Source organism: Trachypithecus francoisi, unplaced genomic scaffold (genome assembly GCF_009764315.1).
Source record: "Trachypithecus francoisi isolate TF-2019V2 unplaced genomic scaffold, Tfra_2.0 Contig01436, whole genome shotgun sequence".
Classification (NCBI taxonomy): Eukaryota; Metazoa; Chordata; class Mammalia; order Primates; family Cercopithecidae; genus Trachypithecus; species Trachypithecus francoisi.
In genome coordinates, this window is record NW_022681430.1 from 96655 (window position 1) to 240833 (window position 144179).

Sequence of the window (144179 nt, forward strand, 5' to 3'; positions counted from 1 at the left end):
CCATCCTGGCCAATATGGTGAAACCCAGTCTCTACTAAAAATACAAAAATTAGCTGGGTGTGCTGGTCCAGCCACTCAGGAGACTGAGGCAGGAGAACTGCTTGAACCCAGGAGGTGAAGGTTGCAGTGAGCCAAGATCATGCCACTGCACTCCAGCCTGAAGACAGAGTGGGACTTCATCTCAAAAAAAAAAAAAAAAAAAGAGAGAATGGCTATTATCAAAAAGACAAAGGATAACAAGTGTTGGTGAGGATGTGGAGAAAAGGGAACCTTTATGCACTGTTGGTGGGAATGGAAATTGGTACAACTATTATGGAAAATAATATAGAAGTTCCTCACTACAATATGATCCAACAATCCCATTTCTATTACTAGATATACATGCAAAGGAAATGAAATCAGTATCTTGAAGAGATATCTGCATTTTCATGTTCATGGCAGCATTATTTACAATAGCCAAGATATGGAATCAACCTATGTGTCCAGGGATGAATGAATGGATAAAGACAAGTGCACGCGCGTGCGTGCACACACACACACACACACAGAGAGAGAGAGGAATGTCATTCAGCCATTAAAAAGAAGGAAATCTTATCAGTTGGGACAACACGGATGACCCTAAAGGATATTATGCTAAGTAAAATAAGCTAGGCACAAAAAGACAAATAGTGTATGATCCTTACTTATATGTGGAATCTAAAAATGTTAAACTCATAGAAGCAGAGAGTAGAAAGGGTGGTTTCCATGGCTTGGAAGGCAGGAAAAATGGGGAGATGTTGGTTAAAAAGTAGAAAGTTTCAGTTATGCAGGACAAATAATGCCTTTGGTTTTGTGTTGTTATCACAGAATACTACAGTGGGTAATTTATAAAGAACAGAAATGTATTGGCTAAAAGTTCTGGTGCCAGCATCTGGTGAGGGTTTTTCTTGCTGAGTCACTCCATTACAGAAGACAGAAGGGTGAGAAAGAGTGAGAGAGAGGCAAAAGAAGCCTAAACTGAATCTTCTATAAGGAAACACACTCTCGTGATAACAAACTCACTCCTGCAATAACAAACACACTCTTGCGATAACAGCATCAATCCATACATGAAGACAGAGCCGTCATGGCCTACTCACCTCTTAAAAGTCTCATTGCTACAACGGTGAGTAAGTTTCTAGCACATGAACTCTAAGGGACACATTCGAACCATAACAGATAGGTTCTGGAGATCTAAGGAACAGCATGGTGACTACAGTTAATAATACTACATTGCATATTTGAAATTTGCTAAGAGAGTAGGTCTTAAATGCTCTCACCACACACACAAAAAGGTAATTATGTGAGATGATGGAAATAACAGCTTGATTGTGGTAACTATTTCACAAGATATATGTATACCAAAACACTGCATTGTATACCTCAAATCTATACAATTTTTGTCAATTATACCTCAATAAAGCTAGAAAAACTAAAAAGTAAATAAACTCCAATACCTGATGTGTTTAAAGAATACAAGATTAAAATATTTCCAGAATGCAACCTACTGACCACAGCATGCTTATAATATAATGTTAATAGTTGCAGGGTCCCCAAAAGCAGTATCTGTGAAGCATTTAACATCTACTCATTCAACAATATCTGTTGAGCCTGAGGGCTAGGAAGTGTGCTAAAGACTAGGGATCCTCTGTATATGTCCTCAAAACCCTCTATAGGCAAGAAAAGTTATCAAAGATGCTTAGATTGGATTTTTACCTCAGTAAAAGCTGGTTATTTCAGTATCTCTAGTAGAAAATGTTTTGTTAGGATGCTGGACAACAGGGAGGTGCTGAGCAGGCCTCCAATAGCAGTCCTTTATTATGTGGCCAAATCTACTATGGGTTTGTAATATCCTAAATGGTACACAATTATAGGACAGCAAAATAAATAAAATGAACATTTATTCTTCCCATAAATATTTATCGAACAGCTAGTCTATGCTTTGTGGCAAGTATGGAGATGAATCTGAACAGTTTACTAGATATAATTCCTTAATTTGCCCATCTATGAAATAGGAATGAGTCCCTACTCTATAGTAATACTAAAAGTAGGTTTCCGAGAAGACATGAACAAATCCATGGAAAGTGCTTAGCACAGTCTCTAGTAACCAGCAGTGCTCATTAAGTTGGATTTATTAAAATGCAGCATAGTTCACAAAGCACTTCTGCATGTTTTTTCACTTTTTTCCAAAACACTCATGCAACATTAAGCAAATTAATTCAAATACAGTGATTTTGCCAAAGCCACATAATTAGTTAAAAATTGGAAGAGCCAAGACTAAAGGCAATTTTCAGAATTCCTAATTTTATTCTAATACTTTGCGTTGAAGTGTAGAGGCATCTTTTCCAACTCTGAAGAAGAAAACTCACGTTTTTATAAAGGTTATTGTAATTCCTGAACTATTATTAATCATATAATTGAGATAAGAAGATAGCTATTTTACTTGATTAAAGCTGTGCCTGAAACAACAGGTTAAACCAGTGGAATTTCAACCAACTGACTAGTTTGGGGATGAACTAAGACAAAAAACTGTGGGTTTGTATGTGTGTGTGCACGTTCTCACGCGTGTGCACATATGCACGTGCATGAAGTGTGACAGGAATTTGTTTAGCTGCAAATGACAGAAGAACTAATATGGATTTAAATAAGATAGGGATTCATCTGTCTCACAAAAAAGAAATGCAGATATAGGCAGTCCAAGCTGGTGTAGCAGTTTTATAATTTCAGGACTGTTCCAGATTCCTTTTCTCTCTCCATCACCCTGTCCTTAGCGTTTTGACATTCATCCTTATGCTTGCAGCCTCCTGTTTGTTGTAGCACCACATTGACATATCATATCTTCATTTCAGGCAAAATAAAGGTAGCAAATACTTTCCCTAAAATGTCAGCATACACCTCATTGGCTAGAATAATGTTACATTATTCTACATAGCTGTGAGAAAGTGCAGAAAAGAAATCACTTTTATGTAAGCATATTGTTATGTCAAATTAAATCGGGGTGCTCTTAGCAAGACAAAAGGTAAAAATGAATAGCAGTATATGCCATTCTGACTTGTTTTGATGACTTCAGCAGCCTTAGAAGACATAAGTTAACTTAGACTCAATAAAAATTTAAATAGGTACATCATGCATAGGATACTTCTGATGTACAATTTAATGTTTTTGTTGTTGTTGTTTTTCTTGGTTTCGTGTGGAAAACAAATGTAAAATTGGGGTTAAGATTTAGAAGAGTTATCAATATATCCAGGTCAGACTATTAGAATTTCACATGTGGCAGTTCTATAGAACTAGTTTATCAAGCACAACTCTTTAATTAGCATTAGAACTAATTAGAACTCTGTAATTAACATTTCCTTTGAAAATATCTAAACAGGACATCCAAAACCAACTTGAAAACACATACGGCCACCTCAATTTTTACTGTTACTAACAGTTTCTTCTAGTTTAGGTCACTCCTCCATAGGACTTGGTCAAATCAAGATATAGCTAAATGTGGTTTCACCAACACATGTAAACTCCTGTGAATACAATATTTAAAAAGAAACAATAAAAAAGGAAGAAGTTACTTGGGCTTTTAGGCGTTTATTAAAGCTCTTTTAAACCTGCCCTCATGACTTTGGTGAACATTTCCTTGCATAAATTCTGAAGAATGAGGTTAAGATACAATGAGGCTCATTAATTAGTGTGCCACTAATTTGGACTTGCTCTTTTACAGCTGAGATGCAGCTCTAAAATGTACTGTCCAATATGGTGGCCACTAGTCACATGTGGCTGTTCAAACACAACTTACATAACATGAACTAAAATTAAAAATTCAATTCCTCTGGCAATAATTTCAAGTGCCCAATAACTACATGAGGCTATTGGCTACCACATTGGACAATGCAGATACAGACCATTTCCCCTAGTACGGGAAGTTCTACTGATAGCACTGCTCTAGAAGATTAAGATTTTAAAGAAGCAATATCAAGACCAAATCATCTGAATGAGTATAGTTCATCACTCAGAGCATTTTTATAATTTATCTTTGGAAAAGATTTCAGAGCCCCTGTACAAACCACTTCAAGAAAACATCTTATTTCGTTTCTTCTGGGTTTGCTAAGTGCCTCCTCAATAGCACACTCCAGGTAGTGTGCTACATGTAGGGACTCAAGGACTAATTAGACATAGTCTTTCCCCTCTGTGCCATGACTTATTTGGGGAACAAAAAACTAAGATATAATGTAATAGGTCTATAAAGGTTAAGTATGTACAACATGCTCTGGGAGCAGAAAGAAAGGAATGATTCTATTTAGGACATTAAGAAAAATGCCTTCTTTTGCAAAGAATTCAGCAGAATGCCACACTAGGGGGAAAATTTTTAGCATAAAGGCTTTGAAAGACTACTACGGTATTTTAAAACAAAGGGCTGGCTAGAAACTATATGTTCTGAAGAGGTCATTCTGGTGGCCATTAGAGCAGGTAAGAAACTGAAGGCAAGACCAGTTGCCAGGCTACAGAAACAATTGGGGTTTATTGACCCAATAAAGGCCTTAATTAGGTCAATGGCAATGGGAATCTAGGCAGAGAACAGATTCAAGAGAAGTCTGATTAAAAATACAAAGCTTGATCATCATCTACTTTATTCTTCAGTCTTGGCTCTGTATAGCATTGTGCAATTTAAAAAAAATCAACCTGTAAAGATTTATCACATCACTGGGGTTATTCTAAAGAATTAGTTGCAAAGATTCCAAACAGTGTTTCAGTATGTTCGATTTTTATAAAAACAAAGGAACACTGTGGGGGGGAGGGTGTGTGTGTGTAGACAGATACAAGAGATTTTTTAAAGATACAGAGCAAGGTCTTAGTATCTAAAGTTAGTTTAAATGATTCTGCTAATCTGTATTTTCTGTTTCTCTGTAATGACAAAGCATCTTTTTTTTTAATAAAGAAAAGTTTTTTTTGTTTTGTTTTGTTTTGAGATGGAGTCTCACTCTGTCACCCAGGCTCGAGTGCAGTGGCGCAATTTCAGCTCATTGCAACCTCCGCCTCCCGAGTTGAAGCGATACTCCCACCTCAGCCTCCCAAGTAGCTGGGATTACAGGTGCCCGCCACCACGCCTGGCTAAAATTTTTTTTTATATATATTTTTAGTAGGGACAGGATTTCACCATGTTGGCTAGGCTGGATTCAAACCCCTGACCTCAAGTGAGCTACCTGCCTTGGCCTCCCAAAGTTTTAGGATTACAGGCATGAGCCACACACCCAGCCAAATTATTTTTTAAATAGTAATTTTAAAAATCCACAACAATTATACCTAAGAAAGAGTTCTAAAAATCTTTTCAACAAGGTGAACATGGCTAAAATCATTTCCCCAAGTTTACTTTAGGACAACACTCAGTTGAAATATTAAAATAAGTTGCACTATTTCATAACTATACCTTCTAAAATTAAGGTATTAGTGGTATAAACCATTCTTAAGTGACCTGTGTACCTATTTTGCTATTGTTCACTACATTAGTATTACTATACATAATTAAAATAGAAGTTGTCTATAATTTCGACCTTCCATTACCTTGTAATTTTGTCTTTCTTTTTCTTCCAGGGAAATAATGAGTTCTCCAACCCTCACTCCCACCCTGCAAAACCCTATTCCCCATAGATATAATTAATGAGCTCAGGTTTTCCATCTGGACCTAGAAACATGAAATGCTTCTTCTGCCTCACTCCTAGTTTTTCCAAAGCAAATGAGTTTATACTTGGATACCCTCACTGTTGCACTTCTGACACTAGGAGTAGCTAAAAAGCATCTTCTCCACACCTCTGTACAGAATGGCCAGAGCTCTCTGTATGTCCTGCCTTACAACACTGTCTTCTCCCACCTGGATCTCCAGAAGCACCCTGATGGCAGCTGGGAATGTGTCTCTCAAGCACACCACAAGTTCCCCCAGAGCTACAATTCTACAGCTTTCCAGCAGGCCCCATTCCCACCCTCCAGCCCCCTCCTGGACTATGTATGAGGGAGAGATGAGGTGGTGGATTGAGGACATTTATTTAACAAGAAGTACAACGAAACATAAACAAATCATCATTTTTTATATGGAACGCACAAGTGAATTAATCAGAGAATTTGTTAAGAAATGGGTTATTATCTACTCTGGTGCAGTAGCAGAAATTAACATTTCTGACTTGCCTTGTTTCGCCAATATTTAAGCATTTTGTTCTATTGAATGTGACTACATGTACAGACACACTTTTATTTAGTCTCACACATGAAAAAAGAAAGCAGAAGGCCTGTTATCCAAGTGGTTTCTCATCCAAGCATTTTCATAGCAAATTACTAAATCTAGTTGAAAACAATAGGAAACAAGATACTTTTCCCTCTAGTATTTGTTCTATCAACCTAGACTTAGCAGCACAGAATATCTGGAATTGCAGTTAAAATAGAGGCTTTCTTTTACAAAATAACATTTGAGTTGCTGCTGTATCCATGATCAGCATACAGACCTGCTAAAAGCAGAAAATAATGGTATGTTCTTCTCTATGGGATGAGTATTTCAGTAGTTTAAGAAGGAAAGAAAATCCTGAAAAAGAATTTAAGAAAAATATTAATAGAAAGGAGGAGGATGCTTCAAAGTAATGCCTGGATACATCATTTTCCCTGCATTGAAATACTTTTTGCTGACTATACGGCACTTATTCTATACCTTTTGTTAATTAACAAGTAAACAGGTGGCAACAACAACTATATTAAAGTAGAAAGCCTTGCTATAAATGAAAGTCAGAATTCATAATTTAGAAGGCAACATTGTTTGCTTCAGATCTACTTGTTATAAATGGTGGGGTTGAAAACATGCAACCTCATCTCATGAAGCACCATAACTAGTATTTAGTTACACTAGTAACTCGCAATTATGTAAACAATAGATACCCTCAAATCATATTTGGGTTTGTTTCAGAGATATTTTTGGTTCTTACATTTGGATTTAGGTACTCTTGATCTAAAAATTCACTCAACCTCGAATAAAAGAATGAAGGCACCGGCAAAAATCCTGATAGACTTGAGTATCGAAATCCCTTGCTTTTTAATAGGCGATACAGCGCATTCTTACTCTCTCCTTTCTCCTACATCAGCAGGTGTCTCCACCACTCCAATAGACAGGAAAAGGAGGGGGCGACAAGAAAGGAAAGGAAATTGTCTAGGTGTCCTGGTGGTGGAGGTGGGGGGTATTTTAATTTCATAATTAAAAGCTCTTTTCCTCGGCTTTGCAGTTTTTACTCCTATTTTGTAATGATTTGATTGAGGACTGTGCAGCAGAGTTTGGGTATGTACATCTCTAACATAAACGGAAAGGAACAAGGAAGGAATGGATAGGAGACAGCAAAGGGTTGCGGGGAGAGAGCAAAACGTAGGCGCTTGGGGACGGGAAGGGAGAGGCGGATTTGGCAGTCAAAGAGGGACGAGAGGAACAGGAATGGAAAGTGTGGACTGGTCGTCCAATCCTATGGGGGAAGGGGGAAGGGGGGGCCCACCACGTCGCACTCCTCCCCACCTCCAGACTTTTCCTGTGTAGGTTGAGGCCATCCAGGCGTATACAAAAGGGTCGGTTGCTGAGCCAGAAAAGGCTGTCTCCCGGGCTGCGCAAGCTCGGGGTCGCCTCTCCTGGGCTCAGGAAGGCGGGCAAGGATAAGAAGGCAGAGGCCCAAAGGCGGACAGCTTAGTGGGCGCCTGGACGAAGAAGGCAAAAGGCCACCAGCCCAGACCCCGAGGGCGCTCGCCCGCGCGACTAGGCGCCACAGGCCAGGGCCGTCCGTGAAGGGTAGTCTGTGCCTACGTCCTGCCCTACTGGTACCACTCGGACTATCCCCGTCCGACCCTTTGCAGGGCTCGACTTGTCTCCCCCACTATCCGCCCCTAGTCCAGGTTGTCCTGCGCGGTCCCTGTGCGGGGTCTCCTCCTCGTCATCTCGGGCGACACTCTGCAAACAATATGGCGGCCGGGCGTCAACCGCGGCGCCTTCTCTCCGGGCCCTCGGGGTTTACAAGGGCGGCTACCGCCGGCGCTTCCGACCCGCGACGCGCGAGCCCCGGGCGGGCTAGGGAGGCGGGAGCAAGAAACCTGTGGGGGCCGTGGGAAGCCGTGTCCGCGGGCCTGGCGCGCGCGGGGGCGGCCGGCGGGGTCGCGCGGCCTCGGGCTCGCGCGCAGAGGCGCGGGCGCGGGCGCGGGCGGGGGCGGAGTGGCGGCGGCGGCGGCGGCGGCTAGAAGCTGCAGCCCAGAGCCCTCTCGCGGCCGCGGCGGCAGCAGCAGCGCCAGCCCTAGCAGCACTGAGGCTGCCGCCGCCGCCTGGCGCTCCCGCCGCCCGGCCCGACATGAGTGAAGCGGGTCGGGTACCCTCGCCCGCCACTCCGCTGGTGGTGGCGGCGGCCGCGCCTGAGGAGAGGAAAGGGAAGGAGTCGGAGCGCGAGAAGCTGCCGCCCATCGTATCGGCTGGCGCCGGCGCGACCGCGGTAGGTGGTGGGCCGGGGCCGCCTGGCGCCCCGACGGCGGGAGTCGGGAGGGACGGCGGACTGGCGAGGGCCGCCAGGAGGCCCGCGTCTCCTCTGGGCACCCCCTGGCACTCCAGGGAGAGGCACCCAGGTCGCCCTTCCTTGGGCAGAAATGAAAGAGTTGTGCCTCGTGGGCAGCCCAGAACACTTCGCGAGCTACATCTTCCACCCTCGGGAAATGTTGGGGGTGGTCGGTTCCGCTGGATGTTTGCGTTATTGTCTGGGGCTTGGGCCCCCACTTTATCTAAGAGAATTACCTGCATCTTGAATCGGCATGATCTGTTGGATGAGCATAGGTGTCAGCAGGCGGGAGTGGGTTTTCCACGGAGGTGCCTGCCTGCCTTGGAGGCGCGCAGATTTTTGTCCTTTTCTTCGCGTTTCTTTCCCTTCCCCCTTCAGATTAAACAGGCTGTGCGGCGAGTTTCCACTTAATTGTGACCTTTCCGTTGCTGTCAGGGTAGTGGGAGGTAGATGCATCAGTGATGGTTTTATTTTTCATATGGTACAGACATGTGACTCAGGTGGGGGGAGGCTTTTTGAACCTTTTATTTAAACCCAAGTTATCTAAGCTTAACAGGGATGATTTCCCAGCTGTATCTTCGTAAGGGTTATTTGGAGAGCGCTCTGAGGCTTCAAACTACATATTGCCAGATGATGTAATGGGACAGCCCCCTCCCCCTCTTTCCCTATTTTTATTGGTGGTTGTGACTGGTTAATTCGAAGCACAATTTAAAAAAAAAAAAAAAAACCTCGGCTTTTGCAATTTTTTATTTTGACATAATATTTAAGTACTTTTTGAAAGTTTACTTTGATATGTTTAAAGATCATGACTTGTCAAGCAGCTGTGTGTGACAAAATAGTAAAAGTTTAGTGAACATTATACATTTTATTTTTTCCTACTTGCAATTCATTTCTTAAAACCTCCCTCTTAAATGACTAAGAACTTACTAAAATAGCTCACTCTTCGTTAAGTACTGTATTGGTGTTAGGAATAATTTTTGGATTCGGTAGATTTTTCAAAAATGTCTGAGGGCCCTGATAACTGGAAATTGTTAAAACAAGCTCTTTAAATCGATGCAGCAAATTGTAAACAGTAATGATACACATTTAAAAGCGTAGTTACAATTGATTGGTAGATTGGAGCTGGGGTTAGGGATTACCCTGGGAAATGCTTTGAAGGAATTTGTCACCCAGCAGCTTGGAGATCTGATTCCTGCTGCTGGTACCCTAGGTTTTCAGATTTTGTATAGGAAGTCTTCAACTCACAGAATTACAGCAGTTCCTTTATAAGTTGGTTGTTTAAAACAGTAAATGTATATACTTATAGAAACAGTTAAATGAGTGGGTTTAGGTCCTCAATCAAACGCTCTCCCAAAAACCTATTTATCTCAGTGTAACTGAAAAATTGCCGTTTTGGAATAAAAATTTGCAAGTGTCGATACAAGTCTACAGTCTGCTTTGGGATTTCAAGTTTTTCAGATTTTAGAAAGGTAATTAGGTACATATATCATATATTATTTAATACCCACAGTAAGGTCCTAGCCAGTTCTCTCTAATCAAGCATATTAATAACTGCAGTGAAATGTATGTGTTCATGCTAAAGGGAAAGAAGTAGCGTCATGTCAGTTCAGATCAGGTGCATGTTTTTGCCACCAAATGAGTTGCAAAAACATTTTAGTTTCAAGAATTTTTAGGACTTTGAAATTGTAAATAAAGGATTATGGACTTGTACTACTAGACAAAGAGAAGAATATATTCAAGGAAAAAAATTAAATCTTGAATTAAACTTTGAAAAGATATAAGTTGGAATAGAAGAGGATAAGGATAAATATGAAAAAATTGAGGGTTTTTTTGTTTTGTTTTTTGTTTTTTTGAGACGGAGTCTTGCTCTGTCGTCAGGCTGGAGTGCAGTGGCGCGATCTCGGCTCAATGCAATCTCCGCCTCTCATGTTCAAGCCATTCTCCTGCCTCAGCCTTGCTTGTGCCTTATAAAGTCTTCCGGAGTCAGTACCATTGATTTTTTATGACAGTTTTTTTTTTTTAACAGAATTTATGACAGGATCTGTGGCAGAATGTGTGTGTGTGTGTGTGTGTGTGTTTGTCAAAGAGAGACTTCAAAGCTAGAATTCAGAGCTATAGCAGTGAAAAGCTTAAGTGTAGAAAATCTATGCTTGGTCCTTAGTCCATCCTAAAGGATAAGAAATCCAGGAGAACCAGGGTGGTGGTTGACTTTCACAGCAGCTAGGAAGGCCGTGGTATGTGTGGGGAGGGGAAGGAGATCTTGGTGTGTGAGGTAGGTGGGCAGGGAAATACAGCTTATGGCCTCTTGAGTTGTTTTTCAGCCTCCTGTAGATTAAACAGAGCTCCTAGAGGTTTGCTTATGAACCTAATTGTCATCAATAACTTCTTCTTTGAGACATTCCAGTTATTCTTCCTTTTTGCCCCAGCCTAATGGTTCTACCTGTCTAGTTTGTGTCTATGACTCAATTTGTGACCCTACAATAGTGGCTTTTTCAGAAAACCATTGTGTCACATTTGTAAATGAATATGTATGAATAAAATAATATAAATATTATGAATAAATAGAAGGTCAGTTTACAGTGACCCTAATTAAAGTTGAAGAGTTAGGCTGTATCATGTACGTTTACAGACAGGTGCAGGGTGGGAGAAAGAACGCTGGAAAGGACAACCCTAAAGTGTTTTATCCTAAGACCATCTAAGCATGAAGGAAGTCCATTCCAGCTAGTGAGGAGGTGCCTAACACAGTGGTTTCAAGCCTAACTGACCGCAGGGTTACCTTGGTAGCATGTTCAAGTTCTCATTCCTATATCTCACCCTAGAGCACCGGTTTTCAACCTTAGATGCACAGTAGAATTAATTGAGGAACTTTTAAAGCCATCATTATCCAGACCCAAATGCAGGCTTGTTAAATCAGAATTTCTGGGGATGTTGCTCAGGCATCTTTTTTTTAATTTAATTCCCTGGGTATACCAAGATTGAAACTTGACACTCTATACTGAATTAAAAGCTCCATGGGCGAGGTGTAGGAATCTGTATTTTTTAATTACCATCTCCCACATCTACTTAGTTTGTGGAGCAGTATTTGAAATGAACTTGTAACAGGTATGGATTAAGTGAACAAGAGACAGCAGAAATCAGGCATGGTGGGGAATTGAAAGAAATGGCAGTGAAAGTGGTTCCAGTTGGAGATGCACAAGAGGCTCAAGATAGAGCCCTCAGAGACTTTCAGTGTTTGGGTGTTGGCCTTGCTGCTGTGGAGAGGTGATGCAAGTCCATGGAGTCAAGCAGAATAAAGAATTTGAAGTAGTGTATGAATATGAAGGGCTGAGATATGAATATTAAATTTACTGAGGTTGATGGAGTGGAATATTATAAATTAGTTATTGATGTATTGCAGATGTTTAAAAAAGTAGTGAATGAGAGAGAAGAAAATGCTCAGAGGTGGGACAGAAATAACAGTGTCAGTGAGGACAAATTTGACTTTTTACTTCTACACCTAATCAGGTGAACAGAAAAGAGAGGTTCTACATGGGGTAGAACCCTCTGGATAGGGTACCAGTACAGTGGGTTCAAGAAAGAGCTAGATTTGACTTAGGTCAGGTGGTGAAGAGAAATGGGAGGAAATTAGTTGAGAATTTTAAAGGGATGTTAGCCTGTAATAGAAGACAAGAGGAAGAGCTTGAGGGTGAGCATAATGTGTGTGGAGAGGATTTGATGGAGTTTAGTAACAAGAATGAGAAGTTTGCTTATCAGGTGTGTATAAATGGGGTTGATGGAGTCCCTGGGACAAAATGTAACTACCAATTATTGGACATCTTTTATGTTTAGCTTTGTACTAGGTGCTACAGAAAATGCAAAAAGACAAGGTTTTAAAAAATGGTCTCTGCCTCAGGGTATGCAGGGTTAACACATGAAAAGCAAAGCAATATGTAAAAGCCACAAAGAGCCATAGAAACAATTTGTACTATTGGAGATTAGAGAAAGGAGATCACTGTATGCAGAACTATGAAGAAAGGCCTTGAAGTAAAGGTAATTATTTAAGCTGGCTGGCCATTGAAAAATGATAGGATTTGGATAGGCAGAGGAAAGTGGGCAAAGTAATCCAGTGACGAAAACAACATGAGCAAGGCTTAAAAGGAAAAATTAGTGAGTAATAAAGTGAGCCCAGTGGAAGCATGCTGGGAACTTGTGGGAGGTAAGAAAGATTGCTTGGGGGCTGGAGCCAGATCACTAGGCAGAGAAGCATAGACAGTTTTTTTTCCCCCTGTGGTTAGTGGGAAGCTATTGGAATTTCTGAAATAGAGGAACAACATAATGAAATCAGTGGTAGTGTATAGTTAAACTGAAGGAGGAAGAAAGTGAAGAAGAGAGCTTTGTAGCTCATGCCTGAAGCAATGAGTGGAGCCACTAAGGTGGTGGCCGCAGGACAGAGTGTAAGGGATGAGAGCATACACACGATGTGGAACCTAACTAGACAGCAGAAATGAAAGAGAAGAAGCATTAATAAAGGAAAAGGACTCTGAGGTTTCCAGATTAGGTCAATAGCATTCCAAATTAGAGAGAGAAAGAGAGAGAGAGAGAGAGTGTGTGTGTGTGTGTGTGTGTGTGTGTGTGTATACGTGTACTTAACAATAATATACCCAGCTAGGTATTTGGAACAATCTTGTATGGAAAATGTTGTGCCCTTTGTTCATTATGCTCTAAACAAGAGGTGAGATGGGAAAGAATAAATGCTATGGTGATGATGTTTTAAGTAATTGAAGAAACTACAGATACTACAAATATACAAAATAAGTGTGTATGACGATAATAGCTACTTATTGAGTGCCTACTCTGTGCGAAGCATTTGCCATGTATTCTTTTATTTAGTTAAATAATGAAACCAAAAGCAATCAAAACAACCCCGTGAGGAAGATATTTTCCCACTTCACAGAAAAGGAATCTGAGAGTCAGGTTATGTGTACCTTGCTAAGAAGTAAAATGGCTAGTCAGGGACAGTGGTTGCTTTGTAACGGAGATGTTTCCGACTCCTATTCTTTGCCCAATTCTGAACACTCTGTATCTGTGGTCATAGGTAATAGGGGCCATGTGATACAAAGAAGCTGCACCTATGGCATTAATTCTAGTTTGAAAAAGAACTTGTCGCCCAGTAACAAATTTGTTCAAATTTTTGTTACTGGAGATAGAACAATCATGGGAAAGATATGTTCTAGGATATCTAATTGCTTGTTTATGGTATGAATAGATCATTAAATTATATGTAAAATCAATCTGATTGAAGCAAAATAGTCCAAGAGACTTAATACATAAAAAGGGAGGGCTATGACTGTATAAATACATACCCACCATGTCTTAAGTTTGAGTGGGTTGTAAAGTCTCTTTGTCAACTTTTTTTTTTAACTACAAAGTCATAATGTAGTGCTTGCTTATTTTCCCCTTCATGAATAACCCATTAGGACACAAATAATTTATAACTATATTTAACAATTGGAGAAAAGCAGTTATTATAAATTCTGAGCCAGAGAACCTCCAAAAAAGTCAAATATGATTCTGCTTTGCTGTTTGTAACTCTCCATCTGTAAAATGGGGAAAATAATAATTGAACCTACTTCATAAGGTAGAAATGAAGTCTAAATTAATACACATAAAACATTTAGAAAAACACCTTGTACAAAGTAAGCACTCAGTGTTAGATGAGATTATTAAAGTCGTGTGTCACATAACAATGTCCCAGTCAATGACAGATCACATAATCTGAAGGTGGTCTAATGCTTTTTCTGTTTAAATATGTTTAGATGCATACTTAGTGTTACAGCTGTCTACAGTATTCAGCATGGTAACATGCTGTATAGGTGTTTGTATCCTATGAGCAATAGACTATATCATATAATCTAGGTGTGTAGTGAGCTGTACTATCTAGATTTGTATAAGTATACTCTGTGATGTTTGCACAGCTACAAAGTTGCCTAATGAAGCATTTCTCAGGAAATATCCCCATTGTTAAGGAATACATGATTGTGTTTACAAAGCAACATCTGTAGCTGAAAAGCTGTTTGTAAGCCAGCCAGCCCTTTCTACTCTACTCCTGTCCTGTGGATTTGGTACTTTCCTTCACAGCCTTCTATATCAAGCATCAGGCCCTGTTTGATTTCCCTATTTTTTCTGCTTTTTTTTTTTTTATAGTTTTATAGTTAACTCTGACTGAAGAATCCCTTCTTGAGTGGTAAAATATTTTACTGATGAGCTATATGAATAACTACTTGTTTTTAAATTGATATCTGTAACTTAGAGGATATCTGTGTGACATTCTAGTGAGCTATCAGAAAACATTTTTTTGAAATGAATAATTAAATGAATGTGCCTTTTGAAAATAGAAGTTATTGAGATTTTACCAATTCAGCTGAATTGAAAAATCGGTCTGAAATTTGAGTCTGCTTAATATATTTCAAAGTGACTTGGTTTTGTTCTAGATGTTTTTGTTAAAAAAAGAACAAGACTCTTAATTGGTTGAAGAATTTTGACTGGATCAAATTGCATATTTTAAAAGTAATATTTTACTGTTTAAGCATAATGTATTCATGTATTTTTATCCTTTCCTATATTATAAAATAAATGAATAAAATCTCTGATGCCACCTTGCCTTCCTAATGATAAATGAACTGAAATTTCTGAGCTTCAGGACTAACGTTTGTAGGGCTAATTTTCAGTCATCTAGATGATCAATTGCGTTGATTTGTGTGTGTGTGTGTGTGTGTGTGTGACAGAATTTTGTTTCAGAATCCACATCCTTATTTCCTAGTCTCCATTTAAAGATACGATTTATATCACTTAAACCAATTCCACCTGGGCTGGTGCTATTTAGGTTGGTAGGGAAGTTTCCACCTTGAAAGTAGCTGAGTTTTCATATCTTAGTAGAAGGATGGTAGAACAAAGTTAGCGTTTCATGATTTTATAACCTACCATCCTAATAGGGAACTGTGAAAAAACATACAAAAAGAGAAACAAAATATCTTTACCCAGGATCAGGGCCTAAAATAGTCTCTTTGTAGACTCTAAATTATATCATTGGCTCCAGGATGGCTCTGATTGGTAGTTTAGGTCAGTTTATTAAAAATTGGTAAAACAGGGTATCTTAAATGTTTTCTATTTTAACTCAAAACCTATAAATATGCATTTGTCAGTTTTTTTGTCATAACCTTTGTTCAGTATCTCAGGAAGCTACTCATTCTTTTGAAAAAGTAGTTTTTATATGCATCACAGATTCCTGGACTCATTGAGACTAAAGGGTGAATTTTATAGACATAGACGTTCAATTTAAAATATTTTAATTCAGAAACTCTAAGATAGTGAGATATGGCTTTTAAAGCATTTCATGATGGAACAGCCAGCACTTACTCCTTTTTTCAAGGATTGGGTTAGAATGGGAAGAAAAATGTTGATCTTCTAAGGCAACTTTTGGAGTATAGAGGATGATCAAAGTAAATTTTACCACAATTTTGAATATAGTAGCACTTGTTAGTCAATTCAGAAGTGATCATGGAAAACCATGGTTATTCTTACTAGCATTGGTAGAAAAATATGATGAAGAAATTGGAAATTTAAGATTCAGTCTCTTCCTCAGAGGTTGAAAGTAGGAACTCATGTATTCAAATACAATTTAAAATAAGGTTGAAAATATTTAACTATATGTTAATAGCAGAACAGGTACTCTAAGTATTTGTCCGTTTAAATATCTTGAGATTATGTTATAATCTTACATATAATCTATGTGATTATATCATCAAAAAGACCATTGAAGCCCACATTAGGTACTTGTGAAATAAGATTTTTGATTAGTTCTTGTAATTACTACATTTTTCTGCTGTTTGCAACTTTTACTGAATTCTAGTTTAATAAATGTGTAGTCAGCCTCTGCCTAGAGAATCAGGTCTATTATTTATTATGCCAGGTTGAAATATTTTGAGTATTTTTTTCCCTCAAAGAATTCTTAGTGTTTTTCCCTGTGTTCTCTATTTGTACTTATCTTCAGTCTGGAACAGCTGGTTGAGTATCCTGCTACTATCTATTCCTCAACACCCCCAGCCCACTGTAGGCTGGCCACATTCCAGGCCATCATCTTTAGTGTTCTTCTGTAGGACTCATAGATAACATTTACAAAACACGAAGCCAGGTGTAATAGCTGTGGTCCAAATTTCAGAAGGTTTGTAAAGTAATGTTCTTTAACATTTAATTTAGTCTGGAGTTTGATGTCGTATTAATACCCAATAACTTCTTGATTTGATTCTCTAATATTAATTATTTTGCCATTGCACAAAATGATGCCTGTTGTTTTTCTCATGGAAGTGTTAGGTTGTAAGACTTCTTTTGTATAAGCTGATGTGGGGCAACTGGTGTTTTGAGTATTTACTTTTATATTCTATCAATGTGTGAAAGTGCCTATGATTAATTTCATGTCATCTCAAGTATAACGTGTCAAGAGCACAATTATTTTACAAACGAGAGACTTATTAGACCAAGGAATTTTTTTATGTTGTTTAAGCTTTTATGATTACAAAAAAAAAGAAAATCAGGCTGGGCTCAGTGGCTCACACTTGTAATCCCACACTTTGGGAGGCCGAGGCAGGCAGATCATGAGGTCAGGAGTTCAAGACCAGCCAGACCAACATGGTGAAACCCCATCTCTACTAAAAATACAAAAAAAAAAAAAAAAATTAGCCAGGCATGGTGGTGTGTGCCTATAATCCCAGCTGCTCAGGAGGCTGAGGCAGGAGAATCACTGGAACCTAGGAGGCGGAGGTTGCAGTGAGCCGAGATTGTGCCTCTGCACTCCAGACTGGGCAACAGAGTGAAACTACATCTCAAAAGAAAGAAAGAAAATCAGCCTCCCTTTGGCAAAAGAGAATTTATTGGAATGAGGCACATAGATTGGAAGCAGAAAACAAACAGGAACAGAGACTGGCTGTTTTTTGTGCCTCTGCTGTTCTCTTTTAGCTGGTCAGTCTTTTCCATATTCCTCTGTCTAAAATCTCGAAAGACCTCTGATTGACTTGCTAGGAAAGCATCAGTGTCCATCATGCCAAGCCAGCTGGCTACCCTAATTGCAGATGGGCTGCCTCTTAGTTGAGTGCCTACCTCTGCTCTAGTTCACAGCCATTCCTGCACAAAGAATAACAGCAATGCTATGGGGACCACGAGTGGGGCAATTTAAATAGAAGGGAACATTAGATGGCAGCCATGGTAATGCACATAGTAGATCTTCCCTCAACCTTTGCATTCTAACCCCCTCAGGCTTTTTTACCCTTCAGTAAAGCTTCTGAGTCATCCTTGCTCATTGCTTGCATTTTCTAACTTCCCATTCGTTTGTCAGTTTATTTTGTATAGTCCCTGCCACCACCGTTACCCTAAATCTGTTGTCTCAGCTGTCCTCAAGATTTCATAGTTGCCCCATTTCAGTTAGGCACATTTTAGACCTAACCACTCTTCATTATTTAAGATTATTGACCTTTTTTTTCTTTTCTTGAAACTTTATCCTCCCTTATTTTTAACACATCACTTTCTTCTGGATTTCTTATCTCTTTGGTCATTCATCCTTAATCTCCTTTGCCAGCTCATATCATACATCCCAATATTTCCCACAGTTCTGTCCTTATATTATCAGGTGTGTCCAATCTTTTGGCTTCCCTGAGTCACACTGGAAGAATTGTCTTGTGTCACACATAAAATACACTAACACAAACAATGGCTGATGAGCTAAAAAAAAAAAAAAAAAAAAAAAATCACACACAAAAATGTACGTTTTAAGAAAGTTTACGAATTTGTGTTGGGCCGCATTCAAAGCCCTCCTGGGCTGCATGCACCCTGGGGGCTGTGGGTTGGACAAGCTTGTTATAGGTTTTCTGTTGCTATATTACAATAACTCTGTTATAAAAATTCATTATTTTGTCATGCAAAGCATACTTTTGCCTAGTGAGCATTGGTTCCTTTTGTAGTTACTCACATAGCATGTTGATATAACCCAGTCTAGAATTTTCTTCAAAGATACTCTCTTCTATACAGTGAGGTGTCAAAATATGCCTATTCTTCTGAAATTTGAAGAAACCTTTTTACAATGTTTATTTCATTTACTTTATAATTTATGGTAGGATTTGTTCATTCTCATTATGCTTCAGACTTACACTTGAAATAGCTGTTAACAATTTGGTCATTTCTGGCCCAGGCTGTCATTCCTCTTCATTCCCTATTATTACTATCTCCATTCAAATTTCATTTCTTCCAGTAGGCCTGGTTTAGCTTCCAGTATTTCTGCCCTTTATTCTATTCCCTAGACTGCTACCATAATAATTTTTTTCTAAAATACAGATATGATCTTGTCATTTCTTGCTTGGAAGTCCTCAATGATTTTTCTCTATCTCTGTGCAGGATAGAATCTATACTCTGTAGCCTGCCACTACCTACCTTCCCAGTCATATCTTGCTGGACCTTTCTCCCTTTCTGATTCTATATTCCAACTACACTGCTCCCTAAATCCTACTGTTGCTTAGTCTTAGATAACATTCATGACAGTTGTCAGTGAAAAAATGCCCTCTATATATTAAATTATTGTAGATATTTACAGCTAAGTTAACAAAGGTCTGTTGATGAGGGACCATTTGTTATACAAGCATGAGTAACCTTTTACAAATTGGTTACTTTCTTATAACTGTGAAATTCGTGTGTCCAATTTGGCATTTGTTCCCACTATTATTAAGATTTTCTGAGAGAACAAAATATACAAATAAGCAAACGTAGCCCCAGTTGTTAATAAAATTCTTATTTAAGCATCCTAATGTATATAATAAGGAATGATTTACTTTTTCAAATATGTAACCTGTTTAGATTTCATTTTCCTAATCAACACACTAGTTTTGTGTACTTGAACAAATTGCTTTAATTTACCAATATTATGCAAATTACATAATTTACTATTTTATAGAAAGATACTGTGTATCACTGTCTTATCTCTCTTTTCAATTTTCTCTCTTTGAGACTCTATAAATCCACTAGACATTAGAACTGATAGTTGTTGAATAACTGTTAATTGCATTCTTAATTTTTATTATTTGGAGATCCCACAAGTGAACTAAGCAATATTCTTTGAGACCTCTTTTATTAAGAAGAGGTGAAGGAAGGGGGAAGAAAAGAAAAGAAAATGTTAAAGTCTTTCCCAGATGGCTTAGGACATCAGAAGTTTCCCTAAAGTACACTTAGTTGTTCTGCTTATGTAATATTCTCTGGTTACGTGAATTGCTCCTAAAGCGGTTAAATTTAACTCAACATAACATCTATAAAAGTAGAGATTACATCAACCACAAAGGGTTGTTGTGAAAATAGGCTGATGTGTTCAACAGACCTACTGTCACATGCTAAGCCCTTAATTAGTGACAGCTGCTATAGTGAGAGACTGTAATGTAAGTGTTAAGAATACAGATTTCATGGTCATTCAAACTGGAATTTGAATCCTGGCTTCCCATTTATCAGCTCTGTGAACATGGGCATGGAAATTCAATTTCCCCATCTATAAAATGGGGTGTAAATACATATAGGAATGTTATAATGTATTAAAGTGGCTACTGTGGTAGTAGGTATATAACAAGTACTCAACAAATGACTTGTTTCCTAACACAGAAATACTAACCTAGACATTACTGAGCTGAAATCTAGCCAAGAATCACGGACCAAGCAAAAACAAATTACAGTAAAATCTATGAACAGCCAAAAATGTCACCCCAAAAAAATGCATATGTGTTTTTACTTTACTCATGAAGGTGTCCCTCAGGTTCCCATTTAGTGTCCATTACATGTCTGTTGCTTGTTAGGTCACTTTAGGTGAGTCTCAGACAGTTCCACTTTCCTTTTCTGTGAAATAAAGGAGTTAGCTAATTTCTAAAAGTCTCTTAATTCCAGAGACTTTTTAATTCTATGTGTATAGTATCTGAAATTTATTCTCTTTGGGCTCTTTTATATTAATTTCTTTAAAAAGTAAATTTATAGCACCTATGCACAAGATTCACTGTATGACAAGCTCTGTGATGAACTTCTAGTCCAGTGTGAAGGGCCAATATTAGAATGATTATAATTTTAGTGGAACAATGTAAATAAATTACAAGAATAAATAAGAATGATTGGTTTTATAGAAATGGTGAACACTGGAAAAAGCTTCAGAAACAAGTTGTGATAGGCTATTCTGCAGTTACAAATTAGCCCCAAGTTTCAGTGTTTGAAAACTGTTAAGGTTTATTATTGCTAATGGTATAGTCTAACATTGGTCAGGATTGGCTGTTTCACATAGTCACTCAAGAACCCAAGCTAACAGATGCTCTAACATCTCCACTCAGCCTGGATGGTTGCCACAGTCGAGGAAAAGAGAGAAAAGCTAGAGTTTTGCCCCAGTCTTAAATGCATTGGTACTTTCGGACTCAGAAATGACAGGTGTCATTTCCACTTGTGGCCTATTAGAATTAATCAGATGGCTCTACCTAACTGTAAGATAATGGGGAATTTAGCAAGCATAAATGCTTCTGCTATATTATATGAGTGAATTCTGAAAAGGTAAATGGCAATCAGTCTGGTGAATTAAGGTAGAGATGAAAAAGAAACTCCTCCTCTACTGTGAAAGTAAAGACGTTACCTTCAGAATTAAAAAGTGGATGTTAAAGAAGTTAGCTACTGTATTCTCTTAAGCATCTGGAAATTGAAACATAGTATAAAAACATCTCAGAGAGCTGAGAATAAGCCCTGAGGCAGCTCTATAGCTTAATCTTGCGCTTCAAAGTATGTGTAAAGATTTTTTATATAATTACAAAGTACTGATTAATTAAATATGTACTATGAATTTTATAGGGTTGTTATTTTGTGAAAGATGTGTTAATGAATAGATTCCATGTTTTAGAAGATGCTGTTACCAGTGCCTAAGGATCTCAAAGTGCTTAGCACTACTTCTAAAAAAAAATCCTGGTATACCCAATCACAGTGCTTAGAAAAAAATAAATTCTAAAGGGTTATCTTTTTACCTGAACTTATAAAGTTACATCAAATGAGAGGATAGCCTTCAGTGAATCAGCCTGTAAGGTATCACATGCATGCTATTTATTAAAAATAATATTTATAGAGATCACAAAATTAGTATTATTTAAATGCATATTTAAAGTAGTAGTTAACATTAATGGAGGGTGTACAATGTGCAAGAAACAATGCTAATTATATGCATTATCTCTGTTAAATCTTACAATAACTCTGTAAGATAGGTACTGTTGTTATTCCCATTTCCAAACTTCTCAATTTGTAAGTGGATAGATAATAAGGCTGTTTTATATATGAGACAGTTAAGTCCTAGAAAAGGTAAGTCAAATTCATATACGTTTTTATCTATTGTCTACTCTTCATCAAATTAAAATCTCTTATAAGTGTGATTTTTGCAATAAAATAATTTATAAGTAGTAGGAAGTATACTGCAATGTTAACTTTTCTGTTTTTAGGGTTTGGACAGAGGAGCCAAAGGCCAAATTTCCACTTTCAGCAGTTTTATTTCAGCTGTTAGCCCGAAGAAAGAAGCCGCTGAAAACAGAAGTTCACCTGCACATCTTGTTTTCCCTAACATCAAGAATGGTAAATAATTTTTAAATATATTTTGGCTAAACATATATCATTATTTAAAAAGTAGACGTTAATTATTCAGCATTGTTCTGATAGGTCTAGTTAATACAACAAAAAGAAACTATATATGTATTTACCAGAAGCAGCAAAATCTTTATTTTTAGGTAAATGTTACCTAGAGTAAGAGAATGAAATACAAAACTCATGAATAGTAAGCAACTTTGATTAGAGAGGTGGCTACATTATAAATAAAATAATGTACATATATATTTTCTATATTATGTAAATGTATGTATACAAATATTTAATGGATATCCCATATTTGAGCAGTAATCAATAAGAAGACTTTATGGAAAATATATGAAATACTTAGAAGTAAACCTAAAAGGAAATGTGTAAATCTATTTGGAGAAAGCTATAAAACTGTTATCTAAAGACTAAAAGGTAGTTTGAATGGAAAAGCTTATAGATATTATAAAGATGTAACATAGGTGAAAAGATAAATGGAAAAAATGTACATTATTTATAGTAGTGATATTTGAAGCAATCTGCATTAGTTAGCTAAATTATGTTAATCTATACTGCAAATATTATGCTTCTATTAAGAATATGATATGTATGTAAAGTGACTAGGAGAAATGCCCACAATACATTGTAAAATGAAAAAAGTAAGTTACATCATTATAGGTAGAATATGAATCCAACGTTTTCAAGTGCAGGGAAACCTTTTGTACTTTGAGCGTAGAAGGGTGCTCACCAATCTGTTAGTGGGTTCCTCAGGGAGGTAGAATTGTGTGTATATTATTAATGTTTCTTATGTAACTCTATATTGTTTTATCACAGAAAATGTACATTACTTAAATACTTCTAAGTTCCCCTCACCTTGTAACAAGACAAAACAAACCTTCAAAGGCATAAATGCCCCTCACACCCTAACCAAGCAAAACAAACCTAGAAATATTTAAGGACATAGTTTCTGGTAAATCACCCATGTCCATAAGCTGCATGTGGTATAAATTATTCTTGCACAGAGATTTTCTGTTTGACATTCTAAGCCAGTGCTAGACCTGTTCTACATTCTTATAGGTTAGTATTTATATTGCCTCATTTTTGAACATTTGCCTTTAATAACTTCTTTCTTTTATTTATTTGCATATACACACACACACACACACACACACACACCCCTCCATCATGCCAATATTGCCCTAAGGAAGCACCTTTGAGTTCACACTCTGATTTCTATCTACTCCGTTCTTTCTATACTAATGTCTTGATCTCTGAAGTCAGTTTGCCAACTCATATGCCTACAAGTTTTTGAGTGGTCATATTGACTCTTAATATGGTCCACTTATTTGAGCTTCCATCAATGTCTGCTTCCCTCTCATCTGCGCCTGTCTTGTGGAATCTGGACTTACCCCCAACTTGAACTTGGGGTATTTGCATAAATGACTCTGACTCTAGATGAGCAGACCTTTTAGCAGACTTCCTCTATGTTATTAGAACTCCTGGTACTGAATTTTCCTAGCTGTTCTATCTGGATGCCACCTGAATTCAGTTGTGACATGGAGTTTATTTATTAGGGGCACTGCAGAAGTAATTCTTTCATTGAATAGAAAGTTAGACTACATCTTCCAAATGTAAGCATGTTTATAGTTCCTTGATGTTTTGGGAAGCTTCTCTTACTTTCCAATAAGATTGTTTTCTCAAAGATGCCTCATTCTTGGCAGTTATTATAATTTTCCTCCCTCTTCTCTGGTAGCAGGACCTATGCTGAGTTTCTCTAACAGCTTGTTTCCCTGTCTGATCAACTGGTATTAGGGAAACTGCAAAAACCCAGCGTGGGTTCACCTAACAACTGAGGAATGCCTTTCCTCCCTGTAGATCACATGACTAGGTATGCCTGTCAAATTGGCTGTCCTTTTAGAAATATGTGAGAAGTGTAGGAGTTTTACCTACTGTAACAGCTGCTAGTGATGATATCTCTTCAGAGAAACAACCTGGATGATAAGTGATAGAGGAGAGAAGGTTAGCACTACATCCTCCCTTACTCTCTTGTGTCTTCCTTTTTCTAAAGTTATGATGCCCCTTTCACACTTAATTGAAACATTTTTAAGTAGCACAGAATATCTTTAAAAGAAATGAAGCAATTCTTCTCCAAACTTTTAAAAATGTCTTTCCAGTCTAGGTAGTTCAGAAAAGAGTAGCTATGAACTCTGACATTTACCTTGAGAGCAAGCTCATAGCCAGCTCAGCCCATTTCATGAGTTTAGTAAAACCTTGATATGACATAATGAATTCTGTAGTTTTTACACACCCTGGAGAAAAGCATACTGTGATCTTTGTCACTCTGAAATAGCCAGGGAAGAACAAGTGGTCTTCAGCTGAAATTGTGATTGGATCTGTGTTTGAGTCCTGTGATCTTCACAGGTCAAATACCCCAGAGTTTCACATTTTCTCTAAGAGCAACTTTAGAAGGGCAAGTGCTAGAAGAAACCTAGCACAGGGCTTGCTATTTGCGGAAAGCAAAGGACTTGCCACATAAGGATTCCTACCTTAGAAGAAGTATTTTCAAGTCCCAAATAACTCCATCTGTAGGTTTCCTTAAAGAATGAACTGGTTTTAGACTAAATCTCTAAGATCTTTCCCTAGGTCAGAGTGGGTAACTTGGATTTGACTTTTCTTAACTCTTCCTATGGGAAGAGTAATTTTTTCTTTTTTATATTAAAGATAACTTTTTATTGAATAGGTAACACATGTATGTGTTTCAAAAATCAAAACTATAAAAATAAATATGTTTCAGACATCTCACTTTCACTCTCTTTTCTGTTGTCTCTTGTATTCTTTCCTGTGGTTTTTCAGGCAAATGCAAACAAATATAAATAAATATTCTCATTTTCCACCTTTGGTGGGTAACTATATATGCATTTTCCAGAACCTTGCTTTTTGTCCCGTTCATGTATTCTAGATATCTTTCTGTATCAGTACATAGAAAACCTCTTTATTATTTTTTACAAATATATTCCATTGTATTGGATGTACATCGTATTAGAGTAAGTAAACTGGATTTATCTACTCAGATCCCTATTAAAATAAGTGATTTGTGTCCATTATTTTGTTACTGCAGATAATACCATAATGAATGACTCTGTACATATGTTGCGTTGTTCATCTGCAGGTATATCTATAGGATATTTCTAGAAGTGGGGTTGTTGGGTCCAGGAGTAAATGCATGTACAGTCTCCTTGAGTTTGAATCCATCTGTTTGTTTCCAGGACCTACCATTCATGGTACATGTAGTCTATACTTAGTTAATAATTTACTGAATGAGGTAATGAATGGGAGGCACTTTTTCTGGGTTTCTGGCATGTTTACCCTGTTGAAATGTTAAACCGATCTCAAGGCTGTAATAAATTCTGTAATGTATGTCCAGATTAAGACATCTATTTCACTAAAGATAACTTTATAGAGAGGGGACTTTTGAATATTTTTATAACTAGGCTCATAAAAGAACATTTCACCCGTGCTTTTATCACAGTTTGACAAACACACATCATTGAACTTAGTAAAAAGTACATCTCTAAAATCTAATGAATGTGTTTGCTTTATTTGGCTCTGATGGCTAAAGTCCTGTGAGTCAGACTTTTTTTTCCCCTGTCTTTCTTCCTTTCTCTCTCCCACCTTCAATTTTATTTTTTGCCAAATGTTCAGAAAGTCATCCTATAGACAATAATGTAAAAACCACTTGTTATGACTAATCCATTCTGGTCTTTCCTTGTTTCAGCTGCCTGCCACTACTGAAGTAGTCATAAGCAGCACCAAAGTATCAAACTAATATAGGGATCCTTCAACTTGTATCTCATTTATTATTCCCTGGCTGCTACTCACACATTGTCAGTTAAGAACCGAGTGTTTAACTCAGCTACTACCTATAACTGCCAATGTGATCTTAGACAGATAACTTAGCCCTCTTGTTTTTTATTGTGTCAAAACATTTATAGAATGAGGAAATTGGGCATGGTGAGTCATAAAGTGTCATTTTACACCTAAGTTTTATTATTTAAATGGTTAATTTTCCACTATATTGATTTTGCTTGATGCTTGCTGAATTTTTTGTTGTTGTTGTTCTTTTTTTTGGACATCTTATAGTTTAATGGCTCCCACACCCATGTTAATTTAGTTTTCCATTTTATTATTTGTTTTTATACATAGTATAAGGTTTGGCATTGTTCATTAGTGGGAATAACATGAGTTTTGTAGCTTCTCAGGCTGGATTTGAATTCTGGCTCTGTAACATACAAACTGTACAATCCTAGAAAATTTATTTAACCTCTCTGTGCTTATTTTCTCATCTGTAAAACTGGATAATAAAGAAGCTACCCGAGGAAGTTGTAAAAATATGGATGAAAGCATTTAAAAAGTATTTAATTCTATATCTTAGGAAGTTCAGTACATGTTATGACAGTGTATGTAGATGAGCAGTTTGGTTGTGGAGGAAGGTATTATCATGGGGCAGGAACATTACTCTTAGCAACTGATGGCACACATTTTAAAAATCCAAAATGTGTTATACATGCAGAAGACTATAATAACATTTAATAATAAAATTAAAACCCAAGAACTCAGCACTCAAGAGCACTACTGGCACTATAAAAGCCCCAGGGAACCCAACCCAATCACATTGTCCCACCCTTCTGTCCAGAGGTTGACTATTATTCCCTTTTTATAGTTCCCTCTGTATGAATGAGTCCTGAGGAACAAAGGACACCTCTTGGGACGTGTGGCAGAGCTGCAGTTGAGACTATTAGATGTCTGTCAGAAAGACTCCTCCAACTGTCAAAAGTACTATAGGTTCAATCTGTGAGGTAACCTGAGTGTGGTTAGCTGAGTCAGCAGAGAAAGAAGAAGAGAACAGGGACTTCTTGACCCCCCAAAGCCAGGAATAAGAAGTAGGCTCACCTGTACATTCTGTCTTCAGTTTAAAAAGAGTACAAAGGCAGTCAGGGTCTTGGTGATGACAAGTATCAACATTGCTAAATTTCAGGCCACTCAGTTTCAGTCTGTATGGAGTGCAGCTCCCACCTCAGACCACCGTGATTCCTGTTCCTTTGAATCAGATGTCTGTCTACTTCTGTCTCTGTCTCTCTGGAAGCTTGTCGAGCCATCTCTTGTCTTGGAAGTTTTGAAATTGCATAGCGTTGTGCCTTGGTGTGGGTTTGTATTCATCTCTTGTGCTGTATACTCGGTCTAGCAGCTTCATGTCCTTAAATCCCAGAAAAGTTTCTTGAATTATTTTGTTGAATTATTTTGTTGATGATGATCCTCTGTTTTTTCTATACTTTCTTTCTGGATCTCCTGTTATTCAAAAGCCAGACTTTCTGGACTCTTAATTTTCTTTTTTACTTGTATTTCTCTTCTCTTTTGCTTTATGATTTAGGAAATTTTCTCAAAACTCTTCTATTGAGTATCTTACTTCTACTATTATGCCTTTAATTGTGAAGAATTTTTCCCCTCTGAATCTTTTTTTTATAGTACCCTTTTGTTTCATGGTTGTACTATCTTTTATTCCTCTGAGAAAGCTAGTAATAGGTTTAAATTTTTTTTTTCTTCTCCCTGCATGGTTTCTGATTCCTCCACGTTGCTTTTGTCTCTTTGTCTTGGTCTCTGTCCTCCATATTAGAGGCTGTCATCAGAAGTTTGGTAGTCTTTGATTTTCTGCTCATGGTTAATGAGGGAACCAAGATGGATGTTTGGAAGGTGAGGCATAAATAAGATTTGTTGACCATAAGCTTTATTATGAGGCAATTTGGGTGGCCTGTTGATTGAGGAACCCTGATGTCCGTATCTTTAGTTATTTCTTCTTAGCCTAATCAGATTCCCCATGAAAGTGTCTTCTGTCTGAGGGAAGGGCAGGGTAAGTATTCCGTTTGTGGGGAGAAGAAGATTGGGAGTCTCTCTCGACTGGTCAGTCACTTAGTATTAAGTAATTAGTTGTTTACTGCTCCTGTGTCTTGGTATAGTTTTTATAACCTCATCTGTGTCTGGCATTCCCTAGTCCAAAGCACCTCTGTTTTACTCTCTCCAAATAATAGAAATTTCCAGACTTCTGCATGTGTAGGGATGGAGGAGGGATAGTCATGTAGTGGCAAGGAAGAGATCTAGGGAGCTAACTTTTATTCAGTTTTTACCATAGTTCTTATTTTTGCCTTCCCCCTTATATTCCCAGTTCCTGATACTGTGCCCTTTAAGAATTCTGCAGTGTAAATCGTTACTTTGTGATTTCCTTATTGGGGCTTGTATTTAGCTGTCTCAGGGATATTAAACCAATTTTCACTGACATCTCTGCTTCCTAGTTTTTTACCTTTGAGGCTATGGCTATTTCACCTGTTCTGTTTGTCCTTATAGATTTATATCTTTAAAACAACAACAGAACCTTTTACTGTAGTTAAAGTGGAATTTTGGGAGGAATTAAAATGTGCTCAGTCTGCCATCTTAACCCAAAAAACCTCCATTTGTTTCTTTAACAGATAAGGAGTATGAGATTCTGAGAGATTACATGATTTCTGTTTATACATGTTCCAGTATCTATTGTGTATATAATAATAAACCTCCCTAAAATTTAGTGGCTTAAAATACCAGCAATGTTTATTTTATTTACAAATATGTAATTTGCATGGGGATCAGAGGGGACAGCTCATCTTGGTTCTCCTGAGCATTAGTTGAGGCGGCTTGAATACTGAGAGCTGGAATCACCTGAAGGCTTGGTCACTTCCATGCCTGATGATTGATGCTGGTTGTAGGCTTGGACCTTAGATGAAATACCTACATATGGCCTTTTCAAGTGGCTCTTGGCATCCTCACAGCGTGGTGACGGAATTCCAAGGACAAACATCTCGAAAGAGAGAGCCAAGCACAAATGTTATTGCCTTTTAATAACCTACTCATGCAGCTCCACTTCTGCCACTTTTGTTGATTAGCAAGGAGTCATTAAGGCTGGCTCATATTCAAAGGGGGGAGAATTAGACTCCATCTTTTGTTGGGGTCAGTATAAAATAATTTAGAGACATAATGTAGATCCAGAAAAAGAAGACAAGTTTGGTTGGATGGTTGTTCTTTTTTTTTGGTTGTTTTGTTTTTTGTTGTTGTTGTTTTTTTCAAATATTTTCTTATACCATGTCATAAGACAGAAATTCATAATTAAAAATCAGATTTTTATAATACATGACATATACATTGTAAATTTCCATACTTCCTGAATTTCTCTGTTACAGGCCATTATCTAGGTCACACTGTTAGAGAATTTTGAAACTTTTTGGTAGGTTTATGGGTCTTTTCCATTTTGTTCTTGAATAGTTGTAGAGATGAACGTGATCTAAGAAATGGTATAAACTCTAGTGGTTTTTAAACTTATTTTTGTTCTTGTTTTTGATTGTGACAAAACACTTCTAAAAAAATACAATTTATTAGAGCATAATTATATTAAGCAGAGTTGCTGTGAGTAAAACTATTCATTCAGCACCATTCCCCTGAGGTAGACCTTGAACTTTTTTGAAACCTTAGGAACAACTGACTTAAGCCATCTTCTTTCTTTCTTTCTTTTTTTTTTTTTCTTTAAGTTCTGGGATACATGTGCAGAACGTGCAAGTTTGTTACGTAGTTATACACGTGCCTTGGTGGTTTCCTGCACCCATCAACCTGTCATCTACATTACGTATTTCTCCTGATGCTATCCCTTCCCTAGTCCCCCACTCACTGACAGGTCCTGGGGTGTGATGTTCTCCTTGCTGTATCCATGTGTTCTCATTGTTCAACTCCCACTTATGAGTGAGAACATGCAGTGTTTTCTTTTCGATTCCTGTGTTCGTTTGCTGAGAATTATGGTTTCCAGCTTCATCCATGTCCCTGCAAAGGACATGAACTCATCCTTCTTTATGGCTGCATAGTATTCCATGGTGCGTATGTGCCATATTTTCTTTATCCAGTCCATCATTGATGGGCATTTGGGTTGCTTCCCAGTCTTTGCTATTGCGAGCAATGCTGTAATAAACATACGTGTGCATGTGTCTTTATTGTAGAATTATTTATCATCCTTTGGGTATATACCCAGTAATGGGATGGCTGGGTCAAATGGTATTTCTGGTTCTAGATCCTTGAGGAATCGCCACACCGTCTTCCACAATGGTTGAACTAATTTACACTCCCACCAACAGTGTAGAAGTGTTCCTATTTCTTCACATCCTCTCCAGCATCTGTTGTTTCCTGATTTTTTACTGATCGCCTTTCTAACTGGCATGAGATGGTATCTCATTGTGGTTTTGATTTACATTTCTCTAATGACCAGTGATAATGAACTTTTTTTTCATATGTTTGTTGGTTGCATAAATGTCTTCTTTTGAGAAGTATCTGTTCATACCCTTTGCCTACTTTTTGATGGGGTGGGTTGATTTTTCTTGTAAATTTGTTTAAGTTCCTTGTAGATTCTGGATACTAGTCCTTTGTCAGATGGATAGATTGCAAACATTTTCTCTCATTCTGTAGGTTGCCTCTTCACTCTGATAATAGTTTCTTTTGCTGTGCAGGAACTCTTTAGTTTAATTAGATGCCATTTGTCAATTTTGGATTTTGTTGCCATTGCTTTTGGTGTTTTACTCATGAAGTATTTGCCCATGCCTATGTCCTGAATGGTATTGTCTAGGTTTTCTTCTAGGGTTTTTATGGTATTAGGTTTTATGTTTAAGTCTTTAATTCATCTAGAGTTAATTTTTGTATGAGTGTAAGGAAGGAGTCGGTGTTTCAGTTTTCTGCATACGGCTAGCCAGTTTTCCCAGCACCATTTATTGAATAGGGAATCCTTTCCCCATTGCTTGTTTTTGTTAGGTTTGTCAATGATCAGATTATTGTAGATGTGTGGCATTATTTCTGAAGCCTCTGTTCTGTTCTATTGGTCTATATATCTGTTTTGGTACCAGTATCATGTTGTTTTGGTTACTGTAACCTTGTAGTACAGTTTGAAGTCAGGTAGGATGATGCCTCCAGCTTTGTTCTTTTTGCTTAGGATTGTCTTGGCTATACGGGCTCTCTTTTGGTTCCATATGAAATGTAAAGTAGTTTTTTCTAATTCTGTGAAGAAAGTCAATGGTAGCATGATGAGGATAGCATTGAATCTATAAATTACTTTGGGCAGTATGACCATTTTCATGATATTGATTCTTCCTATCCATGAGCATGGAATGTTTTTCCCTTTGTGTGCTGTCTTCTTTCCTTGAGCAGTGATTTGTAGTTCTCCATAAAGAGGTCCTTCACATCTTTTGTAAGTTGTATTGCTAGGTATTTTATTCTCTTTGTAGCAATTGTGAATGGGAGTTCACTCATGATTTGGCTCTATTTTTGGTGTACAGGAATGCTTGTGATTTTTGCACATTGATTTTATATCCTGCAACTTTGCTGAAGTTGCATGGCAGCAAATGATACTGGCCTCATAAAATGAGTTAGGGAGGAGTTCTTCTTTTTCTATTGTTTAGAATAGTTTCAGAAGGAATGGTAACAGCTCCTCTTTGTACCTCTGGTAGAATTCACCTGTGACTCTGTCTGGTCCTGGCCTTTTTTTGGTTGGTAGGCTACTAATTACTGCCTCAATTTCAGAACTTGTTATTGGTCTATTCAGAGATTCAACTTCTTCCTGGTTTAGTCTTGGGAGTGTGTATGTGTCCAGGAACTTATCCATTTCTTCTAGATTTTCTAGTTTATTTGCGTAGAGGTGTTTATACTATTTTCTGATGGTAGTCTGTATTTCTGTGGGATCAGTGGTGATATTCCCTTTATCGTTTTTTATTGTGTCTATTTGATTCTTCTCTCTTTTCTTCTTCATTAGTCTGGTTAGTGGTCTACCTAGTTTGGTAACTTTCTCAAAAAACCAGCTCCTGGATTCACTGGTTTTTTTGAAGGGTTTTTCGTGTCTCCATCTCCTTCAGTTTTGCTCTGACCTTGGTTATTTCTCATCTTCTGCTAGCTTTTGAATTTGTTTGCTCTTGCTTCTCTAGTTCTTTTAATTGTCATGTTAGGGTGTCGATCTTAGATCTTTCCCACTTTCTCCTGTGGGCATTTAGTGCTATAAATTTCCCTCTAAACACTGCTTTAGCTGTGTCCCAGAGATTCTGGTACGTTGTGTCTTCGTTCTCATTGGTTTCAAAGAACTTATTTGTTTCTGCCTTAATTTCGTTATGTACCCAGTAGTCATTCAGGAGCAGGTTGTTCAGTCTCCATGTAGTTGTGCGAGTTTCTGAATCCTGAGTTCTAATTTGATTGCACTGTGGTCTGAGAGACTGTTTACTATGATTTCCATTGTTTTGCATTTGCTGAGGAGTGTTTTACTTCCAATTATGTGGTCAATTTTACAATAAGTGCAATGTGGTACTGAGAAGAATTTACATTCTGTTGATTTGGGGCAGAGAGTTCTGTAGATGTCTGTTAGGTCTGCTTGGTCCAGAGCTGAGTTCAAGTCCTGAATATCCTTGTTAATTTTCTGTCTTGTTGATCTAATACTGACAGTGGGGTGTAAAAGTCTCCCATTATTATTGTGTGGGAGTCTAAGTCTCTTTGTAGGTCTCTAAGAATTGCTTTATGAATCTGGGTACTCCTGTATTGGGTGCATATATACTCAGGATAGTTAATCTTGTTGCACTGATTTCTTTACCAGTACGTAATGCCCTTCTTTGTCTTTTTGGATCTTTGTTGGTTTAAAGTCTGTTTCATCAGAGACTAGGATTGCAATGCCTGCTTTTTTATTGCTTTCCATTTGCTTGGGAAATATTTCTCCATCCCTTTATTTTAGCCTATGTGTGTCTTTGCACATGAGATGGGTCTCCTGAATACAGCACACGGATGGGTCTTGACTCTTTTATTTTTATTTATTTATTTTTTTTGAGAAGGAGTCTCGCTCCGTCACCCAGGCTAGAGTGCAGTGCCACAATCTCGGCTCACTGCAAGCTCTGCCTCCCAGGTTCATGCCATTCTCCTGCCTCAGCCTCTGGAGTAACTGGGATTACAGTCGCCCAACACCATGCCTGGCTAATTTTTTGTAATTTTAGTAGAGACAGGGTTTCACTGTGTTAGCCAGGATGGTCTCAATCTGCTGACCTCGTGATCCGCCCGCCTCAGCCTCCCAAGTGCTGGGATTACAGGCATTAGCCACCGCGCCCGGCCTGGGTCTTGACAGTTTATCCAATTTGACAGTCTGTGTCTTTCAATCGGGGCAGTTAGCCCATTTACATTTAAGGTTAATATTGTTACGTGTGAATTTGATCCTGTCATTGTGATGCTAGCTGTTTATTTTACCCATTGGTTGATGTAGTTTCTTCATAGTGTCAACAGTCTTTACAATTTGATATGTCTTTGCAGTAACTGGTACCGGTTTCTCGTTTCCATATTTAGTGCTTCCTTCAGGAGCTCTTGTAAGGCAGGCCTGGTGGTGACAGAATCTTTCAGCATTTGCTTGTCTGTAAAGATTTCATTTCTCCTTCGCTTAGGAAGCTTAGTTTGGCTGGATATGAAATTCTGGGTTGAAAATTCTTTTCTTTAAGAATGTTGAATATTGGCCCCCCACTCTCTTCTGGCTTGTAGGGTTTCTGCAGAGAGATCCGCTGTTAGTCTGATGGGCTTCCCTTTGGGGGTAACCTGATCTATCTCTCTGGCTGCCCTTAACATTTTTTCCTTCATTTCAACCTTGGTGAACCTGATGATTATGTGTCCTGGAGTTGCTCTTCTCAAGGAGTATCTTTGTGGTGTTCTCTGTATTTCCTGAATTTGAATGTTGGCCTGTCTTGCTAGGTTGGGGAAGTTCTCCTGGATAATATCCTGGAGGGTGTTTTCCATCTTGGTTCCATTCTCCCTGTCACTTTCAGGTACGCCAATCAAATGTAGGTTTGGTCTCTTCACATAGTCCCGTATTTCTTGGAGGCTTTGCTCATTCCTTTTCATTCTTTTTTCTCTAATCTTGTCTTCACACTTTATTTCATTATGTTGATCTTCAATCTCTGATATCCTTCCTTCTGCCTGATCGATTCAGCTATTGATACTTGTGTATGCTTCATGAAGTTTTTGTGCTGTGTTTTTCAGTTCCATCGGGTCGTTTATGTTCTTCTCTAAACTGGTTATTCTGGTTACCAATTCCTCTAACCTTTTATCAAAGTTCTCAGCTTCCTTGCATTGGGTTAGAACATGCTCCTTTAGATCGGAAGATTTTCTTGTTACCCACCTTCTGAAGCCTACTTCTGTCAATTCATCAAACTCATTCTCCATCCAGTTTTGTTTCCTGGCTGGCGAGGAGTTGTGATCCTTTGGAGGAGAAGAGGCGTTCTGGTTTTTGGAACTTTCAGCCTTTTTGTGCTGGTTTTTCTTCATCTTCGTGGATTTATCTACCTTTGGTCTTTGATGCTGGTGACCTTTGGATGGGGTTTTTGTGTGGACATCCTTCTTGTTGATGTTGACGCTATTCCTTTCTGTTTGTTAGTTTTCCTTCTAACAGTCAGGCCCCTCTGCTGCAGGTCTGCTGGAGTTTGCTGGAGGTCCACTCCAGACCCTGTTTGCCTGGGTATCATACAGCAGAGGCTGCAGAACAGCAAAGGTTGCTGCCTGTTCCTTCCTCTAGAAGCTTCGTCCCAGAGAGGAACCTGCCAGATGCCCGCTGGAGCTCTCCCGCATGTAGTCAACCCCTGCTGGAAGGTGTCTCCCAGTCAGGAGGCATGGGTGTCAGGGACCCACTTGAGGAAGCAGTCAGCCCCTTGGCAGAGCTTGAGTGCTGTGCTAGGAGATCCTGCTGCTCTCTTCAGAGCTGGCAGGCAGGAACATTTAAGTCTGCTGAAGCTGTGCCCACAGTCGCCCCTTCCCCCAGGAAGAATTTGTATTTCTACATGTTCCCGGGTGATGCTGATGCTGCTAGTCTGCACAAAATACTACGAAACACTCTTCCATGGTTTTAAATGAGAGAACAATGGTGCTAATGACACAGAACAGTTTATTAAATCTACTTCAGTGTTCCAATTTTATATCCTTTATTAAATATGGAAATATCCAATGTCAAGTAATTTGTAGTGTAAACACAAATTGGACAGAGGTTCAATTTATAAACAATTAAAATTAAGTATCTCCTCAAATGGCTTCTTATAGATTATATTTGGCAATCTTTATTAGAGGGAAAGAAAAGGGCATCTCAGCCTAAAATAAATAAATGATAGTCATCTCCTCTCTTCAACACCAGTCTTGTTACTATTATCTTTTGTGGCTCCTATAGAGTTTTTCTTCCTCTTTACCAGGCTTACTTACCCTTTCTTATCCTTTCCCACACACTTTTCCCCAACCTGGCTATAAACGCCTACAATTAAATACAAACAGATTCATTCAAATATAAATTAACTTACACACAGAGCATATATACACAGTTTTATATCCACTAATTTTATTAATACCATGCTGAGGTGGAAGAGTGAAATCTGAATTAGTAAGAGAACTGGATTTTGGCAGAGCCTGAGAGTGGAGAGATTCTTACATAATAGAAATAGTAATGCCAAGGCCAAGAGGATTATAGGGTAAGTTTAGAAACCAGAAGCCCAGATGGGATTTATTTTTAGTTGAAAAGGTAACTTACACTGAAGAGTCATGCAGAATGTTAACACGCTATGTTAATGGAACTTGAATCCTTTGCTCAGATTAGTGAATGAAAACCAAACTACAGGATGTGACATTCAGCTATTAAGAAAAGAAAAATAACAGACTGCAGCTGTTCTCAAGTCCCTGAATATCAAGGCATTGTTTCCAGAGACAGGCTTTCTGGCTGTTCTCACAGATGGTTATTAAAATATAATTCAAAAAGAGAAAATCAATAACTATGGTGATGAGGGATTAATTAAATCTTAAACTGACATTATAAATAGAGGCAAATCTTTGTTCTATCATATGCAACTTTTTCTGCAATATAGAATATCATAATAGAGTGAAAAAAGCCAAAATAAATTTATCAGTGAAAATTTATCATTTAGGGTTCATTCAGTGAATACTTATGAACACTTTGCTGAACTGATAAGCAGTAATCATTTTCCCTTTCTTTTAATATACTGCCGCCAATTTTAGTTGGTTGCTTAGAAACATTAAGTAAAACACTAGAAGCCAATGTAAGAAGAATAAGGGCTGTGGTGGGGGTTGGCAGTATATTCAAAAATGTGAAGATCAGAATATAACTATGTGTAAGGGTGTGAGATTATCATCCAAATTTTGCTAGCTCACTGTTTTCACAGACGTCACAACTCTCGTCGGAAACTGGGAAAATGCAGCTTTCTACAACTATATTCGACAAAACAAAGACTGACATTTTCAATTGGCCACATGATTAGGGGACTGATAACTGTTCCTGGCTAGCCAGCACAGATGGCAACAGCAGCATTGGAGGTAAAGAAAAGTCTTTATGAAGATTGGAGGTTCAGTAGGAAGAACCTGGGCTTCCCCTTCCTCATCCCCCTACTGCTAGAGAGGAAGTAGTGATATAAAAAGTTTGCTGCTGGTTACACGCTGTTGGAAAATGCTGTGCCTTGAGTTTCATTATAAATAATTTTTGATTAAGTAAGACATAAGTAATGAAAAAGCAGTCTTAGCAGTATGGGACCAAGTCGTATTGCTGGCTGGGTTGTGAAATTTGTTAACTTTAGATAAGCAACTGAAGTCCCTGGGCCTCAGTTTAGACATTATACAATGAAAGAAGAGGGAGTGGCTGGCAAGTCAGCCAAATAGGAACAGTTCCGGTCTGCAGCTCCCAGTGAGATCAACGCAGAAGGCAGGTGATTTCTGCATTTCCAACTGAGGTATCCAGCTCATCTCACTGGGACTGGTTAGACAGTGGGTGCAGAATGTGGGGGGCAGGGTAAGGCATCACCACATCCGGGAAGCACAAGGGATCAGAGAACTCCCTCCCCTAGCCAAGGGAAGGTGTGAGAGACTGTGCCCTGAGGAACGGTGCGCTCTGGCCAGATGCTACACTTTTTCCATGGTCTTCACACCCTGAAGACAAGGAGATTCTCTTGGGTGCCTGTGCCATCAGGGCCCTGGGATTCAAGCACAAAACTGGGTGGCCATTTGAGCAGACACCGTACTTGCTGCAGGAATTTTTTTTTTTTAATACCCCAGTGGCACCTAGAACACCAGCGACACAGAACCATTCACTGCCCTGAAAAGGGGGCTGAAGCCACGGAGCCAAGGGGTCTAGTTCAGCAGATTCCACATATACAGAGCCCAAGCAGCTAAGATCCAATGGCTTGAAATTCTCGCTGCCAGCACAGCAGTCTGAAGACGACCTGGGACACTCCAGCTTAGTAGGGGGAGGGGGGTGTCCGCTATTACTGAGTCTTGAGTAGGGAGTTTTCCACTCACAGTGTAAACAAAGCCACTGGAAAGCTTAAACTAGGCAGAGCCAACCTCAGTTCGGCAAAGCCTTTGTAGCCAAACTGCCTCTCTAGATTCTTCCCCTCTGGGAAGGGCATCCCTGAAAGAAAGGCAGCAGCCCCAATCAGGGGCTTATACATCAAACTCCCATCTCCCTGGGACGGAGAATCTGGGGAAAGAGGTCACTGTGGGCGCAGCTGCAGCAGACTTAAATGCTCCTGCCTGCCAGCTCTGAAGAGAGGGGCGAATATCTCAGCACAGCGCTCGAGCTCTGCCAAGGGACAGACTGCCTCCTCAAGTGGGTCCCTGACACCCATGCCTCCTGACTGGGAGACACCTTCCAGCAGGGGTTGACTACATGCGGGAGAGCTCCAGCGGGCATCTGGCAGGTTCCTCTCTGGGACGAAGCTTCTAGAGGAAGGAACAGGCAGCAACCTTTGCTGTTCTGCAGCCTCTGCTGTATGATACCCAGGCAAACAGGGTCTGGAGTGGACCTCCAGCAAACTCCAGCAGACCTGCAGCAGAGGGGCCTGACTGTTAGAAGGAAAACTAACAAACAGAAAGGAATAGCGTCAACATCAACAAGAAGGATGTCCACACAAAAACCCCATCCAAAGGTCACCAGCATCAAAGACCAAAGGTAGATAAATCCACGAAGATGAAGAAAAACCAGCACAAAAAGGCTGAAAGTTCCAAAAACCAGAACGCCTCTTCTCCTCCAAAGGATCACAACTCCTCGCCAGCCAGGAAACAAAACTGGATGGAGAATGAGTTTGATGAATTGACAGAAGTAGGCTTCAGAAGGTGGGTAACAAGAAAATCTTCCGATCTAAAGGAGCATGTTCTAACCCAATGCAAGGAAGCTGAGAACTTTGATAAAAGGTTAGAGGAATTGGTAACCAGAATAACCAGTTTAGAGAAGAACATAAACGACCCGATGGAACTGAAAAACACAGCACAAAAACTTCATGAAGCATACACAAGTATCAATAGCTGAATCGATCAGGCAGAAGGAAGGATATCAGAGATTGAAGATCAACATAATGAAATAAAGTGTGAAGACAAGATTAGAGAAAAAGAATGAAAAGGAATGAGCAAAGCCTCCAAGAAATACGGGACTATGTGAAGAGACCAAACCTACATTTGATTGGCGTACCTGAAAGTGACAGGGAGAATGGAACCAAGATGGAAAACACCCTCCAGGATATTATCCAGGAGAACTTCCCCAACCTAGCAAGACAGGCCAACATTCAAATTCAGGAAATACAGAGAACACCACAAAGATACTCCTTGAGAAGAGCAACTCCAGGACACATAATCATCAGGTTCACCAAGGTTGAAATGAAGGAAAAAATGTTAAGGGCAGCCAGAGAGATAGATCAGGTTACCCCCAAAGGGAAGCCCATCAGACTAACAGCGGATCTCTCTGCAGAAACCCTACAAGCCAGAAGAGAGTGGGGGGCCAATATTCAACATTCTTAAAGAAAAGAATTTTCAACCCAGAATTTCATATCCAGCCAAACTAAGCTTCCTAAGCGAAGGAGAAATGAAATCTTTACAGACAAGCAAATGCTGAAAGATTCTGTCACCACCAGGCCTGCCTTACAAGAGCTCCTGAAGGAAGCACTAAATATGGAAACGAGAAACCGGTACCAGTTACTGCAAAGACATATCAAATTGTAAAGACTGTTGACACTATGAAGAAACTACATCAACCAATGGGTAAAATAAACAGCTAGCATCACAATGACAGGATCAAATTCACACGTAACAATATTAACCTTAAATGTAAATGGGCTAACTGCCCCGATTGAAAGACACAGACTGTCAAATTGGATAAACTGTCAAGACCCAGGCCGGGCACGGTGGCTAATGCCTGTAATCCCAGCACTTGGGAGGCTGAGGCGGGCGGATCACGAGGTCAGCAGATTGAGACCATCCTGGCTAACACAGTGAAACCCTGTCTCTACTAAAATTACAAAAAATTAGCCAGGCATGGTGTTGGGCGACTGTAATCCCAGTTACTCCAGAGGCTGAGGCAGGAGAATGGCATGAACCTGGGAGGCAGAGCTTGCAGTGAGCCGAGATTGTGGCACTGCACTCTAGCCTGGGTGACGGAGCGAGACTCCTTCTCAAAAAAAATACATAAATAAAAATAAAAGAGTCAAGACCATCCGTGTGCTGTATTCAGGAGACCCATCTCATGTGCAAAGACACACATAGGCTAAAATAAAGGGATGGAGAAATATTTCCCAAGCAAATGGAAAGCAATAAAAAAGCAGGCATTGCAATCCTAGTCTCTGATGAAACAGACTTTAAACCAACAAAGATCCAAAAAGACAAAGAAGGGCATTACGTACTGGTAAAGAAATCAGTGCAACAAGATTAACTATCCTGAGTATATATGCACCCAATACAGGAGTACCCAGATTCATAAAGCAATTCTTAAGACCTACAAAGAGACTTAGACTCCCACACAATAATAATGGGAGACTTTTACACCCCACTGTCAGTATTAGATCAACAAGACAGAAAATTAACAAGGATATTCAGGACTTGAACTCAGCTCTGGACCAAGCAGACCTAACAGACATCTACAGAACTCTCTGCCCCAAATCAACAGAATATAAATTCTTCTCAGTACCACATTGCACTTATTGTAAAATTGACCACATAATTGGAAGTAAAACACTCCTCAGCAAATGCAAAACAATGGAAATCATAGTAAACAGTCTCTCAGACCACAGTGCAATCAAATTAGAACTCAGGATTCAGAAACTCGCACAACTACATGGAGACTGAACAACCTGCTCCTGAATGACTACTGGGTACATAACGAAATTAAGGCAGAAACAAATAAGTTCTTTGAAACCAATGAGAACGAAGACACAACGTACCAGAATCTCTGGGACACAGCTAAAGCAGTGTTTAGAGGGAAATTTATAGCACTAAATGCCCACAGGAGAAAGTGGGAAAGATCTAAGATCGACACCCTAACATGACAATTAAAAGAACTAGAGAAGCAAGAGCAAACAAATTCAAAAGCTAGCAGAAGATGAGAAATAACCAAGGTCAGAGCAAAACTGAAGGAGATGGAGACACGAAAAACCCTTCAAAAAAACCAGTGAATCCAGGAGCTGGTTTTTTGAGAGTTACCAAACTAGGTAGACCACTAACCAGACTAATGAAGAAGAAAAGAGAGAAGAATCAAATAGACACAATAAAAAACGATAAAGGGAATATCACCACTGATCCCACAGAAATACAGACTACCATCAGAAAATAGTATAAACACCTCTACGCAAATAAACTAGAAAATCTAGAAGAAATGGATAAGTTCCTGGACACATACACACTCCCAAGACTAAACAGGAAGAAGTTGAATCTCTGAATAGACCAATAACAAGTTCTGAAATTGAGGCAGTAATTAGTAGCCTACCAACCAAAAAAAGGCCAGGACCAGACAGAGTCACAGGTGAATTCTACCAGAGGTACAAAGAGGAGCTGTTACCATTCCTTCTGAAACTATTCTAAACAATAGAAAAAGAAGAACTCCTCCCTAACTCATTTTATGAGGCCAGCGTCATCCTGATACCAAAACCTGGCAGAGACACAACAAAAAAGAAAATTTCAGGCCAATATCCCTCATGAACATCGAAGTGAAAATCCTCAGTAAAATACTGGCAAACCAAATGTAGCAACACGTCAAAAATCTTATCTAGCAAGTCAAATGACTTATCCACCATGATCAAGTTGGCTTCATCCCTGGAATGCAAGGCTGGTTCAACGTACACAAATCAATAAACGTAATCCATTTAAATAGAACCAATGACAAAAACCACATGATTTCCTCTATAGCTGTATAAAACCTCGATAAAATTCAACACTTTTTTTATGCTAAAAATCTCTCAATAAACTAGATGTTGATGGAGTGTTTCTCAAAATAATTAGAGCTATTTATGGCAAACCCACAGTCAATATACTGAATGGGTAAAAGCTGGAAGCATTTTCTTTGAGAACTGACACAAGACAAGGATTTCCTCTCTCACTACTCCTATCAACATATTATTGGAAATTTTGGCCAGGGCAATCAGGCAAGAAAGAGAAATAAAGGTCATTTAAATAGGAAGAGAGGAAGTCAAATTTCCTCTGTTTAGGGATGACATGATTGCATATTTAGAAAACTCCATCCTCTCAGCCAGAAATCTCCTTAAGCTGATAAGCAACTCCAAAGTCTCAGGATACAAAATCAGTGTGCAAAAATCACAAGCATTCCTATACACCAATAATAGACAAACTGAGGGCCAAATCATGAGTGACCCCCATTCACAATTGCTACAAAGAGAATAAAATACCTAGCAATACAACTTACAAAGGATGTGAAGGACCTCTTCAAGGAGAACTATAAATCACTGCTCAAGGGAAGAAGAGAGAACACAAACAAATGGAAAAACATTCCATGCCGATGGATAGGAAGAATCAATATCGTGAAAATGGTCATACTGCCCAAAGTAATTTATAGATTCAATTCTGTCCCATCAAGCTACCATTGATTTTCTTCACAGAATTAGAAAAAACTACTTTACATTTCATATGAAACCAAAAAGCCCATATAGTCAAGACAATCCTAAACAAAAAGAACAAAGCTGAAAGCATCATGCTTCCTGACTTCAAAATACAAGGCTGCAGTAACTAGAACAGCCTGGTACTAGTACCAAAACAGATATATAAACCAATGGAACAGAATAGAGACCTCAGAAATAATGCTACACATCTACAATAATCTGATCTTTGACAAACCTGACAAAAACAAGCAATGGGGAAAGGATTCCCTGTTTAATAAATGGTGTTGGGGAAACTGGCTAGCTATATGCAGAAAACTGAAACTGGACCCCTTCCTTACACCTCATATAAAAATTAAGATGGATTAAAAACTTAAACATAAAACCTAATACCATAAAAACACTAGAAGAAAACCTAGACAATACCATTCAGGACATAGGCGTGGGCAAAGACTTCATGACTAAAACACCAAAAGCAATGGCAACAAAATCCAAAATTGACAAATGGCATCTAATTAAACTAAAGAGCTTCTAAACAGTAAAAGAAACTGTCATCGGAGTGAAGAGGCATCCTACAGAATGACAGAAAATGTTTACAATCTATCCATCTGACAAAGGGCTAATATCCAGAATCTACAAGGAAGTTAAACAGATTTACAAGAAAAAAACAACCCCATCAAAAAGTGGGCAAAGGATATGAACAGACATTTTCCAAAAGAAGACATTTATGCAGCCAACAAACATATGAAAAAAAGCTCATTATCACTGGTCATTAGAGAAATGCAAATCAAAACCACAATGAGATACCATCTCATGCCAGTTAGAATGGCAATCAGTAAAAAGTCAGGAAATAAATGCTGGAGAGGATGTGGAGACATAGGAATGCTTTTACACTGTTGGTGGGAGTGTAAATTAGTTCAACCATTGTGGAAGATGGTGTGGCAATTCCTCAAGGATCTAGAACCAGAAATATCATTTAGCCTAGCAATCCCATTACTGGATTTTATCCCTTTACCACCCAAAGGATGATAAATAATTCTATAAAGACACATGCACACATATGTTTATTACAGCACTGTTCGCAATAGCAAAGACTGGGAACCAACCCAAATGCCCATCAGTGATAGACTGGATAAAGGAAGTATGGCACATATGCACCATGTAATACTGTGCAGCCATGAAGAAGGATGAGTTCCTGTCCTTTGCAGGGACATGGATGAAGCTGGAAAGCATTATTCTCAGCAAACTATCACAGGAACAGAAAACCGAATACCGCGTGTTCTCACTCATAAGTGGGAGTTGAACAATGAGAACACATGTACACAGGGAGGGGAACATCACACACTGGGGCCTGTCAGTGGGTTGGGGCTAGGGAAGGGATAGCATTAGGAGAAATATGTAATGTAGATGATGGGTTGATGGGTACAAGAAACCACCATGGCACATGTATACCTATGTAACAAAACTGCACATTCTGCACATGTATTCCAGAACTTAAAGTATAATAATAAAAAATATACAGGTTCTTGTGCCCCACTCCAGACCAACTGAATCACAAAGTTTGGGGAGGGCCCAGCAAGCTTTCCAGGTTATTCTGATTTACAGTAAGTTTGGAAACCATTGCTGTTGTATAAAAAAAGTGCATGTTTATACTGTCTTCTAATATGGAAGTTTAATATAAACCCCCACACTAATGAAATTTATCTTTGCTTATTGAAGTTGATGGTAGAGCCAAGGATAGATGCTTGAATAAGAGGGTAGGTAAAGAAGGAAGAAAGACCTTATTAGCTATGTTACTTTTGTGACTATTGATATCCCTGTGTTTGCATAGTAGAAAATATATCCCAATTATGTTACAATAGAATTATATGTGTATATTTCATTATTGTAGACCTTAAAATTTATAAGATATCAATCATTCTGTTGTTTTAGAAGTCTTAATACTTGAGAAAATACAACAATCACAGTAAAAAGCTTTGTAGATGGGCTTAACAACAGAATGGAGGGGATAGGAATCAATGAACTGGAAGACAGGACAATAGAAATTATCTAGTCTTAACAATAGAAAATAGACTGAAAAATCAACAGAGTCTCAGGGACCTCAGATACTATAACAAAAGGTGTTACAATCCTATTATCAGAGTCCCAGAAGGAGAGGAAAAGACAGTAGGGCTGAAAAAGTAACCAAGTCATGACTGAGAATTTTCTACATTTGGTGAAAGACATAAACCTGCAGATTCAAGAAGCTAAATAAACCTCATTCAGAAGAAATCCAAAGAAATCCACAGCAAGAAGCATCATAATTAAACTTGTCAAAACTGAATACCAATAAAAAAATCTTGAAAGCAGCCAGGAAAAAATGACACATTAAGGAAGATGCTGTAGTTTGAGTATTTGTTTCCACCACAATTCATGTTGAAATATCCCCAATGTAGCTGTATTGAGAGGCGGGACCTTTAAGTGGTAATTGGGTCATGAGGGCTCTGCTCTTATGAATAGATTAATCCATTCATGGGTTAATGGATTCATGGGTTATCATGGGAATCGGACTGGTGGCTTTATAAGAAGAGGATTAGATATTCGAGCTAACATACTCAGCCCCCTCACCATGTGATGCCCTGCACCCCCTTAGGATTCTGAAGAGTCCCTGTTAGCAAGAAGGCCCTCACCAAGCCCCTCTTGCAGTCCCTCAAAAAAAAAAAAGGCATTGAAATAACAGATTTATCATCAATAACCATGGAGGCTGCCAGAAGGATATGCCACTAAATTTTTCAAATGATAAAAGGACTGTCACTGTAGAATGCTATACCTGATGAAAATATTTTTTAGGAATGGAGGGAAGGGAAATCAAGACATTTTCAGATGAAGAAAAACTAAGAATTTGTTGCCACTACATTTACTCTAAAAGAATAAAGCTTTGGGAGGCCGAGACGGGCGGATCACGAGGTCGGGAGATCGAGACCATCCTGGCTAACACGGTGAAACCCCATCTCTACTAAAAAATACAAAAAAACTAGCCGGGCGAGGTGGCGGGCGCCTGTAGTCCCAGCTACTTGGGAGGCTGAGGCAGGAGAATGGCGTAAACCCGGGCGGCGGAGCTTGCAGTGAGCTGAGATCCGGCCATTGCACTCCAGCCTGGGCGACAGAGCGAGACTCCATCTCAAAAATAAAATAAAATAAAATAAAAATAAAGGAGTTCTCTAAACAGAAAGGAAACAAAAGAAGGAAACTTGAGATGTGAGGAAAGAGGAAAGAAGGTGATAAACAAAAGTATGGATAAATACAATAGACTTCTCCTCTTACGTTTTCTAAATTATATTTGGTAGTTGAAACAAAAATTGTAACACAGGGTGGTTCTAAATGTATATAAAGGAAAAAAGAAAATTATGGCTGAGTTCAGTGACTCACACCTGCAACCCCAGTGTTTTGGGAGGCCAAGACAGGAGGATGGCTTGAGGCCAAGAGTTTGAGACCAGCTTGAGGAACATAGCGAGACTTTGTCTCCATAAAAATTTTAAAAATTAGTCAGGCTTTTGGTGCATGCCTGTAGTCCTAGCTACTCGGGAGGCTGACATAGGAAAATCACTTTAGCCCAGGTGTTTGAGGCTGCAGTTAGCCATGGTCACACCACCACACCCCATCCTGAGTGAAAGAGCAAGACCCTGTCACATACACAAAAAGAAAATTATAAACAGGGGAAGGTAAAGGAGGTAGGATTTCTGACTTCATTCCAACTGGTAAAATGACGATGTGAGTAGCATGTGACAAATTATTATATGTAATGTCATATCTAGAGAAACCTCTCAGAAACACTATATATAAATCAAAAGAGAATTCTAGAAAATGTTTAACCTGCAGAAAGGAACCTGCAGGAAAAATAACAAATAAGCAGAGAGAACAAGTAGAAAACAAAATCACAGACTTAGGCTCTACCTTATTAAAAATTACATTAAATGTAAATAGTCTAAATAAAAGATATTGTCAGAGTGAACAAAAAACATGAACCAACTGTATTCTATTTATAAGAACTTCGCTTCAAATATAACAGTATAAGCAAGTTTTAAGTAAATGGATAGAGGAAGACATTTTATGCAAATATCAATCGAAGAAAACAGAAATGACTGCATTAATATCAGATAAAGTGGACTTAGAACAAAGAAAATTCATGGAGACAGAGGGGAACATTATATAATGATAAAAGGGATAATCACTCAAAATATGTAGTGATCACAAGTGTGTACACACCAAACAGCAGAGCTGTAAAAACTGCGGGGGGAAACTGGTAGACCTGAATGCAGAAACAAAAGAATCCACAGTTAGGTATTGAAGACTCCAACTGTAAGTGTATATTTGATGGAACTAGCTAGAAAATCAATAAGTATATAGAGTAACTCAGTGCCACCATCAACCAACAGCACATTTATAGCACGCTCTATCCAACAACAGAATACACATGGCATTTCAAGTGCCAATGGGACATATAGCAAAATGGATCATATTCTGGGCCATAAAACAATTGAAATTTTAAAGAATTGAGATAATGTAAAGTATGTTTTCTGACTAGTCAAATTAGAAATCAGTAACAGAAAATGACAGGAGCGTCTCCAAAATACTTGGAAGTTAAACAACTTCCAAATAATTCGTTGGTCAAAGATGAAGTCTTAAGGGAGGTTAAAAAATGGATGGGATGGAATGAAAATAAAAATATGATACAACATATCAAAAGTTGTGGGATACTGCTATAGCAGTGCTGAGAGGGAAATTTATAGCAGTCATGCATACATTAGAAAAGGGGGAAATTTTCAAAACAAATATCTAAGCCTTTAGCTCATGGACCTAGGAAAAGAAGAGAATATCAGCCCAAAGTAAGCAGGAAGGAGGAAATATAAAGATAAAATCAGTGAAACTGAAAACAAAAATTGAGAAAATGAAACAAAGAGACGGCTCTTTGATAAGATCAGTAAAATTAATAAACCTCTAGGAAGACTGACATAAAAAGGTAGATTATCAGTATCATAAATGAAATAGGAGATATTACAACAGACCCTGTCAACATCAGAAAAGATAATAAGGGAATACTACAAACAACTCTACGCACATAAATTACAGATGAAATGGACCAGTTCCTCAAAAAAAAGCTATTGCAACTCATCCAGTTTGAAATAATTTGCATAGTTCTATAACCACTAAGGAAATTGATTTCTAGTTTTAAAACTGTAAAAAAGAATTTTCACGTCTGGGTGGTCACACAGGAGAATTCTGGCAAATGTTTAAAGAATTAACACCATTTCTGTACAATCTCTACCAGAAAATAGATGAAAAGGGAACATTTCTTTTTCATTTTACACAGCTGGTATTACATTGATAAAACCAGATAACGATAGTTAAAAAAAAAAATTTATAGACTATAGACCAATATCCCTCATGAATATAGATGGCAGACGTCCTTAACAAAGTATTAGCAAATAAAATTCAGCAATATATAAAAAGAGTTATACACCATTACCAAAAGGTCACTCCAGGGATGCTAGATGGTTCAGTTTTAAAAATATCAATTAATGTAATCCACCATACTAACATGCTTAAGAATGATTCCATGCAGTAAAATAACTTGACAAAATCCAACACCTATTCATAATGAAAAAAATTAAAACTCCCAGAAAAATAGGAAAGAGACTTTTTCCTTTACTTGATAAACAGCATCTAGAAAAAACCTGCAATTAATGCTTTATGTAATTGTGAAAGACTGAGTGCTTTTACCTTAAGTTTGGGAACAAGGCAAGGATGTCTGCTCTTAGCACTCTTATTCAACATGCTAAGAGTCAGAGGGAGTACCCTTTTATTGGTAAAGCTTACCCTTTTTCTTCATGGCTAAATATTTAGTGCTTTCCCTTTTAAGAGTGAGAATAATGCAAGGATGTTTGTTCTAACTCTTATTCTTCTCGGTGCTGCAAATTTTAGCCAATACAAGAAGACAAAAAGAAGAAAAAAGACATACAGATTAGAAAATAAGGAATAAGACTGTCCCTATTTGCAGATGGCATGATTGTCTATGCAAAACAAAAAACAAAAAAAACCATGAAATCTCAAAAATAAACCTTCCTAGAATTAATAAGTGAGTTCAGTAAGGTTAAAGAATACAAGATAAACATACAAAAGTCAGTTATATTTCTTTATGCTAACAATGAACACATGGACACTAATGTAAAAATACATATCATTGGTAATTACTTAAAAAAGAATAAAAGGTTTAAATCTAGCAAACATTACCGAATATGTATGCTTAGAATTATACCATGCTGGTGAAAGAAATTAAGATCTAAGTAAGTGTAAAGGCATACTGTGTTCATGGATTAGAACGCTTATTGTAGTAAAGATGCCAGTTTTCCCCAAATTGATACACAAGTTCTCCCCAAATTGATACAAAAAGGAATTTCATGCATTTCCTGTCAAAATTCCGGTAAGTTTTTTGTTGATATAGATAAGATCATTTTCAAATTTACCTGAAATGGCAGAAGAACTGGAATGAGTAAAACTGTTTTTTAAAAGAAGTATAAAGTTGAAAGAATCAGTCTACCTGATTTTTATTATTTAGCTACAATAATCATACATTGAAATATTCCCTGAAAGATGACTTTTGGGAAGAGGGGAGAGGAAAGAAATACTAAATTACATTAACAGACAATTTTGAGGGAGAAGGGAAAAAGGGAAGAAGCTCTATATTAAGTATACACATCAATGTAAGATACAGCCTAATATGTATTGTGAGTGAAGTGGGGGAGTGGGGGAATAAGCCCTCCAGTAAAGGTCCTTCACTATGGTTGATTTTTCTTTAATCTCAAAGTGAATGTAATACAAAATAATTCATTTATTTTCTGTTGATGTTGAATTAATCTTGTATTTTATAATTTGGAAAAGTTTAATGATTCATTATTTTGAATGTCTTTTTATACTTCACAGTGAGAGACCAACCACCAATTTGCCTTGATGTTAGACAAAAACAGCGTGTATCTATGGATGCATCATCATCCGAAATGAAGGCCCCAGTCCTTCCAGAACCTATTCTTCCTATCCAGCCCAAAACTATGAAAGACTTTCAGTAAGTTTCAGCTCACTATTATATGTAAATGTATAATCATCTGCATGTCAGCACTTTACATAATTTAATATATTTATTTGAGAAATTAATTTAACTTTTGAATCATTATAAGGTGTTAGCCAAGAGGACCTCAAAAGACTTTATGTCTCAAGTTGAAGGTGAAAGAAAACAAATGTATGAATAACAGGTAAGAGTTAGATAGGCTGTAGCAAAATAAAGGAAATGCTAAGTAAGAGTCTATGAGTCAAAACAAAAAGAGATAAAGGTGGTAATTAAATAATAGACTGTTACCATTTTTAAAAATAAGAGTTCATTTATGATGTGACACATACTATAAAAGTTATGTCACCATTCAAAAAATCCAGATGCATATTTGAAGGACTAAATGGGAATGATAAAGACAGAATGTAAACAAAGTCTCCAGAAGTTTAGCTATGAAGGGAAGGAAAGAGTGATAGTTGAAAGAGACATGTTAAGAATGATCTTTTTTAAAAATAAGTAAATGGGAAAGTTAAAGCTGGATTAATATCTTAATCCAATTAAGAATTATACATCCATAAACTATATTAACTGGGACATATTTCTTTATTTGGTTTCAGTATTTCGTATTGCGTATTTGGTGGCATTTATTAAAAAGTAGTGCTAGTTTATCTGAATATTTCTATATATATATATGGTTAATGTATGTTTTCATTTTAGGGAAGATGTAGAAAAAGTTAAGTCATCAGGAGATTGGAAAGCAGTACATGATTTTTATCTAACAACATTTGATTCTTTCCCAGAATTAAATGCTGCATTTAAGGTAATTATACATAAAACACATTTTTCATTTTACTTTTAGTTTTAAATTTTCCAGAAATGATAAATTTACCTCATTTATACCCCATATTGATTTAAACATGTGTATGTATGTATTGATTTCAGAAAGTATACAGTACATATAATTATGTAATATTACACATACTATATAAGTATATGGATTTTTTTTTTGAGGGGAGTTGTTTTGTTTTGTTTTGAGATGGGGTCTCACTCTGTTGCCCAGACTGGAATGCAGTGGTGCAATCTCAGCTCACTGCAACCTCCGCCTCCTGGGTTCACACAATTCTTGTGCCTTAGCCTCCTGAGTAGCTGGGATTACAGGTGCCTGCTGCCACACCCGGCTAATTTTTGTATTTTTAGTAGAAACGGGGTTTCACCATGTTGGCCAGGCTGGTCTTGAACTCCTGACCTCAGGTGACCCCTCCCATGTCAGCCTCCGAAAACACTGGGATTACAGATATAAGCCCAGCCCTTAAATACTGTTTTTACTCGCTCTGATATTCATGTTTAACTCCATACCTTCAGTTTTAAAAAAGGTATTAAAATAATCTTTGTACATTTCTTTTTATTTTCAGAAATTTTGCCCTAACAGTTCTTTTTTATTATCAGACTAAAAAATAGTCGAAATTATGAAGAAATAGTATGATTCAAATTTTACTAAGAATAGTCTTCAAAATGTTGAATATACTTAATTCTTAAATTGAATTTGCAGAAAGATGCCACTGCCTCATTTAACACCATTGAAGACTCTGGGATTAATGCTAAATTTGTGAATGCTGTGTATGATACCTTACTTAATACTGTAAGTATTATGACATGCAAGTAATATTATTCTGTCTCTTCTGTATTTCAAAAGCAGCCACACAAATATTGTAAAAATCACCTTATAACATAATTACCTTAGAAACTCTGATACAATATTACATTAAATGTAGCTGGAATTCTCAGAAAGTTAAATTATTTTATTCTTTCATTTTTTAATTATGAATTAAGCAGCAAATACTTTTACATCCAGTCCTTTTTTAGAAAGACTTGCTAGCGTCATGCTTTACTTACCCAGCAAAAGGAGGTGAGTTACTTAATTATATTGGAATTGCACCGAATCTGTAGATCAGTGGTTCTTAAACATTAGCCTATATCAGAATCACACGAAGGTCTTGTTAAAATACAGAATTTCAGATTCAGTAGGTCTTGGGTGAAGCCCAAGAATTTTCATTTGTAACAAGTTCCCAGGATATGTTGATGCTCCAGACCCAGGGACCACATTTTGAGAACCATACTGCTATAGATCAGTTTGTGAAAAATTGACATCTTTTCAATCCATAAGCATACTGTATCCTTTTAGGTACCTAGGTCTTCTTTAATTTCTCTTGATAATGTTTTGTAGTTTTCTGGGTAGAGGTGTTACACATTTCTCATTACACGTATTTCTAGGTACTTCATATTTTTGGATGCTATTATGATTTTATTTTCCAATTGTGACTTAATATGTGAAAATACTTTCGTATATTTATCTTTATCTAAATACAGTTTACCCTTGAACAATGCAAGGGTTAGGGGCGCTAACCCCCAATGCAGTAAACAAAAAAATCTGTGCATAACTTTTGACTCCCCAGAAGCTTAACTACTAATAGCCTGTTGTTGACCAGAAGTCTTACTGATAACATACTCAATTAACATATATTTTATGTTATATGTATTATATACTATATTCTTACAATAAAGTAAATTAAGGAAAAGGCAATGTTATTAAGAAAAAGATAAGGAAGATAAAATATATTTACTTTCTATTAAGTGCAAGTGGACTATCATAAAGGTCTATCCTTATTCAGTAGGCTAAGGAAGAGAAGGGGTCGGTCTTGCTGTCTCAGGTGGCAGAGGTGCAAGAAAATATGTAGATAAGCAGGCTTGCACAATTCAAACCTGTATTCGAAAGTCAACTGTACTTTGCTATATTCATCCATTAATTCTAATAGTACATCAGTAAATTAACTTGGATTTTCTGTGTATACAATCTTGTCATTTGTGAAAAAGGAAAGTTTTATCTCCTTCTAATCCTGTATCTTATATGGATGTATGTATGTATTTGCATTGACTGGGACCTCTTTCACAATTGTGAATAAAAGAAGTAATAGCAGACCTCTTTGTCTTATTCCCAATCTGAGTACTTCTCTATTAAATATAAACATCCTTTGTCATTGGAGAAATGAAAATAACCTTACACATCCATCAAAATTAATAAAATTGTTTCAAAAACCTTACCAAGTATTGGCAATATTGTGGAACAGTTGGAACTTTCATCCCTTGATGATGTAAATATAAATTGGTACAACCACTTTGGAAAAATACTTGGCATGATCTACTAACATGAAGCATATGCATATTCTGTAACCCAACAATTCCATTCCTAGGTACACTCCTCTGAACTTGATTTTTTTTTTTTTTTGACATTTTAATTTCTTTTGAATTTAAGTTGTTTTTTTGCAAACTAGGAAACAGAATCAACCTAAGGCAGTCTAGTCCTCGAGGGATCCAGGCTGAGTCTTACGATCTTCAGCAGAATGACATCATAATACAAGGTGCTAGAAATAGGGTGTAAATTTTAATAATAACCACTTCCCTACATTTTTTATTAGGAAACAGCCAAAAGTCCAATTCTTAAAGGGATGATAAATAAAACATCTTAATCTACAAGGCCAGAATGACCCAGTTATATGCTGAACAACCTATTGGTGAACCAAATCAGAGCTGGCCAAGGATTGGTAAACAGAGAAGGTGTTTACGTTTTAGACACTTACTCTGTGGCTTAAAAAATTCCTGGTTGCTGTCAGTAAGAAAGCAAGTAAAAAATATTGCAGATGGACCCACACTGATACTTGATTTTATCAAGATCTTCCACTGGAACATGAAGGTAGAGATAAGTATAAGGTATAAGATAATTATCCCTTATCTCACTATGTTGCCCAGGCTGGTCTCAGACTCTTGGCCTCAAACAGTCCTCCTGCCTTGGCCTCCCAAAGTGTTGGAATTATAGGTGTCAGTCACCGAGACTGGCTGGGAGGGCTTTCCTTAGACTGAAGGTCAATGTAGCCATCATCTGTGCTGCAGAGCCTTGAGTATTTCTCTTTACTATTGGGGATTCTGGTAGCCAGGTTGCTACTGGATGCCATCATAACATGCTGACACAGCTACGGTTGGAGCACATACCGTGCTGCCTGTGCATCAAGGCCTTGGCCATGGTTGGCCTGAGGCCCCATGACACAAGCCACCTAACAGCCACTCAGCCTACCCCAGCATGGACCAGTCCTCTCTGAGTTCTTTTGACTTGGAGTATTAATGTGTTATATACGTTAAAAAATTAAATATACAGATATGAGGAAAAAAACCATAAAATGGAATACAAACAGAAAATAACCCTAACTGTATTTTGAATGAATACTATAACCATTTTTTCCAAAACTCACTAAAGAACTTTTATACTTAGTACTTTAACTATGTAATCCTAGATCTAAATACTTAAAAAACACACACACAAAGACTGTAAACAAATCTTTAACTTTTAGTAGTTTGGGTTTTCCCCCCCTCAGGGGTATAGACAAATAATTCTGAAATTACATTCTATGTATTGTTGAACTAAACAAATGAGTAAATATATCAATGTTGCTGGGAGTCAGATTTCTCATTTTAGATAAGGGAGATATAAATATGGGATGAGGGAGGCTAAAAACCATTCTGGGAATTGAATTAGAATTGGAGGCATTGTGATGATCTCATGGTTTTTAATAGATGTAGATACATGTAGTACATGCGAATGTGTATGTTCTAGCCCTGTGCACTGAAGGGGTCTACAGCAGAAACATCCCTTCACTATACTGAGCACTTCACTATACTTATCCTGGTTTTTAAATATCATTTCATACTAAAAGAACCACAGCTCCCTAGAGAAATGGCTAATTTTAAGACCAAGGCAGGGAAAGTACAAAATGAACCTGGATCATCTAGTTTCTCACCATTAATTATGATGTTAGCTGTAGAGTTTTTTTTTAGGTGTTCTTTATCAAGTTGAGGAAGTTCTCCTCTATTTCTTGTTCACTGATAATTTTTATCATGAATGGGTGTTGGATTTCATCAACTGCTTCTTTTGCATCTATTGCTATGATCACATGATTTTTCTTTTTTGGCTTGTTGATGTGATTAATTACATTAGTTGATTTTTGAGTGTTGAACCAGACTTGCATAACCTGAAATAAATCGCACTTGGTTGTGTTGTATAATTATTTTTGTATATTTTTGGTTCAATTTGCTAATATTTTGTTGAGGATTTTTTGCATCTACGTTCATAGCAGGTATTGGTCTATACTTTTCCTTTCTTGTAATATCTTTCTCTTTTGAGTATTAGGTTAATGCTGGCCTCACGGATTTAGACAGTATTCTCTCTGCTTCTATTTTCTGGAAGAAATTGTAAAGAATTGGTATCATTTATTTCTTAAATATTTAGTAGAATGTACCGTTAAAGCCATCTGGGCCTGGTGCTTTCTGTTTTAGAAAGTTAACAATTACTGATTCGGTTCCTTTAATAGACACAGGCTTATTCAGATTATCTGTTTCTCCTTATATTAATTTTGGTAGATTGTGTTTTTCAGGAACATATCTAGGTTATCATATTTGTGAGCACAGAGTTGTTCATAATAGTCGTAAATTATCCTTTTAATGTCTATAGAATCAGTGTGAGAATTATCTTTCATTTGGTAAGTAGTGTTTTCTCACTTCCTTTTGTGATTAGTCTGGCTAGAGGCTTATCACTTTTTTTGATCTCGTCCAAAAAATTAGCATTTGGTTGTGTTGATTTTCCATTCCCTTTTTTAAGTTTCATTGACTTCTCCTCTAATTTTTTATCTTGTCTTCTGCTTACCTTGGATTTAATTTGCTCTTTTGTTTTAGTTTCCTAAGGTGGACACTTAAATGATTAATTTCAGATTTTTTTGCTAATATATTCATTCAGTGCTGTACATTTCCCCTAAACACTGCTTTTGCTATATCTCACAAATTTTGATCGGTTGTATTTTCATTTGTTTTACAAAGCTATACATAGGCTTACCACATGATCCCTCACTTACACTCATATGTATTTACCCAAATGAGTTAACAATTTATGTTCACCCAAAAACCTGCACACAAGTGGTTACAGCAGCCTTATTAATAATTACCAAAAATGTCCTTCCATAGGTGAAGGGATAAACTGTGATATGTTACATTCCATATCATGGAAATTATTCAGTGATAAGAAGAAATGAGATACCAAATCACAAAAAGACATGGAGAAACCTTAAATACATACTACTAATTGAAGGAAGCTAGTCTTAAAAGTCTATTAAGAATAACAGTAATGGAGATTTAGAGCCAAGATGGCCAACTAGATGCAGCCAGGAGGAACATCTGCCACGGAGAGACTGGACATGAGGAAGACTGGCACACTCCAAGCACATCTTCAGAGAGAAGGCTTTGAAATTGGACAGATGGAGGACACAAGCTGGGCTGAAGGGAGCTGGGAAGCCGGGGGGGGGGGGGGGGGGCTACCAAGTAATGCGACTCATTCACGACCCCCAGCAACTCCTGTGGAAAGGGTGAGTTGAACAGGCAAGGAGTAGCCGCTCTTATCACAGACCTCTGGAATCCTGGCAACAGGAGATTCTATGACCCCCATGGACACTTGAGCTGGCAGGGTGAACTGCTAACACATGTAGGAGGGGTAGGACTCCACCCTGTGTGGTGCCCAGATGGTTTGGTATGAGAACATCTGTAGTGGAGCATGGCCAGGGATTCCCATCCCTCAAGGCACACCATGCTCCTCTAGGAGACTTTAACCTTGAGATAACTGTCAGACCTGGACAGAGTAGAGTATTCTTGCCTGTGAGATGGTGTCAGACCAATCTGAGTGTCCCCCTGACAGCTGACCTCTCTCAAGGCCCCAGCTTGGCCACACTCACTTGCAGTGCACCCTCAGTGCCCAACCAGGGTACTTCCTGGGGCATAGCTCCTTCACCAGCAGACCACTCCTGACCATCATAGGTTCCAGCAGAGTGGCCCCTGCCAACACATACTAGCCTACCTGCAACTTCCCCCCACCACAACCTCCCCTCCGCAGCTTTACCAGCATGCATTTGTCCACAGCCACATTTCCACTGCTTTGCCAAGGTTTGCGAGTGAGTGGACCTCACTTCTCCCCACCAGTGTGTGTGCGTACCCCACCATGCTACTGCTGCATGAGTACACGCTGCTGCCCCCACTGGCATGCGGGCACCCAGTCATTCCACCATTGCTGCTGCAAACATGCACATGGACTCTAGCAACTTGCCCCCCCCCCCCCCCCATGCTGCCACCAGTGCTGGTGCAAATGCATGTGCACAGAGTCCAGCATTCCTACCCCCCACCAGCACCCCACACCTACTGCACCACCACTGCTGCCAGCTCAAGAGCATGGAACAATGCCACAAGCCCACTCCCACTAGTACCTTGCTTCAGTAGATGTGTGTGCATCCCACCACGTGGCTCTGAGTGGCTGCTGGCACCTTCAAGCAAGCATGGATCCAACTGCCACCACCCCAGTGAAGTGTTTTGTCTGACACCACTTATCAGAATGTTATTGCCAGTGGACCAAGAAAACTTCAGCCCTTTTGGCACAGCAGGTTCCTAACCTAGAGGGGCCAGAGAACAAAGCCAGGGGCTTGGTACCAGCACCCCCCAGAGTTAGAGCATGCAGCCCAGGAGTGCTGAGCTGAGCCTTGGCCCGCTAAAATTTTCCAGAAACAGAGCCATTCAACTGAACCCACTTTATGCCACAATCAAACCCAGAAATGCATCAAAGAAGATAAAAGCAAAAAAAAAAAAAAAAAAAAATCCCATTCAAAGGATAGCAGCTCCAGAAACTGAAGGAACGTCAACCCACTCAGATGAGAAAGAACCAGCACAAGAACTCTGGCAACTCAAAAAGGCAGTGTCTTCTCACCTCCAAATGACCACACTAGTTCCCCAGCAATGAATCTTAACCAGGCTGAAATGACAGAAGTAGAATTCAGAATGTGGACAGGAACAAAGATCATTGAGATTCAGGAGAAAGTAGAAGCCCAATATAAGGAATCTGAAGAATACAATAAAATAATACAGGAGATGAAAGATGAAATGACTGTTTTAAGAAAGAACCAAACTGATGTGACAGAGCTGAAAAACTCACTTCACAAATTTTACCCCATCTTTACAAAAAAATTTTTTTTAAGTTAGCTGGGTATAGTGGTGCATGCTTATAGTCCCAGGTACTTGGGAGGCTTTAGTGGGAGGATCGCTTAAGCCCAGGAGTTCAAAACTGCAGTGAGCTATCATTGTGCCACCACACTGCAGCCTGAACAACAGAGTTAGACGCTGTCTCAAAAAAAAAAAAAAAAAAAATCAGAGTACAGTTGCAAACATTAACAGCAGAATTGACCAAGCTAAAGAAAGAATTTCAGAGCTCAAAGACTGATTCTCCTAAATAGCTCAGTCAAACAAAAATAAAAAATGAATAATGAACAAAGTCTACAAGAAATATGGGATTATGTAAAGAGACCAAATCTACAACTCATTGACATCTCAGAAAGAGAGGGAGAAAAAGCAAGCAATTTGGAAAACAGATTTGAGGATATCATCCATGAAAATTTCCCCAGCCTCACTAGAGAAGCCAACATTCAAATTCAGGAAATTCAGAGAACCCCTGCAATATACAAGATGACCATCCCCAAGACACACAGTCCTCAGATTCTCCAAAGTCAAAATGAATGAAAAAATGTTAAAGGCAGCTCCAGAGAAAGAGCAGATCACCTCCAGTGGGAACCCTATCAGGCTAACAGCAGACCTTTGGGCAGAAACCCTACGAGACAGAAGAGATTGGGAGCCTATATTCAGCATTCTTAACAAAAAGATATTCCAACCAAAAATTTCATATACAACCAAACAAAGCTTCATAATTGAAGGAGAAATAAGATAATTTTCTGATAAGTAAATGCTAAGGGAATTCGTTACCACCAAACCTGCCTTACGAGAGATCCTTAAGGGAGTGCTAAATATGGAAAGGAAAAACTGTTACCGGCCACCACAAAAACACACTTAAGCACATAAACCATTGACACTGTAAAGCAACCACAAAATCAAGTCTGCATAATAACCAACTTAACAACATGATGACAGGAATGTAAAAAGGCTAAATGCCTACTTAAAAGGCACAGAGTGGCAAGTTGGATAAGAAGAAAGACCAAACTATATACTGTCTTCAAGAGACCCATCTCACATACAATAACATCCATAGGCTCAAAATAAAGCAACAGAGAAAGCTCTAGCAAGAACAATAGAAAAGAAAAAAGAGCAGTGATTGTTATTGCAATTTCAGACAAAGCAGACTTTTAAACCAACAATAATCAAGACAAGAGCATTACATAATGGTATAGAGTTCAGTTCAACAAGAAGACTTAACTATCCCAAATATATATGTACCTAATACAGGAGCACCTAGATTTATAAAGGAACTTCTTAGAGATCTACAAAGAGACTTAGATAACCGCACAATAATAGTGGGAGACTTCAACACCCCACTGACAATATTAGATGATTGAGGAAGAAACTAACAAAGACACATGGGACCTGAACTTGTCATTTGACCAAATGGACCTAACAGGTATCTATAGAACTCTTCACCCCAAAACAACAGAATACACATTCTTCTGAACTTTACAGAACACATACTTAAAGATTGACCACACAACCATAAAACAATTCTCAGCAAACTTTAAAAAAATGAATTCATACCAACCACCATTGCACAATAAAAATAGAAATCCATACTGAGAAAACCACTCAAAAGCATACAATTATAAGGAAATTAAAACAGTGTGCTCCTGAATGACTTTTGGGTAAGCAGTGAAATTAAAGCAGAAATCAAGAAATGTATTGAAACTAATGAGAACAAAGATACAACATACCAAAATCTCGGACCCAGCTAAAGCATTGTGAAAGGAAATTTTATAGATCTAAACGCCTACATCAAAATGTTAGAAAGATCTCAAATAAACATAATATCACACCTAGAAAATCTATAGAAACAAGCACAAACTGACCCGAAAACTAACACAAGACAAATAACCAAAATCAGAGTTGAACTGAAGGAGTTCCATCCCAAGATGGAACCAGGAAGAAATGGAGACCCTGAACAGACCAATAATGAGCTCTGAAATTGATTCAGTAAGAAACAGTTTACCAACACCCCCCCCCAAAAAAAGCCCAGAACCAGGTGGGTTCACAGCTGAATTCTACCAGATGTACAAAGAGATGGCACCATTTCTACTGAAACTATTCCAAAAAATTGAAGAGGAGGGACTCTTCCCCTAACTCATTCTGTGAGGCCAGCATCATCTTGATATCTTTTGTGTGTGGCAGACACACACACGCACACGCACACGCACACACACACACACACGAAGAAAACTTCAAGCCAATATCCTTGATAAACATTGATGCAAAAATTCTCAGCAAAATACTAGCAAACTGAATCTAAAAGCACATCAACAAGCAAATCCACCATGATCAAGTAAGCATTATCCCTAGCATGCAAGGTTGGTTCTTCCTACACATATCAATAAATGTGATTCATCACATAACAGAACTAAACACAAAAACCACATGATTATCTCAATAGATGCAGAAAAGGCTTTTGATAAAATTCAGCTTCCCTGCATGTTAAAAACCCTCAACAACTAGGCATTGAAGGAACATACCTCAAAATAATAGGAATCATCTGTGACAGACCCACAGCCAACATCATACTGAATGAGCAAAAGCTACAAGTCTTCCTCTTGAGAACCAGCCCAAGACAAGGATGCACACTCTCACCATTCCTATTCAACATAGTACTGGAAGTCCTAGCCAGAGCAGTTAGGCAAGAGAAGGAAATAGAAAGACATCAAAATAGGAAGGGAGGAAGTCAAATGTTTGCAGATGATATTATTCTATACCTAGAAAACCCCATGCCCTCTGCCCAAAAGCTCCTAGACCTGAAGAACAATTTCAGCAAAGTTTCTGAATACAAAATCAGTATACAAAAATCAGTAGCATTTCTGTACACCAACATCTAAGCTGAGAGCAAATCAAGAACGCAGTTCCACTCACAATAGCCACAAAAAGAATAAAATACCTATGAGTATTGCTAACCAGTGAGGTAAAAGTGCATTAACAATGATAATTACAAAACACTGCTAAGAGAAATTAGAGATGAACAAACAAATGGAAAAACATTCCATGCTCAAGGATAGGAAGAATAAGTATCGTTAAAGTGGCCATACTGCCCAAAGCAATTTACAGTTTCAGTGCTATTCCAATCAAACTACCATGGCATTCTTCATAGAGTCGGGAAAGAAAACTGTTTGAAAATTCATATGAAACCAAAAAAGAGTTTGATTAGCCAAGGCAATCCTAAAAAAAGAGAATAAAACTGGAGGCATCACATTACCTGGCTTCAAACTATACTACAAGCCACAGCAACCAAAACAACATGGTACTGGTTCAGAAACAGACATAGACCAGTGAAACAGAATAGAGAGCCTAGAACTAATGACACACACCTACAACCATCTGATCTTTGACAGAGTTCACAAAAGCAATAGGGAAAAGATTCCCTGTTCAATAAATAGTGCTGGGATAACTCGCTAGCTATATGTAAAAGATTGAAAGTGGACCCATTTCTTTCACCATATACAAAAATCAACTTAAGACAAAGTAAAGACTTTAATGTAAAAACTGAAGGTATAAAAAGCCTGGAAGATAACCTAGGAAATATTCTGGACATAGGCCCTAGCAAAGATTTCATGATAAAGATGCCAAAAGTAATTGCGACAAAAGCAATAATTGATTAATGTGACCTAATTAAACTGAAGAGCTTCTGCACAGCAAAAGAAACTATCAACACAGTAAGTAGACAACCTGCAGAATAGGAGAAAATCTTTGCAAACTATGCATCCAACAGAGGTCTAATATCCAGAATCCATAAAGAACTGAAATAAATTAATAAGCAAAAGCAAACAACTTCATTAAAAAGTAGGCAAAGGACATGAGCAGACACTTCAAAAGAAGACATACATGAGTCCAACCAGCGTATGAAGAAATGGCTCAGCATTACTGATCATTAGAGAATTGCAAACCAAAACCACAATGACATAACATCTCACACCAGTCAGAATGGCTGTTACAGATGTTGAGATTATGAACAATGAGACTATCTAAAATATCTTTGATACCAAATAAATTTTTAGTAGAGAAATTAATAGATTAAACAGCAGATTGGAGACTGCTGAAAAAAGAATTAGTAAACTGGAAGGTAGAAGTGAAGAAGAAATTTCTCAGAGTAGAACTCAGAGGGGAAAAGAGATAAACTATAAAAATAATAAAGATATATAGAGGATGGAATAAGAAAGACGAAACTTCATTGTATTTTGAGTCTAAAAATTATGGCACAGAAAGAATGGGGGTATATTTAATACCTGGGAGTTTTCCATAACTGATCTAAGATATGAATCCACAAATAACAGGGGAAACACAGTATATACTAAGCAAGATAAATGCAGACACAGTCGTGAAATTGGAACATTGTAATAAAGATACCTTATAAGTAATCAAAGGGAAAAGACAAATCATTCATAAAGGAAAATTAACTGGCTCCACAGCAATCTGGGAGCCAAAAACCTGAAGTAATATTTTCAAAATACTAAAGGAAAAGAATATAAACATTGATTGATGTAGCCGGAGAAACTGACTTTCAAGAATGAGGATGACTTTAAGATATTTATAATGAACAAAAACTGCCTTTACCACCAACAGACATACTTAAACTTTAAAAGATATATTTTAGAAGTAGTATCTGAGATATAAGAAAGAATGATGAAAAAGAAATTCATAAATACAGTTGACCCTTAAACATCATGGGTTTGAACTGCATGAGTTCACTCATACACAGATTTTATTCCACCTCTACCATGTCTGAGACAGCGAGACCAACTCCTCCTCTTCAGCCTCCTTAGCCTACTCAGTGTGAAAATAATGAGGATAAAGACCTTTATGATGATCTGCTTCCACTTAATAGTAAATATATTTTCTCTTGTGATTTTCTTAATAACATTGTATTTTCTCTATTTTATCATAAGAATTCAGTGTGTAATACCTAATACATATAAAATATGTGTTAATAGACTATATTATTGATGAGGTTCTGATCAACAGTAGCTATTGATAGTTAAGTTTTGGGGGAGTCAAAAGTTATACATGGATTTTTCTACTGCATTGGGGGTCAGCATTCCTAACTCTCATGTTGCTCAAGGGTCAACTGTATTTAAAATGCCTGCATAAAATTGATGTCTAATGTGTGTGATTAAGAAGAAAAAGCCAAAAGATGGGGAGAATAACAGCACGTAAGTAGGGGAAGCTTATTGGAATTAAAAGTATTCTAAGATGCTCTAAAGAAAGAGTAGGATATTAACTTAGGCTTGTTAACTATGAATAATAAGAAGTTGAAAGTAACCTCTAAAACAGTACAAATGGAACAAGTAACTTTCTTAACTGGAGAGTAGGGGAAGGGGAAAAAGAAGCATTAAAAAGTGAGTTAAACAGAAAATGAAAAGTAAGATTGCAGAAACAAGTCCAAATACAGGAATAAGTAATTGAACAACAAATATAAATGCACTAAACTCACTGGTTAGAAGAGACTATCACTTTGAATTTTTAAAAATTATATTCCATGCTAAGCACACGAGATACCTAAAAAGGTTGAAAGTAAGGGTATATAGAATATATACCAGGCACATTCTAACCCAAAGGAAGTTGAAATCATTGTTACTAACTTCAGAAGATACGGCCTTTAGGAAAGTAAATACTACAGATGATCAGATGAGAGAGAAATCCCTGGAGTTAGCAAGGTTATACAGAAGAGGTTGATTTTTTATTTGCACTTTGGAAGGATTCAACCTAAGTATGCAAACAGTTGAACAGCTAGTCAGTGAGTATGTATTGTCTTGGCATTGGAGATACACTATTAAACAAAAATGCATGTCATATAAAGCTCTAAGTAGCTTATATTCTAATTTCTATTGGGGGCAGGTTATAGATAGAAAATAAATGTGAAAACAAATGTGAAGAAATATAATTTCAGATACTGACAAGTGCTTGGAGAAGATAGGGCAATGTAATGAGTGATTAGTGGTTGCTTTTAGCTAGGAAGCTCAGGGAGGGCCTCTGTAAAGCAACAACTGAGGTCTTAATGTTGAAAATAATTCAAACCATGAGAAAATCTGTGAGAGCAGCACACTAACAGAAGTGGCAGCTAATAAAAAGGCCCTGAGAAGGGAACATAATTGGCAAATTCAGAAATAAGGCTTGTGAGACTAAAGCTTGGTGATTAGGGAGAAAGGAGAAGACTAGGTTGGTAAGAAATGAGACTGCATATGGCCGTGTGAGTTTAGTTACATTGTAATGGAAAGTCATTGAGTATTTTAGGCAGGGATCGTTTATAGTTAAGAAAGATCTCTCTAGATGCTTAGCAGAAAATGGTCTGTAGTGTGTCAAGAGAAAGGAGTTAGGAAGGCATTGTAGTAGTTGAAGCAAAAGTTGATATTTGGATTAGCAATTTTGGCATGAAAATAGAAATGTTCAGACTCATATATTAGGGAGTAGAGCTAGTAAAACTTCCAGTACATTGGATGTGGCACTCAAAGGCAAGAAAGACAAGAAACTGAGTGGATACTGTTGCCATTTAATTAGATGGATAAGGCATTTGCAAAGGAGAGATCAAAGTGTTTAAAGAAGAAAAGTAGTCCACCTTGTCAAATGTTGCTGGGACATTTTGTCTCAGAGAATTGACCATTGTCTTTCATAAGCTATAGATAATTGATGACTTTAGTTAAGAGTCTAATAAGACTTTGATAAGCCTATTTGGAATGAGTTGACAGACAATGAGAAGAGATAGTACAGATGATTCTTGAGAACTTTCACTATGAAGGGAAGCAGAGAAATGAGGTGGTAGCTAGAAGATGGCCCAAACGAGATGTTTTAAATAAAGGCAATACATCAGTCAGGGTCCTGGTAGTAAGCAGACAACACACTCAGATTGGTAAATTGGATTATTTACAAAGTTGTTGACAGAGTAAGTGAGACCATAAGGAGAGCACAGTGCCCAGGGGAGAATCTAGAGATGAACTGTGGATGAGAGGGCTGCTTTACAGGAGATGGGACTTTCACTCTAGGGACACAGCCAACCCATGATAACCATCCCATGGTGACCCTGCAGGTGGGGACCTGAGGGAACAAGTACCCCAACTTCACTCTCTCTTCTTTTCTGCTAGTGCTTTCTATTAACTGAACCCAGTCAGAAGGCAAAGGAGTCTAGTTGATATAGTCCTTCAGAATTGGCCTCTGAGGGCATAGAGCAAAGTGGAGAAGAACGGCAAATCAGTGCCAGTGATGTTAGTCTGTGTTGTTATACTGCTAGGAATGTTTTAGTAGAGAGGGAGAAATGGATGATAACAGGGGAGAGAAAAAACTTTAATAACCATGTCCTTGACAAGGTATGAGAGGGGATGGGATGTAGGACTCTAATGAAGGGGTTGGCCTTGGTCAAGTGCAGTTGCAGGCAAATTGGCAGAATTTACATTGGGACAGTGAATCTGTTATCTGGGTGCATCTGTTTTTTCACTGAAGTGTGTAGCAAGGTTATAGCTGGGAACTGTGCTGGGAAGGAGGTGTTACAGATTTGAGGAATAAGAAGGTTTGAAATACAATTGTCTTGAAGTGTAGAGAAGTAAGTGAACTATAGAAATGTTGTGGGACTGTCAGTGGTATTGAGTGTCCTTTTGAGATTTGTGGTCATAAACTTAAAGTATATCCAGTCAGCACATTTGTTTGATTTTTCTCCTGCAGCTTTTGTTGCTCAGGGGCAAACAGTAAGTGGTTGAGCAGGGGTACTTTCTGGGTGTGCAGGGTTACTGTAAGCAGAGGAAGAGAAAGGAATGCTATATTAAATATATACGTATATGTGTATATGACGTAAGAGCTAGGCTGAATGAGTGCTGATAGACATGTCTTAGAAGTAATGGTTATGGTTTTAAATAAAAGCATAATATATGCTTATTGGCATTTGCTTCTTTCATATAACGTGACACAAATTTTACTGATTATTTGAAGTTTCATGTTAATGAAGCTTCTATTCTGTTATAAAGTATTATCTAGATGTATTTTATTTTCATTTATTCTTAGGATGTTTGATAGTAAATAAGATTTTTAGTATTTGGATTATTAAACTAGAATGGTAATATTATATTAGTAAACGTGTTACTCTTAGATTCATGTTCATTAGTCTATCCTGTCAGGTCAAGGAAAGTGAAATTAGTTATATAAAAATTCTGTTGGTCATCAGCCACCACCATATATGTTTGTGCATGTTACACTAGATGCATGGTACACTACACATACCAGGGATATTTTCATTGTAATCTTACGTCATTGATGTTCTCAGAGTTCTTTTTTTTTTTTTTTTTTTTTTTTTTTTTGAGACAGAGTCTCGCTCTGTCGCCCAGGCTGGAGTGCAGTGGCCGGATCTGAGCTCACTGCAAGCTCCGCCTCCCAGGTTCCCGCCATTCTCCTGCCTCAGCCTCCCAAGTAGCTGGGACTACAGGCGCCACCACCTCGCCCGGCTAGTTTTTTGTAGTTTTTTAGTAGAGACGGGATTTCACCATGTTAGCCAGGATGGTCTCGATCTCCTGACCTCGTGATCCGCCCGCCTCGGCCTCCCAAAGTGCTGGGATTACAGAGTTGAGCCACCCGCCCATCCCAGAGTTCTTAAATGTAAAATCAGTACTACTGTAAGTTTCAGTCCTGAGTCATCAAGTCTGATTTTAACTACTGAAGCAGGTCTGTAAATGTATTTAACATATAAACGTCACCTAAATAGGTAATCCTAATTACCTTACTGTTTTCTTTTGCCTACAGCCTCAAGACATTCAGAAGACAGTACTAAAGGGAATCATTAACAGCCTGTTACGAGAATGGAAAGGGTAAACTAATATTTTCAATATTTAGCTAATCAGTATAGAAGTCTAACTTACACATTGTATGTCTTTAACATATGTGTATCTATTTTACTCTCAGAAAAGATTTTAGTTGAGTTATAATAACGTAGATGAAAAAATAATTATAAGCCATTTACAACAAAGCTGTATAACTTAAGATTTGTGACCTCTCAGTAAGATCTATAGATGGGCATAAAAAGATCTGTGAATACTTTTAAATTGTATGTAAAGTTTTTTCTGTTCAGATATATATGCTTTACAAAAACGGAATGGGTACTTACATTGGTAACCTAACTGAAATAATGAGCATTAAATTTAGCCTTGGACTTCCTGGTAGCCAGAGCGAAATCTTTCTTATTTCTAATATGGGGACACCTAAGGCCAGCTACTAAAATATTTTTTTCTGTCAAAACTAAATATTAGATTCTTATATAAGGAATCATGGGCAATTTAGTTGATGATATTTTGAACCATGAATATGCATAATATAAAAATGTACTTTTAAAAATACATATTTAAATTTATATTAAAAGTATATTATTTAAATAAATTCTGTTAAAGCCAAAGGAATGCCAAGTCTAGTTTAAAAGTAATACCTAAGTAGAATTCTTTTTTTTTTTTTTTTTTTTTTTTTTTGAGACAGAGTCTCGCTCTGTCACCCAGGCTGGAATGCAGTGGCCAGATCTCAGCTCACTGCAAGCTCCGCCTCCCGGGTTCACGCCATTCTCCTGCCTCAGCCTCCCGAGTAGCTGGGACTACAGGCGCCGCCACCTCGCCCGGCTAGTTTTTTGTATTTTTAGTAGAGACGGGGTTTCACCGTGTTAGCCAGGATGGTCTCGATCTCCTGACCTCGTGATCCACCCGTCTCGGACTCCCAAAGTGCTGGGATTACAGGCTTGAGCCACCGCGCCCGGCCCAGAATTCTTAAATGTAATGTTACATATACCATATATATTTTAATAATATTTTAATTGTTCTGATTTTGAAAGAAATTCATGCTTATTATAGAAAATATAGAGATGGCAGAGAAGCATAAGAAGAAAGTATCTGCTGGGTGTGGGGCTCACGCCTGTAATCCCAGCACTTTGGGAGGCCGAGGCGGGCGGATCACAAGGTCAGGAGATCGAGACCATCCTGGCTAACACGGTGAAACCCCTTCTCTACTAAAAATACAAAAAAATTAGCCGGGCACGGTGGCGGGCACCTGTAGTCCCAGCTACTCAGGAGGCTGAGGCAGGAGAATAGCGTGAACCCAGGAGGCGGAGCTTGCAGTAAGCCGAGATCGCGCCCTGCACTCCAGCCTGGGCGACAGTCTCAAAAAAAAAAAAAAGGTATCAGTCTGGCCAACATGGTGAAACCCCATTTCTACTAAAAATACAAAAATTAGCCAGACGTGGTTGCACAGTCCTATAATCCCAGCTTACTCAGAAGGCTGAGGCCGGAGAATCGTTTGAATCCTGGAGGCAGAGGTTGTATGTAGTAAGCCAGGATCATGCCACTGCACTCCAGCTTGTTGAGCTGTTGAGAATTTCTGTCTACTGCCTTCACTTTTTATATAGCACGTTCCTATTGTTGGTTTTTTATATATATCAAAGATGGTGACTGGATTTGCTCAGACACTACTGTTTTAATGTATGTCTTTTTATTTTCTATTTGTAAATTCATAAATTTCAGAATCGATAGACACTGTCTCAAAAAAAAGAAGTAAAAAAGTTAACATTTTACAGTGTTTTTTAGTTATCTTTTAGAAACAAAGTTGTACTGTATAGTTTCATGTGACTTTTAACTTAATGGTCTTTTTCTTAGTTTATTACTCTAGTAATTTGTTTGCATTTTCCTTCTTAAACCACAATTTTAATGTCTGACTAATAACTTAGGAATGTACTGTAATTTACCTAACCATTCTCCAAGAATGGTTGTTTATGTGAATAATTCCACAGTGAACATTTTGTACAAAAATATTCTTTTTTTATATAAAAATGTTTTGGGAAATATAATTACTGCATCAGAGTATAAACATTTTAAGACCCTTAATACATTTTTTCAGATTTCTTTACAAAGCAGTTATGATAATGTACACTTCTAACAGCAGAGGGCCTGAGACTTCAGTGGTATCTCCTTATAACAAAACTTGGCCTAATTTAATAAATGAAAAGTGGATCTCATTTTTATGTACTTTTCCTTAATACTAATAAGCTTAACATTTTATTATTTGTTTGCTATTTTTATTTATCCTTTTGTAAGTTTTCCACATACTTTCGCCATTTTTTATTGCAGATTTGCCTGTTTTTCTGTTAGAAACTCTTGCTTATTATAAGAGAACTGACCTTTTTGTATTATATTTTCCTATATCTCACGTTTCAGAAAATCAATTACTAGCCTCACAAAGAAGAAACCCCTGTTACATCTCAGCTAAGTGTCTGAGGACTGAAGGGTTAAGGCCAAACTGGGAGTTAGCTGCTTCCTGAATATTATAGTAAAAATATCATTTAAAAAAATTCTAAGAAATCAGACCTACTCATACAATTTATTGTGCATGCCTGATAATTTATGCATGCATAAATGACCTTGCCAAGATTATGAAGCTCTAGGTAGGACAGGAAAGGACTTGGAGCAATAGATGATATATACAAATAGATTTTGAGCAGGCAAGAAAGAAACACTCGTCAGCATGGAGAATAACAAAAACTTTAATATCTGGGTTTTGTTTTTCAATCCAGGACCCAGTTAGGAATCATGAATTGCATCTGGTTGTCATAGAGGTGAACCATTTTCAATTCAAGAAGTTACTTCCAGATATCTGTGAGAATGTACCAAATAAATCTTGAGCCGGCAAGAAAACACTCATTAGCCTTGAGAATAACAAAAGCTCTTGGTCAAATCTGATACTATGAGAATTCATATTAAGATGGAAAAAATTACTTACTTTTCATGATTCTTTCCGTTAGAAGCATACTGAATGCGTTTAAAGTATGATTTGATTTATGTACATTTCTACATCGCTTTAGGAATGAACCTAGAAACACAAGCTTATTTTCTTTCTTTAATATATAAATGTTCTTAAGATTATCCTTTATTAAAACAAAACATAAGTATTCTAAATTCTAAAATTGATGATTTTTTTATTACACTCCTAACTACTTCCAGAATTAATCATATTTACCTCACAAAATGTTATAGCCTAGTTAGCTCAGTCTTTAGTTATCTTCAGAACCAGCCTAGAAGAGGCACAGAAGCACCTGTATTTTCAGCATATTATGGACTATCTCAATAATAATGCATATTAATTTTATCCTAGTTTTTGACTTTTCTCAACTCAATCTTCATGGAAACATTTACTGGTCTTTTTCATTAGATGCTATGAAATTAAACTTTCATCCATAATAAATTATTCTTGTTTCTTTTTCAGTCCACGAACAAAAGATGATCTTAGAGCATATTTTATACTTTTACAGGTAAGAGAGCTAGAACTTAGTTGAAGTTGTCTAAGTCAGATCTCAATCTCTACATGTGTATGTGAAATGATATTATATATTAAATATCATTTTGGGCAACATTATTGATTCTTTTTAGAATTATAGTTACCTGTAACCAGAAGATTTTTTAAAAAGTAAGATTAGTAAGATTAAAAGATTAGTAGGATTTTTAAAAGTAAGAAAAATAAGATTAAAGCCATAACAAATAAATAATCCGAAGCTAAATTACATGTGAGATTAAAATTTTGATATAGTTCCTGCCAGAGTATTCAGGAACAAACAGAATGGAAAGCACTTCTTTCTCCTCCATTCAGACCTCTTTCTTGTAACTAGTTTTAACAGGCATCAGGATTTTCTTTTATTTTCCCATCTAGTAGGTTTTTCACTTTGCTATGTATTTTTCAATAATTTCAATTAGAATTCTTATGGAAAGATAAAAGGTTTTCTTCTAATTTGTTATAAAGCAAAGATAATGAACTTTTTTCTCTTGATAGATACAGATTAATAGATTCAAAAAGAAATTAAGATCCAGACAAATGAAAAGCAATTTTTACTTTTTATTATTTTTTGAGGAAGAAATACATTATTACCATAGCTAGCATACTATGAATACATTGCATTATTCTTTACAATTTATAAAAGTTGTCCATGTATATTATCTCATTTAAAAGTAAGGAAAATGATATTAAGTAAGTATAGTGTTTAGTACAGTATTATAATATAAATATGTCTAATGAAAGAACATATACAGGATAGGGATAGAGAAAGTGAGGAAAGATAAAGTCACTACAAACATGGAATTAATAAATACAGAACCATTGCTTCAAGGGGAAATACAGGGTTAGGTTCCTGTGAGCCTGTGATCACATTTTTGTCAGCCAATCAATATATAACTATGTGTTTTTTTAAAGACATACTTCATTTAATAGAAGTCATTGATTCATTATCATTGAACTCATGGCTAGCAGTATTATAACTCATGCCTGAATGAAGATTCTCTAACATACACATATTTTCTCTGTAGGGCACATCACAACCTTCTTGTTAGGAACACTAGACAGCATTTTAGCACTACACTTGGCCATTTTGAAAGAGCAAATCACCAACAAAACGCACCAAAATGTGAAAAACGAAGCTAAATGGATTGCATAAAGGACACTTGCAAAGAGAGAGTATTGAGCTAAAACAAGGCAGGACATCACTTTGACCTCAGCTGGAAATGTGCACGTCAGGAGACTTAACATTTTTCACGTGTCCCCAAATGACCATGAAAACACAAGTATTGATTTGGGGATTAACAATTAAATTTTAGCAAGTAGGCAAATTTGGAAATATAAAATCAGTGAATAATGAAGACTGACTGAATATTGAAAGTCTTTAAAATGTTTGTTACTAACTTTTAGGGTAGGGATAGAGAAGGTGAGCAAAGAGGAAAAAGTGGGAAAGATGGGGGAAATGACCAAGAGATAGTTAAGAAGAGAAATGTAAGGAGGGAAAATAGACAGGTAAGAGGAGAAAGAGCCAAAACTCAAAAGTAAACTTATGTAGAGATAGTAAAAGCTAGAAAGAAGACACAAAACTCAGATTTTAGGTGAGTATATGGGTCAGCCATAAGCTCTGCTAATATTTTGTTCTTCTCAAGAGCCATTACTAGATGAAGTTACCAACTGAGGTCAGTCCCAGATTTTGAGTTGTTCTGTCAGTAAGTCAGTTTTGAAAAACACATGGTACTCTTATTTTTCACAATTTCAGGAGGTTTTTTCCAATAACATTTTTTCTGTGATGTGCTGAAATGCACATTGTTTTGGAATTTTAGATTTTGGAAACATAACTATAGGTTTTTCTTAGTTTACAAGTATTCCTTCAGTGTCCCTTTATCATTTAAAAGTTGTCAGAAGCTGTATGTGGTTCTCCCTTTGTTCTTTGGGATATATGAGGCTAACTCATTTTACAATGGCAAAAGTTTCACAACCAGCTTTAACTTCATTTTTCTAGCTTTTATTCAGGGAAACCCCAGGTTTTTTGCTTTTAATTGGATGATAGTGATTGGTACCATTTATGAAGGCACTTTTGTGAAGGTGCTTTATATACATTTTCCTTTTCAATACTCAAAACAACCCTTAAGATAGAGAATATCATTCCCATTTTACAGATGAGGACATTGAGAATCAAAGTGTAAGGAACATGCCTAAGGGCATATAGCTAGTAAGTGGTAGAATTAGCCCTCAGGCTCAGATCTGTCTTAACTCCAAAGCCCATGCTCTTTTCACTGTATAGCCGCAGCGTAAATGAAAGTCTCTGTTAATTAAATAACAAATAGGTTATTGTTACTTTATAATCTCAAATTCTGTTTCCTGAATTTACCACTTACTTATTAAGCTTAGTGTCTTTCCTTTGTGTGTTAACAGAATTTTAACACCATTATCTTTAATATCTTTTTCAGAATCCTCAGTTTAATAATACATCTACGTATGTCATCTATGCTCACTTGCTACGACAGATAGCTACCTTAGTGGAAGCTGACCATCATTTCCTAGTTCACTGGTTTAAAAAGTAAATCATTCTATGATATTAAGAACTTTTATAGTCTCACAGTTTTAAGTTTGGTATTAGTAATTTTACAATAAAATATATTTAAATATTTTCAGGTCTTTAGAAATGGTGCTTATATTCACAATGCTTCAAAAGCCAATTATAAAAATCTACTTTAGTACTACATAAAGGATAATTAAAAATCTGTTTTTAATGTAAGTAACCAATTTGCTTGCATAAGCTGTTGAGAATTTGTCTACTGCCTTCACTTTTTATATAGCATATTCCTATTACTGGTTTTTTATATATCTCAAAGATGGTGACTGGATTTGCTCGGACACTACTATTTTAATGTATGTCTTTCTGTTTTCTGTCTGTAAAGTCATAAATCTCACCATTATTTAAATGACACTTTCTCCTTACCTAAAAATGTCATTGTAAAATATAGGTTAGCCATCAATATCAATTTGTAAAAGCATACTTTTTTCACAGAAATATACCCACATGAACAGTGACTTCTCCATGACTGATTAAAGTAGAAAGGCAAAATATTTCCCAAATAAATTTTAAATACAGTAAATTATCATTGTTCATAGTAGTTATATTCTATAAAGTCACCACAAACATGGAATTAATAAATACAGAACCATTGCTTCAAGGGGAAATACAGGGTCAGGTTCCTGTGAGCCTCTGATCACATTTTTGTCAGCCAATCAATATATAACTTTGCTTTATGTGTGTTTTTTTAAAGACATACTTCATTTAATAGAAGTCATTGATTCATTATCATTGAATTCATGGCTAGCAGTACTATAACTCATGCCTAAATGAAGCTTTTCTAACATACATATATTTTCTCTGTAGTGCACATCACAACCTTCTTGTTAGGAACACTAGACAGCATTTTAGCACTACACTTGGCCATTTTGAAATAGCAGATCACCAGCAAAATGTGAAAAACATGAAGCTAAATGGATTGCATAAAGGACACTTGCAAAGAGAGAGTGTTGAGCTAAAACAAGGCAGAACATGACTTTGACCTCAGCTGGGAATGTGCATGTCAGGAGACTTAACATTTTTCACATGTCCCCAAATGATCATGAAAACACAAGTTTTCACATGTCCCCAAATGACCATGAAAACACAATTAAATTTTAGTAAGTAGGCAAATTTGGAAATACAGAATCTGTGAATAATGAAGACTGACTGAATATTGAAAGTCTTTAAAATGTTTGTTACTATCTTTGTAGTAATTTTGGTGTTTATTTCTCATTTAACTAAGACAGTATTCAAGGTAAGATTTTGTATCTTTTCAAATGTTTGGCAATTTAAGAAATAGAATTTGGGGGAATAGTCTAAAATTTTGTGGCTTAGGATGTAGTTTAATATCTAACAGATAATTTTGAAAATAGAAAATGTAAATTTTGATTGCCATTATTTTGTAATCTTTACCAGATTGTCCCAGAAGAGGTTCAAACAATTGGTAGAGAGATTGCTGCAATTTATTTCTTTACGCCTGTTTCCTGCAAAGCCTGAAGAATTTCCACCTATAACAAAGTGTTCCTGGTGGATTCCATCAGCTGCTAAAGTGTTGGCTTTACTTAGTAGGTTTTTATTATTCTATCATTTTTTTACTTTTCTTTTGTTACATATTAGGGATATTTCTTAAGGATTTCAAAGGACTATAGAGGCATTCTTAAATTTTAAACCACTTCTTTGAAGGGAAGAGTTGTAATTTATTTTCTACTTTGATAGTAGATTTCGTAATTTGTAAGCATGAAAAAAGCTTTATGCCTTTTAGTGGGCAGTGTTCTGTATTATGGCAATTAAGTGCATATGAGCTAGGAACCCTAGGAGAGAACACACAGAAATAAGAGTAAATGGCCATCTGCATATTCCCTTTAATACTATCATAATCCTCACCACAAGATTTTTTTTTTTTAAGCAAGAAACTATTGGCTGCATTTTAGCCACAATTTTTAAATTACCCTTTTCATTTGGAGCTGCATTTATTTAAAATAGAAGTTTCTAGGTCAAGGCTATCTTGTAGATATTAAAAGGATGTTTTTATTATTAGAATGAATCTTGTGCATGTTGGGAAAAGTCTTTATGTTAGAATTTATCTTTTCAGATACTGCCAACAATTTAGTTCACCTTCCCCTTATTCCTTATACTGATTTCTATAATTCTACATTGGATCACATTGATCTTATGGAAGAATATCATACTTGGCAAAACTTTGGAAATTCTCACAGGTATGAACAAAAGTTCCTTTGATTATCCACCTAAATACTATTCAAAAGAATGACTAGATTTTAAGTTTATATAAAGTTTACACATACCTTTATATATAAATGTATAAATATAGTTCAGATAGCCTTGAAATATCATTATATTTATTAAAGTATTTTCTTTTTCTGCTACCTTTTGAATTTATATACATGTTATTTTGGTTTTGGTTTGGTTAATAGCATCTTTTCAAGAAGGGAGAGGTTCTGTCTTAGTATGCAGTCTCTTATCTCTTACTATTCTATGCACAGGGGTCAACAAAACTTTTTCTGTAAAGAACTAGATGGTGAATATTTTCAACACTATAAGTTACACAGATTCTATTTTGCTATTTTAGCACAAAAGTAGCCTTAGACAGGATGTAAATGAATAGATATGTGTGTATCCCAAATGACTTCATTTACAGAAACAGGTTGTAGGCCATATTTGTCTCGGGCCCATGGTTTGCAGATGCCTGATCTAATATATTGATCACACACAGACACACACACACATTCATTTTTCTTTTCTTCTGTAAGAAAAAGTGGTTGTCCATTAGGTGCAATATAAAAAGAGTAGATGTTATAGAGAAAGGGCCTCACCACAGCTTATTTATTATAATAAATAAATTTGTAAAACAGTCACCAAATTATTTAATACACTACACTTTATATCCACACTTCTAGTTTGGATTAAACTAGCAAGATTGTTCCAAACATAATTTATCCTTAGGTCATGAGATGTTCAGGAGATTGCATTTAATTGTAGAGGAATCTGAGTAAAGAGATACGGTGTGGATATAAGTAACCTCAAAACCCCAGATTAGTTTGTAAATTGGTTAAACTTTCCAGGGACTCTCTTTATCAGAATTGACCTGAAACATAGAATGACCTTCTGGACACATCTCAGTTCACATCTGAACATTCAGAACTGAATAAGATAAGAATTTAAGTTCTGGGACCCTAGTCCCAGATGGATATTTTATTGGCAAAGTTTATTTTACAAAGATACTTTTTCCTTCCATTTTAATATAATTGTAACGTGTTGTAGATACAACCACAAAACAATACCAAGAATTATTATGCATCTTTCAGTGACAACATCTTTTAATGTAGACCTTCCTCTAACCACTGTGCCACAACACTGGTGTACCAAGAATGAGTTACGTTAGGGTTTTAATCCTAGGATCCCATCAACCCTTGGGTAGCCAGCCTGAACCTAGAGGGGAACAGGAGCCCTATGGGAAGTAATCTCTGGCCATGAGCAGCCTCATCTGTTCATTTCAGTGTGTCATTCACAAAGTACCATTTCTCTTGTGCATGACAAGGGAAAGGTTGAGAACCCCTGTCCTAAAGTACATAATAAAACTAATATATATCTTACTGAATTCATTGCATTTTCTTTTTATTTCCAATTTTTTGCTAGCCTTAATAATTCAAAATAATTATACACCAGTACTGAAGAACTCTTAACTTTTATTAACAATTTCGTCCCATGGTAAAAGCCATCTCACTTTCAGTTTACACTAAGGCTACATCCATTTTCCTCATAATGCCTTTTTTTCTCAGTGGTCACAGTTGTACCGCCTGACTATGTTCAGGTGGATTCCAGCTATAACTGATGGATTCATTGTAGTCACTTTGAATGGCAGCCTAACTCCTGAAGTGTCATCGCTGCCATACTCATTCTTTCTAAATGCATTTATCTCTGTGTAGTTTGTGGCTTTTGTGCGTAGCATAGAATGTTCTAGCCCAGGAGGGGTTATTTTCATAACCTTTGATTATAATGTGTAATTACAAATACATACCATTTCCTGTTACCACACCACTAAAATATAATACTCAATGCAACATACATTTCTGATTTCTTTTTATTGGTCTTAATATATTACTTTACTTTTTACATATTGTAGTTATTATTAGATTTTTTCATTTCTGGAACTCACACATCAGAACTCTCCATATAATGATGGATTCTTATATTAATATTGAGCACCTGGGTTTTCTGTACTACTTCACCAGCACTTCTCCCTCCTGGTTCTGGTGTTGGTCCTGTTGTTCACAGGTGATGATATACAATGAAATTGTTTGTATAGATAATGTAAGTGGTTAGCACACATTTCAGAACCTTTGATGTAGCTTCTGCAGAGAATAAAGGCATTGCACATCTAGCAATGATACATTCTTCACATGGCTGTGAGAATTAAATGATACACATAAAATCATTTTGTATATGGTAAAACATAATCCAAAAGTAATGTTTTATGTTGCTACAAGGGGTACCTTAGATTCCCTTAGTATAATTTTGCTAAAAATACACCATTTTGCTTTTTCTTTTTTTCACTTGTTGAGCAGGTTTTCCTTCTGTCAGTACCCATTCGTTATTTCTATAGCTGCAAAAAAAATCATTATTCAAAGAGACTCAGAGCAACAGATGATAAACATCGCAAGGGTAAGTCAGCTATAAAAACATATTTATGCTGACTATAATCAATATAGTAAATAATTTAATAAATAATTTAAATGTCTTGTGAATTGTTCTAGCATAATCAGGAATGTTAAAAGCAAAATTCATGTTATACTCACCCAAAAAGTGCTTAAAAACCATTTACAATTTGGGAGACAAGATAACTCTCATCTCTTCTGATCAGCTTCTCATTGTATTATAAATATAGTAGGAAGAGTAAATGCTTCTCACAGATTCAAATTACTGAGAGCTTGTTGGACCTCATTTTGCAGATACCACCAACCTTAGATAACCAGCAGAGCATTGAGAACTGCGGTGAGGCAGAGTGTCATTAGGCAAACCACTCAAACTACTGAAACATTTTCTAGGTTTTATGAAAATCAGAAACAACCAAAAAATTAGAAAATGTAACAAAAAGTGTGTCTTGGAGAACTGAGAAATATGCCCAAAGAAGGTGAAAGGTGTTTTATTGGTTCTTAGGAAACCAAAATACATGGAGACCCAAAGAGGCTGGGGATAGCAATCAGACTGAGTTTAGGCAAATTATAGAGCAGTATGAAGTTATCTCTCAGTCTGTCCTTACCACTCCCTATCCCTTGTGTTTCATCTCAGCACAATAATGCACTTTATCTAATAAATATCAGATTCAGTGAGGTTTTCTTGTTAGAGCTGTAAACTATATGTTTAAGTGCTTATGTATTTCAAACATCTGCTTGTGTTACATGATTGCTCACAATTTTAAAAGAGGGAAGCTTGGCTGTGGTCTTCTTAATTGAAAAAGAAATATAGGGTAAAAAGAAATGATTTCCATCTTGTTCAACAGTACATAAAAAGAATCCTAAAGCATAAATTGTAATACTTCAAAATGCTGTAAAAAATAAGAATGTTTATTCTTCAGTAATTCAGTTCCTAGAAGGTGAGTATTTCTTTCTATCACAGAGAAGGACAAAAGATTTGAGTAACTGGTGACATCCCAAAGTCATCTTATACTGAATATGGGAATATTAGAAGAAATTTTATTGCCTATGCCCATCAAGGGAATTCCAAAGCCACACTACCCCCCTGAAGAATGAGTTTAAACAGGTATATTCAGCACCAGAATTGTTACTTGATCTTGGGTAGATATTGGCTCAATGATTAGCTGTATAGCTACTCATTCTGACATTTTCTGTTAGTTGTACTCGTACAATGTCATGTGCCTTTTTAGTATTTTCTCACCTTGGTCTATGATTTTTTTATATTTGTAAGAAAAAATCTGCAGTGCTTTTATACATAACAGAATGAGCTAGTTTGGATTAAACTAGCAAGACTAAACAGTTTTTTCTGTGTCACTCACAGGATATCAAATATCTTTTTGTGGAATTTTTCTTCTACTTTAAAGAAGGAGAATGGCAGGTGTAGACTGTGACAGGCTAAGTTTTCTACAGAGCATGCAAAAGAATGAGTAGACACTTGACATTGAGAGCTGAGTGGCATTATCAGTTTTCTATGGGTGTTTCCCAACATTTTAACTTGTAAATTGCCATATCACTTGGAATTAATGACTGGTGACTATTTTGACACAAGGACAATCTTACAAAGTGTAAGATTGAGCTTATATGGTACAATCTAAATATACAAAAGTGGTTTCCTAACCTAAAATAAGTTCCTCAGTCACACTGTCAAGAATTGTATCATTGTTGGGATATTTTTTCATTTGGAGCATTTTCTAGTAAATATGAATTCCTGATGAGAGGATTAGCTACTAACCTTATTTGCTGTTAGCATCCTAGCATAAATGTGTTTATTATTTATAATAAATAAATAATGTGACAGCTGCCCAGGAGCTAGACTGGGAACAGAAGATAGGAAAAGGTAGGAAAAAACGGTCTGTAACCCAGGACACTATCCTAGGAATACAGACTTCTTTGATAAGTGGGGACACAGAGAAATAAAAGGCTGTTAATAGCATTTAGCATTGTATATGGGAGAAATGGAAAAGGCTCCAAAATAGTGTTTTATTATAGTAATATTCAACATCATAAGTAGCCTTAAATTGTAGATTTGTGATACTAAAATGTTATCTATTAAAGCAAATTGCTGCATGTATTTAAAATGCCTGAAATGTTTATCTTTAATCTGCACAATAGTTTTCATTGTTGCCAAAAAAAGATACAGTCTAATAAAGACTATTTAGATAAATATATAAGCATGTGAATTTTATATGATAAATGACATATATTTCTTATAGATATTTTTAAATATATTGTTTTTCACCTATTCCGTGCTTATATTTTGAAAAATGGTACAAAAGAATTTTGAGTCACTCATATCTCTATCACCCAAGCAAAGCCATTAACATTTTAGTAAATTTTCTTTTGATATTTGTTCTGTATTATCTTTAAAAGACAACAGAGTTGAAATAGTATTGTAAACACAATTTTATTTCCTACTTTCTTCAGGTGTACCTTCCTTGTACTATTTACGTAGTTTTTATGACCATCAGTTTTTTCATTAGTTGGATATGTACTTAAGATATTTCTAAAGTTTTGTTTTTATAGATAGTGCTGTGATGAACATGGAACTGTATAAAATATGTTCCAAGTTAGAATTCTCAGTGGAAGGATTATTGGGATAAAGCATATGAATATTGTTATGGTCTTTGATACATGTTGACAAGTCACTTTTGTAAAGTAGACTAATTGTACCTTTAGAGAAAATTCAATATCTAAAAAACCCTAAGTCCAGGTTTATCATCAGAAATATATACCTTGTTTTGAATGTTCCATTTTATATTTGTATTTATTAAACAGAAAACTTTGCTATTTAAGAGATGAGACATATGGAAACTGTGATGCAACATTTTTTATTATAGAAGGTGAATTATTTTTGGTCCTTCACTTTGGATCCCCTTTGGTTATCATTGTTACAATGTGAAATCATAATAAGCCATTTTCACAAATAAAAATGTGTATAATTGATTTTTATAGAATTGTTTATATAAGAAATGGCATAGATAATTGTTATTTTTACTAAAGTCTTTAAATGTTTTAAACTTAATTATAGTCTAAGTAAAAGCAAAAATGTTTACTTTCTTATTAGCAAAGTCTGGTGGATAAAGTATCTCGAAGACAGAGACCTGATATGAATATGTTATTTCTAAATATGAAAGTAAGACGGACACATCTGGTTAGCGATTCACTTGATGAGGTATAATTTATTCCAAAATGATATTAATTAAAGCTTAAAATTTTATAGTATGATTTATTATAAAAATCTTAGTAAACTTTTTTATTTCTGTATTCCAATAAGTGTGCTTCCTTAAATTCTTTTAAAGATCTTGTTGCATACCAAGCTTCCTTAAATTTTGACACCATAGTTAAAATCAGATCTGTATTCATAATTGTCTTATATTCATGTTTGTATGTTTATTAATAGTTTGTTAATTCCCTAGAAAATGATTTGATGTAGAACACTTAAATGAGTAATTCATGTTTCTTCGTATATAACCTAGATTCCAGACCCATCTTTGTTACTGGTTATGTGTGTAACAAGTCATTTAACTTCTCCAGGTCTCAGACTACACATCTATAAAATTAGAGGTCTGACCTACAGGGTGTATTGGGCCTATACAGGCTCTAACATACTTTTATTGCATTTTCATGTATTATCATAAAAAATGCTTCAGCTCGATCTTAATATGGTTATTAGAAGATAATGGCTGATTCAGCTATGTTAGTTAGTTAGTTAGTTAGTTATTTTTGCAGCACATTTTATTTTGTCACCCAGGCTGGAATGTGGTACAATCAAAGCTCACTGCCACCTAAAACTCCTGGTCTCAGGGTCTCAAGCCATCCTCCTACTTCAGCCTTCCCAAGTAGTTGGGATTACCAGCTCAAGCTACCACACCCAGCCCTAGCCATGTGATTTTTTAAAGTTTAGCATTGAGGGGAGTTTTTTTAAAAAAGAAATGAATTATCTTATAGTGTGCTAAATTAAAATTTTGAAGGCAGTAGATACCAGGAGGCAGTACTTTGGGCAAAGTACCTGACCTCTCTAATTCTGTTTCCTGATCTATAAAACATAGTAAACACCTAGCTCACACAGTGTCTGGCAGATTTAATGGATAAATGGATGGATGGAGATTTGTAGCATTGCAAATAAGTTAAAGACTGCCTAACACATTTCCCAGAATTTAAAATGTTAATTCTCTTTTCACTGCTCTTTGTTCTCCTCTACTGTATAATATCTTCAAATAGCTAACCCGGAAAAGAGCAGACTTGAAAAAGAAGTTAAAAGTTACATTTGTAGGGGAAGCTGGTTTGGATATGGGTGGTTTGACTAAAGAATGGTTCCTTCTTCTAATTCGCCAAATTTTTCATCCAGATTATGGTAAGTAATCTAATTTTCATAAACCATGTTTCTTCATAATTGTTAGAGTCAAGTAGTCACCCTTATTTTTAAACTATTCTATGATTTTACAGACTTTTTGTCAATCATAAATGTTGAATAATTGTTTCAGGACTGTTATTTACATTTTAAAAACTTGTTTGAATTGATGATTAGTTGATTCTCTTACTGGGAATCCTACACAAAATGTATCAAGATTAAAAGTAAACATTTATGAGGAGACATCCATATCTTTTCTGAATAAGTCAAATGCATGAAAATTTAATTTGTCATTGAAATAAAAAACATTTGAAATTAAAACACAAAACTGTAGTTTGCTGTATTAAGCAAACTCTTTCATTAATGGGTCATTTTAATAAAAATTCATGAATTAATTTTTTAAGAAAAAATAAGCCTTTGAAATTTTTTATTTTACAGAAACTACCTATATAATCCTTACTATCTGTTAAACTGTTCAAAGGAGAGTTTTCAGTGTTTTCCTTATTCTTTAGTTTTCTTTTCTATATGTGTATGTGATGGGAAATAGGGATGACAGTGATAAATTGAAGTCTTCTGATATCCTCAAAGTTAATTTTGATCATAATTTATAATCTATGAAACTATACTTTTTATAAAGTTATCTGATTAGTTTGTATCTTTTTACCCTGTTTCTACCATTGGTTCAGGAATAAAATATTCTCCATATATATTTAATATATATATTTATATTTGCTGAGATTTGCAAATATATAGTCCCATAAATAATCTGAAATTTTTAACTTGAAAGATGATTTGTAACAGAATTATTGTTGGTTAGCTTCTAATAGATGAGATGTCATGTACATGTTTTCTACTTTGATTTTTTTAAGTCAGTCATGTTAATAATAAAATTATTTGTGTGTTTTTTTAGGCATGTTTACATATCACAAGGATTCACACTGCCATTGGTTTAGCAGCTTTAAATGTGATAACTATTCTGAATTCCGATTGGTTGGAATTGTATCCTTTAAACTTTCCACTAGGAGGTGCTAATAGATTAGAGATTTTTAAAGATTTTATCTGTATTTTAGAAAACTGTTTTCTTTAGCCATTTTATCAAATTAAATATTATTGTCAAATGTACTATTAGATTTTCAGTAATCTTCGTTATGTGTAATATATGTCAGTAGACTTAACTGAAAGAAATGAGAGTTTGATACTTTTCTGAAAACCTTATCTCAAAATAAAAATGGTTCTTTACTATTTCACATATAATTGAAGTTATCACTAATTTAAGGCTTTTTTAAGAAAAAAATCAAAGTATTTCCCATTTATCATGAAGTATTTTTTTCTGTTCTTTCACTTTGTGCTCATTTCCCTCAGTTTACTGAATTGAAATTGGGAGAATTAAATCTAGCTCTTTAATATGCCTCCAAATCCTGAAACGTAAAGGGAGCATTCATAAAAATTGAATGGAATGGGAATATTTAAAGCATATAGTATTCTTTTGTAGGTTTTTTTAAGTTTTATAAGTCCATTTGCAATCCTATGATTCCTGTCAGGTATATTGTAGTATATTGTAGAGGGCATTTCCGCATTGGGTAGGAGATTGGACAAGATGCCTTCTACATTAGCTTTTTAGATTCCAAGAAATATAGTTGTTTGTGGAGGAAAGGAGGGAAGAGTAAATAAATAAGCAAGCACTGGAGATAAGAAGGTTTACAAGTAGGGGGAAATTCTTCATCTGTTGTCAGAGTCAAATGACCATATGGCAGTAAGTACTAAGGAGTTCTGAGAAGGAAAATATACAATGTATTTCTCCCAGAGAGGATAGAGATTTAAAAATGGAACAATTACATTTGATTAACATATGGCTGGTGAGAGTGGTGGGACATTATAAGCTGAGAGCGTGGTGAGAATAAAAAAGGCTAAATTGTGCTGGGCTTGGTAGAGAGCAGCAGCAAGCACACTGAAAGTTATGGAAAATACCATCAGAAAATGAATGAAGAGCCATCTTTGAATGTCTGTCTTTGTTACATCTGTTGGAATAAATTATGAGGCACATATATATGGAAATTGAGAGATGAGATTAATAAAAGAAAGGGTAGTAGAGAACAAACTGCACATTGAGATAGTAAACTCAACTTGAAAATTTGTATATATTGTTATGTCTGAAGGTCCAAAGTGCTAAATTCCATAGAGAATAACACTTAACAGTTCTGAGACTCCTGTTTATATTCTAGTATCTGCAGTCATCATTTGTTGAATGTTTCATCTTCATTGAAGGGCCTAGTCATTGATGCTTGTCACTATACTATGAGCTATTTAAATTTTCATACATAAATGTTTGTCATGCTTTATATTCATATATCACAATTTAGATTTGGATGATATTTTGACTCTAATATGTACAATAAAGTATTATAGCTTAGTTATATTTTTAAGTGATACTATACATAAAATCATAAAATTGCTCATTTTTTTGCTATAGATACTAGTTTCTGTTTAGTCATTACCCCAAATTGCATATTAAGCATATTTAGCTATTCTATATTTCAAGCTAAACAATTGAATCTAAAAATTAGAATTGCTACTCTCATTATTATGTGTGTTTATCACACACAGATATAAAACCTATAGAAAGCTAAATTGATGCTGTAAAAAGCATAATACTATATAGGAGAAATGTGGGATGAGAGTGGATTGTGGTCAGGTAAGGGATTGGGAACTGAAATTTGAGAAATAACAGGTATGAACATTGAGAAAATATAGTTGGTTTCATATATATCTCCAGTTTTAAAATTTCAGGACCAAAGATGTGTTGTTCTAGTAGTTCTGACAGTATTGTGTTTCTAATACAATTATTTTGAAGTATAAGGCCTTATTATCAGCCTTCATTACACTCTAGCAAATTGAAATTTTGGTGGTCTCCCAATTTTTAAAAGTTATTTTCAGTAATTTACCCAGCTCATATGTTTAGATTTCCTTATGAGCCTATAAAATGAATTACTTCCTTAATAACTTTATATAATTGACTGTTGAAATATTATGAAATTTGATCTAAAACCTCTCTTTCCATAAATGGATAAGTTACATTCCACCATATAACTAGTAAATAATCCTGAGAAAAATTTATAACATCTGTAGCTTTTTAACTTTGACACTGAGAAACTCCAAGTAACATAAGTCTTTCAAGTTTTACTGTTGGAAATTACCTATCCTATTAGCTTATCAATAGCATATTTATATCTGTATGTTTATTCAGTTTAGCTCTTTTCTTCACACATAGTCTGTTTTTAATTTTAAAATAACTAAAAACGGCTATCTCCAAAACCAGTATTCTACAGTGAGTTCTACTGAATAAACTGTTGCTGCTGCTTATAAAATTGCCAACATCTTTGTTTAAATTTAGAAAATGTTTTCTGTTAAATAATTACAGGCATGTATTAAGTTGCTGTCTGTTGTGATCTTAGATAAACTTTTCTAGGGAAATCATTGAATACTGTCAACTAAACCACTCCTTTTTACATGACTTTTTGTAATCAAGGAATTATATTATGTAAAATAAAGGGAAAATAAATGAAAGAGGGGAAAGGAAATATGTGATACTAATTAGAAAGTCAGTGTTAAATCTGAAAGAAGTATGCAAAAAATAGACTGATGCATAATTCAGAACTCATTTGTTGTCATGGATTTTATGTTAATGCTTAACATTTAGTATGCATAGCTTATGGGACTAGCTGTTTATAACAGCATCACTTTGGATATTCGTTTCCCTCCCTGCTGTTACAAGAAATTATTGAGCCCTCCCATCATTCCTAGTGATCAAAATATACCAGTAGGCATCTGCAGTGTTACCGTTGACGACTTATGTCAAATTATGCCTGTAAGTATAAAGTTATTAATATCTCATCCTTTAATGCTAAATCATCTTTTTTTACCTGCACAGTCTCTCTCCTCCTAATGCTATTCTTACTTTTAAATATGGTTTCCTTCAACCTTTATAACTCATGTCCTTTTTTCAATTAGCTTTTTCTTTCCTTAGAGAGACATGTCACCCACTTTGCAGTGCTCCTGAGCTTTTACAACATAGAGAGGCAGTAATTCAAATCCAGGCTCTGCCACTTACTAGCTCTGTGAATTTGGATAAGTTATTTAACCTTTCAGTTTAGTTTCTTTATGTGAACAATGGGATCGTTTTTATTAATAATTTTTAAATGATGACAATTATATCAAATCTATGCCAGCCTAGATTTGTATGAAAATTTGTGGTTTTAAAGGAGTAGAAAATGTATTATGTAAAATATAGAAAATCATTCTAATCATGCTGTTATTTACCTTTTTCTAATAATTTAAAATAAAACTTTAATCTTTTCATAAAAATTATATTGAAAATTTTGAAATATTGGGTCAGTTTTTCTATTTTTAAATATTTATGGATAACTTCAGTTGTAATATAATGTAAGAAAATTTTTTTTTTTTTTGAGACAGAGTCTCACTCTGTCACCCAGGCTGGAGTGCAGTGGCTCCACCGTGGCTCACTGCAACCTCTGCCTCCTGGGTTCAAGCGATTCCCATGCCTCAGCCTCCAGAGTATCTGGGATTTTAGGCACGCGCCACTATGCCTGGCTAATTTTTTTTTTCTTTCTTATTTTTTTTTTTTTTTTTTTTTTTTTTAGCAGAGACGGGGTTTTGCCATGTTGGCCAGGCTGGTCTTGAACTCATGGCCTCAAGTGATCTGCCTACCTGGGCCTCCCAAAGTGCTGGGATTACAGGCATGAGCCACTGCACCCAGCCAGAAAATGTTCTTTTTTTTCCCCCCCACCAAGACAGAGTCTTGCTTTGTTGTCCAGGTTGGAGTGCAGTGGAACAATCTCGGCTCACTGCAACCTCCGCCTCCCAGGTCCAGGCAATTCTCTTGCCTCAGTCTCCCAAGTAGTTGGGATTACAGGTGCGAGCCACCACACGTGGCTTTTTTTTTTTTTTTTTTTGTCTTTTTAGTAGAGACAGGGTTTCACCATGTTGGCCAGGCTGGTCTTGAACTTCTGACCTTGTCATCTGCCCACATAGGCATCCCAAAGTGCTGGGATTACAGGCATGAGCCACTGCGCCCGGCCAACCAGAAAATGTTTCGTTCAGTGTACTTAACTTTTTCTTGGGAGGGGAGGGCACTGTACATGCATGAACATGAAGGAATTATATGTTTTATGTTTAAAATATGAATCCTAAAACATTAGCAGATTTTCATAGGAATATAAATTGAAAGTGAGAAATACTACAAATTCATAAACAGTAATGTAGCAGATAGCAGTGAATTATGACGGACACTACATTAGAGGTATGCTTAGCTTGCTGCTTAAGAATAGACCCGAGTTATGCCCCTGTAGTTTGAACTGGATAGTTTCCCCATCTATGACCTATAATGATTAGCTTCTGATGGTAGAAATCATTAAGCATTTTTTGCCCTGGAAAATGCATGTCAAATATGATCTTTATATATACATATGCATGAGCTATAGGAAAGCCACTTAATTATCCTAGCTAATGCTATTTGATTGAAAAAGTCATTAACAGATTTCTTTTTATAGGAGTTGGCCCATGGATTAAGTGAACTCTTATCACATGAAGGCAATGTTGAAGAAGATTTCTATTCAACATTTCAGGTACTATTAAGGGCAAATAGTTATCTGTTAATCATATATTTCATATATGAACAGCACAATTTGTTATTAAATACTCACTGTTAGAAAAGATGAACAAGGATTAACCAATACATACAATCCGCTATCTTAAAGGACCTTAACCTGATAAAGTAGACATGTGTAGATGAGCAGTCAAAGTGCTTCATTCACTAAGGGTTCAGGATACTCTCTAGGCAAATTACATATCCCCTTGAGTTGGTTACTTTCTCAGAGCTTTTTAGTTTCTAAAAATAAGCCTATCCTGTAACTTCAACATTAGAAGTTAGGAGTAGAAACTAATGAGTTAGACCAAAACTCTCTCATTTCCACTCCTTTTCCAATATTTGAGAAATGGAAATTACAGTGATCTGCAGAGCTCCAGGGACCCGTGTATTATCTAGATGGCCACACAGTTTTGTGGACTTCATTAAAGTATTTAACTGTATTAGGCAGGGTTAAGTTAAGGCACTATTTTTTAACCCCATAATTCTTTTATGATCCCTTGTTCTTAATACAAATATTACAAGCGCTTAGCCTTTTATAGTTTATGTGTTTAGAAGGAAGGGGGAAAAACTGTTCTTTTTAAATTGTATAAACCTGTTCACCAAAGTATGTTATTATATCAACCATATTAATGTGTGTGATGGTATCTCCCGTCAGGTTTTTCAAGAAGAATTTGGAATAATCAAGTCCTATAATTTAAAGCCCGGTGGTGATAAAATTTCAGTTACCAATCAAAACAGGAAAGGTAAGTTAATACCATTTTTAATTAAAATGAATTAGTATTTGCCATTTACTTTTATGATTTAAGAGATGTAAAATTGCTTTTCAGAATATGTACAGCTTTATACTGACTTCCTTCTGAACAAATCCATCTATAAGCAGTTTGCTGCATTTTATTATGGATTTCATAGTGTGTGTGCTTCAAATGCCCTAATGGTGAGTTTACAACTTTAAATCAAGCTTTCAGTAAGGTTCTGTAATACTATCATGTTAACAAATAATAAATATTTTAGTAGGTAAGCTTTTAAAGTAGAAAATATTTTCTGCTTTTTAAAAGTAGAACTAAAAACAAAAATAATTCTCTCATTTCAGCCTTCATTCTTTAGAGGGGAAAAACACCCCAGTCAGTTCATTTTCTCTCCCCTTCTACTAAGTCTTTTAGAACTTTACAAACTTTCTCCAAGTAGAGTGGATGAAGGGATCCATGGACTCAGGATCTTAATACTGAAGGACAAGGCACACAACGCAGTTAACATGTAGCTCCAGGGCAAAAGCTACAACTTCTTAATGATTAAGGAACATATGTATAGCTGCTACCTCAGGGCTCCCTGAGCAACTCTGCATTGCCTTTTACCCTTAGCAAGTAGTTTACCTCCAGAGTTATGGTGGACTCAGTTTGGTCTGACTTGTCTTAGCCATGTGAATATGGGTCAGCTACTATTTAGAATACCATGTCAGAAGTATCATAGGATACCTTTCAGTCACCCCAGCTACCCAGCGCACACTTCAACATGCCATTTGTATCTCCCTTAGTTTTCTTATGAGGGATTGGAGTAAGGTCTTTCATTTGAATTATTTTTCATGGGAGAGAGAAACAGACTATAGAGGTTGTTTTGGGGCAAAAGCAAGTGGCTTACATTATTGCCAGCTGGTTTTAGAGAAACCTTTGTAATATGTTTGTTGTCAAAAATACCTTTGAAAGAGAAACACTTTATTGAGCTCTAGTTAAGTTGTGTTTATGACACTCTGGTAATTGTGGGAGTGGACAGAGGGAAAATAAGAATTAATTAGCATAGCATGGTCTCTATTTTTAGAGCTTTAATCTCTATAGGTGGTAGACTAGCCCACCTGAAAGTTGAAAAAAACAAGAGACATAAGACAGACTATAACCAAGTACGCAAACTCTACAGTGCACACAGGAGGTGTTATGGGATATTGGAAGGAGATACTAGGATATGGGATATTAGGTGGATCAGTAGATGTTGGAGCTTCATGCTGGGTTTTGGAGAAGAGTAATTTGGATTTGTGCAAAGTCATTTGCTTGTTTTTCTGGCAAACTGCTAATTACTATTTTACAAGATCTATAAACTTCAGAAGCAAAAAATATCTTGCTTTGGTAGGAAAAATATACCCAGAGAAGATTTTTCTTCAACAAAAATGGTTTGATTTACTATGAGAAATCATGACTTTTGTGATTTGATCCAGTGAAAATAGTTCCAATTTCATTTAAAACCATCACTCTTTAATTGTTGTTTTTGATAAATAATTATTGGCAGCTGCTTCGTCCAGAAGAGGTTGAAATTTTGGTCTGTGGAAGTCCTGACCTGGATATGCATGCTCTGCAGAGAAGTACTCAGTATGATGGCTATGCAAAGACGGACTTAACTATAAAGTAAGCTCTTGATACTTCTGATAGTGGGGATGTGGAGAGGGAACAGCAGACAGTGTGATTCATTTATTTGCATAACTTACAATCTGTGAATCGATTAAGTTAGTCCAAATATTAGAGAGCCCACAGTCTTATTTTATCTCTGGAAAGTCTATGAGAATTTTAATATGAAATCACTCCCTTTGCGAGAAAATTCTATAAACAAGTTTCTACAAAAGTGTAGAGATTTTACTTTTAAAAAAATGACTTTGCTCCTAGAATTTCATGGATGCTATCCTTATAAATAACAGTTTAATAGCACTATGTTGAAAAATAAGATTTGAAAGTTATACAGGAGAAAAATGGTTCCTGTACTATCCACTGCTGAACTTACATACTTTTATAAAAATATTATTTTATAATGTTAGTCAAAAGTCTAATACATATATAGAAGCTCACCATTCCTTAATTTTACAGAAATTCAGGATATTATATATTCTTAAGGAAAGCCCTTTCCTTAGAGCTTCCTTTATATTAGTTTATTATAGGATTTTTGTCAAGACATTTGATGTTAATTTCCTTTGGTATTCTCTAGATACTTTTGGGATGTCGTGCTTGGATTTCCTCTTGATCTTCAAAAGAAGTTGCTACATTTTACTACAGGGAGTGACAGAGTACCTGTAGGAGGAATGGCTGATTTGAACTTTAAAATCTCAAAGAATGAAACTTCTACTAACTGGTAAATTTCTGGATCTAATTTTATTTTAAATCTAAAGGTTACTGCTAATACTGCTAATAATAATACATTTGGAATCAGGAGATTTACTCCGTTTGAAGTTATTTTCATAGAAAAATCTTCATGGCCTTGAAGAGATTTTGATTAAAAGTTCTCTTACTAGTTTTTGAGACATACTAACTAGTAATTCATTTCTAACAACTTTTTACTTTTCTAGGTGATATAAGTGCTTTGTAGTCTCTTTTAGAACCTTGTTACTTTGTAGTAGTATATTGTCTAATGTTCATTTTTATTTAAATGTGAAATGTGTTTTTTATTTTTAGGAAAATCACTAAGTTGGGATATCTGGTTTGTGTAGTTTTCTTTCTTTTCTAGGGTGTTGGAGGATACTATAAGTAGTACCAGAAGTACCTCTAATACTAATCCCTCTTCTTTTTCTTAATCTCATGCTTTTTGTATATGATGGTGATGATGGATTTAAATTATTTTTTAGCAGTGTTAAGGCATTAATGCTTATCAGCTTACTCCTTTTCCCAAATAACTTATAATTTCTAAAGCTAACTTGAATAGACATACTTTGATTATAATCATTTCTTTCTCCTGCCCCATACATTGAACATTCCCTGAGTGCTCTTAGTTCTTCCTTTCATTTTAAAGCTGGAATCTGTTCTTTGCCTTTCCACTGCCCCCACCCTGGTAAAGTTACTTTTTATCTCATTACTAGCTTATTTTATCCTATTAAACTCATGTGCTTTAACACTATTTAGATCATGATATTTCCCTGGGAAATAACTTTGTTGCCCATTTAAGTTCTAGAATCTAGAGACTGTAAAATAAAGCTCTAGTCTTCTACCCAGGCTACCTACCAGTTTTCATTTCTTCCCATGCTTTAGTCAACAGCCTGTTTTGCTGATTCGTTAGATACGTTTTATGCCTTTCTCCATGCTTTCAAGTTGTTCCCTTTACATGTGACATGTGCCAGCTTCAACTATTAAAGACACAGTTTAATGTTGACTTCCTCTGTAAAGCCAAAAGTCATTATGTATTCAGTGAGTTTCTCAAATATCTTGTAGAAGTTATGTGCTAGTTATCATATTGCACTTCATATCTGAGGCATTTCGTTCTTCAGGGCAGAGGTTGTGCCTTATACATATTTGTATTCTCCACATAGTCACACATGGCAAGTGCCCAATGGCTATTTCTTGAATAGTATTTATGTCATCATCAAGATCATATTTAAAATACAAAATAAATATTTACATATATAATTAAGAAATTTCTAAATAAAATTTACAATTAAAGTCCTAAAATGAAAAAATTCAAGAGAAATTTTTTAGATTATAGATGTATTTGCTTAACAGAAGTTAATTTTTCAGAATATTTTATATTAAAATCATTTCCAATTTTAAAAGAGTAATCTGAGCAATCTGTTTTAATACAAAGGTGACATTACTTGTAAACTTTCCCAATAATAATTATTATTTCAAGAATATGTGAGCTAACATGGCTTCAGCACGAATCTAGAACAACTCTAGTTTCCCAGTGTAATCTCACATGTATTAAATAAAGCTGACTATCAAAGACATACAACATTTCAATTTGACACAATAATGGTATGCCTCAAAAGACAAGGACAACACTTCAGCTGAAAGAGGAGTTTCCATTCATCTTATAAGGTCCACCACTGAAGATTCACTAGATTTTTGTTAAATAAGATTGGTAATTCCATTAAAAAGTGAGCAAAGGACATGAACAGACACTTTTCAAAGGAAGACAACATGCAGCCAATAAGCATATGAAAACATGCTCAACATTACTAATCATAAGACAAATGCAAATCAAAACCACAATGAGATACCATCTCACAGCGGTCAGAATGGCTATTGTTATATTAAAAAGCCAAAAAATAGTAGATGCTGACAAGGTTGCAGAGAAAAGGGAATGCTTATACACTGCTGGTGGGAATGTAAATTATTTTAGCCATTGTGGAAAGCAGTTTGGAGGTTTCTTAAATAACTTAAAACAGAACTATCATTCAACCCAGCAATGCCATTATTGGGTATGTGCCCAAAGGAATATCAATTATTCTGTCATAAAGACACATGCATGCATATGTTCATTGTTCATTGCAGCACTATTCACAATAGCAAAGACTGGATAAAGAAAATGTGGTGCATATGTACCATGGAATACTATGCAGCCATTAAAAAACAAAACAAAAAAAAAAAGATCATGTCCTTTGCAGCAACATGGATGAAACTAGAGGCTCCATTCTAGGCAAACTAACACAGGAACTGAAAACCAGTGCCTCTTAGAATAAAGTCCTTGGAGTAAATAATCTTCAGTCATTAATTGTATTCTGAATGCTTTTTTCCCCTAAAAGGGCATGAACCTTTGGCAATATTTTGTGGTTATCCTGATTATTTAGTACAGAGTGTAATATAGAATGGCCAAGATTGCAAAGCAAATTTCAAATTACATTCTTTCCCATCTCTGGTTGTCCTTAAGCAGCTTCCTTTGCAAATCACCCAAAGAGTCAGGCTTAAAAGATATACATAATTTGGTCCTGCACCTTAGCAAATACATGTTATTGAAGCCCCTGATGGATTAAGAAAATCCTGGACACATTTTTTCTTCAATGAACATTTTCATAAGATATTCTTCCACTAGAATCTTGACATTGTTTTCTTTCAGTTTTAAGAGACCTTGTATCTAGGTAGATGAGTATTAAATAAACTTGGAAAGCTCAGCCTTAACAGAATGAAGAGAAAACCAATGTTTTAAATAACTCACGAAATGTTATTGAATGGATGCCTGAGACACTGGCATAAAAATAAGTTGTTGTGTAGCTTAGGACCTTGTAAAACAGCAGAGCACTTTAGAAAAAATTATATTAAAAAACTGAGTTGGCAGTTTCATTTTTTTCTTTGCTTTGTTATTTGATGATATTTTTAATTCATACAAATGTATGTCTGATGCATAAAAAATTGAGAATGTTAAATCTTACATATTAACAACACTGGTGTTTTAAGTCAGACTGATCTGGGTTTGAATAGTGGGCCTACATCTTTACCAGCTCTGTATCCCTGAACAGGTTACTCGTATAGTTACATGGCTATTTTTCCTCACCAGTAAAATGAGAACCACTTTTAGGTTGCTTTGAGGCTGAAATTAAAGGAAACAATGCATGTAAATGCACTCAGCACAGTGATTATCATAGACCAAACACTGAGTAAATGCTGATTCTAATAGTTTTAAGTCTTTTAATACAGGGGGCTCTCAAAATTTAGTTTTAAATCTTACAAACTTCTTTAAAAATATTTTCCTTTTCTGTAGTGTATTCACATTTTTATTCACTGATTTCTCTGACAGCTGTTCTGATGTTGTGAAGTTCATAAAGACTGAAGGAAAGAGTCTTAAGATAGCTATAAGAATCCTGAATGATGATAACAACATTATCAGATAGTGGGTTGGGGAGATGACCAAAAGGATTCAGAAGATAATTTTTACATGTGCATCAAGGGGCATCTAGCATCCTCAAAGTGCTCTTTTTTAAATTACTTTTTAATACTAAAAACCAGAATATATATCATTCATTATATTATATACTCCTCGGCTGCCAGATACTTTGTGTATATCACTCTTTTAATCTTTTTAACCATCAGTCCTCAACCTTTTTGGCATCAGGGATTGGTTTTGTGGAAGACAGTTTTCCCACAGAACCAGGGAGGAGTGGGGAGAGTGGGAGGTGATGGTGGCTTTGGATGAAACTGTTCCACCTCGGGTCATCAGGCATTAGATTCTCATAAGGAGTATGCAACCTAGATTCCTTGCATGTGCAGTTCACAATAGGGTTCTTGCTCCTATGATAATCTAATACTGCCACTGATCTGACAGGAGGCAGAGCTCAGGCAGTAATGCTTGCCTGCCACTCACTTCCTGCTGTGCGGCCCAGTTCCTAACAGGCCACGGACAACCATACCCATCTCTTGGCCTGGGGTTGGGAACTCCTGGTTATTAAACAACCTGATTAGGTTATTAAATGGCCTAATTGGATGGTTTACCCTATCATGTTAATGAGGAAACTGTGATTTGGAGATATTATGCAACTCAAACAAGACGCTACAGCTAGTGAGTGGGGAAAGCAGAATTCAAATTCATATCTGTCTGACTCCAACAAAATGCTTCTTAAATGAGTTTCATGAAAGTGGTAACATTGGTTGTCTTGTCTGTAACCTAGCCTTAGTGTCTAGAGTGGTGTCTGATATATATAATGAGGTACTCAGTAAATATCTGTTCAGTGAAGGAATGGATGAGTCATCTCTTAACAGAGTGAAATAGATTTGAATGTGTGTGTCCTGATATTTTTAGAAGTTGCATAGCAGTCATTTTGTGTGTGTTTTAAGACTTAGTTTTTTTTTTTTTTTTTTTTTCCCTAGGTTACCTGTGGCCCATACCTGCTTCAATCAACTTTGCCTTCCCCCCTACAAAAGCAAAAAAGACCTGAAACAGAAATTGATCATTGGAATTTCAAATTCAGAAGGTTTTGGACTTGAGTAACCTAGAAGACTTGAAATATAATCTTTTATATGTAGCATTCACTTCCCTCTTACTGTGCCTTTAGCCTTTTCATGTTTCTGTCTCAAAACACTTTCACAAAGCTTACCAACTTTAAAATATTGTTTTTAAAAAATCAAATATGAAGTATGTTCAGCAAAGGCGTAATTTTCTAAAAACACAGAAATTGCTTGAGTGAGGACAAATCTACATGGCAGAGACAGGTATGGTCCAGTTCCTCTTTTTTATAGCACTTTATCATTCTCCACAAGTAGTTTGTCACAGGCATTCCACTGGGAAAACAAAGTACAATGAAGAATGAATTTATGGTATAATTGAACCCAGTGGCAGATTGTACACTGCTAGCACTGCTAGCACACAGTAGCAAAGCAAACAGCTACATTATCTTTAACATAAGGCATGTAGCCATATTTTCATATAGCGGTATACAACACAGCATCATTGCAAATGCAGTTTACAGGGTTTTTTGATATACTGGCTTGGGACCTTTAAGATTCTTCTCAGCTGTTGCTGAAAAGCATGTAAATAACTACATAATAGCCTGAGAATAATGGGATTTTGATAGTGCCATTTATTGTTAAAGATTTATTTTTACAAAGTAAATTCAGGGTTTTAGATGTGTACACAGCTTTTACAAATCAAAGATGATTGTACAAGAGTATTTTCAGACTAATTGGATTCAAGGTTATATTCTTTTAAGTGTTGTTAGTCTGCATGCACATTGGCAGTAAACTAGTTTCTTGTGTACTCTGTAATATTTGTATAATGATCATTTCTTCTTAAGGCTCAAGATACTAGAAAAGAAATCAGACCTGAATAATCATTGATGAAGTATGTCAGTTACAAGCACAAAAGAATATAACTGCTTTTATAAATTTTTTGAATGATGTACAAGACTTATATCTACATTTTTTGATCACCAGTTGTACCAAAACACTAATTTTTGAAAAAGGTAGGTTAAAGTATTTGACAAAAGTGAATACAATAATAACATTTGTGTCAAAATGATATAGCTTGATATACAAATAAAATTCAACCTTTTGGCCAAAATGTTTGTTTTTCACTGGATTCTGAATATAATAAATTCAAAGTACCCTTTTTTTAGAGTTTCTAATATAGTAGTATGTAAAAAGAAACCGCATTTTAAGTCAGACGGTAAATGTTTTTTGTTTTTTATTTACAGCAAATGAAGCAGTTTTATTAGCATGTTACAAATATTGCCAAACCAAGACTTCTCTACCATACTTTGACAGCTTTCCTTCAGAAAACTCTGAAGTTATATTTGCAATAATAATGAAACCAGCAGTTAGTACCAGCATATGGTTCATGTGCAAATAATACTTTCCCCAAAATCTTTCTGGGCTAGGCTATTTTCTTGCTATGCTTCCTGCACCCAACCAGCAGAATTCTTCCAGGGTGGAGGAACTCATCAGCTTATTCTCCAACAGTTCTGAAGCCAACCCACAAATCTTTGAGAAAAAGGAGTTACTTTGTTTATTATTCTCTTTGAGATGGAAGTGATTCTGCTTTTCCATTTGGGTATATTATTTCAAGGGTATTTGTTCTTAAAAATCTTGGAAAGCCTAAGTAAGAGAGTTAAAGGCATCCTGGTTTTGTTTCATTTTGCTCTGTTTTAAATCCATATGCAAATAAAACTGCTTCTCTCTTAACACTGCTTGAACTAGAAAATCAGCTTTTTAATGTAGGTTACCACTTATAAGCACAAAAGAAACATGTATAAGAAACCAGATTTAAGTGTTTTAAATAAAATATAAACAGTTTTTATTTGGTAGAGATGACTCATGGAAAAATTGTGTTGGCTTGGTCTGCATGTTTAATGATGTGCTTGTATATCGATTGCTGTGTCACTTTTAAATAAGAAGTCCACACAAGCAAGCCAAATTTTTAAATGACAAAGTCCATAAATAACTAGAGATTTTTTGTTATCTGTTGTTAAGTTGAAATTTATAATCATGTATCACTAAATTGCACATTGCCTTTATTTATTTGTGCTCTGTTTTTGGTTTACAGTGTAATAATACCTCATTTAAAAAATAAAAACCACTACTGTTACCTTTTGTTAATTTAAAAAGCTAGAAAACTCATGTAGTTACTTTTTTACATATATAATCTGTTGATGAATTCTTGATTTTTGTATCTGCCACAGTAAATTAAAGCATTACATAGTATTTATCAGTATTTTTTAAATGTCCTGTCCTTTTTTAAAATCTTTGCCTAGTCATATTATTGTCTGTATGATTAGAAGTTTTTATGTCCTTCCTTTTTTGTACAAATCTGTATTGTGTTAAATTAATTTCTGGATGCAATTTTTCAATATTAAAATTATACAGTCAGTCAGGTTTGTTTATTTTTTGAACACTGGGCAATTGAAGCCATATGTTTAAAATATTTTATAAATGTAAGCTATTCTTTGCATTATACTGTCTCAATCTAGTGCTTAGGAAAATCGCTAACACATAACTTAAAAAAATGTATGTTGTTGACACTAAGTATTACCAACCTCTTTAGCATATTTTCAACGTGAAATGTATATCCAGTATTTGAAAGATCACACAGCTATTCCACCAAATGAATATATAATACCATTGGAGTACACCCAGAAGTGAACCAAGTGTAATAATATTTCATTGGCCGTAGATAGATAACTTCAGCTCTTAAGTATTCATCTCCAAAACCATTCATTTGGCCTTTTCCCCCTTGTTCACATATTTCATGCTTAAGGAAGAGTGGAGATTATAAGAATGTAAGAGAGAATGTTATGGGTGATTAATGAAATAATATAGGTAACTGGATGGAAAAAAGACCAGGATGGATTTTCACAGGAGGGGACACAAGATCAATTCACCCAGCTGACCACAAATGCTTTAGTCTAGTGCCTAGGTTTTGGAACCAGACTGCCTGGGTTCACCGTTTACTAGCTAGGCGAGTTAACTTCCTCATTCCTCAAATGTACAATGGAAATAATTTGTAAAATGGGAATAACCTGCCTACCTCGTAGAGTTGTAGGGAAGATTAAATGAATTAATGTGTAAAGCACTTATGCAGTGCCTGGCACATGATAAGCAATAAAAAGTGATGCAAGACAAATTATAGTACTGATATAGAAACATCTTACAACCTGCTTCTGATGCCTTCTGGAGGCTTTTGACTCAAATGCTGGGTTCAACCACAGATTAAAGAACACAAAGTGCTTTTGAAGCCTTAAAATTGTGTTAGGGGAATCTTTCTTATTCTAGAAACAGTACTTTAGGATTTATCCTTACAGATGTCTCATGATGCAAGGGTTTTAAATACTATTTTATAGCTATGTAACAAGATACAATTTTATGTTTAATGAAATAGTTCAAATAAACAAAAATTTCAGAATTAACATAATGAAATACCGTGATTCCCACACTCAGACCTAAAAAAAAAGATAATGTGTTAATATTACCAGTTTTTTTTAAGAATTTTATGAGTGGGATTGAAGCCCCTTTCATGCCCATCTCTAATCCCACTCTACTCCCTCTCTGTTCTCTATTAACCTGTAGTTCATGTGAATCTTTCCCATGCTGTCTTTACATTTGTATGACATGTGTACCTATGTGTAAACACTATGTAATATTGTTACAGTTGCATACATCTCATGCTATACATATCTTTCCAAAACTTTTCACTTATTGTCTTTTATAAATTTATTTACATTGAGATATAATGCATTTTTAACTGCAGAATAGAATCATGAAATGAAAGTACCACTTTGTGGATCCAACCTCCTACACACTAACATTGAGTTGTTTTCCAGTGTGAACCAGGCTCCCTAGACTATAGCCCAGATATAGAATTGCCAGATCACAGTGTGTATATCTCCGGCTTTACCAGATATTGTCCACTTGCTCTCCAGAGTGGTGGTTCCAGCATTAATTTCCATCAGCCTTATAAAGAGTTGTCATTTGTCCACATTCTCCCCAACACTTGGTTTTAGCAGACCTTTCTTGGCTTATCTAACTAGTGTGATTTAATTTATATTTCCATAATTGTTAATGGCATTGAACACCTTTGTGTATATTTACAGGCTATTCAGATTTCTTCTGTGAATGGCCAGTTCAGTACTATTAGCCTGTTTTTTTTTTTTTCTATTTTTTTCCTCATTGGTGTTTAGGAGTTTTTTCCTCATTCTGGATATTGATCCTTTGTTAACGGGAGCTACATTGCTTCAGTTGAATTCCAGATCTGCCAGTGACTAAATGACTTGGAACAAATTACTTCAAATTACTTAATGTTTCTTTGTCTCAGTTTACTCATCTTGAAAATAATGCTTAGCTCACAGGGTTGTTAAAGTTTACATACAGGTATATTTGTATATATGTACATGTGTATGTATATGTGTATATTATATATAAGTTTATATGTGTATCAGATACATGCATATGTATAGACTTACATACTTATACATAAACTTACAGAACATATATATGAAGGGCTTACATTTATGCCTGACCCGTAAGTGTTATCTAAATGTTTGGTATTATTACTATTGTTATTACCTGTATTCTCATTCTTATTGTGCTTATATTACAAATATTTTCTAATATGTGGCCTAATTTTTAACTTTACTTACCTCATCTTCTATACTATGAATTTTTAATGTTAATGTAATCCATAAAATAAGGTGTCTTTATTATTATGTAGATAATGTTTAGATTTAACCACACATTTACAATTTCTTCAAACACCATTCCCTCTTCTGTGGTCCTTCACCTACCTCTGGAATCAAATTTCCTCCTCGTAAAGAACATCTGTTGGAAATTATTTTAATGAGGGTTGGTTGGTAGCAAATTATTTTAAATAACTGTCACCTTTATTCATGAAAGATTTATTAAGCATGCGTTTGTAGGTTGATAATTGTTTTATAGTTTTTAATGTATTAATCCATTACCTTTGATTTTGTTGTTGACATAAAGTGAGCTATTAGTATAATTGTATACCTTAGTAATCTCTCTTTTTTCTCTGGCTACTTTTAAGATTTTTTTTTTTTCAAAAAATGGTAGAACATCAAAGACAACATGTGTATGTGTGTATTTTTTCTCCCCCTTGAGCTTCATTATGGTTCTTGAATCTATAGATTTGTATCTTTCATCAATTCTGGAAAAATTCTTAAGCTGTTTCCTTTTTGGCTATTGATTTTTCCTGTTCTCTCTAATTTTTCCTGTTGAACATATATTGGACCATCTCATTCAACCATTCCATCTCTTTCTCTGTACCTAAAGTGTTGTTTAACCAACCCACTGAGATTAAAAACTCAGTTTTAATCAGTGGCTGCATTTTTTAATTTCTAGAAACTTCTTTGGTTTCTTTTCAAATTCACATGCTCTTTTTCCATACCATTTCTTCATATGGTTTTCTTTAATAATTTTGGCATACTTGTTTAATGTTCTCTTTTAAATTGTTCTACTCTAGTCCTTAAAGCACTCATTTTTCTATTTGCTCATCCATTGTCTCACAGTGGCTTATTTCCTTATGTGATCTGTAATTTTTGATTTTGCATTTCTACTTAAAGGATGATCTTTTCCACTGGACATCCTGTGTGTCCTGAATACTGTAAGTAGCCTAGCAAAGCAGTTTTATGTTGTTCTCAACCAAGAACTTACAGGTCTGTCACAGATTTTTATGTTAACTTCTTCAATTAGAGTTCCTTCTCCACTTGTGTAAATTTGGACCCCACACTTACAGTGGCACAGTTTGGATTTATGAGTAGAGTTCTTCTCTCTTCTTTTCATAGAGCAACCCTTTTAAGGTCTAGGATTTATGCAAGAGAATTCGTTTTGGCTCCTCACCTTGAAGAGGCCTAAAGCATGTCTGTTGAGCTCATGTGGACATTAACATCCATTAGAGAGGTCATCCTCATGAGTCACCCTAGTATCAGCACCTGCTTCCTACTTCTGGCTTTTCATTTCTTCCTTATTTCCTATATCTAATTATTTCCCTTCCTTTCAAGCTTGGATATATATTTTTTATAGATATATATGAAAGTTTATAGTAGTAGATGGCCTATTCCATTTCAGCTTGGTCTATAGAAGCATGCCCATCGCACTACTGTTTGTGAATTTGTTCAACATTTGTTTATTGAGTGCCCATTATATTTCAGCAGAAGGCTAATCCTCAGCTTCATACTCACTTATTCTTTATAAACATAAGCAGCAAATATAATTCTCAATATCTTATGAAACCTTAAATGTGTATCATAGCAAGAAAATTTCTTAAGGGTTTTCATGACAATTATGCAACTCAATGTTTTTATGCCCTTTAGAGATTATGACTATGAACACATGGGCATACATACAATAGAAGCATTAGTCTCCACTGAGTTAAGCTGGTAGGTTTTTTGTTGTTGCTGTTGTTTTGTGTTTTTTGTTTGTTTTTAAGATGGAGTCTCACTCTGTTGCCCAGGCTGGAGTGCAGTGGCTCGAACTCGGCTCACTACAAGCTCTGCCTCTCGTGTTTATGCCATTCTCCTGCCTCAGCCTCCCAAGTAACTGGGAATACAGGCACCCGCCACCACACCCAGCTAATTTTTTCGTATTTTTAGTAGAGACGGTTTCATCATGTTAGCCAGGATGGTCTCGATCTCCTAACCTTGTGATCCACCCGCCTCAGCCTCCCAAAGTGCTGGGATTACAGGCGTGAGCCACCGTGCCCGGCCGCTGGTAGGTTTTTCTGTAACCAGACTTAACTTTTTCTATGTGTACTTGCACACACACAAATAACAATGAAAAAAATACAGAATTATTTCAGGAGTTTCTCAAGCACAATCTTGTGCTGTGTTTCCAACCATATAGGCCATCTCCACTTACAAGACTTTCAGTATGCCTGCCTTGTCTATTTCTGTCACTGGCAATCTTACTCTTCTGATTTCCTTGACTTGTAAACATTAGTCTCATTTTGACTTTACTTTCTCTTTAACGTCCATGTCAGCAAGTTTCATCTTTACATTGTCCTTCTGCTCAATTTCTATAGCCTCCTCCGTGGGTTAGATAGACACACTCAACCCTTCATAATGAACTTACTTCCTTGCCTGTAGATTTACTCTTTTCCCAGTTTTCCTAAGATCCCTACAGTTAATCTTTATAAAATTCTGTTTTTATTCTGTTCCTCCTTATTACAAATCAAAGATGTATCTGGTGCTTATTTGACCATCTTCTAACTGCAAAGCATAGCATAAGTTCCACTTTTATTTTGCATAGTTTATTTTTATTCCCTAATACCAACTTCCAAAAGGATAGGTCCTTTACTGTCTCCTTAACACACCCTGTTCAGTCCCATCTCTGCCTGCTCAGCCTAGTGCCTTCTGTGGTCTTCTTTCTGTTCCTTTCTTCTCCCTGTCTATCCCAACTTAGCTGAGTCTCCTGCCCTCCACAACCTCCCAAAACAAGAATTTTCTCTCCCCTACCAAACCTTATCCTGAACCATCAACAACCCCCAAAACAAACAAAAAATCTAGCTAAAAAGCAAACCTTTTTTAAACACTTCACACAAATCTTCATTTCTCAGATGTCAGTATTTTCACACTGTGGTTAAATGTGTGCATATCAGCAGCTCAAGAGCAGAGGTATTTCCTGTGTCCCTGCTTAGTACCTGGCACAGTGCTGGGACAGTAAACTCAGGTAAAATCCTGCCTGACTTGTTGACTAGGCAAGTGAAACACCCACCAAATCAGCGTAGTGAACCAGAGACCTGCATGGGTAAGTAATTTCATCTTGAATTCATAGCCTGTTTCCCTGACTCACACAAACCTGCTCACACCCAGACTGTCAACCTCCGGGAAACGCCTCTGAACCCCCACCCAGGCCTTGTGTGCCCATTAGTCTTAGGCTGCCTTTCCCCTCCAAACTACACAGAGCCTCAGTCTGCCCATCTCCAATTACCAAGTTGCTAACTCACCGAAGGAAGCATGAGTGACAGTGGCCACTGTACATTAACTGAGAAGGAAAACAAAAACCAAAACAAGTTACAGGGTAGCTTTATGGTACAATCCAAATTTTGAGCGTGTGTATGTGCGTGAGAGCGTGCATGTATGAATGTGTGTATACATATGTGTATGTTCTAAAAGATATTGCACTTTCTTAACAGTTGTTATCACTGAGATTATGCATGCTTTTACTTTAATTTTTATCCAGTACCTTGGCCATCTATAGGATATTAATTAAAGGAACAGATAAATATTTATGGATCACTTATGGTGTATGTGGCATTTTATGCACACAATTTTGTATTTCATTTAATCTTTACAACAGCAGCATAAAATTAATGTTATTTTCTCCATATTACAGACAAGGAAGTTGAAACTCAGGCCTAGAAGCCTGCCCAAGGTCACACAGCTGTCAAGGAGCCAAGGCAGAAGCTCAAGTCACATCTGTCTGACTCAAAACACCATGATTTTCCATTTCACATGCTCCCCCAGCTAGTGAGGCTTTCCAGAAACTCCCAAGCTTGAACCATTCCACTGGAAGTGGAGAAAACATTTTCTTGCTGATTAGACTAGAAGTCAGTCAATCTGGATTCTAGTCCTAAATATGACACTTAATGGTTGTGTAACTTTGCGTAATTTACTTCCCTTTGCTTCCCTTTCTGCCTTCCACAAACAAATTATGTATATTCTTGGAATTTTAAAATATACAAAATAATTTCTTCTAGGTCAAGAGAGAAATTATGTCTATAGTAATGACAACTACTTACAAAACCATGACAGTGAGCGCCTATATATCCGACTACCTGGGATATAGGCAAAGCACTTTTTGTGGGGAAATTTATCGCTTGAAATGTTTTTATTATCAAAAGATACAATTAATGGATCAACAAATAAATTAAAAATTCAAGGGAAGGGATAGCAAAAATAAAGAGAAAGAAAGATAAAAGCGTCAATAAATAATTAAATGAGGAAACATAAAAGCAGTATAATTGAGACATAAGCCCAAGAGCAGTTTTCTTGAAAAGACTGAAAAATCAATACATTTCCAGCAAATATTAATCACGAAAAAGGGAAAACACACAAAAGTGGAATCAAATGCAGTTGCAAACAGCAGGGGGAAGCCGTAGAGTCCAGGATTCTCCTGCTCTTCAGGGGCTGCAATTTTGTCACTTCCTAGAAGAAAACAAATTTGGCAGGGCAGAATTTCAGAGGCCGATTTTACAATGCCTTCTAGAAAAGGACTAAGGATTTCCCTTTAGAAAGAAACTATATTGGATATATTCAACACACTTAGGGACTATTTCCAGTTCTACTCTGTCCCCCACCCTAACCTCTCCTCTGAACTCTAGTTCCAGATTTCAGCAGTCTCTGGGCAGCTCCACCAGCCCCTCCAAAATGCAGCCACTCAGATCTCATATTTTCCCATTCTATTCTCCTCCTCCTCCCACTCCTGTTCCCCTTTTCTCTTCCTCATCTACTCTTTCTCTGGCTCTACAAATGACACCATCTACATGCTCAGCCCAAGTTAACCCAAGGCATTGTTGTTTAACAACTCCTCTTTTGTCCTTGTCCCTTTTGTACCCAAGCAGTTGCTAAGTCCCATCAATTCTGTATCCACAGTGTACCTGTACATAAAGTGCCACATACACCTGTTTACAGGCCTCCACCACCTAATCACTGCAGTAGCTCTAATCTGGTCTCTCTGTCACAGGTCTCTTCCGCTTCAAATTCATCTACATACAACCCACCACCACATTGCTCAGAAACTCTCAATGATCTGACAAAGGTCTCATATCCAGAGTCTACAGGGAACTCCAACAAATTTACAAGAAAAAAACCACCCCATTAAAAAGTGAGCAAAGGATATGAACAGACACTTCTCAAAAGAAGACATTCATGTAGCCAACAAACATATGAAAACAACTCAACATCACTGACATTAGAGAAATGCAAATCAAAACCACAATGAGTTCAGGCACAGTGGCTCCTGCCTATAACCCCAGCACTTTGGGAGGCCGAGGCAGGTGGATCACCAGAGGTCAGGAACTCGAGACCAGCCTGCCCAACATGGCGAAACCCCATCTCTACTCAAAAAAAAAAAAAAAAAAAAAACAATTAGCCAGGCGTGGTGGCAGATACCTGTAACCCCAGGTACTCGGGAGGCTGAGGCAGGAGAATTGCTTGAACCTGGGAGGTGGAGGCTGTAGTAAGCCATGATCGTGCCACTCTGCACTCCATCCTGGGCAACAGAGCAAGACTCCATCTCAAAAAAAAAAAAAACACACACACACACAAGAGGTACCATCTCACACACACCAGTCAGAATGGCTATTATTAAAAAGTCAAGACACCACAGATGCTGGTGAGGTTTCCGAGAAAAAGGAATGCTTTTACACTGTTGGTGGGAATGTAAATTAGTTCAATTATTGTGGAAAACAGTGTGGCGATTCCTCAAAGATCTAGAAGCAGAAATAACATTTGACCCAGCAATTCCATTACTAGGTATGTACCCAAAGGAATATAAATCATTCTTTTATAAAGGTACATGCATGTGTATGTTCACTGTAGCACTACTCACAATAGCAAAGACATGAAATCAATCCAAATGCCCATCAATGATAGACTGGACAAAGAAAATATGGTACATACACACCATGGAATACTATCCAGCCATTAAAAGGAATGAGATTATGCCCTTTGCAGGGACAAGGGTGGAGCTGGAAGCTGTTATCCTCAACAAACTAACGCAGGAACAGAAAACCAAATGTCGCATATTCTCACTTATAAGTGGGAGCCGAATGATGAAAACATATGGACACATGGGAGAAACAACACACACTGGGGCCTGTCGGGGCAAGGGGCGTAGGGAGGGAGAGCATCAGGAAGAATAGCTAATGGATGCTGGGCTTAATACCTAGGTGATGGGTTAATCTGTGCAGCAAATCACCGTGGCGTATATTTACCTATGTAACAATCCTGCACATCCTGCATATGTACCCTGGAACTTAAAGTTGATGAAAAAATTAATAAGAAAAGAAAATAAACTCTCAGTGGCTGTCTATTGCCAACAACACCAAGTCAAAACACATTGGCCAGGGATTAAAGGCTCTCAATTGTTCAACCGAATTTGTTCAACCTTAGCTCTCAAGCATTTCCTTCAGATATGCCATAATTTTCCCAAACAGCATAAAAACTTGTCATAAACCCATGACAAGAGTTCTGAGAAAAGGGGTTACTAAGAAATTGTGCACCAACCTGAGTTGTCCTTCAAACAAAAAAGTAAAAAACATGTTTGAACATGCATGAATTTAGGGAATGCAGCCCTTAAATGCCCACCTAAAACAAACAAAACCTACTAGATGACAAAATTCAAGCTACAAGTAGATGAATTATTAATATAATAAAATAGAACAAAAGCAAACAAAACATCACATCGGGCAAATGAAACCCTGTGCATGGAGCAAAGGAAACACATTCTTTGCCATCCTCAGCAGAAGAAAGGATGTGGAGTTGGGTTTTGCATCCCCCCTCCCCGTTTTTTTTGTTTGTTTGTTTGTTTGTTTGTTTGTTTTTGAGATGGAATCTGGCTCTGTAGCCCAGGCTGGAGTGCAGTGGTGCAATCTAAGCTCACTGCAACCTCTGCCTCCCAGGTTCAAGCAATTCTCCTGCCTCAGCCTCCCGAGTAGCTGGGACTACAGACGTGTGCCACCACAGCTGGCTAATTTTTTTGTATTTTTAGTAGAGACGGGGTTTCACCATGTTGGCCAGGCTAGTCTCAAACTCCTGACCTCGAATGATCCACCCGCCTCGGCCTCCCAAAGTGCTGGGATTACAGGGATGAGCCACCACGCCCAGCCTGAATCCCACTTCTGAGTCAAACTAGACCTAAAGTTGAATCCTCCTCTGTCACATACCAGTTACGTGACCATAAGAACCTACCTCAATATCTCTGAGCCTGGATTTCCTACCTACCTACCTGTCCAGCTACCAACCTATCATCTCTCTACATATCAACCTATCATTTATGTCTCTATCATCCTTATCTGTCTACCATCTCTGTTACCTATGTATAATCTATCTATTGATATAGACCATCTATCCATCCACATTATGTATCTCTTTATAAATTGTTGAAAGAATTGAATTCTCCCATTGTTGGGGAAACGGCTCCTCTTCCTGCACACCAACCTTGCTACAGAAAACACAGGCCTTTGATTTTCCTCTCCCTCAAGGAGTGTCAGCATGAGAACTTATTTTCTCTCCACTCTGACTGCTGCCCCCAAGGGAGGGCAGTTGCTTCTTTATTGATGAGATCCTCGTAGCAAATGGCCACATTTTGATGAAGTATGGATCTCTGTACAGAAAACGCACCTCAAGCCTTGTTCTTCTCTCTTGTTCTCTGGGAATCTCTGGCCTGCTTGAGCCTAGGTATAGTGGGTACTTGAGCTTCCAGGCAGTTCTGATCAATGCCCCACCCCCATCCCAAAAGACCCGCCATTGCATCTGGATAGGTAAGTGAGGAGAGGAGAGAAGCTTGAGTAGGCCAACTGAAGTAACAGATGCCCAAATTTCAGCAGCTTTGTGTAGTAGAAGTTCATTTCTAACTCACTTAACAGTTCTGGAAAGATGTTCACATCAGCGCGGCATCTCTCCTTCTCAGGATTACCAGGCTACTTCCATCTGGTGGCTCCACCATCCCCTAGGGCACCACTGGAGTCCACATTCAGCGGGCTGAAGGAGAAAGCAAGATGGATTCACTCCAAAGGCTTCAAGGGTCAGGCCCGAAAATAGCGCACACAACTCCTGCTCACACTGTTAGAGACAACACAGCCACACAGAGGAGCAGGCTGCATTCTCAGGAGGCAGATGCTAACATGAAGTTTGGGGGCGCATAAAGTGTATTGGGAGTCAATACTTCTGAATGGAAAGGGAGAAGAAACGGAATTGGGCAGAAGAAGAAGTCAAGCCATGACACAGTCCTGACAAACCAACGGCCAACCCAGTGGGAACCTCTACAGTGGATGTTACCCATCGGAGGTGTCTTTTATTGGGCCAAAATAGCCATGCCTCATGTGGTCCCCAGAGGTAGGAGGTTCCTGGAAGGGTGTGACATTGGGCAAAGTGGATGAGGCTCTGTAGCTGAGGCTGACCCTGATGGAGGTGATGGCAGGAGACCGTCTATTGACTGCACTTGCTGCAGCAAGGCCCGTCTGGAGGCACACCTGCACGTCTACCACACACAGCTACACATCACTGCGAAGGAGTCGGGAAAATTGGTCCAGCTGTGTATCTAAGAGGAGGGGAAAGAGATTTGAGTGACAGCTGGCAGTCAGGCAGGATCTTGGGTCATATTCTCCAAACTGATTTGACAAAAGAGCCCTGTTCTTGGGAGTTGAATGTCCTAGAAGACAGTTTGCTCTTCAGTTAGCCTTTTGTTGACTCCATCTATTAGAACCCTGCGCACAGCAGGGGTGATGGATGCCAGGTACCTAACCCTAGCAACACTGCCTGTGAAGTGCCTAGACAGAAGGTGCCTGATCAACATGGCTTCTGTCTCCTGATTTTGTTGCTGAATTGGGCTTCCTTGAGCGTATGAACAGTCCCAACCAGAGCCCACCTAATCAGTGCTCGGTGATTTATTAAGTAAAAGTTACACAACTGCCCTTGTTTATTACGCATTGACCTCTGAGGTGCCGAGAGCCTATGATCACTTTCCTGGTCCAAGAGAGAAACCTGGAGATCTAGGAATAAATCCCCCTACTTTGTACCAACTGACCTACTTTTCTTTCTCAACTGTCACCTCTGAGGTTCCAGTGGTCAAAGGAAAAGTTGGGAAGCTCTCTGTGCGCATCACAGCTAAGGATGCAGCTGCCAAGCTCTCCCTGCTCTGACCCTTCAAAGGAGGGCATTGGGAAATTCAAACCAAACACAAATCGTGGCCACCCAGGGAGACTGACCAAGATTGGGGTACCAACCCCCACACTGGTGATTCTGAGCAGGGAGCTTGGCAGGCTGCCAGCTGAGGTGGATGAGGAACAAGCAGGTTGCAAAGGAAGGCACCCCAGGATGGGCAAATCTGGGGCCACCCATCCCCTGCCTTCCACCCCTCAGTGGAAACCTGGCAGAGCATGGATGATTGACAGAAGATGATGGCCCTGTGGCAAGCCCCAGCATGTTCCCGTTAAACATCAAAGGAACCATCACAGAACTGGAGAGAGAAGACCATCTTTTGCTCAGGCCCTGGCTCACTCAGTGACCTTGGACAAGTGACCTCACAGAGCCTCCATGATTCAACCATTAAGTAGGGTGAGTATATCTAGTCTGCCTCTTTCTGGCACTTTAAATCTTTGAGTCCATGGGCTTCCAGGGTCTGTGTGCATCCTCCTGGAAATCAATGACTTTTTCTGTCATTTTTCTTTTTGATTTCGATAACCTAAAAAGATTTCCACACACCAACTTTGGCTCCCCCAGAGGACCATGTTATATGGAGAACTGGGTTAGTTAGATCCTGGTCACCCAGAATCACAAGATGTCTCGTGGTTTCACAGTTTCAGACGCAGCATTTGTAAGCATGCCAAACAAATTAATGAAAGTGGGCTTGTTTCCTACGGCTGCTATAACAAATTACCACAAAGTCAGAGGCTTAAAATCATACAAATTTATTATCCCACAGTTCTGGAGATGAAAAGTGCAAAATAGGTCTCACTGGGCTAAAAAGATATCAAGGTTTCGGAAGGGCTGCCTTCCTTTTGGAGGCTCTAGGGGAGAAACACCTTCCTGCCTTTTCCAGCCTCCAGATGCTGCCCACTGGCCTTGGCTGGTGACCCCTTTCCTCATCTTCAAAGCAATAGGGTGCCATCAACTCTCCTGCCTCCCTCTTTCACTCACAAGGGCCTCTGTGATTACCTGGAGCCCATTCAGATAATCCAGAATAATTTAACCATCTCAAAACCCTTCATCCAATCATATCAGCAAAGTCCCACTTGCCATGTAAAGTAACATTCACAGCTTCCTCAGACTGGGGCATGAACATCTTTGGGGGCCAGTATTTTGCCTACCACAGAAAATTTTTTATTATCTGAATCATTGAATTGAAGACAAAATGGACATAATAATAAGGAATGGTCAGAATGGCATACTGAGTCTTTCCCATGTATTCACTGATTTTCTACAACAGTACAACTATCATTCCTGTGATTTTTAAAATCTAAATGCTATTTAAAGTATTTGAAAACAATTTCAGGTGTTCTGCTCCTCCCAATACAGAAATAATATTTAAAATGAAAGAAAAGCTTTAATATGCATCATGGTTTCTTTCCTTTTCTACATTTCCCAATGCATTAAGACATCTTATTAAAAGGAATAAAATAGATCGCATGAACAGACATGGACAAAATCCAGAATACACAGTTAAGTATGAAAAGCAACCTGCAAATCAGCATGTGTAGTGTGATCTCATCTTCATAAAATAATATATTTTTATGTTTGTTTTTACAGAGAAAATACCCACAAGAATATAAGTCAAACTGTTAACCACGTTATCCCGGGGGCTGAGGAAGCAGGGGGAAGGCAGCAGTAGGCTTCCTGAGCCATCATGCCTGCAATATAATATATAGAATAAGCTCATATTATTTTTCATAACCAGGAAAATATTAGGACAGTGCTTCTCTGTGTTTAATGACTAAGGGGATCTTCCAAAATCCCCTTTTTGTTGATGGAGAATAGCATCCACCAGAATTTTCAGAACTCTGCCCAACCAATACGAGCCTTAGGGCCTCACCTCTGAGTGCTTCCTATTAGCTCCTTTCCAGTTCCTCCTTAGAAATGTGCAGATACGCCACCTGCCATTGCAAGCACAGGGAATGCAGGGCAGGTAATTAGTAACCAGACTTTGTTTTGGAAAACACTCAGTACATGTGGGTAAAATAGGTCAGTTCCCATTCCTCGGGGCAGAACCCCCGAGCTTTCAAGAGGGAGGGACCTGGAGGTCACTGAACACAAGCCCCGTTGTCATCGAGGCCCAGAACTAGGTGACCAGCCAGCAAGCAGCAGAGCTTGGATTCAAGGCAGATGCGTGGGACTCCCAAAGTCACATTCTTCCCACTCGGCTATTCCGTGGTCAACTACTGAATAAGATCCTTCCTGGGATTCCAATCTGGGCTCCTCAGAGTTTGCTGGGCCTAGATGTGCAGTAATGGCCCACTCATGCCTCTCTTTACCTTGGGCTGGGACACTGGGGATCGTGGGGAACAATGGGAAGCATTTAGCAGTTAGCTCAGAGATGCATGTGTAACAAATGGATCAAAAGTTTGAGGGGCTGAGCTGTTCCCATTGCAAAGCCACATCATCTTTGTTAATGCTGCAGTCTTGACAATTTCTTTGGGAGCCTTGGTTCCCTAAAGTTTTACAACCAGGCCATTCTCTCGACAGAACTGAATGTGATATGATTTATAGACCTCAGAATGGTTCTGGTCAATGAGAACACGGGTGCAGACAAATCACCGAAGTTGTTTACCTCACCCATCTAGCACCAGGTGAGCTGGAAGAGTCACATAGAAAACCTGAGATCCACCCAGAGTCTCAGGATAGGGCCTTTGCCCGGGGCTCACAAAGGCCTGGAGTCTGTGCAGAAAGGCAGTCCAGCTGGTGACCAGCCTGGAGGCACCGCCTGGCACTTTCTCATTGTACCCTTTGCCGGTGTTGGTGCAGCCACCATACTCTCCCCCAACCACGACAGGGCATCCAGCACAGGATGATGAGGACATAGATGTCACTGAACACAAGCCCCCGTTGTCATACCCTGAGGCCCAGAACTAGGTCACCAGCCAGCAAGCAGCAGAGCTTGGATTCAAGGCAGATGTGTGGGCAGCACAGTATTGCTTCTGCGTGACAACCCCAGGGACCAGAAAATACAAAACAGGCTTTCACTATCTGTGAAGAAAGTCTGTCCCCAGGAAGTCACCAAGCTTTTTCTCCAACGAACTCGAATCCCAGTGACACCATATGGATCCAGCCACTGCACTGCTTCATTCTCTTGAAAGCTGGAAACACGTGCTTTCTTCTACAGGGGTGAAAGGAATAAGAACTAGAGCACCTATTCAGATCCAGCCTCCTTTCACAGCCAAAGCATCTCCTCCAGAGCTGTCTAGAGTTTTGCTCTCATCAGTTCCACCTTTCAAGGACACAACGATGGGGGAAACAATCAGATCATCTCTGTACCAAAGGGCTGGTCCTTCCATCCCACCCAAGAGCACAGAGAAGGCCTTGGAAAAGGAGGCCCCCAACTACCCCACTGGCTAAAAAGCCAGCGTTTGATAAATGGGGAGACAGTCCCCACCCAGGTCTTCCACCTAAAATCCTATTTGCGATGGCAGTGTTGGAGTGTTGGGAGGATACAAGACCAGGTCTGGGACTTCAGGAGGTGTTATTTTCCAACGGAATGATTTTGTCCCTTCTGAGCTTCTATATGCAAATACAAGGGGGCTATGGAGAAGTCATTTCTGTGCCACTGAAAGTTGATTTGTTGAAGGCTTTCTCTTTCTTGCTTCTCTTACTGTGGCCCATATCACAGGCTGGCTTCGAGGAAGGATGGAACCCATAGAACCAGAGACCTTCTAGGCTGTCAGAACTCAGGGACCACCCAGGAGGGAACATTCACACCACCGGAAACTTTGTAAGCAAAATTGCAAAGGAGATGGATGATCTTAGGGCAAACAAAGCCCATAAAGATCTGATCACCTTTTCAGGAGAGTAACTGCTTTTGCTGTACCAGATTTTCCATTTAGCTATCCAGGATATACGAGAAAACACAAAAAGGCAGGTGGTTCCCTGGATCTCCAGCCACCTTGCCAGCCTTCCCCTCCTCTCCAGCCCTGGAGTGGGATGAAGCATCACAGCTTTCCCTTCCCTTCCCTTCCCAAGGCTTGGAGATGACCTGGTCTAGGGGAGTGGACTATGGAGGGAAACTAAATTAATCCAGGGCCCTGAGTAGGTGCAGAGAAGGGTGTGTAGAAGAGAAGTGGGAGCCTGGGGAACACTGCTTGGCTGACTCACCTGAGGCATCCCAATGCACTGGCAGACAGGCTCCATGCTGATGGAGCTGCCCTCAAATGAGGCCTCTAGACAAAGAGCCTTTCATTCCTTTGTATAGTCTGAGTTTTCTTTTTTTTTCTTTTTTTCTTTTTTTTTTCCTTTTTTGAGATAGAGTTTTGCTCTTGTTGCCCAGGCTGGAGTGCAATAGTATGATCTTGGCTCACTGCAACCTCTGCCTCCCGGGTTCAAGCGATTCTCCTGTCTCAGCCTCCCAAGTAGCTGGGATTAGAGGCACGGGCCACCACGCCTGGCTGATTTTTGTGTTTTTAGTAGAGGTGGGGTTTCACCATGTTGGCCAGGCTGGTCTCAAACTCCTGACCTCAGGTGATCTGCCTGCCTTGGCCTCCCAAAGTGCTGGGATTACAGGCGCGAGCCACTGTACCTGGCTGAACTTTCTAATACATCACTGTGAGCCTACAGTAGAGAAATGAGTGAATTTTCCCGTGATTTTTGTGTGCGTGTGCACTATCCACAAAGGGAGAAGACAGAGGAAGATTGCTCAGCCCTGGCACAGGCAGGAAGAAAGTCTTTCTGGGATCGTGATCAGCTAAGCACAGAAAGCAGGTGCTTAGAGGAGCTGCTTCATTGAAATGAGGGTGAGGGTTTCAGGGCTCCTACCACCCAGCTTCTCACTTCTCTCATGGCCTGTTTGCAGAACTTCAGAGTTTCTAGAGCCCTAATAAGTAGAAGAAGTCCTCCATCTAATCCAGCTCCTCAGTGTGAGGCTGCATGAGGAGCCTAAGGGGAGGAGAGCATGGCCTGCCCCATCACACACCTGGCGAGGACCTCACTAGGCTCCACCTTGTTTCCCCAGGAAGCTTGACCTTTACAAAGCTGCTCTTCCTCTTTTCAAGATCTCTTGGAGCCATGTCAACTTGCAACAGCTTGGCCTGCTGTTGTATCATTACTGGCTCCAGACAGTTTGCCAGACGGCTTTGTAGCCCTGGCTCCTCAGTGTGGGGTGGCCAGCACTGCATCACGTGATTAGGATGGCCTCTGCCTTTTCTTTCTCCATGATCTACCTTCTGCCTCTGCTCAGTATGCCTGAAGCCTCCAGCCAAGCCTCTGCACAGCACTGAGGAAAAACCATGTGGACAGAGGAGTGACAGTAGGGTGAAGCCACGGTCTTCCTGGTGTCTCTGAAAGGGCAGTCCAAAGAGAAAAAAATGTGAGAGTGATGGGTCTCTATGAAGCCCCTCACACTATGACTTGGTTGGAATCAACTGTTCAAGCCTCTTCCATGTCTTTTCCCTGCACCCCCATCCCTACTACTTTTCCCTATTTCTTCCAAAGTACTTGTCCAGGCAGTTAATCCCCAAAGCACTAGAATTCCTACTACCCTCCCTCCAACAGAGATCTTTCTCCCAATTTACTACCCTCTGCCAGTAAGATCTCAGGATCCTTCTTGGTAGTCTCAACCCCCAAAATTCTTCCCAAGAACTCTACAACCAGGTTCTCTATAGTCCAGCTCTGAAGCCCACACAACTTAGCATATCTTCTCTGCTCCCTTGGCATGGGGACAAAGAAAACACAAAGATGAAATAACCCTAGCCTTACTCTTTCAAAGCTCTCCACCCAGTAGGGAGATAGGATTTATATGCACTGGTTCACATACAGTTCATGACTGTGTGCCCTGAAGGAGAAATTAAAAGAGCCACAGAGCCCAAGAAGGGAGCAATCATTTCTAAGTGAAGGCTCAGGAAGGATCAGGAGGGCAGAGGGATGAAGAGCAAAAACTCCTGGGCTAGGCCAAGCAGATTTAAAATGTTCACTTCCTGTGTGTGACTTTGTACTTGTTAATATCTCTGTACCCAGTTTCACCTCTAAAGCAAGGATAACGATACCCACCTGAAACTCATAGGCCCTGAAGACCTAGAGATTGTGTGTTTGGTGCTTGCCTCCTTGTGGATGCTCAATAGGCATTATTTCCATGGCGGAGGCAAAAGTGTAAACTCTCTGAGGCCAAGGACTACAGCAGGATCTAGGACATGGGCTGTGGAGTCAGAAGATGTAGATTCAAATCTTAGCAAAGTATTTGCTCTTTCTGACCTTCCATTTTTTCACTTATACAATGGGAATGATAATAGGACCCAACTCAGAGGGCCATTAGGAGGGCTAAATGGAGCAAGCTTGTGAGACACTAGCATTAAGCACTTAATAAACATTAGCAACTGTCACTGCATGGGAGCTCACACAGCCTGGGCTGACTGGCAGATGTCACTCACTGGCCAAATCCCAAATGTTCTATGTGGGGTCACAAGATAAGGGTCTCATAGGGACCACAGACAGGACAGCCACAACCACGTGCTCCCTTTCATCGGGAGAACATTCTGCCCAAGGTTGCAAAGGCTTTGTGGAAATTTCTGTTTACTGAACTGATTTCAACACCCATCTCCATCCCATGAATTCCAGGCTGTTTGTCGAAAACTTTCTTCCCAATAGACTGTTTACAAGTTCAAGTAATAAATAGTACCATCAGTAGTACACCCACTCCTCAATTCAATCATGCTAAAGACAAGTTAGACTATGACCTTGCCTTAGAGCTGTTAGAGTAACACAATAATCATCTCTGTCCAGTTTACACAGCATCTTTGCCATACACTGTCACACTGGATCCTCACAACAACCTCATGTGACTGATAGGCAAGAGTAAATGGACCTTCAGTGACCACTTTAGGTCTTCTAAATTGGTGTTGCTTAGGGTCAGTGATCTGGGAGGGGAATTGTCTTGATGCATGGTATGCATGACACACTCTGCTGTGGGTTGATTTGGGGTTGTTTTAGGGAACTGATAGCTGCCTTGGAGACCACCAGACCTTTGGTGTCATCTAACTCAACTTTCTCACTTTACAAATGTTAGAAAATGAGGCCCAAAGAAGGGAAGCAACTTGCCCAAGGTCATTAGATGATCAGTGCAGAGCCGGGAACAGGACTCTGGTCTCTAATTTCCACTTCTGAGATTTTCCCACTAAATCACTACATCACCCAGAACATTTTTGTTTGGTAAGTTTTTAATAAAGTAACCAGCACCCATATCAAGAAACAGAACATCACCCTAGAAGCACCACTATACCTCCTTGCAGATGCTAGACCCCGAAGATAACTATCCATCCTTATGAAATTGAGGTATTTTTCTGTGTTTAGATCTTTATATAAATGGAATCATGTAGTATTAATATTTGTACCTTTTTTCTCAACACCATGTCTGTGAGATTCTTCCAGTGATCTTGCCTATAATTGTAACTCAAAGCTTTTCCATTGTTACATAGTATTTTACTGTCTGAATATAGCACAACATATTTATCCATTCACAGTAAATGGACATTCAGATAATTTCCAGTCTGGTGCTATTACAAAAGTGCTGCTCTGCACATTCTTGTAGGCATCTTTTGGAATTTCTGAGTCATAGGGTGTGCAGATGCTCAGCTTTAGGAGGTAATACCACACTATTTTCAAAAGTTAAACCAATCTATTATCTGTGTGTAAAAGTCCTGCCCCAGCACTATTTTAAGGTGAGGAAAACTGAGGCCCAGTGAGGGCAGGAGACTTGCTCTGGGTCAACACCAAGGAAGGGACAAAGTTGGACAGGTATACAGGTATCTTGGGCCGGATTTGTGATCTTTCTCCTGCCCTGTTACTCCAGCCCCATGTATCAGCTCGAGCCTCAAAGCTCAGCTCCAGGTGTGCCCTGCAGACCCTCCTCTCACCCCGCGATATTGTTTATGTGTGTGGCAGTCTCCCTGGTTGCCTGTTTCCCTGGAAAACCAAGGCCCCTTGATGGGGATGAACCCAGCTGTGACAGAGCATACCAAGGCTGCATCTCCTGCTCAGAGGAGACAGGGAAAGTGCTCTGGGACCTGAGGAGCAGGGGTGGGAGGATGTGAAGCAGATGGAATTAAGCAAATTCTACTCCACAGTTTCCTTTCATTAGGTGTCTTGTCTTCACAAAATGGTCCCACTTACTTGGTGAGACTTCGCGAAGGTGGGCTACTCGAAGAAGAGTGGCGTTTGTGAATCTTTCCTCAGTCTAGGCTTGTGGTGCTATAGAAGGTGCAGGCTGGGTTTCTCATACCCGGGTCAGTGGGGCATATGAAGCAAGTGGGAGTGGAGAAAGAATACAGAGGAGGAAACTGCAGCTTTCTGTTCATTGTGAAGGCCTGAGGAAGAATGAAGGGGCAGTTGATTTCCTGCAAAAAGAAGCCAGAACAACTTAATAATGCTAATAAGAGCTATCATTTACTGGGCATCTTTTACAACTGACGTTATTCTAAAGAGACATTCAAATCACACCTTATAGATGAAGAAATCAAGGCCCAGAAAGCCTCAGTTCATCAGAGATCATGCCAGGGGTGGAAATAAATATTTTGTTGACCACCCAGTCAGTGTCCAAATTAAATAAAACTGAAAGAGTTCTTTACTGCCAGACTACTTAGAGTCTTTATGACAATAACATGCATTAATTTCTAAGGGGAAAATACCATTTATAAAACTTTTTCCAAACTTTTTACCCTTTTTCCCCAAGGTGCATGTATCAGTCTGTTTTCATGCTGCTGATAAAGACAGACCTGAGACTGGGCAACTTACAAAAGAAAGAGGTTTAATGGAGTTACAGTTTCAAGTGGCTGGGGAGGCCTCACAATCATGGTGGAAGGCAAGCAGGAGCAAGTCATGTCTTACATGGACAGTGGCAGGCAAAGACAGAGCTTGTGTAGGGAAACTCCCATTTTTAAATCCATCAGAATCTGGTCTCACAGATCTTGTGAGACCTTGTGAGACTCATTCACTAGCACAAGAACAGCGAGGGAAAGACCCGCCCCCATAATGCAATCACCTCCCACTGGGTTCCTCACACAACACGTGGGAACTGTGGAGTTACAATTCAAGAGTAGATTTGGGTGGGGACACAGCCAAACCATATCAGTACATTTATTAAAGTCTTAGTAAATAACACAGGTGGGAAATGTTGGTTTCATCTTGCCTACACATTTGCATTAAAAATATCATTTTCTAAGCCAAAATCAATCATGATTAAGAAGAAAAAGACAGGGACTCTTTTTTGAAAAGAAAAACATAACCCTCCCCACACCCCACAGAGATTCAGAATGAGCCTGGCATTACCTTGACTGCAGGTGATTTAGGTGATTTGAATGTCTCATCCCCCAGTGTCCGACCCACGGAAGTTGGTTACCCACCTATCAGCAGGTGAAGCTTGAGAGAGTGGGCTGGATTGTATTTTCCAAAGATGGCTACAAAAATATCACCCAACCCACATTCTCTTCTACAATGTGATCTTGTCATGACCCCACTGGGAGGCAGAGTCAATTTCCCTTCCCTTTGAATGTCAGTGGCCCTGGAACTGCTTTGACTAACAGAGTATAGCAGGAAATGACTGGGGCCGAGTCATAAAAAGTGACACAGTTTCTATCTTGCTACTGGAACAGTTCCAACCATGTAAGAAGTCCAACTACCCTGAGGCTGCCATGCTATGAGGAAGCCCAAGCCACACAGAGAGGTCACATGTAGATACTCTCGTCAGCACTCCTGGTCTTCAAGTCATAGCAGCCTAGAAGCCTCAGGATGATTCCAGCCCCACCTGTCGAGTCACCCAAGCCTCTGAGTCTTCCCAGCTGAAGTCCTGGATGTCATGCAGCAGGGGCATGCCACACCCTTTGTGCCCTAAATTCCTGACCCATAGAATCTATGACCATAATAAAAAAAGGTTGTTGTTTTAAGCCACTAAGTTTTGGGGTGGTTTGTTAAGCAGCACCATTAACTGGAATATGGTGTGTGTGTCATATGGGCATGAGTGAGTGTATTTAAATGAAGGGTTTAGGTTGACATTAGTGTTCTTTTTATATCAATGGGTGATTATTTCTCATGTTTTTTTGATTAGTATACAACCTTTTGATCAGGAACTCATTAATTCAAGAATATATATTAAGATCCAGCTATTTTCACCCAAAGGGACAAAATCCCAATATGACAGACACAACCTCCATGGAGCTTATATTCTATGTGGACACTTAGTCAAATGCTAGTATCACACAACTGAAAATAGTCAACAGGAGGGGGCAGCCGGGGGAGGAAAAAGGCAGAGAAACCCCTGGCAACGAGGAGACAAATGAAGTTCTGGGTGCTTGAAGCCATGGAGACAGTAACTCAAATGGTTTGAAGCCGGAAATGATTTCCCAACCAGCTGTAAATTTGAAAATCCCATATGTGGTACAACATTAAGCTGCTATTTTGGAAATTCTTTCATCTTTTTCAGAGGCATCTCCGGAGCACTTCCTTCCTCTTGGAAGGCAGTCAGCTCTCTGCGGAAATCACTTCATCAGCAGGAGCTGAGGCATTTCGCATGCAACTATATAATTCTGGAACTGTGGCTTAAAAAATATTTTCCCCTGGGTAGAGAAAGAAACATCTCAGATTAGTGTTTCTGTAAGCACCAGCTGGGCAGCTTTGAATGCACTTTTTTTTTTCTTTTTCCCCTTTGAAATGGCAGGATCCTGGCACCTGCATTTGAACGTAATGCAGCATTTATTTATTTATGAGATGAAGTTTCACTCTGTCACCCAGGCTGGAGTGCAGTGGTGCGGCTCATCACAATCTCCATCTGCCAAGTTCAAGCCATTCTCCTGTGTCAGCCTCCCAAGTAGCTGAGATTACAGGTGCCCACAACCACATCCAGCTAATTTTTGTATTTTTAATAGAGATGGAGTTTCACCATGTTGGCCAGGCTGGTATCAAACTCCTGACCTCAGGTGATCCACCCTCCTCGGCCTCCCAAAGTACTGGGATTATAGGGGTGAGCCACCACGCCCAGCCTAATGCAGCATTATTGATTTCATTAAAAGAGTGATGACTTCATTTCTGAGTTACTGGGATTTTCTCATTATCATCAGTGTCCATGGCACCAGTGGGCAGTCACAGCATTCTTTTAGATGTTCAATTCCATTTATAATTACTTACTATTTGTGCCAGATGCTGTATCAGGAGTTGGAGATAGAGTCATAAACACGACAGTAACAGTCTTGTTGAACAGTCCCTCCCTCACAGAGCTGACACACTAGCAGAGGAAGCAGACATTAGACAAAAACTGCAAGTGTTGTAAGTGCTGCACCAGGAGAGGAAAGTACAGGGAACGCAGAGAGGTGAGGGATGTTATCCTGAAGCAGACACTTGAAGGGGGAGTGGGAGGTAGCCAGAGGAAAGGAGGGAGGAAAGGGCTGGTGGGAGACAGCACAACCACCAGCCCCTGGTCTGGTCTGGCCATTAGAGATAACCGGGGCCACTGGAGCAAAAGGAAAATCAGCATGGATGGCAAGAGCAAGAGAGAGTCCAGATGAGATGAGGATGCGGAGCAGGCAGGGCTGGACTCAGGCAGAGACTTCCTTGGGAGCACATTGAGGGTTTGGGCTCTTATCTGAAGGACACTCGGGTACCATTGATTTTTTTTTATTTTCTTTTTAATTTTTATTTATTTTTTATTTTTATTTTTTATTTATTTTTATTTTTTGTGTGACAGAGTCTTGTTCTGTCACTCAGGCCGGAGTGCAGTGGCACAATCTCGGCTCACTGCAACTTCCACTTTCCAGGTTCAAACAATTCTCCTGCCTGAGCCTCCCAAGTACCTGGGATTACAGGCACCCACCACCATGCCCAGCTAACTTTCATATTTTTAGTAGAGATGGGGTTTTGCCATGTTAGCCAGGCTGGTTTCAAACTCCTAACCTCAAGTGATCCTCCCTCCTCAACCTCCCAAAGTGCTGGGATTATAGGCGTGAGCCACCCCGCCCAGCCCCACTGATGCATTTTTAGCAGGGAAGTGGTGTGATGACATGATCGTCTTGAAAGAACACTGTGGCTGGACAGTATGGGCTGAAGAAAGCCAAGCATGGCATCCGGGAGGCAGGTATGAGGCCACTGCAGTGGGCCAGGTAAACAATTGTGCTGGCCTGGAATAGGACACCGGCAGAGCAATAGAGGATATAGAAATGGGAGTTTGGGGAAGTGAGGAGCTCTGACTTTAACAAAACACTCTGAGGAGTCATTTCACAGCAGTAAGAAGTCGTAGAGCATGGTGCTGAGGCAGAGTAGTCAGACTTAAGGATCTAGGTTCTTTGCCCAATGATGTAAGACGTTGAAGTTTCCATGGGCAATCCCAGAGGAAGGCAATGAGGAGCACGGGAATGGGGAGACATTGCTGCAAGGGGAAGATGGGGGACCCGACAAGATGACAAGAGGCCAGGGTTCCTAGGTGTAGCAAAGAGCAGTGAAAAGTCTCCAGTGACAGGGTGTTAGAGGTACATTTAAGAAGCAGGATGTGGCTGGGTGATGGTGGCTCATGCCTTAATTCCAGCACGTTGGGATGCCGAATGGGAGAACTGCTTGAGGACAGGTGTTTGACACTAGCCTGGGCAACCTAGCAAGACCCCAACTCGCAACATAGTGAGATTCCAGCTCCACACAAAATTTCTTTAAAAATTAGCTGGGCATGGTGACATGAACCTGTAGTCCCAGCTACTCTGGAGGCTGAGGAAGGAGGATCTCTTGAGGCCAGGAAATCAAGGCTACAATGAGTTATGATTGTGCCACTGCATTCCAGCCTGGGTGACAGAGCAAGACACTGTCCCAAATAATAATAATAAAGAGCCACAATGTGTTTGTGTGCTGCATGTTGCTATAGTTCAGTGAGTTCTCTGCCCATACCATCCCTGCTTCCAATTTCCCCTAAATGCCCTGAGAGCCCTGTACAAGTAGTGTTTTGAGAAAAGAAGGGATATAGGAAAGGAAGGAAGGGAGGGAGGGAGGGAGGGAGGAAGGAAGGAAGGAAGGAAGGAAGGAAGGAAGGAAGGAAGGAGAAGGAAGGAAGGAAGGAAGGAAAGAAGGAGAAGGAAGGAGAAGGAGGAAGGAAGGAAGAAAGAAGGAAGGAAGGAAAGAAGGAGAAGGAAGAAGGAAGGAAGGAAAGAAGGAAGGAAGGAAAGAAGGAGAAGGAAGGAAGGAAAGAAGGAAGGAAGGAAGGAAGGGAGGAAGGAAGGAAGGAAGGAAGGAGAGGAAGGAAGGAAGGAAAGAAGGAAGGAAGGAAAGAAGGAGAAGGAAGGAAGGAAGAAGGAAGGAAGGAAGGAAGGAAGGAAGGAAGGGAGGAAGGAAGGAAGGAAAGGAGGGAGGGAGGGAGGGAAGGAGGGAGGGAGGAAGGGAGGGAGGGAAAGAACTCAATATGTGATTCCTTCGTACCAACCAAATTATTTTTCATTTAAAAAGCTAACAGTCAAGTGGTTTTGAACATGTAAAAAAAAGGAAATATTGTTCTCATGAGCCCCCTTGAGGAACATACTGGAGGACTAACTTATGTGAATCACACAGTGAGCACAAAAATTGTATAAAAGGACTGGCAGTGAATTAGTAGATTTCATTTAACCACAGGTCTATGAAGAAAACACATGTGGGGATTAAGCTGACAGAAAAGAAGGCAAACACTATATGTTCCAACAATGTAGAAAAGATATAACTAACCAAAAGAGAGAAAAGGGAAAGCAATGTGATAGGTAATAGAGAAATACACAGATGCCGTTTTCTTTACAATACAATGAGTCAAAGGATGTCATCAAAAGCTGACAAGCCAAGGAAGAGAGACAGGTAAAGCACATTTTGCAGCACAAAGATGAAAAACTAAGAAGAATAATATTTTTGACTAAAATTAGGTGGTAAAAGAGAATGACAAGTTTATAAAGGAAAAGGAACACATTGAAATACATTGATTTTATTATTGCTCACATTTGGAAATTGATAGGGACTCTATAATGGAGGATTAAGAATCAAGAATAGAAAACTATAAGTGGAAGATTAAGAATGTTAAACTAAGTTATAAAAGTAAACCGGGATGGGCACGGTGGCTCACACCTGTAATCCCAGCACTTTGGGAGACCAAGGAAGGGCAGGTCAGAAGTTCAATGTCAGCCTGGCCAACAAAGCAAAAACCTATCTCTACTAAAAAAACACAAAAATTAGCTGGGCCCGGTGGTGCATGCCTGTAATCCCAGCTATTCCGGAGGCTGAGGCAGGAGAATCACTTGAACTGAGGAGGCAGAAGTTGCAGTGAGTTGAGATCACGCCACTGCCCTCCAGCCTGGGTGACAGAGTGAGACTCCATCTCAAAAAAAGGAAAAAAAAATCATAAATGTGGAAAATACACATAAACATTTTATTAATGAAAGAGAAAGTCACCATTGTGTAACTTCTAATTAAATCTAGAGAACAATCTTCAGTGGCTGGCTGAATGTTTTTTATGAACTTTAAACAAAGAGATCAGGTTGGCAATATCTGAACCCACTAATCAAGTGCCAAAAATAAAACAACCAGACATTATGTGCCTGCTGATATAACTCAGCACTACCTTTGAAGTATTTTCACACAAAAAATTAATCAAAAATACGATTCTAATGGATCAATTTGCAGGGGATGCAGAAGATAGAGGATAAATTACACAACACTGTGGGAAAGCAATCAGCCAAATTCAGAAGGGAGAAATGTTATAGGACAAATGATTCATGGAAAAAGATCAGAGAAAAGGAGATAATCATCGATTGAAAGCGAATTGAGAAAAAATATAAAATAGATACAACGTGTAGACTTGGTTTTGATTCTGATTTGAAAACTAATGGGATATAATTAAACTAAGGAGCTTCTGCACAGCAAAAGAAACTACCATCAGAGTGAACAGGCAACCTACAGAATGGGAGAAAATTTTTGCAATCTACCCATCTGACAAAGGGTTAATATCCAGAACCTACAAAGAACTCAAACAAATTTACAAGAAGTAAACAACCCCATCAAAAAGTGGGCAAAGGATATGAACAGACATTTCTCAAAAGAAGACATTTATGTAGCCAACAGACACATGAAAAAATGCTCATCATCACTGGCCACCAGAGAAATGCAAATCAAAACCATAATGAGATACCATCTCACACCAGTTAGAATGGCAATCATTAAAAAGTCAGGAAACAACAGGTGCTGGAGAGGATGTGGAGAAATAGGAACACTTTTACACTGTTGGTGGGACTGTAAACTAGTTCAACCATTGTGGAAAACAGTATGGCGATTCCTCAAGGATCTAGACTAGAAATACCATATGACCCAGCCATCCCACTACTGGGTATATACCCAAAGGATTATAAATCATGCTGCTATAAAGATACATGCACACGTATGTTTATTGCGGCACTATTCACAATAACAAAGACTTGGAATCAACCCAAATGTCCATCAGTGACAGACTGGATTAAGAAAATGTGGCACATGGCTGGGCGCAGTGGCTCAAGCCTGTAATCCCAGGACTTTGGGAGGCCGAGACAGGCGGTTCACGAGGTCAGGAGATCGAGACCATCCTAGCTAACACAGTGAAACCCCGTCTCTACTAAAAAAAATACAAAAAACTAGCCGGGCGAGGTGGCGGGCGCCTGTAGTCCCAGCTACTCGGGAGGCTGAGGCAGGAGAATGCTGTAAACCCAGGAGGCGGAGCTTATAGTGAGCTGAGATCCGGCACTGCACTCCAGCCTGGGCGACAGAGTGAGACTCTGTCTCAAAAAAAAAAAAAGAAAAGAAAGAAAGAAGAAAGAAAGAAAGAAAGAAAGAAAGAAAGAAAGAGAAAGAAAGAAAGAAAGAAAGAAAGAAAGAAAGAAAGAAGAAAGAAGAAAGAAAGAAAGGAAGAAAGAAAGAAAGAAAGAAAATGTGGCACATATACACCATGGAATACTATGCAGCCATAAAAAAGGATGAGTTCATGTCCTTTGTAGGGACATGGATGCAGCTGGAAACCATCATTCTCAGCAAACTATTGCAAGAACAGAAAACCAAACACCACATGTTCTCATTTATAGGTGGGAATTGATCAATAAGATCACTAGGACATGGGAAGGGGAACATCATACACAGGGGCCTATTATGGGGAGGGGGGAGGGAGGAGGGATGGCATTGGGAGTTACACCTGATGTAAATGACGAAACCAGTTGATGGGTGTTGACGAGTTGATGGGTGCAGCACACCAACATGGCACATGTATACATATGTAACAAACCTGCATGTTGTGCACATGTACCCTAGAACTTAAAGTATAATAATAATAATAAAAAAGTAACTGAGCTTTCAAGCTATGATGTCTCCACGAGAATAAGCCTCTTGAAAAAGATCACCTTCATCCCTCTCAGGTAGAGAAGAAGGAACCCAAGAAGCACCCTGGGTAAAGCCCCAATTCCTACTGCATAGATGTAAAATGCTCAGGATGCAACACAGTCGCCTCAGCCTTCAGCCACGCACACACTGTGGTTCTGGGTGTCGAGTGCTCTGCGGCTCTTAGCCAGTTTGCAGAAGGAAAAGCAAGGCTCACAGAAGGATGCTCCTCTGACAGCAGCACTGAAGACACCTGCATCAACGAGAGTGGGAAACAATCCCAACAAACACATTTTGGATACAAAAATTTGAGACAGTCAGGTAAATTTGAATAAGGACTTGACATTAGTGGTATTTAGGAATTATTAATTATATATAATAATAATGGCATTCTTTATTGGTGGGTTTTGCTTTTTTTCTTTTCTATTACAGGCATATATTGAAATATTTGCAATATACATGCATATATTGCCTATATTATGAGTGAAAGAAGATGCTGTCTGGGATTTGACTTTAAAAGTCCAGGAAAAACCTACCCACCCATTCTCTCACACACACATACAAAGGCCCTATATCCAGACGGCTTCCCAAGAGTATTCTACCAACCCTTTAATTTAATGTAATGGGTAATCATAATGCTATTGAATGTGTTCCAGAGTACTTGGAATGCATTCACTCACTTAATCCTCATACCAACCCTCTGAGGCAGGGATCATCCTCACTTTACATATGAGGCCACTGGATTAACAGGCTCAGGGAAGAATCTAGCCTACAGTCACACAGTTGGAGGTGGTGGAGACGAATTGTAAACCAGGAAACGCAATCTCAGAGCAAGTGCCCCTCACTTAGGGCAGCTCTGTACAATCCTTGTGAACAGCACCCCTGGCGTTGTGCAGAACACACAGAATAACCTTCAAGAATGTACATGTGGGCCTACCTTAAAAACTATGCAATTCAATCTTTCATAAATAAATGGATTAATATATAATAAATGAATGAATTTCCTTCATTTAGCCTTACGAGTTTCACCCTCAGCAAACGGACTCCCTAAATCTTGCCTTGTTTTCAAAAAGGCTGAATGCAGAGGTAGCCATGCCAAGACCACACTGACTGAGTTCCAGCAACCTCATTGCTAACTCTGCTTTACTGGTTGGGAACAAATCAGTTGTCAAAATTGCTTGACAGGAAATGAAGTGACTCTGGCCTAGTTCCTTTTGGCTACTCTGGCTTTCTCCAACCAAGAGGGACAGCGGTCAGCCTCCCTGTCAGAAACTCTGACCTGAGATAAAGGAAAAAGCCACCAACACAGCAAGATGCAAAAGAAGCCAGAAGCCCACCTGCCCCAAATCATTCATCTCCTTGGACTGCTTCTGTGTGTGAAACTCCTGTCATTGGCTTCTCTTCCCCGGATTAAAGACCAGTTAAAATATGGATCTGTAAACTCAAAGTAAGAGCACAAGGGTAACTCTTGGTAACATTTTTCACATGAACACAGATTCCTTTATCAATGAGCTAAAAGAAAGTAGGACCAAGAGGAATTTGGGTTCAGATGAGAATGTTCAGGGGAGAAAGGAATCAAAAAAAGGCTCAACTGTGGAGCTATTTGTTGAGAAAAATCTGTCTTTATCTGGTGCCATTTTGAAGGAAGGGATGGCTTGGGAAGATGGAGCCAGGTGGCATGTGGGCATTGGGTGACCAGCAGAGGAGGATCTGGGAGACCAGGAGCTGTAACAGAAAAGACTGAGAGAGGCTGTGATTCTTTGGGGAGTTCCTCTCCAATTCATATGATACCTGGTGAGGCTGTCAGTCACAGTGTCTGACCCTGCCTCTTGATGAAAGACCACATGTTCCAGGCTAACCAATTAGACTCTTCGCTGAGATTGATACATGGATGGTAAGAGACAGAGGTCTGCCATCAACATCCACAATAGCAAAGACTTGGAATCAACCCAAATGTCCATCTGTGACAGACTGGATTAAGAAAATGTGGCACATATACACCATGGAATACTATGCAGCCATCAAAAAGGATGAGTTTGCGTCCTTTGTAGGGACATGGATGCAGCTGGAAACCATCATTCTTAGCAAACTATCACAAGAAGAGAAAACCAAACACCGCATGTTCTCACTCATAGGTGGGAACTGAACAATGAGATCACTTGGACTCGGGAAGGGGAACATCACACACTGGGGCCTATCATGGGGAGGGGGGAGGAGGGAGGGATTGCATTGGGGAGTTATACATGATATAAACGTTATGCACATGTACCCTAGAACTTAAAGTATAATAAAAAATAAAAAAAAAAAAAAAACAAAAACAAAAAAAAAAACATCTTTTTAAAATAAATTTAAATTTAAAATAATTCAACATGAAGTCCAGGCACAGTGGCTCGTGCCTGTAATCCCAGCACTCTGGGAGGCTGAGGCAGACGGATCACTAGAGGTCAGGAGTTTGAGACCAGCCTGGCCAACATGGTGAAACCCTGCCTCTACTAAAAAAAAAAAAAAAAAAAAAAAAATACAAAAATTAGTTGAGCATGGTGGCGGTACCTGTAATCCCAGCTATTCGGGAGGCTGAGGCAGGAAAATTATTTGAATCAAGGAGGCAGAGGTTGCAGTGAGTTGAGATCACGCCACTGCACTCCAGTCTGGGTGACAGAGTGAGACTCCATCTCAAAAAATAAATAAATAAATATTCAACCATGAAAAAGTAGCAATAATCATATAATGATTTTAGTATGCCCTTCACCTAGATTAACACTTGGCTATATTTGCTTTATCAATCACTTTCTCTCTCTCACCTTCTCTGTTCATTTTACTTTATTACATTATGTAATATAGGATTTTTGTTGTCATGATTGAGCTATTTGAGAGCACATTGTAGACATCATGATCCTTTATCCTTAAATACTTTGCATTTACGTCTTAGGAACAAGAATACTCTTTTACATAATCACAATACAACGACCAAATTCAGGAAATTTGACATCAAAACAATTTTCTTATCTAATATACAGTACATTTTAAAGTTCTACTAATGGTCTTAATAATGTCTGTTATAATGAATTTTTCTCCATCTATCTCATCCAGGATCCAGGATGGATCCATGGATTGCATTTAGTTTTCATATCTCTTTAGTCTTATTTAATTTGAAGAGCACTTTAGCCTTTCTTTTATGACACTGTCATTTTTTTAAAAAGATACGCCAGTTGTTCTGTAAAATGTTTCTTGGTGTAGGTTTGTTGGTTCTTCCTCATGGTTAGATTCCATTTACACACTTTTGGCAAGAGTACCAGCAGCTTTCTTGACAGTCATGGAGGCACAGCCAGCCAAAGGAGTGAAGCCATAGAGAGGCAAGACAAGCAGAGAGGCAGAGGAAGAAAACCAATCTGGATGAGTCCCTTGATCCAGTAACTTGCCAGTTACATAAGACATAAATTCCTCTTTTTTGCTTCAATTAATCCGAGTTGGTTTTGTGGCTACCCTGCCTCACTCACACCTTAGCCAATATGTGGGACCATATAGTGTCCTTCAAAAAGCCCCAAATTAGTGGGACCAACTCAGGTCTGACCAGAAGGACATATCTAAGGCAGCCCACATGAAATTGGCCATCTTCCCTAGTAATGAGTCAGAAGCCACACAGCAGTAACTGCTTTCCCTTGATTCTCGCCTTACAACCATGCCTCCACAGAAAGCCCATAACCTGCCGTGGCTTGTCCAAGCCCCAGTGACACAAAGAGGAATCTGGTTTATCAGCATTTCCAGGAATACAGACTTTTTCTTCTCTCTGCCTTTGTTCCTTCGCTAGGGCCTCCCTCTCCTCTCTTTTGTGCATTAACTATGGTCACCAGATATCCTATCTCCATTTACCATTTACCTCAAGCTTGTCCAGTCCACAGCCTGCAGGCCGCATGTGGCCCGGGATGGCTTTGAATGTAAACTTTCTGAAAACATTATGAGATCTTTTTGGCAATATATTTTTTTAGTTCACCAGCTATCATTAGTTAGTGTATTTTATGTGTGGCCCAAGACAATTCTTCTTTTTCCAATGTGACTCAGGGCAACCAAAAGACTGGACATCTCTGAACCTGCTGTCTCTTTACTATCTCATCATAATTAGTACAGTTGTGTAGAAGCTTTAGCCTCTGGAAGATGAGAGGTTGAGTGGGTGCAGCCGGCTCTCCTCCGGGGGCATTTGGCCAGTCCATTCTCTTGGCTCCCCCACCTGGATCCTTTTCTTGCCTGGGTGTTGTATGTGACCACCAGATCTGACCATTTCATCTATGTTTCCACTTCTGTCAGTTATAATTTGCTGTTTGCCCTTTCCATATCTACACATGGAGAGCACATTAGGTTGCTAGAACTGACAAAATAAAATGCCACAAACTGGGTGTCTTAAACAACAGAAGTTGATTTTCTTACAGTTCTGGAGGTGAGAAGTCTAAGATGAATGTGTTGGCAGGTTTGGTTTTTAATGAGTCTCTTGCCTTGGCTTGTAGATGGCCTCCTTCTTGCTGTGCCTTCACAGGGTCTTTGCTCTGAGAATGCACATGTGTGGGTCCCAATTTTCTTTCCTTATAAGAACATTAGTCAGATTGGAGTACAGCCCTACCCCAACAGCCTCATTTTAACTTAATCACCATTTTAAAGGCCCCATCTCCAAATACAGTCACATTCAGAGATACTGGAAGTTAGGGCTTCAACATACCGATTTTGGGGGAAGGGGCCACAAGGCAGCCCATAACAGAGAGGAATACATCATGTCAGGAATGCATCTGACCTGCATTCAACTTAACCCCACTCAAAATTACTCAAGCAATAAATACATTTAATTATCTCACATAACAACAACAAAAAAGTGTGACAATATTTTGTCCCTGGAATGGTGCATTGACTTAAAGATATTACCAAAGACCTCATTTCTTTTCACCTTCCCATATGCTGCCTTTGATATATTGAGGTTTTGTCCTTGCACTTGTCATAAGACGGCGGCCAGGATTCCGGAAATTATCACAACACTTTCCCCTTGGAATTTATTGGCTACAGTTGAGTCATGCGGCCACTCATAGCTGCAAGGGAGGCTGAGTAAGCAAGTGTCAGACATAAAATTGATTGTATGCACGCCGGGTGCTGGGATTACACCTGTAATCCCAGGACTTTGGGAGGCCAAGGTGGGTGAATCACTTGAGGCCAGGAGTTCAAGACCAGCCTGGCCTTCGTGGCAAAACCCCATCTCTACAAAAAATACAAAAATGAGACAGGCATGGTGGTGCACACCTGTAATCCCAGCTACTTAGGAGGCTGAAGCACAAGAATCGGTTGAACCCAGGAGGTGGAAGTTGCAGTAAGCCAAGATTGTGCCACTGAACTCCAGGCTGGGAGACAGAGCAAGACTCTGTCTCAAAAAAAAAAAAAAAAAAAAGCATTGATTGTATGCAGAAAAGAATTAACATAATAGGCCTAAGACAGCTATTCTGAGGAAGGCCTGCTTACAAGGTTGGCCCTTGGTTGGCATCTGGGAACTTGGATTTTTGGAGGGGTCCAACCATTGTCAGAACTGATAAGCATGGTTCACTGTGCTGAAACTGTGCGTGCAAACAATATGGTATGTGCTGAACACCTGCTTGTTTTTTCTGGAGGTCTGGAATGTTAGTATATACTAGGCAAAGAGGGCCTGTGTGACCAGCCCCCATCAGAAACCCTGGGCACTGAGTCTCTAATGAGCTTCACTGAGAGACAACATTTCACATGTACTGTCACAACTCCCTGAAGAAACGAAGCATGGCCTGCATGACTCCAATAGGAGAGAACTCTTAGAAGCTTGTGTCTGATTTCCTGTAGTCCTTGCTCCATGTAAGGACTTTTGCTTTGAGTGTATCAGTTTATTGTAATACATCTTAGCCATGAGTGTGACTATATGCTGAATCCTGTGAGTCTTCCTAGCAAATCACTGGCCTGGGGGTGATCTTGGGGACCCCGACACAGATAGCCACAATGGTCTTAGACCAAAAATGATTCATTTTCTGGGAACTGGTCACCTTGGGGTTCTGTCAGTGGAGAGGAAGAGTGGTATGGCTGTGGGAAGTGACACAGTGTCTGCCGCACAAATTGGTATTTCACTGAAAGATGTACTTACCAGAAGACTGAGGACACCTAAAGACATCTGTAGGGGTTTTGTCACTTGCAACCAGATTCTCTGACTCATTGTGATAAAGATGCTTATTACAATTGGAATGGAAATCTAAATGGTAAGACATTTTACTGATAATCTCGTTCAAATCTACCTTCCTTGACCTCTTATTCTGTGGAAAAAGAGACCATAATACCATGCAGAGAAAGTACGGGGACAATTCCAAATGCCAGTGGCAGGATGGCCAGCATGATGCCTCCTGGCAGGCAAGCTTGCCCTCTGAAGAAGAGTGAATGCTCCCATGCTTGTAAATACTGGAGGCTCAGTGGATTGTCTTGAGAGGAGGGAGTCCTGATCAATTTAGTGATTGGTTTTTTATGTTTGTTTGTTTCATTTTAAGCCAAAGTCTCACTCTGTTGTCACCTAGGCTGGAGTGCAGTGGTGAAATCTCAGTGCACTGCAACCTCTGCCTACCAGGTTCAAGTGATTCTCCCATCCTCCCACCACAGCCTCCCAAGTTGCTGGGACTACAGGCACACACCACCACACCCAGTTAATTTTTGTATTTTTAGTAGAGACGGGGTTTCACCATGTTGCCCAGGCTGGTCTCAAACACCTGACCTCAGTGATCTACCTGCCTTTGCCTCTCAAAGTGCTGGGATTACAGGCATGAGCCATGGTGCCCAGCTTCAAGTGATTTGTTCTTACATCAGAAAATGAGCAGGAGAGCTGAGCCCCAAATCCATTTCCATGCTGATGTTTTCCCATCCTGAATAATCATCTGCCTGTATGTGGAAAGGGAAAATGCAAATGGCTCCATGCAACTGAACACCCAAGTGTTTGCCATAGTATTGGCGAAACACAGCATGGCCAAATATGTAAAATAGCCCCAGAGAATGCCATTTTGCTCAAAAAGACCTTTGGGGAATATCTGGCCTTTCCCTACCCTGAATCTCTTTGACTACAATTTGTCCATTTTTTATCAATCAATAATCACATTTCTGGGTTCTGGGGCTGAGACAGAGATGGAAGAAAGTGAAAGGCATGGTTCATGCCCTTATAGAGCCTACATATAGCTAGACCAAAAACAATGAGAAGCAAAACTGTGGATGCTCGGAACTGAACATGCAGTGGGAACTAAGGAATGATGTAGTCAGGCTGAAGTGACCAGGGAGGTTTCCTGGGGACAGGACTTGAAGATGAGTTGACTTTAGACTAATGCTGGGGAGTGGGAACTGACGTGGGCAGCAAAGCAAGGCAGAGAGGCAGAGATGAACTCTGAATGTTCAGGGCTCACCAGGGAGACTGACTAGGGGCTTCCCAGGGCTCACCAGGGAGAATGAACTCTGAATGTTCAGGGCTTACCAGGGAGACTCAGAGGGAAGCCTGGTCAGAGAATAGGACAAGACCAGGGAGAGAAGATCTTGAGAACAGATGAAGGGCAGAGTGAGGAGTTTGAATTTGATGAGGCCTGCCATCTACTGGCAGCTGACGCAGGCTCTTGGGCAGTAGTGTGGCCTTGGTCCCTCTGAGGTGGGCAGGGGGAGCTAGAGACAAGGAGAATCTCTAGGGGCCCCCACCCGTGAAACAGAAGGCTGAGTTTCAAAGTGGTTGGAGGCGGGAGAGGAGAGTCAGCGAGAACAAAGAGGGACAGATTGGGGAAACATAAATGAAGGTAGGAACAGCGGAGCTCCAAGAGTAAATGCAGAGAGTGGACACAGAGGCCAAGGGGCTTGGCTCCAGGGCTTTCTTCCTAGGAGACCAGAATTTCCCCTTGTGCAGGCTGAGGACATATACACATGCTCCTCGTTCCCATTAAGCCTCACACTGACACCCCAAGATGGTTAGGAAGTGGCTTGGCAAGGTCCCTCCTAGGCCTTTTGGAAATCTCCATGAAGAAGTGTCTGTTTCTCCTCCCCATTCTTCCTTCTCCTTCCCCACCCCCTGACCCACCCCTTTCTCCTTCCCTCTCTCCTTCTACCCCTCCTCCTACTATTCAAACTTTCTGGCTTCTGCAGGAAGAGCAGCCACTGTTTCTTCCCACTGCCCCCCCAACCCCACCCCAATGCTTGGAGGACAGATCCACCCCTTTGCTGCGTTCTGGAAGATTCTAAAACACTTGGGCCTGCTGCTCCCACCAGCCTGGCTCCAGCTGTGTCCCCAGAAACCTGTCCAAAAAGAAGGGTTCAGAGCACATAGGGAGCTCCTCTTGCTCTCCAAACCCCCAAGCTGCTGCTAATCAGCTTGTGGAGAGAGGGGACGAAGCGACATTTAGGGCAGGAAAGCATCAGCCTGCTAGCAGAATCAACCTCTATTGCTAAGCGAGCATGTATGCTCAGGCCTGTGGCCAGGTACAGAGCGCACAACCCTCTGTCTGCCCTCCTGTGTCTCCTCAAGGGAGCAGAGCTGTCTCTTCTTACATATGTGTGCATGTGTGTGCACACACATCCACACACACAGGAACTCACGTGACATTAGGAAAAAGTCATTCTAACCGCCCCCTCCATTGGTCTCAATAGACTCTTGCAGCTGTAAATGGGAATTAGAAAGCCCAGATCAGCACAGAAACCAGCCTTAAACCAGTTGGCTGAGCCATGGTCAAGTAAATTAATAAATCCTGGTACCTGAAAAAAATCTAGATCTCAGGAATAATGGGGCGGGGGGAGGAAACTGGTTCTGCCTGTAGAATGTAACTGATCAGCACAAGCTGAGATTTCTTTTTTTGTTTGTGTGTTTGCTTGTTTTTGACACAGAGTCTTGAACTGTCGCCCAGGCTGGAGTGCGATGGCACAATCTCGGCTCACTGCAATCTCCACCTTCCGGGTTCAAGCGATTCTCCTGCCTCAGCCTCCCAAGTAGCTGGGATTACAGGCGCCCGCCACCATGCCCAGCTAATTTTCTGTATTTTTAGTAGAAATGGGGTTTCACTATATTGGCCAGGCTGGTCTCAAACTCCTGGCCTCACGATCTGCCCGCCTCAGCCGCCCAAAGTGCTGGGATTACAGGTGTGAGCCACTGCGCCCGGCCCAGGCTGAGATTTCTAAGCCCCATCCTTTGTGCAGCTGGCCTCCCAGAAGAACCATTTCCTACTGCACGCGGCGCTCTACACACTGGAAGCACTGCACGAACACTGTGCAAGGGGCTGTAGATTTTCCTGGAGAAGGCTCTAAACCACCAGTGGTCTTGGCTGCAAGGAAGCAGCCTCTCTCACGAGGCCATTTGGTTAGGCCGGGAGCCCCAGAGCAGCCCACACCTACAAAGCAGGTGATGTTTATGTCAAAACTTTCAAGTAGGTGTACACCCTTGAGGTTTCTTTCCAAAGCACAAAGGTTGGATGATGTGACCACTATCTGGAATTTGTGCCAAAAGTTCTGCTCTCTTTTGAGACTCCCTTCCCCGTACATACAAATATGCAACACACATAAACACAAAGTCACGTATGGACGTGTGTACACACATCAACATAGTCATGTGCACACATAATTACACACTTTCTTCTTTTTTATTCAACTGCATGCGCAGTTCACAATAGGGTTCACACTCCTGTGAGAATCTAATGCTGCTGCTGATTGGACAGGAGGCGGAGCTCAGGCAGTAATGCTCACTGGCCCGCTGCTCACCTCCTGCTGTGTGGTCCAGTTTCTAACAGGCCAGGACCAGTACTGGTCCATGGTCCAGGGATTGGGGGCCCTGTCTTAACGTAATCAGTGTTAGCAGTTTGCAGCATATCCTTCTGTATCTTTCTCTGTACTGATGCAAACATATATAAACATTCATCAAAAAATGTTAGATCTAAAAATAGGATTATTACTATATTTGTTTTTCAGCAATTTGCATCTTTAACACTATATCTGGGGCACTCCTTCAGCTCGGTACATATGGATCTAACTCTCCCTAATAGCCAAGCACATAAGCACATCTACTTATGCTAACACAGACGCATTGTATACATGTGCACACACTCTACCTCATCCCACACCACATCATCCCCAAGGCTATTGATACTGGCACTGCCCCCACCCCTAGCCCTAACCTGCAAAACTTGAGGTTACTGCCGTGTGGTTACCCCTCGCACCCCCCCTTCCAGACCACACTGGCTTGACTCCCACAGGAGGGTTAAAATAGTGCACTTGGCCCAGCTGTGCTTCTGAGTGGGCTGCTCTTGTCATATCCCCACCCCCCACTCAGACCCTCAGGGGTAAAAACTACCACCTGGGAACACGGACCAAGCTCGAGGCCAGGCAGACATGCTTGGAGGCTGTTGTGGTAAGGAAGGGAAGGCAGGAAATTGGTCATCCCAGTAAGAAGCAAGGGGTGTCCTAGAACAGCAGCAGACCCCCAAGCTGAGGCATCAGCAACCTGCATGCCAGCCCCACCCTGACATTAACTCACTGTGTGACCTCAAGCAAGCCTTTCCCTCTCTGAACCTCCTTTCCTTTTCCACAAGATGAGTGTGTTTGCAGTGATGTTCCTAAGGCCCTTCCAGCACAAACACAGGGTTTGGTCAGTGAGTCCTGCTTCTCCCTCAGTGCTGGGAGCTCCCTCTCACACTGATGCTCCCATAGGACCCTGCCCCCTGCACCCTCAGGGCGAGGGGAACTGGAGGGGAACTCGAGGGGAGCTGGTGAGGCACAGCAGAAGCTGAGCCTGACCAGAGAGGCAGACAGGAGGCTGCCCTGGAGGCCAGATCCAGATGCGGGTTTCCTAGGCCTGGCAAAGCCTCCCCTCCTTCTAAGGCAGGAAGTGCTTTAGCTGTCCTTTGGAACCATGCTGCTCAGTGACTACACCTGGGAACACCAAGCACTTTTTCTTCGTAATTAAAAAAAAAAAAAAGTACTATTTCAGCAGGCCCTGGGCACTTCCTGTCTTGCTAAGTGAGTACTTGTCTGATCTTTCCTGTTGAACTGGGTCCCTTAGTGCAGCATCTACTATTTACTCACTGCTGTATCCCCAGGATCTAGGTCATACCTGAGATACACTAAATGTCCAGTAAATATTTCAATGCCTCTCTCATTGATTCTGATTACAAATGTGATCCCCTCATGTTGTTTTAAAAAATCCCCAAATAGGTATAAACGATTAAACTTAATAAGTGTAAAGTTTTCCAAAATGCTATTCTACAGGCCTCCCCATAAGTAATCGTCATAACAGTTTGGTGACATGCTCCTGCACTAGTCAGCGTATCCCAGTCTTGCACTGTTGACATTTTGAACCAGATAATTCTCTGTTGTAGGATGACTGGCAGTATATCTGGCCTCTGCCTACCAAATGCCAGTAGCACTCCCCGAGTTGTGAAAGCCAAAAATACTTTAAGACATTGATAAATGTCCCCCAGCAGACAAAATTATATCCTGCCACTCCCTCCTATTCCCCTGTGCCCACGCCTGTTGAGGAGCACTCTATATACATCCACAGAGTGAAAGTGAAGTTGAAAACAAGTAAACAAAGACAAGAAAGAGGAGATAGTGATACATAGATATAGATATCAACAACTGTTTATAATTAGTTAAATGTAAATTAATATTCCTGTTCTCTGATTTCCAGTCTTGTGTGAGCCTTGTTCAATTATTCAATCTTTATTTCATTCCCCAAATATTTATTAAATACCTATGATGTGCTAGGAACTATGCTCATAGATATATTTTCAATAAACTTATTATAACTAAATATCTACTTCGGCCTCCGAAAATGAAGGTATGGAGTGGCAACAAATCCCCAGGTTCTAACTGGTTGCACCTCAATCTCTTACAAGTCCATCACTCTTAATTCTGACCAGCTCCCGCACTCTTCCACCTGCCATATTGTCTGCCGTGGTAGGCCAGGGAAACAGAAAACAGAAGAAAAGAGAAGAAAAAAGAAAAATGTGTTGCCTACTGCCCCTGCCTTTATTGGGATGGATAGCTAGAGTAAACATCATCCAGAAAGACTGGGACTCTGCGTCCTCTCAAACCCAGCACACCCGCCCAATACCAGCCCCCAGCGAGAAATCCCTAAGCACTCTGTGAGTATTCATTGCCTAAACATATTTAATTTCTAGTCTTGCCCAACTGATCTCAGCCTTAACTGTTTAACTGGGCTGGTCTCTGAGCAGACTCTGTGGCTGCCCTGAAATCAGGTTACTGGCACAGCCTGTAGATATTGACTGATTCAAAGATTACAATTGAGCAAACAGGAGCATGTTAATTTTTAATTTCACTTTGTTGATAAATTGGGCTTCCTTTTTGTCCTATAACCGATAATTACCTTTTCAGAAGAAACATGCAATACTTACCCTGCAATGAAAGTCCACTTGTCTGGCCTTCCTGGCCCTCGCTGGGTTTTTCCAAGGAGCTCCCATACTGGTTTGGCCTCAGTCCCTCAGAATTGAGGGACTTCTGAGTTGCGCAACCCTGGGTCAATGTGAGACCCAAGCTGAACAGCATGGGACTCTAAAGAATTAAAGGGGGACCTAAGGAAGATCTTTGAGGTTTGGGCTTTGGGGATAGGAATGGGGTTTTTCTTCTAACAAAGGAGAGACTGTGATAGAGAAAGTGTTTCTTTCATGGCTTCCAGTTCACAATAAGTCACCCTCATTCTGGAGCCAAGGTTGTTCTCAAAGGTGACTTTACCACAGTACAACATGAGGACAGAAAACAGCAGCCGTGTATCCGCCTCATCACACAAGAGCTCTACTGTTTGCTAAGTCTCTTAGTTCACACAACCGTGGTGCCATCCTGGGAAATAATTACCAGTACTCCCATTGTATGGGGAAGGAGAAAGGATAATTGACCTGCCCAGATTTGCTGTTTATATCTCTAAAGGATCCAATTACTTAACATAGAGATGTGTCACATTTTTTTCTCTTCTTTTTTTTTTTTTTTTTCCTGTTGCTTTTAGGGGCCAAAGTGGTTTCAGTTTGAAACCATGATGAATTTAACATAAATCAAGAAAAGCAACAGAAGCAATGTTTCCCATCTGGAATGGAGTATAGTCTTTTATTTTATGCTATTTGTCTACCCTGTCACTAACTGCAGAGAAAACATTCTAAAAACTGCCCTTTTTAGCCTCAAGCCATTTCCCTAGGGCTGTTTGACTTAAAAAAAAAAAAAAAGCCGGAGAAATAAAAAATGCAGTCAGAGCCTGAGTGGCATTTAAGTCAAAGACCTACTGAGCAGGGATTCATTTAGTGGGTTATTTTAAATAATTCAATCCAGAAAATAACTGGTTGAATATATATACATATATATACATATATATATATATCTCACCAACTCCATTCACAGATGTTGGCAAGTGACTAAGAAAAGGAAGGGAAACTTTGTTCAATGCTCGGAGATGAATGTACCAAATTATGCAAGCCCTGCAGCATTTGAGAACTGGAAGGGGACTAAGAAATCAGTTAGTCTAGTAAGTAAGGGCTTGCAATCTTTTTCTGGGGAAGTACTTCTGAGTTCCCTTACATTTTATGATCATCAGAGACATGATACTTTATACAGCTAGAGAGGAGAAGGTGGGATTTTATTGAGCATGTAATGCTATCGTCCGCCTACTTTGAGGATTCCCAGGTCTTCCCATTGCCTGTGGGAGTATTTCTGTGGGACAACAGTACCGTGGATTCTTCCCTACAAAGGTTTCCAGGGTCACACCTGTTTAGGAAATGCTGCGTGTTATATCCAACTTTGGATATTTGCAAAGTACACCTGTATACTAAATGCTGTGCACTGAGTGAGAAACCCTGGAATTTTAAAAGCCTCATTATTTTTGCTTAAGCCAAGCCTCCAATCTTATTTTATGATCATATCATGTAGGATATAGCTACAAGTGACAGAAACCCTGACTCAAAACTGGGATAAACAATAAGGACTGTTTGGCACGCTGCACAAACCAGATATTCAGAGACGTAGGACAAGCTTGGGAGATTTGTGTCCACATTTTTCTACTCTAGCACCCTCAGTGTCAGCTTCATCTTCAGGCCAGTAGTGGGATGACCGTTACAGGCATCACACTCAGACCTGACAGAGGAAAAAGAAGGATCATTTCTTCACGTGGCCTCTCTTAGGAGAGAAGTTTCCCACAAGCTTCCTGTTATACACTCAAGTCTCATTGGCCAGAATCTGGTCACACATCTACTCCTGAACCAATCACTGAGCAAAAAAAAAAAAAAAATGAAATTTTTCCTTTGACCAATCCCTCTCAAGCTGGAGGTGGGCCAGCTTCCCTAACCATAAAGCTGCACGGAGGAGGAACAGATTCCTGAACAAAACTAGAGCTCCGTTAGGAAGGCAAAGAGGAGAATGGTAAGCAGCCAGCATTCTTCACTGCAACTGTAGACACCTTTTTGCATCTAACACCTTGTGGTAGTTAATTTTATGTGCCAACCTGACTGGGCCACAGGGTGCCCAGACATTTGGTCAAATGTTATTCTGGGTGCGTCTGTGAGAGTATTTCAGGATGAGGTTGATATTTGAAGTGCTGATGTTTGAAGTGGCGGGCTGAGTGAAACAGACTGCCCTCCCTAATGTGGGTGGGCCTCATCCAATCAATTAAAGGCCTGAATAGGTCAAAAAGGTTGAGTAAAAGGGATTCCTCCCACTTGACTGCTGGAGCTGAGATATTGATCTTTTCTAACCTTCAGTCTTGTACCAAAACATCAGCTCTTCTTGGGTTTCAAGCCTGCTGGCTTTTGGACTGGAACTTATACCATCAGCTCTCATGGTTCTCAGGCCTTTGGACTCAGACTGCAACTGGACATTGGCTCTCCTGCGTCTCTAACTTGCAGACTGCAGATCTTGGACTTTTTCGACCTTTAATTCTTTAAGATGAGTAGACAAGTTAGTACAGAAAAACATAACTTACTGATTCTGTTTCTGTTCTCTGGAGAACAGAGTCAGTAGTCTGTTTCTCTGACTAATACACAACTATATTAAGGTTTCTCAGAACTTAAGTTCCTCCAAACCCTTTGGAAAATGCTGGAAAGCTTTCTTAGGTAGAGTCCAAATTTTCTAATATAGCATTCAAAGGCCATTATGCTTTGGTTCTGTACTCTTTTCTAGTCTCATGTACTGTTCTAGCAAACAAAATGTTATTTCAGACTCCTGCGCTTTTACATGTACTAGTCTCTCTGCTAGTTGCCCCTTTCCCATCTATCAAATGTAGAAACATGGGAAAGTTATTTAAGCTCTGTGCCTCAGTTTCCTTTCCAGAAAATAGAGATCATAGAAATAACTACCTCACTGGTTATTATGAGGATTAAATACCTACATGAACTTTGAACAGTTCCTGACATATGGTAAGTGCTGAATACACATTAGGGATCATTCTGCAATCCCACTGCACTTTGTGCATCCCTCAATGAAAACACACTCCATGCAGTAATAAATGATTTTCTTGTACATACATCTCTCCAACTAAATCACAAAGTCTTCAAAGACAGCAATATCATATTGTTCCTCTTTGATTCTCCCAAATTTAGCACAATATGTGGTTCTTGGTTATGATCAACAAGTGCTTGGTGAATGAATGGCTGAATGATCTTCATACCTAAAGAAACTGAAATTCCAGCAAGGTGAAATAAGTTGCACATCACATAGACAAGAAAGGCCAGAACTTGGAATCCGGGTATCCCAGTTTCTGAAACCAGGAGCTCCATTTAGCACCTGGAGATTGCTTCCCACTAGGTGACATCATTCTCGTAATTCAATTCAACAAGTCTTTCTTGAGCACTTACTATGCATCAGACACTCCACTGGGGACTGAGAATGATGAAAACTCAATCCATGCCCTCGAGGCATCAGGTAGCCATCCCCTGGACCCAATCCTTCAGCTGGCCTCCCTGCCTCCAGACCCCTACCCCTGCCACTCATTCTTCAAGGCACCATCAGAATTACTGCTTGGACTTACATGCTCCAAAAGCCATAGCCTCTGGGAATAATGCCCACATTTCTGGTCTGCCACCACCATAACCCATCCATAATCTAACTTCATTGTATTAGTCCATTCTCATACTGGTATAAGGACATACCTGAGACCGGGTAATTTATAAAGGCAGGGGTTTAATTGACTCACAGTTCTGCAGGGCTGGGTGGGGGGTGGGCTTTAGGAAACTTACAATCATGATGGAAAAGGAAACAAACACGTCCTTCTCCAGATGACGGCAACAAGGAGAAGTGCAGAGCGAAGTGGCAGAAAACCCCTTATAAAACCATCAGCTCTCATGAGAACTCACTCACTATCATGAGAACAGTATGGAGGTAACTGCCCCCATGATGCAACTACCTCCCAACAGGTCCCTCCCACGACATGTGGGGATTATGGGAACTACAATTCAAGATGAGATTTGAGTGGGGACATAGCCAAACCATATCATTCCTTCCCTGGCCTTTCCCAAATCTAATGTCCTCACATTTCAAAACACAATTATGCCTTCCCAACAGTCCCACAAATTCTTAAGTCATTCCAGCATTAACTCAAAAGTCTAAGTCCAAACACTCATCTGAAACAAGGCAAATCCCTTCTGCCTATGAGTCTGCAAAATCAAAAGCAAGTTAGTTACTTCCTAGATACAATGGGGGTACAGGCATTGGGTAAATACACCCATTCCAAATGGGAGAAATTGGCCAAAATGAAGGGGCTACAAGCCCCATGTAAATCCAAAATCCAATGGGGCCATCAAATCCTAAAGCTCCAAAATGATCTCCTTTGACTCCCTGTCTCACATCCAGATCACATGAGATGCAAGAGGTGGGTTCCCATGGCCTTGGACAGCTCCACTCCTGTGGCTTTGCAGGGTATGGCCCCACCTCCAGTCTGCTTTCGTGGCTGGCATTGAGTGTCTGCAGCTTTTCCAGGCACACGATGCAAGCTGTTAGTGGATATACCATTCTGGGGTCTGGAGGACAGTGGTCCTCTTCTTACAGCTTCAATAGGCAGTGCCCCAGTGGGGACTCTGTGTGGGGGCTCCAATTCCACATTTCCCTTCTGCACTGCCCTAGCAGAGGTTCTCCATTAGGGCTGCAGCCCTGGAGCACACCTCTGCCTGGACATCCAGATGTTTCCATACACCCTCTGAAATCTAGGCAGAGGTTCCCAAACCTCAATACTTGACTTCTGTGCACCCACAGGCCCAACACAATGTGGAAGATGCCAAGGCTTAGGGTTCACACCCTCTGGAGCAATGGCCTCAGCTGTATGTTGGCCCCTTTTAGCCACACTGGGACAGGGCACCAAGTCCCAAGACTGCACAAAGCAGCAAGGCCCTGGGCCCAGCCCAAGAAACCATTTTTCCCTCTAGGCCTGTGATGGGAGGTGCTGCTGTGAGGATCTCTGACATGATCTAGAGACATTTTCTCCATTGTCTTGGTGATTAACATTTGGCTCCTCATTATTTATGTAAAATTTCTATAGCCAGGTTGAATTTCTCCCAGAAAATGGGTTTTTTCTTTTCTACTGCATCATTGGGCTGCAAATTTTCCACTTTTATGCTCTATCACCTCTTGAATGCTTTGCTCCTTAGAAATTTCTTCTGCCAGAACCCTAAGTCATCTCTCTCAAGTTCCCAAAGATCTTTAGGACAAGGGCAAAATTCCACCAGTCTCTTTGCATAGCAAGAGTGACTTTTACTCCAGTTCCCAACAAATTTCTCATCTCCATCTGAGACCACCTCAGCCTGGAGTTTAGTGTCCATATCACTATTAGCATTTTGATCAAAGCCATTCAACAAATCTCTAAGTTCCAAACTTTAGCACATCTTCTTGTCTTCTGAGTCCCTTCAAGTCTCTAGGGAGTTCCAAACTTTCCCATATTTTCCTGTCTTCTTCTGAACCCTCCAAACTGTTCCAGCCTCCGCCTGTTACACAGTTCCAAAGTCACTTTCACATTTTCAGGTATCTTTACAGTAGCATCCCACTACCTGGTACCAATTTACTGTATTAGTCTGTTCTCACACTTCTATAAAGACATACCCAAGACTGGGTAATTTTTAAAGAAAAGAAGTTTAATTGACTCACAGCTTTACCAGGCTGTGGAGGGGGTGGGCCTCAGGAAACTTACAGTCATGGCAGAAAAGGAAACAAACATGTCCTTCTTCACATGACAGCGGCAAGGAGAAGTGCAGAGCAAAAAGAGGGAAACCCCTTATAAAGCCATCAGATCTCATGAAAACTCACTATCACAAGAACAGCATGGAGGTAACTGCCCCCATGATTCAATTACCTCCCACTGGGTCTCTCCTATGACACATTGGGATTATGGGAACTACAGTTCAAGATGAGATTTGGGTGGGGACACAGCCAAACCATATCATTCATTTACCCACACAAGCTCATATCTGACCACTGCCAACTTGACCCTTTTCACTGTGGGTCCTCCACAAACCACACAGCAGACTCATTTCCATCTTCACCCCTCTGCTCATTCGGTGTCTCCCGTGTGACAAAGTTCCTTTGTTTCTCAACCTGTAATTGGTGTGACCTACTTCACTAGCTTGGGATACAAACATAGTCACACTTTGTTTTTCAGTTCACGCTTTGGAGGTCTGTATGTTCCTATTAGAACTATGTTTCCCTCTTTCTGTTCTCTCAAAATTATATAAGAATTCCAGGGCGTTCTTTTTGTCAAATGAAATAACAACTTAAAAATCTAATCTGGTCATTACTGTCATTGCTTCTTGTTGCCTCATGCTGTTGAAGCTCTGCCTTTGCTAGCTTAGGATATTTGTCTGCCCTGTGGTTATGTCCTTTGCCCAGATTCTGACCCATTTTGTAGGTTTCAGCTCCTCTAATCACACCTATATACTGTGTCATGTGCCCAGAGCTTGATGCTGGTGGCTCCCGCAACCATCATTAGGGTTTATGTTAAGCCCACGTCACAAAGCCAGACACCCTTTTCCCCCACAGTAACTCCCACTCTGAACATCTGCCAATCATTCTGAGGTCCTGGCTACCCCAGAATACACTCCTGACATTCCTCTCACTTCCAAACTCCATAAAAGGAGCCTGTGCTCCTGTACTTTCCTACCCAGAAAAATCCTGAGCCTCTTATGCAAGTCAACCCAACTTCTGCACACTGCAAACCAAGGGGAGAAGCAGTTGCTATTAAGCCACAAAAGAAAATAAGTCCCCATTACATCTTTCTCCCAGACCAATAGGTGTCTGCTTATA

The 144179-nt window shown here is 38.7% G+C and overlaps 1 protein-coding gene and 1 long non-coding RNA gene across 4 annotated transcripts; one reads left to right on the forward strand and one right to left on the reverse strand.

Annotated features, from left to right (window-relative positions):
- Positions 1-8135: 8135 nt before the first annotated feature.
- HECTD2 (HECT domain E3 ubiquitin protein ligase 2) lies at positions 8136-97102 on the forward strand. 2 transcript variants are annotated; one of them, XM_033224161.1, is made up of 21 exons: positions 8136-8504; positions 22079-22208; positions 49145-49283; positions 49983-50085; positions 50815-50904; positions 66150-66214; positions 69639-69684; positions 72149-72258; positions 73693-73841; positions 74369-74492; positions 76860-76956; positions 80053-80160; positions 81210-81342; positions 82250-82338; positions 85046-85204; positions 86907-86981; positions 87660-87747; positions 87832-87938; positions 89279-89394; positions 89966-90109; positions 94546-97102. In XM_033224161.1, the coding sequence occupies exons 1-21, from the start codon at positions 8367-8369 to the stop codon at positions 94664-94666; spliced, it is 2331 nt and encodes a 776-aa protein (XP_033080052.1). In that variant the 5' UTR covers positions 8136-8366; the 3' UTR covers positions 94667-97102. The 2 variants fall into 2 exon arrangements, with proteins under 2 accessions (XP_033080052.1, XP_033080061.1); XM_033224170.1 differs by lacking the exons at positions 8136-8504; positions 22079-22208 and adding an exon at positions 36498-36635 and having other exon boundaries at positions 94546-97038.
- Positions 97103-103490: 6388 nt separating this feature from the next.
- On the reverse strand, positions 103491-118046 carry LOC117091621. Of its 2 annotated transcripts, XR_004440485.1 has the most exons (5): positions 117864-118046; positions 116709-116932; positions 110434-110494; positions 107263-107384; positions 103491-103826 (listed from the first exon to the last, which is right to left on the reverse strand). It is a non-coding gene; the product is annotated as an uncharacterized LOC117091621 (long non-coding RNA). The 2 variants fall into 2 exon arrangements; XR_004440487.1 differs by lacking the exon at positions 110434-110494.
- Positions 118047-144179: the final 26133 nt, after the last annotated feature.

Coding starts and splice junctions, on each gene's coding strand:
- HECTD2 (XM_033224161.1), top strand. CDS start 8,367: ATGAGTGAAGCGGGTCGGGTACCCTCGCCCGCCACTCCGCTGGTGGTG. Junction 8,505..22,078: donor CTGGCGCCGGCGCGACCGCG/GTAGGTGGTGGG, acceptor TTCTGTTTTTAG/GGTTTGGACAGAGGAGCCAA. Junction 49,284..49,982: donor AAAACTATGAAAGACTTTCA/GTAAGTTTCAGC, acceptor TTTTCATTTTAG/GGAAGATGTAGAAAAAGTTA.